Source organism: Trachemys scripta, chromosome 15, assembly GCF_013100865.1.
Source record: "Trachemys scripta elegans isolate TJP31775 chromosome 15, CAS_Tse_1.0, whole genome shotgun sequence".
Lineage (NCBI taxonomy): Eukaryota > Metazoa > Chordata > Testudines > Emydidae > Trachemys > Trachemys scripta.
In genome coordinates, this window is record NC_048312.1 from 4,594,057 (window position 1) to 4,734,887 (window position 140,831).

Below are 140,831 nucleotides of genomic sequence, written 5' to 3' on the forward strand. Positions count from 1 at the left end.
ATGTAGACAAAAATCTGTTTCTCTCCACTGCTTCTCATTCTAATCACTGGCTACCAAATCTAAGTGTCCATTAGAGCAGACTTAACCAGTAACTAGAAGACCAACCATCCCCTTTGCTTAAGGCACTAAACTGGGAGTCAGGAGCTCTGCCACAGACTCTGAATGACCTTGGGCAGGTCACTTAATCTCCATGTTCTGGGCACTGTGGAGGCATGTAGAAGAGACGCCCCTACCCCTGAGGAGCATACAGTCTAAATAGACTAGGCACACAAAGGGTGGAAGAAAGGCAGGATTATTATCTCCATTTTACATCTCAGATCCAGGCTGTAGTTCCTAGCTAGTGATGGAAATGTTTGCTAGCAGGAGCTAGACGTGATTCCGGATCCAATGGACAGTTCTCTCTCCCAAAGCCTGATTACCCACTGAAATTAAGAGAGCAAGGCAGAGAGACCCCCTGACACCCCGAGTGTTCACCAAAAATCACAAGATTGGCTTTAAAATCCTGAGATGATGTAAAATAATAGCGTTGGGGTTCTTTTTATTTGCCTTCTGCTTTCTGAGCCTTTCAGGTGCACTGGGGTCACCTTTGGAAGCGTTCTCCACAGCCACGGGGGCTAGAAACTTCATTTGTCTTTAAGAACGAAGGCTGAAATCCGCACATCTCCACTTGACTCCAGGAGCTGGGGCTTTAAGGAAAACAATAATTATCATGAGACTCATAACCAAATAATGAGAGCTGGCACCACTGCACCTGTCTGGTGATAGGAGGAGCCCAAAGATGGGTGGAAGCGCGCCTGCTCCTCCTGCTTCTGTCAACAGAGGGAGAACAGGGAGACTTCCTGGTACAACAGCTGCTTTCAGTCCAAAGTATTTGTTCGTCTTGCTGGAATAACTATCAAACACTTTAATAACGAAGGGAGAACGCTTAAAATACAATGTCAGTGCCCATGGTTTGTTGCAGCTTCAGCCAGCAGCTGGGTTATACAGCCACCATCTCTGGGGGAATGGCAAAGTTAAATGCTTTGCAGTTATTCAGCCCCTTTCCCCAAGGGGTCTCCCAGCACTTTGCAAACACTAATAATGAATCCTCAACTCCCCTGGAAAGTAGGGGCATGTTATCCTCATTTTACAGCTGGGCAAACTGAGGCACAGTGACTTGCCCAAGGTCACACAGCAAGTCAGTGGCCCCGCCAGGAAGAGAACCCAGGAGTTCTGAGGTGTTGCGCTAACAACCACATCACTTCTCTGCCGTTGTTGTTTCTTTCCATATTTAGGACAGAGATAGTTATGGGGATGGATTGGGCAGACAATACTGAAGGCCGCAGCAAACCAATTTGGAAAGAACGTTGCGCAAAACATGAAGGCAAGCATCTACCCAGAACTTTTCCTCTGAGGGCTTCTGCTCTTCAGCTAACATTTTAGAAACTCGCTCATATGCCTTTGACCTTCCTCACTAGAAAGCAGGAGAAATACTAAAATACCCCAAGGAACAGCTAATCTTGTTTTCTATCCATCCTGACTGTTCAAGCAGGACTAGAAAGCTAGCAGGGAAATCCTGATTTCACATTATTACTGGTCCGGTTTTCAGATCAAAGAAGTTCAGCGAAGTGGGATAGACTCTGCGTGCTCATTCCAAACCCAGCGGAATCTCAGTATTAACTGAGCTCCCTTTCATCCCAAAGGAAGTCGGATGAAACACACAGTACCATTGATACCCTAGGAAACAGTACAAAATATAAAGTGAAATGAAGGGCCAGCCCACCCAAACATTCTACTGCTCCTGGCCCCAGCATCGGTCCAGTGGTCACCAATGAGATGTCAGCATTTGTTAACAGTTACCAAACAACGGTATCTGAGACAACAGTGTGCTTAAAATAGGAAATCAGGGTTGTCACCATGTGGTATGCATTGGCAAATATTGGATTTTTAATGGCCACCACTTTAACTTATGAAATATCAAAGGTGTCCAAAATGTGATTATTGCATTTGTCAGGGCAGCCCAAGGCCTTCCTCCACTTCAATACACAGGTGCAGCCCCTGGGCAGCAAAGATCCCAGCAGGCAATGCTCCAGCTTTGTCCAAGCAGCCGATGCCGGCAGTCTGCTCCATTTTATTCGAATTAGGTGTGGCCCTCAGTTTGCTGCCACTCTTGCCAACATAACCTTCGGGTTGGACAAGGTCTGGTTCCCCTCCCGCATCCTTTGAGTGAGCCGCATTCGCGATAAGAATCGGCACCTGCCCTTCCATCCCTGTCAACTTCCCACCAATCACGCCTTCCCTTATCAGCATCCATCAGTCTCTGAGTACTGCATCCCTTTCATCTTCCAGGACTGACAGGGAGCATTAGCCGCTAATTACATTTCCACTATCCCAATAGTGGACAAGATTTATTCTTCTGACGCTCGTTGCTGCAAATTACAATCAGTGAGAACAGAGGGGTTGGATGCAGAATGAGGCCTGGTCTATACTACAGACCTATATCGGTATAATGACATCCACACCCCTAAGCGACGTAGTTATACTGAGCTAACGAGCTATGCCGGCGAGAGAGCTGCCATGAATTAGGGTCACAAGGAAATAATACAAATGCTTTCCAGTGAAGTGTATTACAGGCTAAGGCTGTAGCCTACAGGTATTTGCTATGTAAGGCATAAATATATGTTAAGGCAGTAACACAAGGAGCCTACAAGCCTCCAGGCCTGTACGACAATAAGCATAAGCGGCTAACCAGGAGTAACCCTGGCTCATAAGATAGCACAAGAGGGAATGCTGTAATGAGCAGTTATGACTAAATTGCTGACAGGTACCCCCAAGACGCCAGCTTTAGGTATTTTAAGTCGGAACATCCACAGGTGTCCAACCACAAGAATGCCATGGTAACCAGTTGATGCACATGCTAATGAATATGAGGCAAAAGGCCTTGTAACCTATGGGAGAAGGGCACCCTCTACGTGAATGGGGTGTGGAAGTGCAAATAATGAATATGCATTAGGCATAGTGGGCATCCGCATAGAGTCTTAAGTGTTCAGTATAATTAATGCACAACCAGCAGATCAGGCAACAGGGTAGTGCGTAGACAGCTTGGTCAAGCTAAGAGCATTTACAAAGTTTACATTCACACAAAAGAAAAAAAGAGAAGAGAATCTGAGTAATAAAACGTCCGTAAATAGAAACACTCAGGAGTTAGACAGCTTCCTAATCTAACTTCTGAGTGAGCAATGGAGGGCAGCCGGGATCCAAATGCTTTGTATACCTATCTTTTTTGTTAGGCTAATATTTTTTCCCGTGGCTAAAATGTCCTGTATTTTGATAGGCTTGCCCATTGCAGAAATTCCTGCAGCCAATAGCACCTATCTGGGATATCGAACATGCATCATTTCAGTCACCTTTCAGATGAGACATTAAAGCTACATCCCTTTCTGTGTCTATTGCAAAGAGGGGGATAAAAATGTTTTATGTAACTCTTAAAAGTACAGGGAAGGTGGGAATAGTTATGGCTGTGGACAGTGGCATGAATTCTCCAGTATTTCTTCTGAACAAAATTCTTTTCCAAATTTTGGTATGATTTCCACAGAAGATCCGACCAACTCCTGGAGAATTCTAACCGACCACAGTGCCACTAGTTAGTGCCATTTTGCCTGTACTTTTAATGGTAATGTAAAAGCTTTTTCTCTCCCCCGGTGGAAGCATTTGTCAATTTGATCAAGCTCTGGAAGCTTGCCACTGAGAAGGACTGCCTAGCAATGCAGGATTTAAATGAGCTACTTTGGAGCAGAAGGTCTAATATATTAGCGCATTAATCCTCGAAGTCACCACGCTGACCCCAAATCAGCCAATTTCATTTATCTTATCATCACGGAGAGTCTAAAAATGTAAGTTACAAGCTGGCCCTTTGTAGGAGTTAATTCTGTCCATTGAATAAATCATGTCAAGCGGGTTAATGGAACTGGAGCGAAACCTAAAAGCAAAAATATCATCAGCGTTCAGACGAATGCCCTTGTTCCAATGACACCGAAGAGATTTAGCACTTCGGGGGCAAAATCCGGATTTGAGCTCGATCTGACCCAAAAGGAACTGAGCAGACTTTAGAATTGTCCTAATCCGTGGTGATGAAACTCCCATTGACAAGGAGCATTTCTGGGATTTACTAGCCTCTGGCAGGATTGAGCGCCATGCCCATGTTGTGAAGGTTTGTAAGTTATGGAGAGGGCAAGAGCTTCAGGATTAGGCCCCTAGGGTTGGGTACCATCCTGTGCAGTGGGCCATTGCAAGCCCATGCATTGCTCAGTCCCACTTATAATATATGGAGATAAACCTATCTCACAGAGCTGGAAGGTCATCAGGTCCAGCCCCCTGCCTTCACTAGCAGGACCAAGTACTGATTTTTGCCCCCGATCCCTAAGTAGCCCCCTCAAGGATTGAACTCACAACCCTGGGTTTAGCAGACCAATGCTCAAACCACTGAGCTATCCCTCCCCCTCGAAAGCTATCCCTCCCCCTCGAAAGAGGACTTTTGGCACCGGCATCCCTAGTGGTGCCATCTGCTAGTGGTTCTGAAGACCTTACTCAGGCAAAAGCCTCATTGAAATCAATGATGTGAGAATACAACAGGGACCTGAATTTCACAGGTACCAGTGGCCAGAATTACTGGGATTCCAAACCCAATCTACCCTGTGTGATGCCCAGCGTTAAGCTGTTCGAACGCAGCTTTTAGAAATGGCAGGAATGACTGTGACTAGGATAAACGAGTCACCAACTTGTTAGGACGCTTGGCAGAAAAGACTTCTCCTCACTGTCAGACCCCAGTGGATGCAGAACCATGATAACCATCCTTGACTGTGTTTCAAAGTCTGGCGTACCCTACTTATTGGGTGCTGGGAACACCAAAGGACCAATGCAATGGTGACGACCATGTCTGCTAGGCCCTTTACAACATGCATGCAGGAAATAAGGATCCCATATTTGCTATGTCACCTTCTATTTTTGAGATCCCAAATAACTTAACAGAGTGGAGCACTTGTTCACTCCCCCGCCACTGGAACGTAACCATCTTCGGAGTTCTACGTGCTATTCCTCCCAAGCCAGAAGTACTAGGCAACAGTTTAAGACAGGAAGTGAAGAAGGTTCTTGTATCCAGTTCAATGAGGTTGATGGACTGGAACAACTATCCAAAGTGGAATTGCGCCAGGACACATATCCTTGCAAAAAGTGCCGCGGACCCTTTTAATGATGATAGGTAACTCATCGCACAGGAAAGATGGCACGTCCATTCACACGATACCCCATACCCAATATTGGGTCACTACTGTCCAAGAGAGAGGAGCACTGTGTACTGAATCACTTCCTGTAGCACTGGTCTGTTCCAGCCCTGACTTCTGAGATACGGTGGGGTCGCAGCCCGAGATGACTCAGCTGCAGATGGGACCTTGATTGTAATGTCTCATCCCAAGGACTGTTAAAGAGACGCATGTGACCCCTCTAGCTGCCAGAATTCCAGAACCGAGCGCCCTCTAATAGGGTCTGGTTGGCTTCTGTTCCCCTTCCTGTAATTACAAGCAATTCTCCATATCCCTGCAACTTTTGGGTTGCTCTCATTTCACGCAAGTATTTGGAAAATTAACTCCAGAATACACAAAAAAATCATTTCTGTTTAACACAATGACTGTTCTTTCCAGGGAGCTGTCAGGCGCTCGACAGAAAGCTGTGCTTTGCTTCCCTGGTAAATCACCCCTTTTGTTTGGAACTGGATTGAAGAAAAAGAAGCAATATTTTTAGCCTGTCTCCTTCCTCCATACTAGGCTGGTTGGAGCCACATTTAAAAGATCTCTGCCGCATTCTGGCAGATTGTCAACTGTAAATTTTACGGAAAATAGTAAAAGCGATAAACAAACATGGTTTTTTTTTTGTAGGGGAAGGATATGATCGCTATTCAGATTTATAACTCTCATCTCCCCTGCATTTCATTGCTTTTATAAAAATGGAGTTGGCGGCGTCTGTATTACACTGGCAAGATTTTTTCCCCTTTTCTCATTTAAGTATCAGCACGAACTGGGTCCACAATTTGAAGGAACATGGAGGGATTTTTTTTCTCTGTTGCCTCTTAATTAGGGCAGCTCCATTTGCAATACGGCAGATTTTCTCCTTTTTTACAAGGGTGTTTTGATGCTGGTGACCAATTGGTGGCATTTAGTGGTAGCCAAAGTCTGCTGCTCTCCATAGGCCAGGCAGAGCATGGGCAGTGGCAGGACAAGCTTCCATCAGCGCTGAGGTGTCAAAAGACCAGCGTAGGGGCTCCTGAGAACCTGCCGGGGAACTTCCTGTAGCAGCTTACTATCAAGGCCTGTCAGCAGCACCGCTTACTCATGGACACAGCCAAAACCCCACTCCCTGCAGCTGCAGCTCCCTGCAGAGGAAGCCTGTACGCTGAGCAGACAAGGCGAGAATGACTGGGGATGTGAGGGGACCCTGCCCAGACTTGCCTTCCATCAACTTGCATGGTTTGAGGACATAATTTGATCAATACAGGAGGCAGGACTCTCCCCTCTTGTATATGTCATTGCAGAATGTTGGGGTGGAGTATTAAATACTCCTTAGAGATTCCCATCCAGAGGTTTCAAAGCAGTTTTGTAGAGGAAGCGAAGTATTGTTATCCCCGTTTTCAAATTGGGGAAACTGAGGCACGGAGCTCTTGCTGTGATTTGCCAAAGGTCAAACGCGTCAGATGTAGCTTAGGTTTCCTGACTCTGAGTCCAGTGCCCTACCTATGCTGCCTCCTCCCTGCCAGGGGCAGGACGCTTGACCGGATGACTCAGTGTTCTCCCATATGAATCCTGTGTTCTCATGTTCATATCCCTTCTGACCCTGGGCCTCACCGCCATTGGATACATTAGAATACAAAGTAGTAGCCCACTTTTAAAATGATCTCTGAAAAGTGGAGATGGGTTCGGGTCACCAACTTCAGACCCCGAGGCAAAGTTGCTTAAATGTGGGCGAGTTTAGATGTAAGGTTCTGGCTGTGGCCCCTCTCTGCCCAGGGTGAAATGTCCGCATCAGTCCCACTTAAACCCTTTGAATGATTCTACTATCACAGGTAGATCCGGAAGCCGGAGTTAGCTGGCAATGCTGACCCCAGTAGCTGTTTCAGTAAATAACACACATCCCCACAAAGTCTCTCTTTATTAAAAAATACCCAAAGGCAGGTTGAAACCATGTCTCTTCAGTGTGAAGAGCTGATGAACGGAGTGCTAGAGGAAGTCATTGGCAGACATCAGCTGATCCCTTGTGAGGCGTGGGTGGGGCCCTCTGCTTTTGGTGGTCTGTCATCCAGGGTGTGAAGGTGAAATCTAATGCGTGGCCAGCCATGTGGCTGGCGCACAAACCAGCCAGGAGAAACCCGTGATGAGTTCTTGGCCTAGCAATGCATCCTCGGCTTTGTCAGTCTGCAGAGTGAAGTCTCCCAGTGCAAGGGACCTTGAAGAGACTACTCCCAAGTCTGGTAGCTGGTCTGTTCATTTTGGTATGGTAGGAAGTTGGGTCCTTTACTTGGGGCACGGGGGAGTTATCCACAGAGAGCATTGCCTGTATTTTTCCCATCCCTTGTCTCACGTACAAGGTCAGTCAGGTTATACTCCACCTCCCACCCTGTCCATTTTAATATCTTCTTTTCTCAGGTGATCCATGCCATGCCATTTCATTAACCCCCGTCGAGCGAGCAAATGACAAGGTTTAAATTGTGGGCTAATCTGAAGTTCAACAAGGAGGTGATAATCCTCCTTAAGAAAATCCAGGTTTTTAAAGGCACTGCCTGAGCTTTGTTCAGCTGCTCCAAAGATGGATTTACCGCTCGCGGTCACTGTCAGGAAAATACTTCTCAACAGAGACAACGCTGGTTTTGTTACCTCTGATTTACAACTGGCTGCAGTGCCGATGGCGCGCTGGGCTAGTGCCAGGAGTCTGGGGCTTTGATAGGAACTTCCCTTGCTGCGATTCTCATTATTTCCCTAACCCTGCAAGCCCTTACTCGTCCTTACTCTTCATGCCTAGTGGCCCTGTTGATTTCAATGGGTCTGTTTTGCATCCCATGTGATCCATAACTCTGTCACGGCACGCTGCCGGGGCTGGGTATCAGCACGGAGGGGATTTCGTTACATTGGCTCTGGGGTACCTGATGCATCTGTGTGTTGCTAGTGTACTTTTCAAAGACTGTCAGTTCGACAGTCCTTTTACTGTGGGGCCGTGGAAACCAGATCAATGCATATATAAGGTAGGAGAAGGTGGGCTGCTCCTCCGAGTCAAACTCTTCCGACTCAGAGCCATTTGCTTTTTCAGAGAACAGTCTCAAGGGGCTGGCGACAGGGTGACCTGGAAAGGTTTGGAGAGTCAGCTCCGAATACTTGAATGGGGATCACGACCCATTCCGGGCCCGGAGCGGGCTAGACATGTATTCACACAAACATCTGGAAAACAATGAATTCTCTGGGACCATGCGTCGAGGAAACTGCAGCATTCCGCTCAGCTGGTACTCGCAGGAGGGCAGATTTGGATGCAGGGCACTTGACAGGCTTTAGTCAGCCACAATTCATTGGGCTCACTGCAGGAGCAACTGGGTGAGATTCTCTGGCCTGGGTTAGGCAGGAGGCCACCGTAGACGATCGAACGGTCCCTTGTGGCCTTAAACTCTGTAAATCTAGGATGAAACCACTGGGCAAAAGATGGCTGAGTTTGCAGCAAGCACAGCCAGTTCCAATCCCTTTTGCAAGAGCAGGCGAGGGCGGATTGGGACCGTCCCCATTATTCTGATGAAGTCACATCTGATCTCCTGCATCATTTTCTTCTACCTAAAGAAACTAGCCCACTAAGTACAGAAATTGCACAAAATTGGGGGAAATACGGTGAGAGTTTTAATATAGACACTGTTGCTAGGGCAACTGCTTGGTAACCTATCTAGCCTGCTTTGCCTGTGACTCCTGGAGAGAGACCTTGAGAGTATTCTGCCAGCCACAAAATTAGGGAAAACAGTAAAACTAAAAGCCTTAGCACTAACAATAAGTGTGAAAACATCCCTGAAAGCAGGAAGGAGAGGGTACTCACTGCTTTGTGCAGAGACCAGGACTGCCAAGGCCTCAGCATGCTCATAACACTTGTAGTTCTTTTTTACGATAATGACTAGAATCTAATCTCATGCTTCAGGGCTTCAGCCAAGTGACCTGCAGGAGTCAGGAAGGAATTATTTTTTCCTAATAAACATTTGTAATCTGTTTTTCCCCGCTGCCTTGCTTTGAAGCAGAGAGCTCTGCCACAGCTGGAGGCAGGATATTGGTTGTGGGAGACTGGTGTGCCGAGGTGGTACAGAGAATCCTTTGTCTTAGATGCCTGGCTGGTTGGGTCTTGCTCACATGCTCTGGGTCTAACGCATCACCAAATTTGGGGCCAGGAGGGAATTTTCCCCTGGTCAGATTGGCTGGGACATTGGTTTTTTTTTACTTTCTTCGGCAGCATGGGGTGTGGATCACCTGCTAGGATTATCTAGGCATGTGTCACCTCATCAATTCCCTACCTGCGCAGGGACCTCCAGCTCTGGGACCCCCTCGGTCACTCCTGTCCTCTGTCTGGGGCACTCAAGAGTCTCCTCAGGACTGGAATGCTTTATTCTAATGGAAGCCCTTGGGCTCAGGGTAGGGACATTTGGCTTGTTATATGCAGGTCAGGCTAGATGCTCTAATGGTCCATTCTGGACTATGAAAGTCTGAAAAAAGAAGATCCTATGGCAAGGGCCGGCTCCCAGCGCGGCAGGGGAGGGCGGTGAGCCCAGTCGTGGCCCCGCTCTCGGGCCGGAGCGCCCCGCCGCGCCGCCCCCCTCCAGGCGCCGCCCCAAGCACATGCTTGGTGGGCTGGTGCCTGGAGCCGGCCCTGCCTATGGCGGAATGGAGGATTGATCTATACGTGTCATGGATCCAGTCCCCAGAACTATCCTTTCCCTCCTTATCCTCTTACCTAGTTAAAATACCATCGCTACGTGCTCCTTGGCTTAACACCAGCTCTGTCTCTCCCCACCGCGCTCGGTCTTCTACCTGTCTGACCAGGGTACCAATGAGCGGCGCGCTGAGCTCCTCAGCTTTATAATGCTATGAAGGGAAAGGCCTGGCCGGGAGTTAGATCAATGGAAGGGCTCTATGAAGAACAAGAGCCAGGTCCTTGAGGGAAAGTGTTGCTAGCATTGCTCTCTCTCTGAGCCAGGCTTGAAGCAAAGCTTAGCAGCATGGCTGCTTTGCCCTCCGACTCAGCACCAAATCGTACCCTGAGCATGTTGCTGGAGACCCCACCTTTCTGAACAGACGGAAAACCCAGCACCTGCCACCGTTAACAAGCAGCTGACCCTTTTGATCAGAGCAGCAGAGAGGGAGAAAAGCAAAGCCACGTGCCCCAGACTCTGAGCCCCTGCGTTCACTCTCCAAGCTGCCCTCCTTCTGAGTCCGTCTCCCTGTTGCAATCCATCCGCGAGACGAGGCTGGTTGTGAGAGACATCCCCCCGCGGGATGGGTCGCACTGTACAGGGCGGATGTCAGACCCAGCAGGGGTTCGTTGCAAAAATGCCTCTCACCCTCCCGGAGCAACAAATTCCACTTTGAGCAGCTTAAATGCTGACAAGTTCTGGTGCAAATCCTTCCCCGCAGGGCGTTGGAGAAACCAGTCTGGAGGCAAAACAAACCCACACGCCCTCGCTTCAGGTTAGTGGTCTGCAGTGGAATTCTTTTCAGTCCGCAGATGAACAGCGCTGACACTAAACCCTTAAGGCACCTCTCGCTTCCCAACTCGCTTCAGCTTAAAGCCTGCTGCCCCTTGTACAGCGGGCGTGGTAGCCAGGGTGCTTGCATGCTCTGTCTAAATGAGGGGAGTTAATGGGCGACGGTGAAACTCATCACGCGCCTAAGAGTAATTGTGCTAATGAGAGGCCCGCGTGGGTCTCCGGATTAGTAAATTGTAAGTAACTGAGCCATGGGGTATCCATCCTCTTGCTGACTGCATCATGCACTGAGCTCCAGCTAACAGAATCCAGGGATCCTGGTTATCAATCCCCTGCTCTCAAGCATAGAGCCGGGTCAGCAGCATTTCCGGTTTCTCCTATGCAGCCCTGGAAGTTGTCCTGAAGGCCTGGCCTCTGGGTCCATTTAACCCTTGCTCTTGCCCTCTCTGCTGAGATTCCCCTGAAGGGTTCCCCGTTCCTAGTGTGGTGGCTGTTGAGATGAGGGTACCTGCCTGCCAGCTGTGGAATGAGACAAAGCATTTCACATAGGTCACTCAACGACTGTTAAATGAGGATAACATTCTGACCCAGGCTGGATCAAGCCCTTGTGCCTTTAACAATGCTTGGAGCCATGCACATGTCTCTGTCCCAGGGAGTGAGATCTCACTCGCATCTCCTGCTCTGGTCACAGTGGCACCTGTCATGGGCTTTCTGGCGTCTGCTGCGTCGACTTCAAGATCCTTGTCTTCCTGTTCCGTGACTGGCATGATCTCCTGCTCACCCACACTGCTGCTCGCCGTTCCTCCTACTCCCCTTCTCACTCCGTGTGCTCTCCCCGGTCCTCTCACGGTCTGGCTTTCCTGTGCTCAAACCAGGGCTGGCTTTTGTGCTATATGGGGATCCGCTGGCCTCTCTCCTCTGCCAAGAAGCCCCCTTCCTTTCCTGTCCGTCATAGATTCCCAGGCCAAAAGGGACCATTGGGATCATTTAGTCCAGAAGGTCACAAACTTCATTGCACCGTGACCCCCTTCTGACAACAATTACTACATGTCCCCAGGAGGGGGGACCGAAGGCTGAGCCCCGTGAGTCCCCCCTCCCCAGGCAGGGGGAGTGGGGGTGGAAGCCCAAAGCCGAAGTCCAAGGGCTTCAGCTTCAGCCCCGGACCCCAGCAAATCTAACACCAGCTCTGGCGACCCCATTAAAATGCAGTAGCGACCTACTTTGGAGTCCTGACCAACAGTTTGAGAACCGCTGCTCTAGTCTGACGTCCCCCAGAACTTCCTCAAAACCCACTCCTTCCACAAATCATTCCTCGCTGGCTCCCCCCTCCCCCTGGGCCATGGGTTTACCGTTGGCACCGTGCAGATCAGCGGCGCAACATCTGCTTAACGGTGATAAGAAATAGCCCTAAAGATCTGAGCCGGCAGTGAAGGAGAGAACCTGCTCTGCTGAGAAGTGGGTGGGGCAGGTCTCCTCTTGGCGTGATAAGAGGGAAAGTCAGTCACCTGGATATGTGGCTCAGGTGACTGGAGTGCGCAGCTGGCCGGGGGGGAGCACGGTCGGAGAGGAAAATAATTGCTCCCTGAGCAGTGTTGTTTGTGCTGAATGGGGAAGCGGAAGCTGGGGTCAGGCTAATTTAGAAGCAGAGGGTTTGCCAGTCTGGCTCAGACGTGGGAGCGGCCTTGATTGATGCTTCACAGGAAGGCAAAGGCACTCGAATGCACCTGGCCATTTGTACAATGTGTTCATGTCCAATTCCTTCTGGAACCCAGGCAGGGCACACTGCCCGCCTTGAGGCACGAGAGCTGATTCCCGCTAGCTTAGCCTGCATGACTGCCATGGAATAACCGCTCAGGCCCAGCCAAACGGGGTAACAGGCCTCACTCAGTGCAGGCTAGTGGACCTTTTCAAGCATCTTGACTTTCCTCTGCCTCCTTTGCTTTGCCCAAGGGCTGCCGCCGGCTCTGGAGGGGGGTTCAGTAGCACAAACGGGACCTCCTCTCGTCTGTGAAATTTAATAAAAATGGGGGGAGGGGTTTTGTAGCAATTGGGGAGGTCTCTGGGAACTTCCCCAAAGGTCCTGATATCCTTTCCCAGCTTTAGGGATAATAGGTCCAGGTTGCCAACTTACCAAGGGGTGCGGTAAATTCTCCATCACTGGCTATTTTAAAATCAAGATTGGATGTTTTTTCTAAAAGATCTGCCCTAGTTCAAAAAGGGATTAATTCAGAGCTATGCAGGTGGTCTGACTTGGTGCTCATAATGGTCCTTTCAGGCCCAGTAATCTGTGCATCACGGGTCTTGCAATAGTTGGTGTTTTTCTTAAATCTCCAGCTCCTGGTTTCATGTGATTAGAGGAAAATCTCCGTTTTCATTCAAAAACAAAATAGTACGTTTTTAGCCCTCATGTTTATGGGCAAAAAACTTGACCCCGGAGTGCTCTTTAGAGCTTCAGAAGCCAGAACACGAATAAAGAGAACCCCAAATTCATCCTTTTTTTAAAAAGCTCATTATTTTTAAGCCAATTTCCTGATATTTTGGGGACCGGACTCAGGATTTTTGAATGCATGGGGTTAGCAATCGCTTACTCTCTCCCTTACCCTGATCAGATCCCTGATTCAATGCTAGCAGACAGTGGCTCTCCCTGTGACGATCATCGGCAGTGACCCTCTTGTAACCTGCGTTGGAGGAAAAGAAAATACCATAATGCAGCCCCCGGGAGATGGAATAAGCTTCCCGCTGTCCCTGTGCACCGGGATCCCCTCCCTCAGGCGCTGTCCAGCCATCCCCGTCCTCTGCCAACCCCTCTGATGCTGCCTGCGCTATGAGAGAAAGCCTTCATTTTCGGTTGGTCTTGCAAGCCTCTCTCTTGCTCTCCCCTCATGCTGCGATCTTGTTAAGCCTCGCTGACTTAATGACAGTAGTAGACGATAATGTCATAGAAATCTGCTGAACATACATTTTGTGATCTTAATGAAATTACGTCCAGCCTCGGCTAACCACGCTTCCAGTGGGATTGCTGGAGATTGGCACAAATCCGCTGAAAGCAGATAGATAATCTGATGTCAAGTCTTGCCGATAGCAGCCTGATTGTGCACTAGCTGCAGCAGTGGCTTGCCCTCTCAAGGCCTTTCCTCACATCCAGATACCACTGGCGAATCTTAAACAGCTGGATTGATGGGATCCAGGGTTCAGCTGGTTTGACTGAGCAATTAGGGTAATTGTGGCGAGCCAGCCGCAGTGTTGGGACTGCTGTGGGGCACCCCACAAAGGTTGGGGCTTGTGGCTAAGCTGGGGCAGGTTTTTGCTGGACACGTTGAACAGCAAGACGCCGATGAGAAGCAGAGGGTGAGACGAGACAGATCACCAGCACCGGAGGTGCTCTACACCCAGAACACATAGAGCAAAGTCAGCTGCATTCTCCTAGATCCTCCCGCCCCTCCTCCCCCACACTGCATTCAACCTCTTCTCCACAGGCCCCCTCTCCAGAGCTGGGAATTCAGTTCCCACGGCCTGGGGGCTCTCTGGGAGCAATCAGGTTTCAGAGGGAGGTGGGACGGGTATGTGGAATGGGGTGGAGGGCCACTAAAGCATAGCATGGAGGCTACTGGAGAGCCACCAGCCTAGGGCAGCCTCTGCCTGGCAAACCTGCTTCCTCTCCCTGGTACTGTGGGAAGGAAAAGGCTGGGAATCCCATTGTCTGAGAGTTTAAGGACAAACTGGATGAGCACGAGCCCCATCGGCACGTTTGCTCCGCAGCCACCAGCCCCCCGGACTCACTGTGAGTGGGGCGAGCCTCCCTGCCTCAGAGTTATGGTCTGTGACATCAGCGCTGCCTAGTGGTAAGAGGCTGAGGTGACAGTGCCGTCTAGTGGTGCAGGGATAGGGGAAGCCCAGGATCTTCCACTCCCCTGGGTTCCAACCCAGGGGCCCTCTGGGCACCGGAAGGCCGGAGTCCGCTACCTGCAGGCCGGCTAGCACACTCCCCTAGGTCTCTTCCGATTGCTCTGCCCTGCTTGGGGTGCGTTGTAGCTGGCGGTTGTCTCTGGTCCATGGGTCTCAGCGGGTGAGTCCCAGCTCTGTGCAGGGGACCCCACCCTCCCAAGCCCCGGGAATGCCTTCCTGGCATCGTCCCTTTGCAGCAGTGAGCACACCTCTGCCTCTCTCCGCATGCTGCCCTGCTGTGAGGAAGAGATTCCCTTTTAAGTCCATGCCCAGCAGGCCTGGGGGGGCAGGGGCTTCCCGGCTCCAGCGCTGTCCTGCAGCCAGCACTCTCCTGCCCCCAGCACACTCGCTCAGACCGTGAGCTGGATGCATCGGGCCCGTGGATAGACACACTCTCCCCACCCTGACAGTGACGTAGCTTATGGCGTCACTGTCCAGAAAGATGTAAAACTACCTCAGGATACATAACGCGGGTTGGCTGCCGCCCTCACTGTAAAATATAGGGGAGGCCAACGGTGGGCAGTTCTCACCGTGATGTAGCTCTCTCTCCTCTCCCTCTTCTCCGTCTCCTTCTCCGTCTCCTTCTCCTTCTCCGTCGTCTTCTTCAGATGTGTGTAGCAGCCCATTATGCTAGGTGCACAAACACCAAGTAGCCGACAGGTCACGCCCCCAAGAACCAACCATCTAAACACACATGGGAAGAGAAGCAGAAGCACAGAGCAGGGAAGTGATTTACCCAAGGTCACCCAGCAGATCAGTGGCAGAGCTTGGAGTAAATCCCAGTCCAGTGCCTGGCAAAGCTACTACCTCCTCTTATTTTACCTGAGCCATCCCTGGGAGCTATCTGCTGTGTGTGGAATGGGAGTCCTGGCCCATCAGGAAGTGGGAGAGACACAGAGGAAGCACACAACAGCCATGACAGATTCTGCAAGGAGCTCTAATCATGGGGAACTGATCGAGGCTTTGATTACCTGTCCCTGTCCTTTCGGAAGTGGCTGCAGGGGAAGTCGGAGATGATGACACATCTCTATGCAGAGTGTTGCCAGAAACCAGGCGTCGACATTTGCCTCCCAGATCAAATCAGAAATCGGTTTGAAAACGAAAGGAGGAGGCTGCAGCTTTCAGGCAGGGGCTTGCTTACCACGTAAGAGCTGGCATAAGTTTTGCTATAGATGGGGGGATGGGAGCAGCAGTATAGCGAGTGCACATGTTAAATAGCGTTATTATTTGCACAGCTTCTTTCCTCTGGAAGGACCTCAAAACGCTTTATAAGCTGTGTCCACAGCGAGTCATCGCTGAAATGCAGCCACCTCTGGGGTGGACCACGCAGTGGGTCTACACTAGCAATGCTGCATAATGGATTTCTGGGAGGGAAAGTGAATAGCTTCTTTGCCCTGGCAGGAGGACCTCGCATGGTAATCGCCCACCATGGAATGCTGGCGCATTGGCTGAGTAGCGAGAGAAGCATCTGTGCCTATTGTATCCCCAGCACTGTGCCCTGCAGCCCTGGGATTTTTCTTTGGAGGTCTCCCCTCCACATTTTTCTCACCTCCGTCCTTCCTTCTGGCTGGGGAGAAGATTTGCAATAATGTTTTGTTCTGTGTTTGTACAGCACCTAGCACAGCAGGGCGCTGGGCCACGGCTGGGCTCCCAGACACGATGATAATACAAGTAATAAATAATACTAATAATTGCATTGACATAGCTGCTACCGTCGCCTAACAATGGGTGAAAGGAAAGTGCACAGCTCCCAGGAGATTTCCTGCCATGGTTACCGTGACCGGCTGTGCTGTTCTCGGCAGGTGAAATTCACTATTGGCTCTAGTGGGATGTAAGTGGTGCATCTCCTCTATGAGTGTGGCACGGCACCTTAGTTAACCCTTTGCTGCAGGCAGAAGACTATCGGCTGGTTAGAAGAAGCTGTCTTTTCCCGTTCACGCTCGAATCTCTTCCTCTGTTTCATCCTCTCACCTCATCCTAATCGCGCAGATGCTCCGCTTCCTGCCTGGAGAAGTCAGCCAGGGTTGGATTCAGTGCAATAACCTCAGCATGGTATTAAACTGACAGCGTTCACCCAAGCCCAGACCGGGTTTCCTGGATTGGGGAGCACTGAGAAGGCTTTTTTCTTTCTTTTTCTTCTTGTTGTTGTCAGAACTGGGGAGCGAACGCAGCGGCAAACAGCCATCAAATTAGTTATGTTCTGCTTTTGTGACTAGAGCACACTTCAAAGTTCCTTTTATTTCCAGCTAACTAGCCTTCAGAATTACATTCTCCTGCACTGCCAATATTTCATGAGAAAATGCTAGTGTGAGCTTTCCCTGCGTACTGTATCCTGCAGAGCCGGGCCAGGCCCAGCAGGCCTGACCCCAGACCCCAGGGTGTGTCTAGAACACCGCAGGGGGTGTTGATCTACCTTGTCCCCCACCCGCAAGAAAGCAGCTTGGGGGCATGTGCCCAACGTGGACTAAACAGCTCAGAAAGGGTGGCGTGGCGGCCTAGGCTTGGAGCCACTCAGCGTTCAGCACCACGGCCAGTGGATGGGGAGAGCAACAAAGCCCCATAAATACAAAGGGGCTGGGAGGGAGATGAGAAATGGTTCTTCTGGGTGCTGGGCACTTTCTCTTCTGAAGGATTCCTCTTCCTCCTGGGCAAAGTCAGTCCCCTGCAGCTGGATCAGCCAGACTGGGACCCGGCGAGGAACAGCCTGCAGATGGGTTGGTTTTGTCCACTGCACGCAGGTTGCTTTGCGTGGGTGGGGGTGGATGTTGTTTATGTGCATACTACTGCAAAGAGGGACACACCGTCCCTGCCCAAGGAGCTTATGGGCCAAGTACTGATAAACTTGTAGCTGTATCAAAAGAGAGAGAAAGGGCACAGACTCCCCAGCCCACATGAAGCCCTGGGCTGAGCAGCTGCAGTGAGCTTGTTTGGGTCAGGGCTGAATTTAGCCCTTCGCTGCTGACGGCACACAGGTAGAGGTCCAAAGACAGTTTCCTACGGAATGGGCAACTTAATGGCGGGACCATCAGGTGGGACCAGGTTGCACCATGGCACACGTAGGGGTCCCCAGTCACAGATGCAGCAGCTGTGTTGTTCAGAATTAAAAGGGGGAGAGATCACATGTTTTCTGAGAGGAAAGATGCCTGGCAAGAACAATACAGTCGGCGCAGTACAATAAAATGCTTTGCAAAATACAGCAGCAGGGAAGGCACTTGGCTGGGAGAATACCAGTTGCTTCTTTCAGCCCAAGTAAGGATGGTTGGAGCCGTAGGGCTGGTATAAATCACCCTCAAGCTATTGAAACCAAAGGGGCTATTCTAATTGACACCAGCCCAAGATTTTAACTGACCCAGGCAGAGAGAAGAATGTAGGTGATTGCACCTTTCATGTGAGCTAGAGATGGATTTCTGAGCAATGACGTCAGACAGCCACCCCTTAGGCATATAGCGCTCACCCATGGAAACCACAGTCATCTTCCCGTATTCTTTCCCGAGATGGGTAGGATTTAATTTCACCATTGAACAGATGCATTTTCACTCCGAAGAGCAGTTGAGAGCGATTATTGTTTTCAAGTGACAATTTCAGGGTAGTTTATTTATAGGATTTGCTCCTTGTGCGTTATGTAACCCGCAGTTGATGCGAAAAATTGGGGGGCAAAAAGTCTGGAGGCTTCCTTTGCAAGAACTGGTATCTTGATGACCCACTCAGAGTCCTTGTGCGTCTGCATTTCTCTGCCTGTGCTACAAAGCAAATGTTTTATTAATCCAGGTTACCGAGGTGCTGGGGGAGCTGCAGATCTGTCAGGGAAGAGTCGGAGGCAGCAATCGAGAGCTCAAACTTCTCCACTCGCACTTATGTGACAAACCCATCTGGAAACACAATGATTTTTGCTAGCTTTGGAGTTTCTAATAGAGTCAGTGCATTGCAGGGTGGGAGCAGGGGAGTGTTTCGTTTCAGAGGCATGCAGGTTCCTATTTGTATGGAGAGGATAAAAGAGGCATGGAATGGCATTTGGGATCCGTTGGGAGAAATGAACTAATCTGCTTGTGTATAACTATCGTTTTATGTCCCTGCAGAAGCAGCCTGCCTTTTCAGCTTTAATCCTTGGCATTTCTCTTTAAGCTTCTTTTTATCTCTTGCTTTTTAATATTTCTGCAATGCTATCTTTTGTTGGTGGTCTTTTATGCTTCCTAGATGGAATGTCAAAATACCACATGGCCCTTCACTAGCTGTTGGAAAAAGCATCCTAGCCCCCAAGGGCTTATCAGATGTTCACAGAGGCGCTACTTTGCCTTTAGAGACAACCAGCTACTTAGCAGCCTAATCCTGCATCGCTGGCAAAGCGCGTGTAAGGGGGCTGCTCCACTAGAGGATAACAACCTACTATTGATACTGCTTCTTTAGCTCAAGTGATCAAGGTCTGTGCCACAAACTGAATGTGCCTGGTTCAAACCCTGGTCACAATCCATGGGAGGAGGTCGTTATACAGAACGCCTTAACGCACCCTGAAGCAGGCAGAATCCCTCCACATTTGGCTCCTTGTGCCCATGCTGCTAAGGATGAGAAAATCGGTCTCCAAGCTGAGCTCAAATTTGTGTTTTAGGGGTGATTCCTTTTTCTCTCAGGATAATGTGTTGCATTTTACCCCTTCCTGTTTTGAACTTTGGGTGGAAACAGAAGAAACAAAAACACCACCAGAGGGCGGTGTTCCTGCTGGAATCCCAGCCTGGATCTGGAGTCAGGGGGAGCAGAAATCCAGTGAGAGTAATTCCCAGCCCTGTTTACAGACCAGACAGGGTCAAGTGGTTTCAATTAGTATCTGAACTTTTGGTTGTTTAGCTGGGCTGATCCTTTTGAGGGCTCCAGTCATTGTTCTGCAGCAGGCCTGGCTCTGAAATGTACAAATGTGCAGACACCTTCAAGGGCAGCTCAGGGCAAGGAAACTCAGAATTGCAAGGAACTTACTGTGCCTGTAACATCCAGAAGACAAACTCCCCGGACCACTGGCAGGACGCTGGAGCAAGCCAAGAAAAGCAAGCTTTCTGGGTCTTACACTGAGCCCCATGTAGGCAGCGCCAGGCTTGGAGAGTCTCATCTGTCCTGCCTGCATCCATATCTAGTGCAGTGAAAACAGGGTCAGTGAAGTCCAGTCATGCACGTCACTGCTGCGACTCCTTGCCGTGAGCTCCTCTAACCTCTCGGACACGACCCGGCCTGGGTCTGCTTGGCTGATAACTTCGCACTCCGTTGTTTCTGCTACTTATCTTATTTATATAGTTCCTGAAAACAGACTAGTCAGTTTCCCGGTCCCTGGCCCAAAGATCTGACCCTAGCTGGTCAACATGCAGTCTGCCAGCAGGGTGGGGATGCTGCACAGAGCTATTTAAAATTAGATCATGGTCAGAAAATTGTCTAAGTAAAAATGGCCCCTCCTTACATACAGGATCTGCTCCCCGGGAGTCTCCAAGTCAGAGCCGTCACCTTACTAATAACTAACAGATTTTCACTATGTTTAGCCCCTGCTGAGCTAACCAGCAGCATAGGGGTAGTTTGTGGCCAATTAGCAAAAGCCAGCCCTGGGCACAGCCTGCAGCCGCCCACATGAAGAGTCAGTCACTGCTTTGCTGCCTGCTAGTGTTTTGCTGACCTAGGCAATCGCTTGTTCTGCTGGTAGGGCAGAGTTGGCCGTGGTCCTACATCCGTGGGCCACGGACCCTCATGATTCAACACCATATAGCCGCCAATTGCAGAATCTCCATTACTAGCACGGACGGAAGAGAATCCAAATCCCAGTTTGTGGCTCTGGCTGTTAGGAAAAAAATCATCTCTCCACTTGCAGTTTGGAGCCAATCTGACACAGAATCAGTGGAGTGGGAGCAAATGGGCAAGAAGCCTAATAGAGCATCTGGGGATATTCAGACCGCACAGAGGGGCACCCAAGGGAGCTCACAGCGTCTGCAGGGCCGTATTTTGAACATCTACACAATCTGCTGTCAGCAGAGTCTCATTTTGGGGACTTGCTTGGATGGAGCTTATTTTGTGGGTGGAGCTTGAAAGAGGATCACCTCTTTCCCCCCTCCAGTTTGACCCCTGAGTCTCTTTTCAGAGTTGCATTGTAGGTAACATCTGAAGCGGTGGACCTTATGGTCTCATACCGCATGGAAAGAGGGGTGGTAGATACTTTGGGAGACGATCCCACAAAAAGGTGAATCGGAATGTGCTGACACAGCTCTTCCTGGGAACATCGGTAAGGCACCGATATATGGAAGCAGTGTATGTGCAATCAAATGTTCAACGGGCAATTACCAGGAGGTAATGACTTAAATTGCTCCATTTCATTGCAAAAAGCAATTGCGGTGAAATAAATGAATTAAGCTTCTGTGATCCTTAAAGCCACCAAAAAAAAAAAAAAAAAAAAAAAAGGCAGATGAGATTGTTAGCATTCGGAGGATTTCCTCTGACATTGTGAAAGCTTTAAGGTTTGGTTTTCTCTGCCATCTGGAAATATACCTGATCTGTTTCTGAAATGCCTCTTTCATCCAAGGCTAGGCTCTGTCTGGATAGGCACCATTTAAAAATTGTGGCACTAACTCCAAAGTTTTACAGAACAAGAGGAAACAATCTTTAGGACCAATCCTGTTCCCATCTCAACAGCTTATCACCATGTTGTGCCTACATTGTCCTGGGGTGATTCCCATGGTGCCATGCAACATACACAACAATGAAGAAGCCTGCAAATTACAAATATTTCCAAGTTTCCGAAGTAAAATCGTCAAACACCAAGGTAGTATTTTGAGAGGAAGGATGGCCCAGGAGTTAGAGCACTAACCTAGGACTTGGAGACTCGAGTGCACATTTCTGCTTTGGGGCAGACCTCCTGTGTGACTCTTGGCAAGTCATTTAGATGCTCCGTGCCTCAGTTTCCCCATCTGTAAAACAGGCTTAATAGCACTGCCCTACCTCCCAGGGGTGTTATCTGGATAGATACATTAAAGACTGTGAGGCCCTCAGAAACTATGGTGACGGGAGTCATATAAATACTTATGATAGAGACCATTATACACCTTGCCACATTCTGATTAGTTTAGAATCGTTGGGTTGGCTCCACATTACATACAGCATAAATGCTTCTGTAATTCAAAATCGATTGGCGCTGCTAGCAGGAGACAGCACGCTGTGTGCGGGGATCTCTTGTGTTTTGCCGAAAGGAAATAACACCAGATTGCGTCACAAATATAAGCAACCGTGTAACGTGTGTGATACTCGCTCCAGAGAAGGCTGAGGACAGTAAGATGTTAAATACCTCAGGAAAACTGTAACTTGGCCCAATATTTGCAGACAACCTCCTTAGAAAGGCTGGGATGGAACAAAGATCAAAATCCTCCATAGTGGGACAAACTGTGCAACCCCTGCAGGTTAGTGTAGGTCTCTGGGAGTCAGAATTCCTGGGGCCCGTTTCTGGCTGTGCCCCTGCTACGTTATAGGGCGGGTGTTCTCAAACTTTGTCATAGCATGTAGACCATGTCTTAATGGGGTGCTGGTATAGCCATGTCCCCTCTTATTTGTGATCGCAGGACATTCCTGCAGAGCTTACAGCAACTCTTCTCGTGGAAGAGTGATGTCAGGAAAGGAGATAGTGCATTTTTTGCTCTCTCCAGGGAATTACTGGCTTTCTTCCTTCTTGCTCAGACTATCTGCTTTTGTTCATTTCAGTTCTGCCCCCCACGTATCGTCCTCTCAGCTGGTAACAGGGAAGAGAACCAGCACCTCTGTTGTATGACCTTGGGCCAGTCACTTACCCCCTCTGCCTCAGTTTCCTCAGCAGTGAAATGACCTTCACATGCATCTAACCTCACAAGTTGTTTTGAGCACGAACTCTTTTTGGTGCCGCATTTTGAAGATGTTTGTATAAAAGGGGATAATTTATTTATGGAGTCACAGATTTTGAAGGCCAGAAAAGAACCATTAGGATTCTCTGGTCTGACCTCCTGCATAATAGAGGTCATAGATTTCCAGTGATTCCTGCTTCAAGGCTATCACTTCTGGCTGGGCCACGGAGTACGTTTCAGAAAGACATCCCGTCTCAATTTAAAGACGTCAAGTGATAGAGAAATCACTGTGTGCCGAGGTCAGTGTTTCCAATGGTTTATATTTACCTTCACTCTTAAAAAATTATTTATACAGTGATTTAGACTGTGTAAACCAAGTGGGGCTGCGTTATGTACTTTTAAACAAACAGAGCATGGCTCTGCAAAGAGACAGTAGTCGCCTGTTTGATTCCACGGTGCCAGCGTCTCATCTTGTAGACAGACGTCTCATTAAAGATGGTTACCGTACAAGGTGCTACAGTGTATCAGAAGTCCCTTCCTTGACTGCCAAGATGTACAGAGATCCGGTGTGGTGATGCTAGGTGGCACAGAGGTTGCGTTGGGTCATAGAGTCAGAGAGAGCAGCGGGGTTTATTCAAGTCCCTTGGCCTTAATGAAGTATCCCCTTTGTATTCATTACAACTGAGCCCTTTCTCTTCTCAGCCACGAAGGTCACTCCAGGTTCTGCTTCTGGGCTTTCAGAAAATGCGGCCTGTGAAGCATGATATATCTTGTTTCTTCAAAATATTTTGAAACGAACATTCAAATGGTATCTCAGTGTGTTATCAATTTCCTCTGATTTCCGCTCACCGGGGATGCAGACTATGTGCGATCTGATTTCTCTTTCCTGATAGCTGCTTACCTAAGCTCAGGGTGTGATGTGAAAGGCACATCAGAGCCTGGTGAGCACAAGCACACAGCCTGATCTAAGCCTGAGTGAGATCTGGCGAAACCAGAGACACAGGCATCAAAGCCGTCTACAGCACGGGGTGAACCTCAGAAGGTTCCAACTGCAGGTTCATTGCGGGTAGGAACTTGCGAGGTTTGAATGCGACCAGATCCTCTTGGGTCTGGTAACCTTATGAAACAATATGCTGATGCTTCCCCGCTCTGCCTTGCTCAAATGCAGGCCATGTCCCATGCCCAAGTGATAGACATATGCGGATGAAAAGGAGATGACTGAGACTTCCTCAGGGAGAATTGAAGTGATGGAAGGGGGAAGTCAGATGCTACAGTGGATAATTTGGCCAATGCTGGTCCCTTTTGAAAATCTCACCCATTGTGCCCAGATTCGAAGGTGCCGGGAGTATTTAAATCACAATGGCGAGAGCAGTACAAATCCAGACTCACAGCACGATGATCAGCTTAATCAGGGCCGGCTCTGCCTTTTTTGCCACCCCAGGCAAAAAAGCCTCCTGCCGCCCCCCCCGACCCCCGGCGGGGAGCGTGGCAGGGGAGGACTCCGAGCCCGGCCGCAGCCCTACTCTCCCCGGCCGGCCGGAGCACTGGGAGGAGGGCGGCGAGCCCGGCCGCGGCTCCGCTCTCCCCGACTGGCCAGAGCACCGGGGGGAGGGTGGAGAGCCCGGCCACAGCCCCGCTCTCCCTGGGTGAGTGCCGCCCCCCTCCAGGTGCCGCCCCAAGCACATGCATGGAAGACTGGTGCCTGGAGCCGGCCCTGAGCTTAATCAACCATTGGAACAATTTACCTAGCAATGAGGGTAAATCCTCCATCACTTGGAAGTCTTTAAACGGAGACTGAGTGTCTTTGTAAAGGTCTGTTCTGGTTCAACAAGAAGTTATGGACTTGAAGCGAGAATCTCTGGGAGAAATGCTCTGGCCTGTGTTACGCAGGAGGTCAGACTAGATGATCATTATGGTCCCTTCTGGCCTTGGAATCTATGAACCCATGAACCTTATGGGCCTCCTGGACTCATCTCTGATCCTTGACACCCAAATGACAGTGGTAGCTATTAACGTCTTTTCCCAGAAGGTTGCACCCTTTCCTTCCAGGGGCTAGCCATGCCTTGGTCAGCTGCAGGCTGCACTGTGGCAGTGTTCTGCATGCGGGACTGAAGGCAAAGCCGGCCCGAAAGTTGCCACAGCCCACTGCTGGGTACTGTAAACTGACAAGCACACATCGGGCCAGGACTCTGCCCTCTGCCCTGGCTCCCCATCCAGTTCCAGCTCTCTTCTGAGGTCCTTGTGCTGCTCTTTAAAGCCACAGCAGGGCTGGGCCCAGCTGTCTCAGGGATGGCTTCCTGCTCCAGGATCCACAGGGCAGCTGCAAGCAGTGGCAGTAGCCTCTCCGCTACTGGCAGAGCCAAGAGCAGGTTTCCAGGTGACTTCTTCACTACTGGAAATCTGTCACTCTTTGCGTTCGTCTACACAGGGATAAAAAAAACCCAAAACATTTGGCCTGGGTCGGCTGACTCAAGCTCACATGGCTCTGGCTCCGGGACTGAAAATTGCCATGTAGACAGGCTGGAGCCCGAGCTCTGGGATCCTGTGAGAGTCCCAACCTGAATGTCTACCCAGCAATTTTTAGCCCCTCGACCCAGGCCAGCCATGCCCGTGCTCCGGGTCTTTTATCCCGGTGTAGATGGACCCCTAGAGAGCAGCGTAAGCACTTGGCATGAGCGTCCCATCAGTGATGTTAGCTGAAGGAGGCCTGGTGGCATTCGTCAGGGAGACAAAGCAAGAAAACCCTACTGAAGAAAGCAGCGTAACTGTTGGAGTGGTGAAGACGGGGCCCCCGTTACACAGAGCTGAGGGTTCGAATGTGTATGTAAAGGGCTGGGGATTTCCAAATGGGATCAACACTGGCCTAACTCTGCCCCCACTGAACGCAAGGGGAGTTTTAGCATTGGCCTCAATGGGAGCAAAGTCGGCCAAGGCCAACGGCTTTGGAAAATGCTGCCCATTGTGATGTTAGTGATGGCAGTGCTGAAAATACAATAGAGAGAGAGCTAGAATTGTATCCATTTACCAATCCCCTATATTTCTAATCAAAGGGGATTATAAGGTTTAGATTGAAAACTAAGCACAGAGTATGTTTTATGCATGGGATATTGACTCTTAATTCTTTTATCTCTGAGATTAGCTTCCTTTCTCTGGTTTAATTATTTCCAGTGGGGTTTATTGGAATTTTATCTGTTGCAGGATGATATTGTCAGAATAAGCCACACACTGCATATATTTTGATTGTGGCGAATGCATCACTAAAAATAATAATTTAAAGAATTGAAAATGAGAGGGCGACCGACAAAGAGAAAAGAAATAAATTCCACCGAGTCCAGAACTTTATTTCATGGAAATAATTATACAGAGAATGGAAATCATGTTCTTAGCGAATCAGTTGGCTTTAAACTTAGAGGATGCAACAGAATAGCCCTTGCTTTAAGGATATTCCAGAGGTAATAAAAATAGCATGAAGGAGCTATTTATGTTTATAATGTGTTGTTATTACCAAAAAGAACAGGAGTACTTGTGGCACCTTAGAGACTAACAAATTTATTAGAGCATAAACTTTCGTGGACTACAGCCCACTTCTTCGGATGCATATGCACGAAAGCTTATGCTCTAATAAATTTGTTAGTCTCTAAGGTGCCACAAGTACTCCTGTTCTTTTTGCGGATACAGACTAACACGGCTGCTACTCTGAAACTTGTTATTACCAGTGGCTTATATCGAGGAACAATAATACAAGAAACCCTCTATGTAAAGAATTTGTCCTGAGAAGTTATTTTCCCCAAGAAGATCCATAGATTGGAGGGGGAAAGTGCCTTGACTCCTGGCCAGCTCCTACCACCAGGACAGACAGCACAAGAGGATTGGTGGGAGGGTGATAGGGTCATTGGTGACCTCATCCCGTAGAAGACACCAGCAGTGAGAAAAGGGGGAGCCGGGGTTCTCTGTGAGAAGGAGTTGTGGGGTTACTTGCATCTTCCCCTGGCATCCTGGAGAGGGAGATGGGGATCTGTCATTTAAAACTCAAACTTTATTTGTGAATCCTAAAATGTTTGGAGGGCGGGGAATAGTCAGAGGAGCTGGTAAAACCTCCTACTTGGAGCCTTCACTCTCCCGAATTCTCATTCCATCTTGCAAGCTCTGCCATACAGCATAATGCCCCACTGTCTGCGGGCAAAGGCATTTCACTCTGACAAAGCAGACCATTGAGAATGTTGCTGTTGGGCATAAAGAACCTGTGTCCTTCGTGCCTATGCTGTGGTTCTTTCTGGGCGAGCCCAATGAAACCCCATTCATGTGGCTACAAGGATGGCTGCGTGTTCCTTGAAACTCTTGCTGTTGGCACAGCTGAGTTGCAGGCATTGCTGATGTGGGACAACACAGGCCCGGCCCGGGTAACAGACCATAGGCCTGTGAACTCCTCTGCCAGTCATGAAGGGGGCTGTCTGAAGCGTTACCCTGGCTTGACTTTCTCGCCAAGCTGTAATTAAATGATTAGTTCGGTAATTTTCTCAATTTCACTCGAGGCACCACCGAGTCTGATTCCCATTGTAAACTGCCGGCTCGTGTGTAGGGCCATTAATAGCTTTCACTGTGCAGCGTGAGGAGCTCTGTATAGTTGGGTCTTGGGGTTTTCACTCCGTTTCCAAGAACATCAGTGGAAAGGATTTTATTACAGGGTGGGCCAGTACCAAGAGGGCCTGGGTTGCAGGCCAAGAACTCTGGTGGCGGCCGTCAGGGGGAACAGGGAGTTTAGAAGGGTCATGTGATACAGTATGGACAGAGAGAACTTTGTGGCTGACCTAATGTGTTGTGCTAACTTTCTCTGCCTGTTCAAAGACCTGCGGCACTGAAGTCTGTAAAACTTAACTCTTCTTCTGCTCAGCACTCTCAGCTAACACAACCTGGACAATATTTTGTGCCAAAAATAAAAGCAGGCATATTTTGCCAGGAAAAAGGGGTGGTTTATCTCTCGAGCCAATGAGTTTTATACACTCGTAATGCACCCATCCTTGAATCTAGGCAACGTTTCATCCACAGATTAAAGCTCAGCAGAACTTTTGTGGTGCAATTGGACATCACACAAAACTCGCCTGAATTAGGGTGTTGTTGCAAATCTGAGTTTGGAGGTGCAAGGTGTCAAAGTAATGCAAGGAAAGGCTGTTCTTATGGTATTTTCAGCCGAACAAGAAGCAAGGAGGACCAAAAACGTGACCCGAAAGCTGATTCTCATGAGTTTCCTGGTGCAATTTGTCTACTCTAGAAGCTGAGCTGTTCATCACAACTCTTGAGAGCTTCTCCAAGCCCAAGGGGCTTGTGAGGCTCAAGTAATTAGTTGTTATAATTTTGATGATGTTGATGCTCATCTACCACAGGAATCTACAAACACGGGTGTGCAGGACTACTCGGGAGAGGGTGAGGTGGGGAACGTTGGTGTCCACCTTGTATTTAGGATAACCTTTTAGATTATGCTTTCCCCCCTACTATAATGCCTTATGTATTACTAGTAGCTTGCATGCCATGTCTCCAGCAGCCACGGCAGCTAAGTCTGCTCTGTCCATAGAACTCAGCAGAAGCCCGCTGGTGAGTTACTAGATTGCGCAAACTCTGGAAGCATTGGAATATTGTTTTCCAGTGAGTTAGAATGATCCTGGTATCGCAAGTAGCGTCTCAAGTGTACCAGTCACTCCTGCTGCTCCGGAAATTCACTTAGCCTTTCACTCAGGCTTTGTCTATACTACCAAGTTTTGTCACCCAGAACTGCCTTTTGGCAACAGGACAGTGGGAGCGTACACACTGCAATGAGACTTTTGTCAGGAAAAACACCCGGGTTCGGCGACAAAAAACTTCCACCCCTCCGAGAGACTTTTTTCTTCCCCCTCCCTTTATTGTAGACAAAGAACCAGTGCAGACTCTGCTACTTGTTTTGTCGACAGAACTGGCTTCCCCCAGTATCCCACAATGCCTGCCGTGACCGCTCTGCTCACTGGTTTGATCTCTGCTGCCCTGCAGCCATGCGCCCCTCCCCTTTCCGAGTTCCGGGAAATCTGACAGCTGAGTGCGCTGCTCCCTTTGGGGAACAAGAGCAAATCATGGAAGGCTCCTGTTGTGCCCTGCACAGGAGCACAGCGGCAGGCAGACTGCGGCCGCAGGGAGGCGGAGGAGAGACTGCTGCGCTGCGTTGACAATCCTCAGCACGGAGCGCTCCCAGAGCTACTCAGGATGCCGCTGCCGGCAGCTGAGGAGGCTGTGGGAGAACTCGGAGGGAATCCTCCCCAGATGCGCAGCAATCAGCTCCACCTTTCCCCAACACTGCATTGTGGGATACATACCCACAGTGCATTGCTCCCACTGGTGATCATGGTGCCCCCAACGTGGCCGTGATCTGCCGACAGAGGGAGCAAGTGTGAACACCCTTTGGCGATTTGTTTTGTCGACTTTCGGGTGTCGACATCTGCCTTTACTTGGCTCTGTATGGAGTGACTGTCTACAGATTTCCTTCCGGTCAGCCTGGAGACGCTTTCTCTGGCTGCCAACTTAGGGCTATGCTGTCAGCTCTCCAGCTTGTCCTTTTTTTCTCTTTTCCAACTACACATGCGGGCTTTGATGCTAGATGCCAGCCTGGCATTTTCGCTCTGTTTTTAGTCTATAGGGAGGTGTTACTTTTGCTTTCACGCTGCCTTCCCCTGGCTGCCCCTCTTCGAATTCGTTGCTCCGGCAGTTTGTTCTGAGCAGCATCTGCTCATGGCAGCAGAACTGATCTGCACTAGGCAAGGCTGCTCTTGGACTTGGCCCGTTGTGTCCATAACGAAGGGCAGAATGCTCCCGTGGGAGAAAGGGATTGTTCTGTTTGCATCGCCACCCGAGGAGCAGGGTGCTTGCCCCAAGACTGGCAAAACTGGGGAGATTCTGGGTCTGGGTCCCACTAAGGTAACGCCTCCTTGAACTTCACCAGATGGTTTGTGTTTGCACGGGACAACTCAAGGGGCCTGTCTTTGGGGGCTTTTAACCTGCAGTGTGTGTGTGTGTGAATTTTTCTCCCAGTCCCATGCCTTTGCCCCTTGCACATGGAATATCCTGACCAATCCCTCCCTTTTTTTCCTCAGTCAGAGCCTTCCTAAAGCGCCACTTATTTTGTGTCTCCCGCAAGAGGCATAAATATAGCAATAACATTGTGATTTCCCCAGGTTTCTATAGGCAAGGGAGCGCACGCCTGTAACCCTGGCCCTTTGCTCCATCCCCTGTTGCTCCCTGCTTTCCCCCGGTTGCTGCATCCCCCTCCTCTTCGCTGCTTTCGTCACCGATGGGATTGTCATCTCTTTGGTCAGGAAACCATGTCACGTCTGTGGATTTGCTCTGGGAAGCACCTAGCCCGTTTTGGGGGCAATATCGTCCGTGCCTGAGAGCTGCCTTTGAGCTGTCTTGGTGGGTGACATCTCTGTGTCCCTGGGCTCGAGTCTGTGTGTGTGTCGAGCTGCTCTGCGAAACACATGCCAGCACACTGCAGAATATCAACAAAACTCTCGTTTAATAGGCGTTAACCTGAGGATTGCTCTGACAGAGGTTGGCAGCCCCGGGACTGCCACAAACGAAGGAAAGGGAAACCAGATTGCTTTCTCTATCAGGACACAGGCGTCTGATCTCCTAGAAAACCTCAAATGATTGGCTAAAGAAAGAGTTAAAAACACGGTAGCTACTCCTTACAAAATACATTCAGAGATGAGACCCGGCCTGTACGCTAAGGCTTCTGCTTGCACCTAGATGACTAAACAGCCAAAGAAAAGAGAAATCAGGAAGGAAAAAAAAACCCCAATGAAAGCAAACCCCGCAGCCCTGGTGTTGCTGTAATTTTCCACTTGGCTATGTCTTTTCCTCAGACATGTTAAAAAAATATATTTATTTAATTTTTTCCTCTTCTCAATGTAGTTTGCTTTGCTTTCCTGGAATATAGAGATATCTATAGAACTGTGCACTTATTTCTATCAAGATCAAGATAGAAGCCAACTGTCAAGTAACTAACTATAGAAAAAGGCTGAGTACAATATATGGCTTTTGCATCTACACCCAAAGGGGACTCGCAGCTGATGTTGGCGGGGTGGGGGAACTGGACTGCGGTGAAGCATTGATCCGGGAATGAACCGGCAGTTTGGAATTTGCTGTGGGACCACAGGCAGCTCCTAGGAACGTCGGCTTTGCAAAATGATCCCTTACTGAAATACACACAAATCCTTTGGGTTTTGACTCCTCTTTTTCGCAGCAAGAACTCATAGGCTACAGAGTGTCTGTTACCACCCCCTCTTGGTGTGGGCATGGGTGAGTGTCTGAATGGGGGTGGAGGCGGGTTGCGGGGAGTGGTCCTGAATTGTTTCCAGCTGGAGTAATTCGTTCCTGATTTTAGCCATCTAAACAGCTCCGCCTTGGGATTCTCTCCCTAAACCCCTGCAGCCCTCGCCTCGTTCTCTTGTGCACAAGGACAGGGTAACGGCCGATGGAAAACGGGACAACATCCTTGTTGCAGAACAAATGACAGGTTGGAGGAGCGACAGCCAACTCCTTTCCGAGGTGGGTGTTCAGCCCTTCTCCGCAGAGCAGCAGGATTGGGGAGGAGTGGGAGCGAAGGAGGGTCAAGCAGGCTGAGTAAGAACGGCTGCTCTTATCCCGTTGATGCCGAAAGCCTCCTTGTTGCCTCTCCAGAGACAAAGGGCTTTTTAAAAGGCTGCGAACGGCTAGAGTAGGAGCTACTCAGCTGCAAGATTTTCAGTGACCATTCAGCTAACTAAGGGCCGTGTCCCATCTGCTGTTGCTATGCTGTGGAGCCCGAGCCAGATGGATACCTGATGCATGATAAGCGTAGATGGGCCCAATCCGGACACCGGGGCCTGAACCATCCCTCCCCCTTGAATTTCGAGGGAGTTTGGATTCAGAGCTAGATCCAGACTTGGACACACTTAACTGGAACCTCAAATCTGGGGACCCCCGACTCTGGTCGACATGAGGCTCAGATCCAAATTCAACAGCTCTCTAGCACTTGGTGCCCAGCCCCAAAACCATTCGCTCATTTGTAATCCTCCAAAGGACGGTGACGTTACCCCGGCTTCATGGCTTACGTGCTTTGGAGGGCAGGGATGGAGGACCCAGCCCTCCACCTCTCCCTCTTGAGCATCGTTTTTTCCTCTCCTTCTTTCTGTTCCAATTTTCAGAGGCAACGAATGTCAAATGAGCAAGCAGGGGGATCTAATCAGCCTGACAGCTTCAGTGCTATGCGGCCCCTGCAACGACTTCCCCGCCCGTGGGTGATTGTCAGCACCAGGGGATGGGTCAGCTGTGAGCGCTTGAGGGAGACCTTGGCATGCCAGAGGAGAGAACTGGCGTCTGCGAGGAGGGCAAATGGAAGCGGCTTCTGGTGACCTTGCACCAATGAAGCAGCAAATATTTGTCTAAAGATAATGGCCCTGTCTGGGATTCTGTGACAAGAATGTCGGCAGCCAGCACAGGAGCCTGTCCAGGCCCGGCCGCATCTACTGCCAAAGCCAGTGATGGGAGAGATGATCAGCATCAGCCGGGACGTGCAAGGCCTTAGGCAGGAGCAGGTGGGGAGGACAATACAGCTGGGATGTAGGTGGGGGATGGGGCACGTTGGCTCGTCTTTAAGCCAGTGTAACTCCAGTGTTGTTCCTCAGATTTAGACTCATGTAACCGCGTCCCTGATCCAGCAAAGCGCTTAGGCACGTGCTTTTCTTTGAGCATGGGAGTAGTGGAGTAGACCCTAATGGGACTGTTCCTGTGTTTACAGTTAAGCAACAGAGGGTCCTGTGGCACCTTTGAGACTAACAGAAGTACTGGGAGCATAAGCTTTCGTGGGTAAGAACCTCACTTCTTCAGATGCAAGCTTATGCTCCCAGTACTTCTGTTAGTCTCAAAGGTGCCACAGGACCCTCTGTTGCTTTTTACAGATTCAGACTAACACGGCTACCCCTCTGATACAGTTAAGCAGGTGCCTGAAGTCCATGGTTCTCAGCCTCTTCCATACTCCTCTCCCTCCGATGCCCATCCCATTCAGTCAGGACTTCCCTCCTACTTAGTGATCTAAGAAAATCAAGGAGGTTGTGACCCCTGACACTCAGGGTTCATGACCCCCAGGTTAAGAAGCCATGCTTCAGCTAAATATGTGCTAAAGCGCCTTGCTGGGTCAGGGCCTGCGAGCTGAATTAGGCCCAAGAAATGCACAGTGAGTTTTACAGTTAATCTCCAGCGCTAGCATTACCCCCAAGCCCCAAGGAAGGTTATAAATAAAGAGTTACGTTATTAGGAATGAATGGATCACCGTAAATAACATCAGATCAAATTTTAAATGCCATGTCTCTGTTCAGCCCCGTTTCAGACTGGAAATCGGAGCCTGCTTCTCCTTCCCGCCATTTCTGAGCATTGTTCACCACTTTGTAAAGTCTGACAGAGAACGGAAAACGCACCCCACACGACAGGAGAGAGAAAACGGTAAAGACAGCAGCGGTGAAGGTTTTCATGTCGCAAACGCCAATTCACAACGGCACAATCCCCAAAGAATTTAGACTCGTTGATGTGTTTGCCAAGGCATCTTCTCAGCAATGACTGGTGACCATTCTTTTTTCTCATGCAGGGAATTCATTAACAGCTAATAGCAGCAGATGGATAATTCAAAGAAAGCCACCCACTGGGTGGAACTAGGTACTGGCTGGGAAAACCAAGCCTTTCTGTTCTGGTTAGAGTCAGTTCCCCCGAATGTCATCTTCATCATCTCGGATAATAGTCATCTGGGACCCCTGTGAGGTTTCTGAGTTTCAGAGCCATGTCCACAGTTTTAATGTAAGTGCTGATCGTTTTTCTCATCTCGGGCGTGTAGGGGTCATATTCCAGTTTCCTCAGCCCGGAGCGCTTAAAGTTTCCGTCTTTTTGGCCCTCGACACACAAGAGTCTGTCCTCAAACACCCTGGTGCCCAGGAGGCTCACCATCCTCTTCAGTTGGACAAAGAGATCTCGCTTCAGGTCCTCAAAGTGCACCACAAGGACGTTTTTGCCATACTTCAACCAGTCCAGGGTGTGAGTGGCCCACCAGGGGGCGTAATTTTTGACGAACTCTGGCCATTCTGCAAGAAGCAAAGGAAATCCATTAACAGTCACAGCATGTGTGAAGGCACTAGAAACAATGTAGGTCTCTTGTTTACCCATCTATCTATTAGTAATATCATTAATAATATGGTGGCACTTTGCAAGAGTAACAATTCCCCTATCAGAACAAAGAATTCAGCCCCTGACCCAATGAGATTACAAAGCAAAGGTCAAATCCTGATCTGTTGGATGTCAAAGAGACCTCTCAAGCAGGGCTGGACTGATGCATAGGCAAACTAAACAGGTGCCTATGCCCCAAATCTGGGGGGAGAAGACCCAAACCTGAGTGGCGCTGTGACCCCTGTGGTTGCCTAGGGCCCAGTGATGGGTCAATCCAGCCCAGCCCTCAAGCAAGGAAGGCATGCAGGACTTGGTCTAAGTGTCCAAACAGGAAGGGTGCAATTCATGTACGTGGGAGCTACGCCATCAGGACTTCATTACAGGGTGAGGTCTTTAGGAAGTGGGGGGAAGCACTGGCACTCACATTGACTGGGTCTGGGAGCCTGTTCCAATCCTGGGGGCAGTGAGGAGGAGGTCCTGGAGCCAGCAGCGAGGGAAAGAATTGGAGGGGGCTGAGGCTTATGCCAAGGGGATGGGGCAGAAATATCTGGAAGGCTGGAGATAAACATATCAACGCGGTGTTATGGACTACACTGTGTCCTTGACCCTGACCCAGGCTGACGAAGGGACATATGGTCTTAGACCTGTGCACTGGGACGTTTCCCCCAGCCCTGTCTGAAATGCGTCGGCTTCTCTTCCCCAACAAGCATAAGGAGGAGGGACAAGTGTGAGAGAGGATCTGACAGGAAATGTCGGTATCAAATAACCTGGCTTGTTTTCTCCCTTCCTGCAGTCAGTTTATGTTCCTTTCGTTTTCCCAGAAGGACACACAGAAGCTCCCCTGTACAGAAGGACAGACTCTCTGAAATGTTCCCTCCCTTCGAGCCTTAACGTGAGACCAGCAGTGGCACCATGGTATGGCTTGCTCCCTGTGTAAGCTTGGGCCAGTGACCTGCCTTCTCTGTGTCTCACAGCCCATTCTGCAAAAAGGGGATATGAATTATACTGGTTATACTTGCCCAGCTCACTAGGGTGTAACAAGGCATAATTAATGACCACTCCGATGTGGGGCAAAACTCTGATCCATGCTATGGCTGAGATTTCCATACCCAATTCGCATTCATTTGAATGGCGATCGGGCATCCAAATCCTTATCCAGTTTGAAAATCTTGGCATATGCATACAGGAAAATCCTCTGTACCTGACCCCACTGTAAAATACAGTGAGATCTTCAACAAAAGGCAGGAGAAGTGTGCAAATTATGATGATGAAGGTGATATAAAATTTGCAGATGACACCGAGCTGGAAGGGGAGGGTGGGTTGAAAGCACCGTGGAGGGCAGGATTCAAATTTAAAATGACCGTGATGAATTGGAGAATTGATTTGAAAACAATAAGATGAAATTCAATGAAGATAAGTGCAAAGTGCTTCACTTAGGAAGGAAAAATCAAATGCAGAGCTACAAATTGGGGAATAATTAGCTAGGTGGTGGTACTGCTGAAAAGGATCTGGGGGTTATAGCGGATCACAAACTGAATATGAGGCAGCAGTGTGATGCAGTTGTGAAAAAGGCTAATGCCATTCTGGAGTGTATGAACAGGGGTGTCGTATGTAAGACACGGGAGGTAGTTGTCCTGCTCTACTCAGCATCAATGTTCCCTCTAATTTTTTACATCCATGTGCAGAATTAATTTTGTTATGTGCACCAATATGGAGGTGATGGGTGGGGGAACTTAGCTCAGCATTGGTGAGGCCTCAGCTGGAGTTCTGTGTCCAATTCTGGGTGCCGCACTTTAGGAAAGATGTGGACAAACCGGAGAGAGTCCAGAGGACAGCAACAAAAATGACCACAGGTTTAGAAACCCTGACCTGCGAGGAAAGGTTAAACAAACCAGGCATGTTGAGTCTTGAGAAAAGAAGACTGAGGGGGGACCTGATATGTCTTCAGATACATTAAGCGCTGTTATAAAGAGGAGTGTGATCAGTTGTTCTCCATGTCCACTGAAGGTAGAACAAGTAGTAATGGGCTAAATCTGTAGCAAGGGAGATTTAGGTTAGATATTTGGGAAAACTCTAACTATAAGGGTAGTTAAGCTCTGGAATAAGCTTCCAAGGGAGATTGTAGAATCCCCATTATGGGAGGAGTTTAAGAACAGGTTGAACAAACACCTGTCAGGGATAGTCTAGGTTTATTCAGTCCTGCCTCAGCGCAGATGGCTGAATTTGATGACTCTCCAGGTCCCTTCCAGCCCCACATTTCTATAATTTGGTGCAATTTTTACTGCTGTAAGAGCTGTAGTATTTTTAACGAGGGCGGGGGTGCTCTTTTGATCATGTCTCTGACAGCTCTGGACGGTCATGTTTCTAAACTTAACGGCCCTCCTTACAGAACTAAACTGATCCCACATTCCTACCCTGTCCAAATTGTGTTTTCTTGCTGTTAATGGCCTCGTGTTTTTCCAGTCATGGTTGAGTCACTCTCTGCAGCCCATCTGCTGAGGAGGAGTCTTTCCATCCAGCATGCAAACTTCATGCATGTCATATGCATCACGTAACCTTGCTGACCTTGCCAGATCGATCTTTACCAAAATCTCCTAAAACTGGCTTTAAGTCTGAGACTTTTCTTCTGTATCCCAGTATCTTTCCCCCTTGTAGCTTCCCTCAACTGTGCTGAGATGCTGCTTGCTTCTAAAGTCAATGGGGCTGACTCACTTTCTGTACACAGAACTGGTATGATTTCCATGACAACAATGTCATGTGAGCTGGAAATCTCAGCTACTGAGGCAAGGTAATGCCTGCCTTCTTTTCACTTTTACTGTCAGTGGCAACCACTGCAAGTCTCCCCCCACCTCCGCCTTCCCCCCGGGCATTTAATCAGCCGAGACTCTGCATTTCTTCATGCTACTTGGGCTCTCTGAGTTTAATCAAGGTGGCTATTACCACCTGTCACTCCTGAAATTGAATACGAACCGTCTGTCTAATTACAGCACTGAGTTTTGAGGTTGACTTTATAGTCTCAATTTTTCCCTTGGACAACTGTAAATGAAAATGGGCCGTGTGTGTGTGTGTGTGAGAGAGAGAGAGAGAGAGAGAGAGAGTTACCAAATGTGGTGTTTGCTGATCTTCAACACCAGGAGTAGTTCAGCAAAATGGCTCTGAAAGAAATGACAATGGGCCCTGTCGATAAAGTTCCACAAAGGTCTTTGGCTGGTGATTGATAATATCCCCAGTGAGCTCAACTAGCCATCTGGTCCCTAGGCTGACTACACGTGCTCCCTCCTAAAAATCTTTCAATTATTCCCAAGGTCTCTTGCTAATTGATCCCCACATTAAAATCAGGTGATAAAAAGGATGATGAAACACCAATAATAAGCTATGATTCTGCTGAAACTGTAATACACATGTATCTTATGATGCATAAAAGCTCTGGGTATGTGCTCCTTCCTCTTGTCCTCCTTGAGGAACCAATGCCTGATTAATAGCTTAGCTGTATTTAATTCCCCAAAGAATCATTACAGACAGTATCTGTTTCATTAAACAGATACAGGACAATTCACCTTGTGTAATCATATCACATAAAACTTTGCTTTGGAACCACTCCAGGGATATCATAAAATTAATGTCATGGAACAAAATACTGATTTTAAAGAGCCTTCAGCCCAGGCTGGTGAAAAGCACGGCTGCAACCAGGAGGGAAAGAAAGGATCAGCAGCTGTACTCACAGCAGCAGCATCCAGGAGAAGCCAAGCAAGGTCTCGTCCCCCTCACACGCAGTAGCTCAGATCATTCCCATAGTGCCTTACATGCCCACTGCGTTTGCTCAGCCAGGGAGCTGCCGGGCTTCCATTTTGGAAAGTTGCGTTAGTATTCTAGTCACAGCGATAAGCTCCCTTTAGACGGGTGGATATAGATTCCTCTGCCACTCACACCGTGACCAGGGTCACTCCAGTTCCACGGTGCGGTGTGACCGAGGTCACAGGCTGGCCCATTCGATTCAACGGGCATAGAAGTCGCTTGCTGAGTGAGAGGTTCATAGATTGTAAAGCCAGAGAGGAGCACTGCAATCATCTAGTCTGACCTCCTGCATAACAGAGGCCGTAGGACTTCCCTGAATTAATTCCTGTTTGAGCTAGAGTCGATCTTTTAGAAAACCACCCAATCTTGATAAGAACCCACCTCAACCCTGGTAAATTGTACCAATCATTAATTACTCCCACCGTTACAAACATGTGCACCTTATTTCCAGTCCGAATATGTCTAGCTTCGACTTCCAGCCATTGGATCTCATTATACCTTTGTCTGCTAGATTGACATGCCCATTATCAGATGTTTGTTCCCCATGTAGGAACCGATACAGTCTGCTCAAGTCACCCCTTACCCTTCTCAGTGTTCCAAGAGTGATTGAAAATCACCATTATGGTCCAGCAAGCCCTTCCAGACCATCGCAGGTTCTAGCCCACTCAGACATACCTCCACAGGTGCGGCCCAAGCATCTTCTCAGGGCAGAGCAGGGCCTTGGTCAAATCCCATTGGTGGCAGAGGGGAATTTGTACGTCAAAGCTTGAAACAGCGGAGGGGCTTTCACAGAGATTTCGGCTGTACAAAACGTCACCTTGTATTGCTGTGAAATACAGATTCACCTAATTCAGAGCTAGGTGGAAAACCCCCCATCGTTGGCACGATGGCACTGATTCAGGAAAGCACTTAAGCTTACTTCACGCAGGTCCTGAAATGCCCTTCCTGATCTGGGGCCTAAAATGCCCTCCCTGTTTGCACTCACAGCCTTTAGAACTGGATTGGCCCTGGGGAGTGAGCTCCTCTTTCAGCCATTGAGAGGGGTTCCCTCCTTGGGGCCGACGATGAACCACATTGGCGAGGGAAGTTGCACTGACTGAGGCCTGCATCGTGGCTGTTTATGCAGTAGAGTGACACACAGAAAACAAGAAGAATCCAGTCACCAGGGTCTGTCTGCGCTGACCAGTGCCTAGATAGAGCATAAAATGTTTGGCTAGAGCAGTGGATAGAGCATACAATGCTTGGAAATGATGCAGAGATCCTTATGAGAAAAGTAAAAACCAAGAAGATCCTGTTTCTATTGGTCATTTTCATATCCAGCCAGATAGGCCTTTCCTTTGTTTGCTTTTAATGATAGGGAACAAGGTACCAGTTGCAGTTCCTGATCTGCCACTACATAGAGAGACACATGATTTGGATGCATAAATATAGTCCCATGGGGAAGGGTTAAATGTAGGCTTTCCTGGGGGCTGGCTCAGAGGGCAAATGCCAAGGAGGATGGTGTGCCCTTGGTACCCTGCTGGAGATTAAAGTCATGTCTGACATGAAATAAGTTGGGTGTCCTTAACTCACTGGCAAGAGAAAGGCCAATAGCTCGGTCAGGAAAGAAAAACAACCAATGCCCTCTGTGTGGCCAAACTGACAGTCATTGCTGAGGAAAGGCCATGGATTAAGCTAGCAAAGAAAATTTAATCATCTCTCTCTTGCCACGAAGAGTCGCTCCCTCTTCCTTAGGCCCGGAGGTCACGGCTGTGGGAAGAATGAGCAATGCTATAGCTGTGTGTGCCGCACAGGAGGCTGCGTTGATAAGGGACTCCCTCATGCCTTCGGGACTTACGGGGAAATAACAAAATGCCAGCTCGGCCTTTTGTTTTAATCTTTGGCTCTGTAGCATTCCAGACAAAAGGCCTCTTAGAAGGGTGAGCGGTGTCTTCCTCCACCTTTCATCTTAGGGACTTATCTGGCCCCCTTCACTGCAGTATCTGAGTGCCTCATAATCGTTACTGTATTTATTGCACAAGATCCCTGTGAGGCAGAGCCAGGCTTTTTGTCCCATTGCACAGAGGGGGACCTGAGGCACATACAGGCTAAGTGAGTTGCCCATGGTTACATAGGCAGTGTTGCCCAGTGGATAGCAGACTGGACTAGGACCCATGAGCCCTGGGTTCTATTCCTGGTTCTGCCATTGGCCTGGTGGCAAGTCACGTCTCCTCTCTATGCCTCAGTTTTCCCATCCCTAGAATGGGGATAATCGGATTGACCCTCCCTTGTACTGCACTTTGAGATCCATGGATGAAAAGTGCTCGATAAGAGCAAGGTATTATTGTTATTAGTCTATCGCAGAGCAGGGACTTGCACCAAGGTTCAAAGGTTGTTATCCTCAAGGAGCTGGCCCACATTCAGGATAACAGCCCTACCACTGCTACCAACATATGGAGTTACTCCTTTCATGTGGTAGAGGCTTGTGCTTTGATGGTTGACCAGAGTGGTGGGCCCCGCAAGGGGAAACGGGCTTCAGCCCCACCTGTGACAAGAGGTGGTCCATTTTCCAGGTAGGGAAAATGGAGGTGGTGTGACCTGTAGGTCATGTGAAAATCAGGCTTGGGGTATATAAAAGAGAGGCCTGTGTAGGGAACTCCAGGTCGAAAAGGGACCCTGGCGGCTCCAGTCAGCACCGCTGACCAGGCCATTAAAAGTCCGGTCGGTGGCGCAGCAAGGCTAAGGCAGGCTCCCTCCCTGCCATGGCCCCGCACGGCTCCCAGAAGAAGCGGCATGTCCCCCCTCCGTCTCCTCCATGCAGGGGCAGCCAGGGGCTCCGCATGTTGCTTAAGATAAGCGCCACCTGTAGCCTGCACCCCGACCCACTCCCATCGCCCAACCCTCTTCCCCAGCCCTGGTCCCCTCCTGTCCTCCGAACCCCTCAGTCACAGCCTGGAGCACCCTCCTACACCCCAAATCCCTCATCCCCAGCCCTACCCCAGAGCCCACACCCCCAGCTGGAGTCCTCACCCGTCCCACACCCCAACCCCCTGCCCCAGCTCTGATCCCCCTCCTGCTATCCGAACCCCTTGGTCCCAGCCTGGAGCACCCTCCTACACCCCAAACCCCTCATCCCCAGAGTCTGCACCCCCAGCCAGAGCCCTCACACCGCCCCCCGCACCCCAACCCACAGCCCTCGGCTGCAGCTCCCTCCTGAATGGTCAGCCATATAATTTATGGGGACCTAATGGTACCAAGCAGGAGATCGGGGAGGAGGGAGGGAGTTTTCACCACTCTTATTCCATTGCTGGAGAGGGAGAGTGGGCTGGAATGTGAGCTGCCAAGTGAGAACTGGACCACAAAAGCGCACAGCCGCAAACACGCCTACAGCTGACCTTGGCCGATTCTGCAGTTAGAATAGTTTGGAGAACTAGCTGGTATATTTCTCGCCAGCCTTTCCCCCTCAACCCTGAGGGGGAAAAAATCACATGTAGTAAAAAAGAAAAATTTGCGCTAGTGCCCTGACTCCAATTCCCTCTCCGCCTCTCTCCTTTCCACTGCAGCAATCCTGAGCAGAGATTAATAGAACACACATGAATGCCAATTGCAATGAAAGCAGCCTTTCTTCGCTGCACTGTTTCATAGTTATTGACAGAACCATAACTCTGCAATATTAGGTCCTGGGTTTCTAAACCTGCTAGGGCACTAAGACATATTTCCCATTTTTACTGGGCTCACTTGTAGTCTGGCACTTGCAATCAGCAGTGGGACTGCTTGGCTAGTCCCTCATTGAATGGGGAATGCTTTGGGACAGGTATCCAGGAGTGGGCAGAGTTGAGTGAATGATTTCCAATAGATAATTCCAAGGACATATTTTGTCTTCTTTTCAGTTTGCACCATTGTTAAATTGCTTCTCTATTCAGATTTATCAGTGAATTTCTGCAGAGAATAATTTTTGCTCTGCAGGTTATTTGTTAAGAGTTTACTGCAAATATTCAGAATGGGCATAGGCCACTTATTTCCCACGTCAGCCCTCAAACAAGGGCTTAAGTAATGCCGAGGCACTGTGTGCTGCCCCCTCTGCAGACGGACATAGCGCATCTGGTTTGCACTGTGTGGACTATTCACTATGAATTCTGCTTTTGTCCTCTGCTGGGATGAGTCAGGTAACTAAGCAACACAGCGCTAGTCACAAATTCCACAAACAGGACATCCAGTAGGAAATGTTGCTCTTCGTGAGTATTCCTGCTGGTGAAGATGAAGTGCTTGAACTTTCCTGGAAAGTGAACTTGAAAGGTTTGCAGTGCTATAGAGTCACAGATTTCCAGGCCAGAAGAGATCACTGTGATCACCTAGTCTGACTTCCTGCATAACACAGGCAAAAGGTTTCGCCCTCTATTTCCTGCATTGGACCCACATCTTGTCATTGATCCATTGCGTACTCTTTAGAAAGCCATCCGTTCTTGATGTAAAGACATCGAGTGATGATGGGGACTTCACCACATCCCTTGGCAAGTTGTTCCACCAGTTAATTACCCTCGCTGTTAAAAATATGTCTTATTTAGAGCACATGGTGGTATATTTTGACTTAAATCCAAATCGAAATTAGTTTTTGCGTTGGAGAGAATATTTGTGGACAGATTTTTCCCACCTTCTCCTCAGCTTTGTGTGTTGATTGTTCTAACACCTCAGATAAGCTTCTCCGAGGTTTCCTCTCTCCACATTCTCTGTGCAGCATAATTATTGCTACTACGATCGGCAGGGCCGGCTCCAGGCACCAGCTTACCAAGCAGGTGCTTGGGGCGGCCACTTCAGAGAGGGGCGGCACGTCCAGCTGTTCGGCGGCAATTTGGCGGATGGTCCCTCACTCCTGCTCGGAGTGAAGGCCCTCCCGCCGAATTGCCACCGCGATTGCGGCTTTTTTGTTTGTTTTTTGTTTGGCTGCTTGGGGTGGCCAAAACCCTGGAGCCGGCCCTGACGATCGGTGAAGCATGCCAAGCGCTCTACCCAACTGGCACAAACTTACACAGAGAAATATCTGGAGCTGTTGGCTATCCCAGACAAGTATGTTAAAGGAAAAGGTTTCAGGTGTGGGTACAGTGTGGGGAGGCATGAAAATATGCACATGCTCACTGGACCTGAAAACCTGCCCACGTGTGCATAGTGAAACCTGCAAATGACCCCATTGGTGCAGATCGGGGAATGGCCTGCCTGGCCACCTATCGACATTTGCCCTTCCCTGAGCTACAAAAACTGAGCAGGGCTTTGCAGGAATTTTGTCCCCTGAACATCAACAGTAGATGGAGACATGGACAACTGCCTTTGACCTGTATCCTTTTTAAGGAGCCATCAAGTATTGATTGGTGTGATTCTGATCTCACTTGCATGGATGTAAGTCCAAGAGAACCCCAGTGACTTCAGTGGAGTAGCTCTGGATAATTGAAAATAAAATCCAGCCTGCTATCTCTGACAGTCATTTGAAGGCGATCAGCAGATGGGGCTGCCTGGATGGATATCCAAAAAACCTACCACTCGCTGTTCCAGATAGCACTGTTGTCAGCACTCTCAGCACAGGGACACATACTCCAAAGAAAGACTCAGCACCCTCTCCTGCCTGTATTCCCTCAGCCTTCACATCAGTCCTAGAGAGGGGCCTAAACTGCTAAAATGTAACCCCAGAGGTGAGCACAAGATGGGCTGTTATTTTAGAAGATCTGCTGTAGTTCAAACAGGCATTAATGCTGGGAAGCTCTATGGCCTCTGTCATGCAGGTCAGGCTAGATGATCAATATGGTCTTTTCTGAACCTATGAACTGCCCCAGACTGAGGACTAGATAGTGACTTGGTTCATGTGCCCGCAGCGAGGGATATGGCAGAGCACAACCCCCCCTTACACACCCTCATGGGCTACCCAGACCTTGCTTCCAAGACACACAAACCCCAGCTACTCCCCACTGGCACAAATGGGTGAGGAGTGGGAGGAGACAAGGCTCCACTCCTTCCACCTCCCAGGCACAGATGAGCTGGTGTGAAACGGTGTTGTGATTTGTTACTGGCCTAAGTCAACAGCAAATCGCTGCTGCCCCAGAGCCAATGGGGAAGCAATTCCTCCTGGGACGGTGCCCCTGATGCACCACCTTGTGCTCAGAGCTGTGTTGAAAAAGGCAGAATCTTTCCCCAAGTTTGGATTGCAGTCAGCACTGGGGTTTTGCTCTGGGCATGTCTCTGGTATTGGTGGCATTGCAAAGAGGAGAGAGAGAGAGAGAGAGAGCATTTCAGTGCACGTGGCAATAATGAAATCCAGGCACATACCAACAACACAAGAAGAGATCCCCTTAAATAAACTCTGAATTAAGGGTAGCAGATGTTCAATCAAGCTAAATATTTTAACTCTTTCCAATGAAGTCAATTTCACAACAGCAATTTGTAAATTGCTGTAATTAACAAGCATCCACAATATGTGTCTGTGCGTGGCTGGGAAAGGTGCTTCCTCCGGAGCAGCAGGGTGTGCAGAATTAAAAGGCTGCGACTGATTTGTCTAGAGGGGAGGATTCTCTCCTGCTGGGGCTCCTACATGAAATGTCCGGTCACTCAGAACGAAAGATCATCAAGTCGGAAGACGTGTCAGGGCCAGGTATTTTATGGCCTCATCCTGAAGCAATGCTCTGATAATAGTGATTTCTGCTAGGAGGCCAGGCCCCTTTCTGAGAGCAGCTCTGGCTTCAGAGGGGAAAACCCTGGAGGATTTCTCCTTCATTCCACCAAGCAGAGATTCAGCGCCATGTCGGAGCTTATCTGAGGCCTCCCAATGGGCTCTTGCAAGCATTTAAGTCCCACGGGTTGGTAGAGTAGGGAAGTCAGGCTGGGCTTGTGTAGAAGCACTGGATGGTACCTGGAGGAAGGTGCTTTTGCTGCTTGTTTTGGTTGAACACCACAGGGGAAGGCAGCCCTTGCAGGGGCATTCTCTGAGTTACAGGTTTCCTGTTTCCGCTCAGCACATAGGAAGGCTGAATTGAATAGTCCAATGGGAGTGATGGTGTCACCCTCTGCTAACACCACTGTTTAAGGGATAAGGTTCCAAATGGAGGAGGAATAAATGGCTTCGATGGGTGTTTGAGAACCAACTGCAAAAGCTGCGTGTTCCAAGCCTGCTGCAGCTCAGTGGGTGTTATCTCTATTGTACGCTGAGTTAAAACGGGGGTCTCAAACACGCGGCCTGGGGGGTTGTTTTCTGCGGCCCGCAAGCTCCTTGTGGCCCCCCCCCCGCCCTCTCTCAGCGTTTACCTAGAGCGGCTCCAGCCCGACGCGCACCGGGGGAAGGGCAGACTCCCTGCCTGCCCTGCCCCCACGCCGCTCCGGGAAGCGGCTGGAACGTGGGGAAGGGGGGCACAGGGGTCTGTGTGTTGCTCTTGTTTCAGGCAGCGCCCCCAGCAGCTCCCATTGGCCGCGGTTCCCCATTCCAGGAGCCTGCCCCCTGAACGTCTCCTGCAGCCGAACCCCCTGCCCTGAGCCCCCGCCACATCCCACACCCCTCCTGCACCTCCTGGGAACAGGAAGGGGGCAGAGTTGGGGTGGGGATTTCGGGGAAGGGGTTGGAATGGGGGCGGGGCCGAGGGCAGTGGGGGGGAGGTGTCAGTAATGTGGCCCTCGGGCCAATGTACTAGGCCTCATGTGGCCCTCGTGGTCATTTGAGTTTGGGACCCCCTGAGTTAAAAGAAGATAGGGACAATCAATCCCAGCATCCTCTCTGTCTGCCTCTGCCAGCCAAACCAACCAAACTCTATGCATCAGAGCTGGGCAAAACATCTTTTTCTTGAATGTTTGCCCAGATTAAAGGCTGAATTCCCTTTCTCCATATCTAGTGCCCTTTTGAGTTTGCTCTCTTGGTGAAATTCACCTCTGTGCAAAATATGAGCACAAAGTCTCTGATCTAGTGGTAAAAGCCGTGGAATGGAAATCAGAACTCCGGGAGAGAGAGACCTGTGAGAATAGTGGATTTTTCAGTTTGCTGGTAATTCTGAAAAATGAGGAAAAAAATTGAACCGAACATAAATGGTTTTGAAATTTTCAGTGAATCAAAAAGTTTAAAAAAGAGAGAGAGAGAGAGAAAAATCATTCTGGGTTGAATGAAATCCTGAAGTGAAATGTTTCATTTCTACATCAAGCGTTATTTTAAAATGTGTCTGAACGCATTAAAAGAAATTTGATGAAAATTTCAGAACAAAAAGTCGTTTCAATCCAAAAAATCAAAACATTTCATTTTGAAAATATTGAAACAAAATCATAAGACTTTTTGAATGTTGGGTTTTTTTTTCTCAACCCAAACCAGTCAGTGAAACCGGCACAAATACACAAAGCGTTTTGGTGTCCCCAAATCTGCATTTTTTTACTGAAAAAAAGGTTTGTCTAAAAAATGTCACTTAACTTTACTCCTGGATTCTAGTCCCAGGTCAGTCAGAGGCTGACCACCTGCTGTGGGCTGGTCACCTCAGTGGTCTGTGCCTTAATATAGAAATCTGTAATAGGGGGGTGATTATGCCTCTGTACTAAGTAAGGGCAAATACTATTATTATACATTAAGCTGCTGGCTATGAGAAGTCATTAGTTCCCTTGCAATCCTGTAATGTCCTCTGCCCTCATGTACTGTACATGGATGTTACAACTGTCAACTGTCCTGCAGCACAGCTCTGAAAAACACACGCAAAAGGAGCATTGTGTATGTTAGCCTCAGTCTTTTCTTCATACCTCCAGCTACTAGAGGGCAGTGGCATGCATAGCTCAGCCTGCATACAAGTTACTGTGCACGTTTGAAGGACCTTTCGGAACAAAAAGTCGTTTCAATCCAAACAATCAACACATTTCATTTGGAAAATGCTGACACAAAACACCGAGACTTGTTCTGAATGGGTGGGTTTTTTCCCTCCAACCCAAACCAGCGAGTGGCACTGGTACAAAAAGTATCGAGGTGACTAGCATACCTTTGCCTTTCCAATGTGCGTGAGAAGCGAACCCGATGTGACCGCCGTACTTGCGATTGAATTCAGCCATCAGGGCTTTGTATGGGTTCCGGATGAGCAGTATGGCTGAGTCAAAGGCCTCGATTTCCTTCTGGCCACTTTCGTGGGTTTTGATGCAGATTGTCCTTCCACTTCGCCAGTGATCCCTTTCACCTTTGAACCCTTCCCAGAAAAATAAACAGACACAAAAGAATAAGGAAATGCAAAAATAATAATAATAATAATAAAAAGACCAAAGAAAAGAAAACAGCAAGCAGAGAGAAATCAGACTGCAAAATATATTTGGATGAAAGCAGCTGGCAATTTAAAATAGATCTGCATCCTCGTTCCAGATGGAAATAATTTATTTGCTTGGATTCTGAGCAATTCATGTTTTACTTAGCACAGTGCCTGGTTACCCAGTGGCTAAGTACACAACCTCAGCTTCAGTCCTAGTGACAGTGGTCAGAGAGTGGGGCCTAATGGTCACAGAAGGGGACGGGGAGTCAGGAATCCAGGTTTTATTCCCAACTGTTTTGGACAAATCACTTTGGGCCAGATTGAGGTCTTGTAGCAACGTAAATCAAGAGTAACTCCCCTGGAATCTCTGGAGCTGGGCAAACTGGGTGACCCATCTCTCCGTGCCTGAGCCTCTCCCAGCTGTGAAATGGGATGATGATGCCTGTACTTTACTAGACGGCACAAGGCGCTATGAGATTTAGGTTACTGACGCTTATAAAGCCCTTGGAGATCCCCATGAGGCAGGTGCTGTAGAAGTGCCAAGTGTCTCTAATGACAGCAGCCCTGGAGGGACTGTGGTGCATTGTCCCCAGCTTCCCCACTCTGTGTCGGTCTCAGCCTGTGAGCGCCGGGGTCCCACAGCTCACTGACGTGAAACCATGGGGCAGCAGTGGCTGTGTTCTCAGGGCATTCCCGGGGGCTTCGTGGGAACATGCTGCCCATGTCTGGATTAGCCGAGGCCAGTTGTTGGAGGCGTGATAGGCAAAGGGCCAGGTGAGGAGGTGAACTGTCCCTCTAACTCGCCTCGCCCGGGGCTGAACCATGCACACCACAACTGCAGCGACTCTCAGCGAGATCTGGAGCCTCCTCATTGGTCAATGCCATGTCTAAAGAAGGGGCACCGAAATCCCCCATCATTCCCAGGGCTCCCTGGGAGACTCCCCCACTCCAGTCAACCAGGGCGGGATGTGTCTGGATTTCAAGTCCCCAACAGGGCTCCAGGTCCAGACTCCTGGGTTCTTTTTTTGGCTCCTTCACTGACGCACATGGCTACCCAGGCAAATAACTTCCTCTCAGTTTCCTCAGGTATAAAAGGAGGATAGCGATACTTAGCCAGGTCTTTGCATCCTGTGCACAGGTACACACCAGGTGGTTTGGTGCCAAGGATTCTCCGGTGCCTCTGGCTTTGTGCCGGTGCAGTGAATTTCCCCCCTTGTCAGCAGAGCTATCTGCAAACAGACTGATTTCCCAAACCTCAGCTTTCCTTGAGGCCCCAGTGGCAAACACGCCGGCATTCACGAGCCTTCGCGGGCTATTTACAGCAATAACCGACATACCTGAGCCCTGGTCTGAATCGGAGGGTCAAGAGCACTTTTTTTTAATATAATCTTCCTGGCCCTGGTGTTTACACTCGCCCTGTAACTCGGCGGTGACTCGTAACGTGAGAAATGACACTTGACAGCCTGTTATGGGAGCGCTCAGAGTACCCATTAATGTCACCGGCCTCTGCTGTTGTCTGTAAATTGGTTTCACTCGTCCGACTTTTAAAGCTGTTTGTTTATATAGATCAAAAATTCAGCTCGACCATGTCCCCTGTGCACAGCCAATGAGACACCACCTGTGTTCAGTCAGGGGCAGGGTGGGATTTATAATATCCCCCCCCCATATCTCTGACTGAAGGTCTCAACCCTGCACGCTGAGGAGAGCAAAGGCATGCTCACCAGGCCGGCTGGTCGAACTCCTGTTTGGCCAAGCCTAGAGGTGGCCATCGTGACACTACCGCTGGGGAGTCCAGCGCTGAAATCCATCCCCGGGCAGCAGACCAACATAGGAGGCTCCTGCACCGCTTACTTTAGCCTGGTTTGGGGGCGTTAAGCAGTGTAAAAGTGTTAGGCTGGTTCTCTGCACAGGCCTCAGTTTTACCCATGGCTCGTATGATGTCTGGCTGGGGCTTTCGCCCAACACCACGTCGCCCAACACCTGGCATCTGTTACTGATCCAAGGTGACTCGGCAGAGCTCCTATAAGGAATAGTTTGTCTTAAATACACTTGAAGGAAGCGGATGTCTCCGGGCACTGGGGCTAGGCTACCGCTCTCCACCTCCAGGTCGTGAGCCTGATCTTGGCTGAGTCATTATACTGCCTATGGGAGGAGAGTCACTGGAGCCAGTCCACTTCCTGCTGGCCAGGTGTCCAGAGCAGAATTGGTGCTAACTACAGTCTGGGTAGGGCAGGAGTGCTTGGGGGTTCCTGCGGAGTAGAAGCAACGGCCCAATGTGCGGTTGCCGAAATCACTTTGCTGTGCATCCCATGTCATTTCCTAGGGCTAAGATTACAATAGCAAAAACCACCAGCAAACTCATTTTGGGAAGACACAGGTTTCCCTCTCCCCGCTGCTCCGAACTCGATGTATTTTGTTGCTGAGCACACAGGGCTGTGGCCTCACTTTCTTAGTTCACCAGCTGCAAATCCAACCGAGCGGCCAACCAGCTTGCACTCAACATGCTGAATAGCCTCATCGCAATGACCCGCGGGCCTAGCGGTATGAAAAATACACACCCCACGTCTAAATAAACAAAACAAAAAAACATGTCAGCAGATGCTTCAAGCCAGGGGGAGACAGAAGATGTAAGTAGATGTATTACATCAATTATAGATGTGTCATTTGCTTTCCTCCGTTAGGCTGAACAACATAGCTACATGGTAGCTAATCTACTAGTTGCTTGGATACATTCTAGCCCAGTCAGATGAGTAGAAAGCCCAGAATAAACATAAAATACTCTTTGATTTTTAGCCAGCAGAACAAAATGTTTTGTATCATTAGTGCGTAGATTCTGTTGTGTGTGTTTTGTTTGTTTTTTAAACTCAGTGGGATAAAGACGTTTAAATAAATTGCTCTAATGGACAAACATCCTCAAGAACCATTGTGCAAAGGAGAATGAGGGGATGGGCATTGGTTGATATAAGTGAATGTGTCGAGTGCCAACTCTATCATGCTGTATCAGCTACAACTATTGCAATGCCATGTCAAATGGGTTCCATAGAATTAAACTAAGCTCAGCGTTTCGATACTGAAATCTTAGACAATCTTGGAATGTATTTGAAATAGACTTCTCATGGACTTGCTTTGAGCAAGGATTGGTAAGGTAAAGCCTACCAGGGAAACATGGTCTCCTCTAATCCTGGGAGTGACCAGTTCTAGGCATGAGACTAGACTCCCTGTAGTTACAGGTTTAATTCCCCACAGGGTCAGCTTAGCCAGTCATCCTTCAGAGGCACATAAACTGAGTGCCGTGCCATTTGCTGGGCATGAGTCTTTCAGATATCATCAGGATCCGTGGACGTGAAAGAATCCTGGAGGTTTGAGCAACGTTTCCAGTGCTGAGCCATTTGCACACATACTTGAGGAATAATTTATTCATTGACTATTTTACTCACCAAAAAAAAGTTCTTAAAATTATTCACCCGGTTCTAGTGGCAAACACAGCTTAATCAAATTTCACATATGTATTCAAATGACTATCTATGATAACCATTTGCACTGTTAGGCCAGCTCCGGTACAGATAGCATAAGGAGGAGAGATTTTGTCTGAGAGTTTGTTAAAAAAAGAAAAGAAAAGAAAAGAAAAGAAAACGTTGGGATCTATAAATAAAGGTATTGAAAATAAATATAAAATATGATCATCATTATTCCTTTTATCACAAGACTGAACGCTATTGAAAGACCATTTCTTGAGCATTAATCTAGATTGTAAACTCTCTGGGTCTTTCTAGTCGGTGTTTGTAGAGCAAAATGGTGTCCTCAGAGGCAGGGCCAGCTCCAGGCACCAGCCTGGCAAGCAGGTGCTTGGGGTGGCCGCTCCGGAGATGGGCGGCACGTCCAGCTATTCGGCGGCAATTGGGCGGATGGTCCCTCACTCCGGCTCGGAGCGAAGGACCTCCCGCCGAATTGCCGCTGCAGATCGCGATCGCGGTTTTTTTTGTTTTGTTTTTTTTTTGGCTGCTTGGGGCGGCCAAAACCCTGGAGCCGGCCCTGCTCAGAGTAGCACATTCTGTGGAGCAAAATGGCGTCCTCAACACAGCGTGACCTAGTACATACTGTGCATATGAGATTACGCTGCCTGCAGGACGCCATTTTAAAATGGCATCCTCCATGCTGTCTGGGAGGCAAAACATGGGAAACAATACATCTGAAAATGGCATCATGCAGGGGGAAAGTTTGGGAACTGCATGCAATGGGGCCCTGAACCCTGCCTGGGGTTCCACAGCACTACTGCAATACAAAGAATAAATAATAATAATTTAATTTTCTTCTGGAGCTTCAATAGAACATAAAAATTACCAGACTAGATCAGGCCAGTGGTCCATTAAGTCCAGTATCCTGTTAGCCACACTGGTCAGCAATACCTGCTTTAGAGGCAGGTGCAAGAAATCCTGCAGAAGGAACTGACCAAATAACCTTTTCACAGAGAAGTTTATTCCTGACCCCCATGAGAGGTTGTCTTATGCCCTGGAGCATGAGGGTTTATAACCCTTCCAAAAGTCTTCTTTTGTAACAAATAACCGTATTATTTCACTTTGGATACTACTGTTAGCCATATAAATGACCGGGCCTTCAATGAATTCTACGAATGTCTTTGACTCAATTATATCGTATGGCAAAAAGTTCCACGGCTAATTGCATAAGTGCATGAAAACTGTTCTTCCTTGTGTTACCCTCACTGTGTTCTATGGCTTGTCCCATAAGCTATTGCTCCGTCCGTTTCAGACCCCCCCTGCGCTGAGCACAGTAGTAGCTCTTTAAAGCTCTAGCCAAGTCATCCTGTCATCTTTTACATCCTCAGGGCAGCGTTGCTCTTGTCCCTCCGGGGGCTTTAGAGGCAGAGTGAGGGAAGAACTCTTTCCCTGTAAAATATTAACTCAGTAAATAATTTCTCCATGTCTACAGGAACAAAAGATGGATATCCGCAAAATCATTACGCCCAAGGAGAAACATGCTTTGTGAGTCAACCAGCAGCAGTGAGCAGACTGGCAGTCTAACGTTTTTCTGTTAAGCCATCCTGCATGCCCTAAGCAATAACATTTACTCTGAAACAGTCTAATTTGTAACCGAAAGATTGGCCTCTCCCATCACAGGGTGAGGGGATTTACTGCATTTCAAAAGCAGATAGATTCTTATTTGGAGGAGTGAGCGCTGTTGTGGAACAGGGGGAGCCGGGCCTGACAAAAAGCAAAGTGATCTGACCCCACACTCACATCTCAGTCTGAACAAAAACATTTTTTTGCAATGGGGGAGGGGAGTGGATAACTTGTTCTCAAACGACTTGTTCTTTTCACGATTTCCCAAGTTATGAGCAGGATGAGAAACAGAAAGAGAACAAATGGGGCTGGTTAAATTATCCAGTGTGAGTGATATTCAAAAGGAACTGACCCCCTCTCTCTGTTTGCAAATCATCCATGAGCCCGTCGATGGTTTTCAAATGCAAACATTATTCTTTGTGATTTGTATTCCTGTAGGAGCTCCAGCCAGCGACGTTATTCATTATTTATTTGGGTTTTTTTGGTGTAGCTGAGCGGCCCAAATCCAGGACCCCGTTATTCTAGGTGCTATCTAAACCCACAGTCAGAGTCCTGAACAGCCTGCAGTCTAAACAGACGAGATCAAGAAAGCGACCTAAAGAAAGGAAATATTATTATCCCTGTTTTACAAAGGGGAACTGAGGTCCAGAGAACTTAAAGTCACGATTCAGCAGAGAACTTTAGCATGTGTTTAATCTGAAGCATGTGCTTATGTTCCTCTCTGTTCTGCAGAGCTCATAAAGGATCCTGGGGGATTCTCCATCACTGGTAATTTTTAAATCAAGATGGGCTGTTTCCTAGACAATCTGCTCTAGGGATTATTGTGGGGCAGTTCTCTGGCCAGTGTTATCCAGGAAGGCCAGGCTACATGCTCACCGTGGTCCCTTCTGGCTTTGGAATCTTTGCCGCTATGTATCAAGCACGTGTTTAGCTTCAAGCACATGCTTAAATGCCACTAAAAAGGACAAGCGCTCGGCCCTTTCTTAAAATCACCAGTAGTGTGGTGCTCAAAACCACTTGTCCCATCAGAAAGTCCTGCCCGTGGTGGCTCCAGGTGGAATGGGCTTAGGTGTGGATTGTGCAGGGCTGCTACAGTCTCTCTCGAGGTGTTACCATACCAGGAGAGGCAAATCGACTTGATGCTGTTCAATTTTGTCAGGCTGCGGTCCTGCTAGCCACAGGGAGGCTCCATTGGGTGACCTCCAGATTGCCTCTGTTTTGGCCCTTCTCACTAGGGGTCTGTGATGTTTTTGGTTAGCAATTTGGGCACCCTGGAGTAAGACTGTCAAATCCACGAAAGCCAACCCTTTCTAGTCCCTCTACCCGACTGTTAACGCAGGACATCAGCGTTTTACAGTCATGGCCAGCCAGTGTGCAGCCTTGCTTTGCTGTATCATTAAGTTAACTCTCAGCAGTTTTCCTCTCTGCCTGGGAGATTATCTAAGACTGATTGATGTAACGGTGATTTCTTTGTTATTGTTGCGTTTGGTTGCTGAATTCTTCTTGTGCTCTCTCAGAGGATGGCGATTGTTAACTGCACTGACTTAGTCTCTCACAGAAATTATTTAAAAAAAAAATCCCTAATGAAATGTGAGTTTAAAGGCAGATTTGATGGTCTCGGGGTGACCCACACGAATCCACAGTTAGTACTGACATATTACAAAATGGGTATCATAAACAGGGGACAAGGCAGGGTAGGAATAACAGGGTAAAATACCCAGTTAAGGGTGGGGGAGAGGAGTCTGTTATAAGACCCCCAATAGTTTTTATAATGCAAAACAAAATGGGAGTTTGCCCCCTGGCATTTGATCCAGCCACTATGCAGTAGGCTGAGCCTGGAGCTGGTCAAAAATGAGTGGCTTCTTTTCTTTTCTTTTTTTTTTTTTTGGTGCAAAAATGTGGAATTTGTAAATTTGTGACAAATTCCGAGCCGCTCCAGCCAAGACCTTTTATGGGAAGTTTCAGTCCCCAGCATGGACCACAAGTGATAGCCGCAACACAAACATGACAATTCTACATAGAATTTTTCCACGCCAAAGTGAATGTACCATCCAAGGGCCCAGTCGTGGCATGGCCTCGAACCCCAAGCAACAGGCAGTGTGAGTGACTCAGAATCTGTCTCCTAGGTTCCAACTACTCCCAGGGGGAAGTACCCTGTGCCAGGTCCACACCGGGTGTGGCATGCATCACCCAGGAGGCTGCCATAGCAACTGTAGCTGGTACAATGGGATAGTGGGAGCCAACACGCCGCACGCTTTCCACCCACTTCCTCCTCCCCATTGGTCCCACAGAGACTGTTCTTCCTGCTTCCCACAATCCAAGTAGGTGGTGCAAGGGAGTTACCCCCTTACTTGTTGGGAGGTCACGCAAGGCAGCCCACAATCTGGCCCTCAAGAAGGTGCATGTGGATATGCGGGGGGTTTGGGGGGGTGAATTCAGATTGTCCTCAGTTGAGCTAAATGGTGCCATGCGCCACGCAGGGCTCCGTGGAACTGGTACCGTCCGGCCCACAGGCTGTTTCCGAGGAGCTGATGATAGATGGACCATGCAAATAGAACCATACAGCAGGTACAGAAAGGAGTGACACGTAACCTTCCCAAGTGTGGAGATCACACCATGAGCCTGGGGCAAGAATTGGCCCAAAGCCTGAAGTCTTTCCTCAGGCAAAATTCCTACTGGAGCCAAAGGAAGTGTTGGCTGAATAAGGACTGCTGGGTGTGGGGCCCTTTGAAATGCACCCAGTGAATCCTTAGTAACAAATCTACCAAGATATTGTGATGGCTTGAAAGACTCAAAACTGTGTTTCAGAGCAGTGAGGACAAGAAGGGGAAACAGAATCAGCTGGAAATGCTGGTATTTGAACAGGCAGCTACATTTCTCAAGGGCCTTCCATGAACTGCGGTTTTCAGGTCCCTGTTACTTTATGTTTACAGCTATTGCTTCTTCATTGACAACACAAGTCAGTGGCTGTGTTGGCTGGCTGGATCCCAGCTCTGCTGTTTGAAATGAGGTACCTTTAGACCCGGGGCTCTTAACCTTTCCAGACTCCTGGAGTCTGATTTGTCTTGTGAACTCCCAAGTTCCACCTCACTTAAAAAACTGCTTCCTTAAAAAATCAGACATAAAAATACAAAAGTGTCACAGCACACTGTTACTGAAAAATGGGTGACTTTCTCATTTGTACCACATAATTATAAAATAAATCAACGAATATAAATATTGTACTTACAGTTCAGTGTATAGTATATAGAGCAGTATACAGGCCCCCGCCCCCCTCCGAGCGCCGCCCGAAGCCCCCGCCCCCCCTCCGAGCACCACGCCTCCCGAAGCCCCCGCCCCCCTCGGAACGCTGCGCTGCCGAATCCAAAAAATAAAAAATAAAAAATCGAGCGCCGCCCTGCCCCAAGGTGCCGCCCCAAACACGTGCTTGGTTGGCTGGTGCCTGGAGCCGGCCCTGGCAGTGTAAAGTCATTGTCTGTATGAAACTTTAGTTTGTATTGACTTTGATAGTGGTTTTTATGTAGCCTGTTTTAAAACTAGGCAAATATCTAGATGCGTTGATGTACCCCCAGGCAGACCTCTGCCTACCCCGAGGGGTATGTGTAACCCTGATTGAGAACCACTGCTTTAGACCATCCCTGACATGCGTCAGTTTTGGAGAGAAGGGATAAATCGGGAGTAATTATATTGACTTGAATGGAATTCTACCCACCTATCTGTCAATGAGTTTTCATTGCAGGGAGGAGCATTTGGCCTGTGCACCCTTCGGAGACGCTGACTCCATGGGTGCTCTGGGGCTGGAGCCCCCACAGGAAAAAAATGGTGGGAGCTGAGTACCCACCAGCAGCCCCCCTATCAGCACCTCCCCCTGCCCCCAGTGCCTCCTGCCTGCCGGCAGGCCCCACCAATCAGCACCTCCCCCTCCCTTTCCATGCCGCCCGCCCGCCCCAATCAGCTGTTTTGTGGCGTGCAGGAGGCTCGCGGGGGGAGAGGGGAGGAGCGAGGATGCAGCACGCTTGGGGGAGGGAGCGGACCAGGGTGGGAAGAGGTGGGGTGGGGGTGAAAACAGGTGGGGTGGGGGAGGGGAAGGGGTGTGGCCTGGAGGCAAGGGGTGGAGTGGGGCGGGGTCTGGGGCAGAGCCGGCGGTCAAGCACAATGGAAAGTCAGCACTGGTGGCCCCCTTTATGTTCTTTTGCTCATCAATAAAGCACATTTCCTTCCCTAGTCACGGTAGTGTATTTCTAATTCAAATCTCCTCTCCTGCCTTTCTTCTTGAAACCCCCAAAGTTGTCCAGTTCCTGAGATCCTCGTTGATCGGCCGTCTGAAGTCACAGCGATAGCAAAGCTGCTGGTGACGCCTGTGGCCTTCCATTTTAAACGTTTCCAATGAGCATTAAATTGTTAAAGCTAAGAATGCAGTAAACCAAGCTTAGTGTTCGGGTCTGAGCCTCCAAGTCAGTTACAGACAATTGAATTCGGTAGAGGACCTTGGATGATACTTTGAATGATAGAACCCCATTTTATTAAGCGGGAAATGATTAGTAAGCAAACAGGCATGCAATTATCATTTACACTATATATGTCCTGCTAAAACCAGTTATAACCAAACATAGCCACAACATGGCCCCTGTCCTTGCTAACTTCAATTTTCACATCTGACTGACTCCAACTTCTATTTTTAACTTTTGCTCACATTAACAAACTCAAATTCTCATACTCCTCTATACTTAGGCCAAAGCCTAATTTCTACTGATTTCTTAACCTAGCACATTTTAAAGGCTACAGGCCCCTCTCACCTTTGTTGTAGAGCGATCCATCGAAGTAATAGCTCCCAGTGTAGAAACCCGTAGCGAGCTCGATGAGATGGCGCGCCCAAGTGTTGCCCGCCCCGGGAAAGCTTGCCAGAGCTATAAACTGTTTCGACCGAGCTGGTAAAAACCTTCTATCCATACAACGATTGTCTAGAAAGAGAATAAATGGAAGATGTGTCAAGGCGCAATACATAAGATTCCACCACTGAGATGAGGGGAAGAGCGGTTTTCAGATCTCAGGGAACATACTAACGGAGATGTGGAAATGCTCATTCAGTGAACCTTGTTCATAATGGCCAGCAGGGGAGAGTCTCTTTTGTTGCCCCAGGAGCTGAAGCAGCGTCTGGCTTGTTTTTTTGGCTAAAGCACCAGGTACCATCCAAACTCCCCTCCATTGTGGCCGTCTCAAGGTTTATTGCCATATTCTGGATCTATGGACAGTGTGTCAAGAAACGCTCCTGCTACTTGGCTGCAACCTCCTCAGCCTCGTGTTTGTGGATGACGCATCCCAAACTAAGCACTTTTCCATCCGTCCCTGTGTCCATTGGGGCCTTTTCAGTGACACAGCGACTGTCTTGCCAGTTCCTGGTTCCACTTTGGCAGCAGGGCATCTGAACCACATAGCTCCGGCAGTGAAGACAAGAAGGGGAAAGAGAAGGAAAATCAGCTGTTCATGCTGGTATTTGAAGAGGTGACTACACTCCTCAAGGGCCTTGAGTAAAGTGCGGTTTTCAGGTCCCTGTTACTTTATGTTTTACAGCTATTGCTTCTTCATTGACAACACACGTCTGCAGCTGTGATGGCTGCTGGATCCCAAGTGGGCTGCTTTGAAATGAGGAACCTTCAGACCATCCCTGACAGGCATTGCGGGGGGTTGGATGAGGGGAGGGGGATGGGAAGACTTGCAGGGAGCATCACTTGGATGGGTTTCACTGTACAAACATGAAAGGAAAAGATCATTTCCCACAGGATCCCCCACAGAGTTCAAAGCCTTCATCTAAAGCAAGAATGGCCAACAGGAAGACACACAGATCCATCCCCAAAAGGCAGTCAGTCAGGACACACATGCTGAGTGGCACAAGAATCATTATGGCCAAGCCAGGCACACACTGACAGTCCCATTTCTTCTGCTACCCGGCTCCGCCATTGTACTGCAACCCCTTCTGAAGGCAGATGGACTACAGCAAAGGACACTATGTGTGCTAATAACAGTGTGTATGTCCTTGAAGCAGACCTGGGCTGCAGTTCAAACTTTGGCCCCAATGGCCCTGGGATGTTTAGATCAGGGACTTGGGTTTGGCCCATTATAACGACGGGGATCTGAGGCGAATTTTTTGGGTACGGAGCTGGACCATCCATTTCAAAGGTGGTTTTGCTTCTAGGACATGTGTGTGTGATAGTCTGAGTGTAATGGTGGATGTATATCTAATGTGTAGGTACTTTGGGTGTGTGCACACAATGTGTGTGTGCATTCATGGTTGAGTGTATACCTGGAATAAGCATTCCCATTATGGCTGTTCTCTACGGCCTGGTGACTTGGCCCTTGGACTGAAAATCCCAAGGCCATTCCCTTCTAGGAAATCATTCTGCAGCCTGGCTGGGCTCCAGGAGTAAATATTGTTAGAGATGGGAAAATCCTCACCACCTTTCATCCTTAGCCTCAGAATGAGTCCCAGTTTAACTTTCCCCTGACATTGCCCCTCGGTATCCCCTTGCTTAGTGGGAGGTTGGGTTTTATTAGAGGGCTGTCCCTGGAGAAAGCGTTAACAGAATATTCCAAGGGACAGAAAGTCGCGCCTAGGATTTCCCCGCTGTTTGGAAGCACACTGGCTCTCCTGTTTTATTCTACTTGTGTCTTTCTTCATCCTAATTGATAAAGATGCAAAACAATGTATCACTGGCTCTACTATAGAGAAAACGAGTCAACTCCGTATGGCTTGCTGTAGTCTCCTGGAGCAGACAGAAGCAGTACACAGTCAGATGGCTGCATTAGGGGAAAGCCTCACTCACTGTAGAAACACTGAAAAGTGCTAGCCACTAAGCTATTCTAACTGGGTACAACTGCTCTACTTCAAAATTCTGCTGCTTTCGAGGAGCAGCTGGCCAACTCAGATAGGTGACAGAATCACAAAATGCTCAGGAACTGAACCTTGTAGATGTAGGTGGGTGGATCTCCCATCCTGGTACTGACCAGACTTAATGCTGCTTTGCATCGAGATCACTGTGCAAGGCGGAAGGGGTTTACTTTAGGGACGGAAGGATAGCTCAGAGGTCTGAGCATTAGCCTGCTAAACCTAGGGTTGTAAGTTCAATCCTTGAGGGGGCCAGTTAAGGATCTGGGGCAAAAATCTGTCTGGGGATTGGTCCTGCTTTGGGCAGGGGGTTGGACTAGATGACCTCCTGAGGTCCCTTCCAACCCTGATATTCTTTGTGTTATTTGTTTTCTGACAGTGATGAATTTGGCAGTTCAACCTGCGGGCATTTTGGAGGTAATATGCTCTAAGAGTTCCTCCCCTGGTTGCTTCTCTCAGAGATGAGTTATTGCTATTGTTCCTAGCTCATGTCCTCCTCCGCTCACCAGAGTCGCCAAATAAAATAAAAGGAACAACATTATCCTGGCCAAACATCTCCTCCAATGACTGGATCATGAAAGGCAACGCTGAGGAGCTGCAACATTTGCCTACAGATGGACGGAGGAGTGGCTTTTAAGTGACCATAATAGATTCTCTGCTCCCACCTGCTAGGCTTTCAGCTGCTGAAGTGGGCGCAACATTTTATCTTCCCAGCACTGATCCCCTGTGCTGAATGCAGCTTATCACCTTCCAGAGCTGGGGATGCCAGCCCAATACTGCATGTCCAGGACTGGTGTCAATCTTATGTAGAATAACATAGATATATGTATATTTCCTAGCTGCGTGAGTATAAATGCATCCTGCTCTTTTATGCTGATTAATGCAAAAGCATTTTTCAAATGACCACAGAGAAGAGGAGAACTGGAGGAATACTGTACATTAAATCCCTGTGCATACTTGTTTGACTTTTGAAGCCAATTCTCATGGGCTGGTTGGCATCTCTTTTCTGTTCCCATCCCATGAACCTGCCAGTGAACACGAATTGCAAGAATGTTGGGCAAAAGAGCGAAGGCTAAAGAGAATTTTACAGATTATTGGACAGTAAGATGGGGAGCACGTGACTTACCTGCCTCCCGGGGAGCTCTGAAGTTTAATGGACAATTAATGTTTGCAGAGAGCACTGAGCTCCTTGGATATCTCCATGCTAAATGTTATTAACAAGAGACATTCTACCCTTTTTATTTTCTAGCAAAAGCTAAAACTGCTTGAGAAAGTCCCCACAGGAGCTTTTGTACAGAACAAAAGTAACCATGTTACAGCAAAAAAATGTTGGATTACAGATGTCCTTGAAGTCTTTGCTTACTTTGGGCCCTAATGAAATTGATAAAAAAAGAATCTCCTTGAATGCATACCAGAGATTTCATTGTTATTTACTTAACTTTTTTGGAACAATCTTGATGGAATTGACCTTGAATGGGGGCTGGGAGAAGTCGCCTCTAACGAAAAGCCTTTGGGTTTTCTGTTTAGGATTCCTTCCTCTACTTTCCTGGACTGGCTTTTCCTTTTCTCCTTCCTTGACCCACAGTCTTTTATCCTGCGTTGTAACTGTAGGGATCTACTCGCCGCCTTGCCACTGTGAAATGCTAACAGAGCTCAGGAGACAAAGGCACCTCTCTCACTCACTCACTCACTCACTCACTCACTCACTCACCAGGAGGAAGCATATTCTCTTGCTGCTGAGTAATTTCATGTATGTATCTACTTTGCATTGCAACGGGGCAAGAGTGCAAAGTCAAAATGGTCTCGGGGGGGTTGAGTATATTTCTTTCTATGACAGTAATTCCCCAAGCCCCTTTCTGTAACATTTCTCAAGCACTGATGTCTTCAAACATGATACTGCTGGGCTTTCCTCCTTCATTGAGGCCATATTTTCACAAGGTATTAATTTTTTGTACTCATACAGGGCTTTCAAAGCGCTTGACAAGCATGGGTCGATTTATAAAACCTCATCACCCCCCTGTGCGGAATGTTAGTGGCATTTTATGGATGGGGAAACCGAGGCACAAAGCGATTACGTGACATGCACAGCAAGTCAATGGCAGTGCCAGGACCTGCACCCAGAAATGCTAATGTTCAGCCTCTGCTATGATCACCAGACATAGGCTTCCAACTAGGTTCAAGAAAAAAGCAGCTAGTCCCACAGATCTGAATGAAGCCGAACCCTAAATTCTTTTTGGTTGGCTAGCGAGAGAACTGAAAAGCACTGCCATATGTGGGGCCTACAGGTGTTCAGAAGGGACTGATATGCATGATCCCATGTGATGAAAATCATAACCACCCAAACAAGAAGAAAATGCCAGAGCGAATGGAAATGAACAGCCTCGCTGGGACACTGCGTGCTTCTTTGGAAAGGAGACTGGATTTGTCACATTTTGCTTTCAAGCAGTCTGCACAGCCTCCTATACACTTCCCCCAGGGCAGCGTTGGACAGCAGGTGCATTGGGATGTCTGGAGGGCTCTGTGACAGAAGATCAGAGACCCATTATTAACCAGTGATTGGTTATTCTGGCCTGAAACTTATTGACGGTGACAAGGAAAAAAAAAAAAAAAAAAAAAGTCTGCTGAAGGCAGATGGCAAACTGTTATTTCCTGTGTCTGATCTAAGCAGTAATTAAAGTCGCATGTTCAAAGGAGGATTTATTTCCTGGGAAATTGAAATAAATGGTAATTTTAATGAACGCCGAATGGATATTTGGAAACCCGGGTTATTTTATGCAGGGTGACAGAACGCTCAGAGCTCCATGTATTCTGTGGCCAGTTTGGACACGGGTGGTAAAGCTGAAATCTGCAGCAGAGACATGTGACCATCTGATCAGTTAGTGTGTCCTTCCTCCCACCCCTTACTCCAATGCCCAGGTGAGAAAGAAAGGAAAAGCTACACCGGAAACACAGCTGGGGCAGAGGAACCAGCTGTCGGTGTAATGTTCAGGGCAGCTCCACTCTGTGACCCAGATTAGGACCATTAAACAATGGAAGTAGAGTCTGCCCCCATAGAATTCCTCCAAGAGCCCCACCAGAGGCTAACAACAGGCAATGGGGGGGGGGTGTTAGTCTAGTTCTGTAGAGCCCACCTCCCAGGCTGAATGTAGATTCACAAAGTCCTGGGGTCTCAATAAAGGTGGCCACCATCAGGTGACCTTCCCGTCCTGGGAGGTCTGCAGACTGAGATAGCTGGAGAACCATTGTCCCAGGCTGCGCTCCAAGCAGGCACCTCTGATTTAATGGTGCTCATTGTCCTTTGCTAGGGAGCGGGGCTAGGGTGACCAGATGTCCTGATTTTATAGGGACAGTCCCGATTTTTGGGTCTTTTTCTTATATAGGCTCCTATTACCCCCCAGCCCTGTCCCGATTTTTCACACTTGCTGTCTGGTCACCCTAAGCGGGGCTCACATCAAAGCCCTATAATCAAAACATTCCCCTTGCTGACTTTGAAGGGAAATGACCATGCTCAATATATGGCAGAGTATTCCCGCCAGTGCACGGGCCCTTTGTAACAAAGACTGCTGTGAACATGCATCGTACTGCATGTCCAATCAGCCCAACCCCCAGTAGAGGGTGCACCGATGAATGGGAGGTGGGCAATGGCGGGCCACCAAGGATCAGCATTTGGCTAGGCAGCGGGGAGTCAAAAACCACTGAGCAAAACTCTTTGTGAGTCAGAGAGGGAATGGCCCTATTCTCAGCGGAGGGGGTGGAGCCCAGATAGCGTGTCTCCGGTCAGCCACCTGGCTCTGCTAGAAAGCTGGAGTATCGCGTGAGCATGCACCAGCTCTCCAGCCCCTCTGCAGGGAAGAAGACACCACAGGCAAGTAGCAATAACTATCCAGCATTAGCTGAACTCCAGCTGAGCAGCCGCGCTCCGGGGTTCCCGGAGTCATTGCTCTTGCTGAAAGAGGAGAGTTAGACACCTCTCCCGCTGCCTCCCCAGCAGACACGCTGTCAGAGCAAAGAGCCCGGCGCGACGCTCTCTACCTTGCACCTGCGTCTGGTACACGATGAAGTACTCGGAGGTCCCGCAGCTCTCAAACTCCTCGCCGCCGCACTTCTGGGCGCACAGTTGCTCGTCCTCGCGCTCGTGGAGGGTGAAGAGCGTGGTGGGGAAGCCGCAGTGGCAGGAGGCCCCCCCCAGGGCTGCCAGCGGGTATTCCTGGGGGGAGCAAGGGACAGAGCCGCTCAGCAGGCCAGGAGGCTGGGATGTGCAGCCCGTTGCCGCCTGCCCGCTGCCACCCGCGCCCACCGGCTTCCTGATCCCCACCCGCTCAGCCCCAGACATAGGGCCCATTTCTGCTGCCATCAGAGTTCAGGGCAAAGCTCCCATCATCGGCAGGGGCAGCATGGTCAGGCCCGTGCTTATTAACGCTGGGTCAGTGATTGAGTACAGCGGCCTGGGCAAGTGGTTCCTTTCGTTCTCCCAAGTTCAGTGGTTATCGAAGGGTCTGTCTACACTGTAGCTACACTCCAGCCTCCCGGCCCGTGTCGACTCACACTAGCTAAGCTGGGGTGTGAGTTTGGGGGGCTCACCCCAGCCACACGGCTGTTTAGTGCGCTAGCTGGAGTCCTGCTAGTGCCGGGCTGGGAGGCTGCCTGACAGCCCTGGAGGCTGGAGTCTCTCCACAGTCACTTTGGAGGATCAGAATCCGGAGCTGGGTTTAGCAGCTGAGCTGTGGCTGTATTTGTCCAGAAGCTGCCCCACCCCTCCCAGTAAAACAGGAATAACGGCATGGGTGTTTGGGGGCAGTTCACAAGTCTTTGGGGTGACAGAAGCTTCCCCTCCCCCCCTCATGACTCCTTTCTGGGTCAGGAGCTGGAAAAGTGCTGTGCATTACAAGAGTGACCACTTCTAGCTAAATCCCAGGGGGGTAGGTTTACTCTTAGGCCCTGATTCTGCCCTGCGATCTGCACAGGCAGACTGCTCTCTATCTATCCATGGTACTTCGGTGGCCCCCATCACCGGAGCGCCTCACAATCTTTAATGCCTGCTATTGTCCCCATTGTACAGATGGGGAACAGAGGCACAGAGAGACTAAGGCCTAGATGCACAAAAGGAGTTGGGCACCCCGGTTTTGGCACCACTGCAAGGTACAACCTCCCCCCCCCCCCCCCCCCCGCCCCCCCAGGTGTCTAAACTCACTAGGCATCTACATTTACATGTTAAAAGGTCCGTAAGCGCTTTTGCTGGTGCCACTGGGTGGGCCTTAGGAGACACCCCTCTCCTTGGCATCTCCCATCGGCTATCTTGGCACACACACCCCTCCACGCAGCGAGGGCTAATTCGGTTCACTGCTTTGTAAATGAAATGTTCTGTGGGCCAAATTCCATTGTCAGCTGCACTCCTGCAAACCAGCAGTCGCTCCACTGCAGCCATGAGCTCTGTAACCAGGCCTGGAGTGGAGCCGGGCGAGGGGAGAGGTGTTATTACTCCTTGCGAGCCCGTCACAGCGCTGCATTGCTGGCAACGGCAGCTTGGCTTTGACAAAAACCAACCCAACCAGAGTTCTAGCATGTCCAGCGCCTCCTCGCCCCGCTGTGGCCCTGCATTCCAAACCACGGGGCTGGCAATCGCCGAGCTCTTTGCTAGTGCAGGGCGTAATATAGCGGGAGCTATGATCCTCCTCTTAGAATCATGGCCTGATGCTGCTCTGGTAATTTGTGAGTTTGTCACCCAGAGTAAGGTTACTAAAAGCCCACAGACTGCATCTTCTGTGACCTCATTTGGATTTTAAAGTGCAGAGTTATGAGGGAACATTCAGAGCCTGACAGGCAATTTAACACCCAGGGCTGTGGCGGCGCCGGGTTAATCAAGGGGCTCGGTGCTCAGGATTTTATTTACACCTCCGAGAGCCAAGCTCTCAGGGGAGCAAGAACAAAGCAGGGCTGTGGTGGGAGCTGCTGCTCTTGTACAGAGCGCAGGGAATCTAATGGCTTTTAGTGGGGCTGTCTGGTCTGTCGAGCGGCTGAGGGAGCATGTTCACTGGGGTAGAGATGGAGACACAGCCAGGGAAAGCAGCGGAGTCTAGATATGCTGTTTTCAAATCCCTTTCTTAGCCTCCCATTTGCCAGGCATCTGTTTGAGCTACGTCCGTCTATGGCACTGAAATGTGACAGCAGGGAGACTCCAGTGTCAGCGGATGCAGGACGGGAGGGCCTCATTAGAGGACAGCCATTTAAGCATATGTTTGGGCATCCTTAGAGCTCATAGCACCTGAGTCCCAGGAAGCCAGACAATGGAGTTTCATTGGTTCGTAACAGCATATTATAAGGAACTCCCCATGCACGGCTCCCTGTTTTGGGGGTGGCGATGTAGCCCTATGTAAGCTATAGGGATTGTTTGGTGATGAACTCCCTGCTGCAGATGGTTCGACCTTTACATGATTAACATCTGCAGTTATATGAGCCATCAGAAAAACGAACAATCCTGATGCGTCAGGACATAAACTGTGACCACAGCTGGGGTCAGGAAGGAAACTACCTTCTCCCATTACTATGGTATGGAATCTGCAGTGTCCTCTAACACATTCTACATTTTCCCATGTGGGGGTCAGGTTCTTGGCCACCAGTCTACTGCTGGAGGTGAAGCATTAATCTGTTATTTCTGCTCAGAGATCCACCAGTAAGTTTGCTTGTTTGCTTGTTTTCTTTCTTTCTTTCATTTTTTAAAAATTAACATTCAAATCCAATAGATTAAACCCTGGTAAAACTCTCACGGCACATGTTAAACATTTGCGTGCTCCAGTGTAGTAAAAGTCTGGCATGGAAGAGACCCTAAGGAGTCATCTTCATGGATTAAAGCATCAAGATAGGTAGTTGACCTTGTAACTGGCTGGCATAATGCTGCTACTTTCCCACCCAGATGTTTCACTGCTCAGCAAGACATTTGACTGGTGTGCAGTCTGGGCCAGAGAGACCCTACCCCAGGGGCCAACTCTCAGCTGGTGTCAATGGGGGTAGCCCCATTGACACCAAGGGAGCTACACTGAAGTAGAAGTCGATTCTCCCTCCCCCGAGGAGCAGAGTTGGGAGAAGGCGCCAAATTATCCCAAAGATGCAAGTTCAACCAATTCACCCTGCAGGCGCTAGGAACCCTGCAATTCCCAAGTCAGAACTGTGTCTGCGCAGGTTGGAAAAAGGCCTTGACAACGTGGCAGGGAGCCACCTAAGCAGGGCTGTCCTTGCCCATGTTTTCAGGGCATTAAGGGAAAGAAAACAAGCTTTTGTCCAGCCCCACTCCTCCTTCCCTTCTTAGTCAGCTGCTGATGGTCCTGAGGGATGGGTTTGTTGCGGGTGATAGCAAGGAAATCTCCTTCATGCAGGGCTGAGGTGCAGCACCAGACAGAACGTCGACTGCCCAGAGGGCAGTATTCAGCTCACCCTCTGTAGCGCTCTGGGTGAACATCCTCCCTCCGCCATCAAGCCCGTTTACTTGTTTGAATAAAATAAGAACCAACAAGGGTGAAATCTGGCCCTGGGTTACCAGTGTGACCAAACTCATGAAGCCTAATGGCTCTTGGGTCATGGGGTGGGCTCATGGTCACCTAAAGGCTCTTGGGTAGCCTATGTCCAATGCCTAGACAATGGGGTCTCCAGGATTATCAACCCCAGCCTTTGTTGGCAATGTCAGCAGAGTGGCCAAGGACTGAAGAATAAGCTGCGTGAGTCTTCAGTGATCTCATGGAGCTATGGGACCATTCAAATTCCCCCTCAAGGTTAAGCAGAGTTACAATTTGTTCTCTTGAAAGTCCTATGCCCCATCCTCCTCTCTTTGGGTCTCTTTCCCAAGGCCGCATTTTTTATTCAAGAGCCCCTTTCTTTTTCTAGATCTTCTTTCTCTTGCCCATGCACTTTCACCTCCCCCATCCCACAATTTCTCTGGCCCCACTCCTCCGTCCCCTCTCCTTCCCACCTCAGCCTCCCCCACGGTCCTCCAGGATCATTGTTTTCTCTGCTCTCTTCCCCTCGGGACACACATTCCACGGTCGGGAATACACACTTTTCCTATTCCCCTCTCCAGTCCAGTGAGAAGAAACTTGCCCAGCAACCTCAAGAACATGGGTAGGAACTGACCCCGACCCTCACCTGGTATAAATCAGCCTTGCTGCATTCGCTTCAGTGGAGTGATGGCCACCACAGCAGCTAAGAATCTGTCCCACCATTTTAAAACGGGAAGCAGTGACTTGTTGTTTAGAAACAGTGACGTCAAATCCTGACACTGCCGGGCCAACCGCATACAAATCTCCCAGAAAGTCCATGCATAGGATTTGTACAGGTAAAGCTTCCGCCAGGGGATAAAACCCTGGCAGGTTACAGATTAAGCGAAAGGAGAAATTTAGAGATCCTCAGCATGGCCTTCTCCTGGGATTTAGAACCTACTTTTTGTAGGGCAAAGATACAAGCTGTAAATTTCACCTCTTGTAGTTTGGACACAAGCAATTATTACATTACGCTGGATTAAAATGGATTGAGTATGATTTTTAACATAACTATTCTGAAGCAAATGCAGAGCTCTGGAAGGACTCTTCGCTTGATCCTTCCCCACTTGCACCCGTGTTACACCAGTCACTTCCTTGGCTCTGGTGAGGTTATTCCTGATTTACATCATTGCAAACTGGAGGTGTGTGCCGGGTCCTTCGCTTAGAGCTCCATTCGCTTCTCCTACTTACCTTTTCAGTGCAGAAGTCCACACACTTGTCCACAGACATGTTCAGCATCACCCCCGTCACAGGCAAAGCTAAGGAGACGTTGTCCGGCCGGTGGAAGCATCCGCGGAATATCGCGCTGCCATCTGGAACAGAGAGAGCTGGTTAGTAAAGGTCCATGTGACACGGAAGATGAAAAGTCTGGTTCACTGGCAACAATAGCTGTAGTGCAAAGAGACACGAGTCGAGACTCTCTGAGAGTCTTTCATGGTCTTCTCCACCTGCTGCCACCCATCCCACCACGAAACCTGGGCAGTCAATCCACCCAAACCCAGTCCTTCTGGCTGCAAACGCTATCCTCAGCAACACGTAATCTGACCCTCCTCCCAAATGAACAAACCCTCCTGACTGATGCAAAGAGCCTCCACTCCAAATCCTCCTCCACACAAAGGCATGAGATAGGATATAGACCCTTGCCACGCCTGCCGGTTCCATGCAGTTCCCTACCACCTCGGGCTAGTTCCATGAAGAGAGGGCAAATATAAACGAGTCTGCAACCACCTACATATCTCTAACAGACCAATGAACAGTGACTGGCTGGTAACAGGGCTGGCTATCACTGAACTCATCACGATCTGAATCCATGGTGAAAGGCTCCAATCCCTCGAGCAATCTCGTCTCTTCACTACGGCGGATTTATCGAGGACCCTTCCCCTTATTCTCAGGAAACGATCCAACTTTCATGACAATTTTAAGTTAAAGAAGCCTCTGGTACAGTAAAGGAGCCAATTCGAACTGAATGCCATTAGCTGTACTCTGAGAAAGCACCTAGAACATTACCCGGAAAAATACTCTTTGCTGCCTTGAATAAAAATGCACCAGTTGATATGCAAACGCCTCATGTTTGTACTGAGAGGTTATCCAGAAAACAAACAATGCATAGAACAGAGGATAAGGAATTAAACAGCAAAAAAAGTCTCATTGAGTTTGTGCTGCTGTTTCTTTGTCTCTTGCTCTACAAGGAGAGTATTGAGCCAGCCTGATTAAGGATTATTGCTTCCGGCCACCAGAGCCCCTCACTCAGCTACTCTGTGCTTTTCTCCAGCCAGCCTAGAAAGGGTGTCAATTGGAATGCCATGCTGGAGGAGGAAGACGTATCTCCCCGGGCTCTGAGCTGCTTGAGTGCACCCACTGGCATACACTTACATGTTTATTCATAGATTCTAGGACTGGAAGGGACCTCGAGAGGTCATCGAGTCCAGTCCCCTGCCCGCATGGTAGGACCAAATACGGTCCAGACCATCCCTGATAGACATTTATCTAACCTACTCTTAAATATCTCCAGAGATGGAGATTCCACAACCTCCCTAGGCAATTTATTCCAGTGTTTAACCACCCTGACAGTTAGGAACTTTTTCCTAATGTCCAACCTAGACCTCCCTTGCTGCAGTTTAAGCCCATTGCTTCTTGTTCTATCCTTAGCGGCTAAGGTGAACAAGTTTTCTCCCTCCTCCTTATGACACCCTTTTAGATACCTGAAAACTGCTATCATGTCCCCTCTCAGTCTTCTCTTTTCCAAACTAAACAAACCCAATTCTTTCAGCCTTCCTTCATAGGTCATGTTCTCAAGACCTTTAATCATTCTTGTTGCTCTTCTCTGGACCCTCTCCAATTTCTCCACATCTTTCTTGAAATGCGGTGCCCAGAACTGGACACAATACTCCAACTGAGGCCTAACCAGCGCAGAGTAGAGCGGAAGAATGATTTCTCGTGTCTTGCTCACAACACACCTGTTAATACATCCCAGAATCAGGTTTGCTTTTTTTGCAACCGCATCACACTGTTGACTCATAGTGACTCATAGTGTTAGCCTGGCACTTTGTGTCTAATCTCCATCATTTCACGAAGGCAGGGTGAATCTTGGAAAGTCTCTGGCCTGATTTGCTTGAAGCCAGAGACGACCCGTGACTGTCAATAATGGGGGGGAGGGGCAGAGTGAGGGCAGCCAGCTTTAGCGGTGGTACTGAGCATGCTCAGTACAAGGCAAACAGCAAATCTGGGGGCGATGACATGACCCTGCATGCCCGCCCCCACACATCACCGTCACTTGAAGCCCTGCTCCTCCCATGGGTACTCAACATACTTGGCTGAGTTCCTTTTTTTTCTCTCCCTTGTCATCCTCCATCACTTGCTGGCCACTTTTAACCCTCTCTCTGGCTCTTTGTTTATTAATATCTCTATCAGCAAAATGATGCTGTTGGATTGCTGGGATTTTGAAAGCCCAAGTGACGTTGCCAGTTCTGTAAAGAGGCAAGAAACCTTTACCCCAGAAATAGGATTCAGAGTGCTGCTTGCGATAGGAAAATCTGTCCTTAAACATGCCTTTAAAAATACTCTGGCACTGGGTTGTGGGCATGGGGCTAGATTAGAAATTGAACAGAAGCAATTGTCTCCTGGGAAAACATGCATCAGGCAACTCATGGTTGCCATGGACCTCTCTCCTCCTGTTTCTAGCTTTCTGGGTTGAACTCCTGCATGATGACAATCTAACCCAATAAGCGAATCCATTTGTACAGATCTTTGAAAGAACAACAGCTCCTTTCAACTGAGGTTTCAGAAGCAAAGTGCATTTTGTAGTGTCCTGTATGAAAGGTCAGGGTGTTCTGCTGTCTGAGTGTTCTGTTTATTCTGATGCGTTTTTAGAACAAACATCTGCAGTGGTCATCCCTAAAAAATCAACATTTGCCCCCAGTGACCATAGTGTGGTAGCTTACATACCCCAGTATGAACATATATGTGGCAGAGAAAATGGCTCTGGTGTCTCAGATATTGTTTGTTATGAATTTCCACACACAAAAACCAACCAACCAGTTTCAAAGTTGAGCTGGGCGAAATTGTTTGACCAAAACTTTTTTCAACAAGAAACACAGATTCGGTGCCACTGAACATTTTGTGAATTCATGTCAGTTTTGCTGAATTGTTTCAATCAGAATAAAAAAACCCTACAAAAATAAAATTCTGGAAACAGCATAACATTTCATTTCAATGTTTTCAAAATGAAACGTTCTGATTTTTCAATTTGAAGTGACTTTTTGTTTAGAGATTTCCTTTGTTTAGTTTAATAAATTCAAAAACATCTTCCCATGCTCAAATTTGATGCGAAACATTTCATTTAACTGTATATGAACTTTTCCCCAACTTTTTAATTTGCCAAAAAAAAATTTTTTTAATGCAATTTTGGTTTGACCCGAAGTGATTTTTTCCCCGTTTTTGAATTGCCAGTAAACCAAAAAATTATAGGGGCTGAACCTAGCCGTTCTGGGAGTGTGGAAGACCTCCTGGCTTGAAGTGGTTTCCAGTTTGGTACAATAGCTCTCAGCTCAGCACCGCCACTATACCCATTGGTCCAGCACCCATGCAAAAAATCCATTATTCATACACTTTTACTTACAACTAAAGTGGCTGCTAGTTTAGATGAAGGAAAAACTCGGTGAGTGAATAAAAATAAACAAGAGAAACAGAGCGAGCACAGTGTATGTGCCTCATGGTAACAGGCTGCAGCAACTCTGAGAACAAAATGGCTGATGTTTTGGAAATATAAAGAAGCAGTACATAGAAACGAAGTCATCCCAGGTACATGGCTGCCTACGCCACACGACAGTGGGGTAACTGTTGATTAAAACTGACTTTATAATGGAAACCTGCTGTAGGTCTGTATCAACAATGGCTTTGCAGCGAAGAGTCTTACCTTCCCAGAGTATGCTGGCAGCAAAGCACGGCTTGGAGTACTCCACTCCCTTCTGGTCTCAGAGCAATGCCAGTGCCATGAACAATTTGTGAGTGTTCATTTGCATTTTTCTAATTCGATTTCTGCTGGCTTTCCTGTGGGACAGCCTGGCAAAAACCCCAAACCATTCCTCCCGGAGATCTTAGACACATCCAAGTATCACCGTAAATGATCATTCACCTGACTGGATAGATTCTCTCTCTCCCTTTGACATTTAAGTACTTGCTAATGAGCCCCACAAGTCTAGGGTTTAAAGATGAAGGGAGGCTGAATACAATGAATACGAAATTACAGGCAAGATTCAGAAAAGCCTTAAAAAGTCAGAAAGAGATCAAAAACCCATTTCTGACTCATTAAAGAAACACTCTGCATTCACAGAGGCCTCTGCCTTTCTGTCTCTCTCTTCTTTCCCTCTCCTTTGGCTGTTTTACAGTTCATCCGCCTGTCCAAATCACTTAATAAGGTTACACCCCTTCCATTCACAACCCTGGCTCCGTTTATGCAAAGTGGGTCGTTATTATCTCAAAGGGAGGTTATGGGTTTTCCAGGCAGCAAAAGTGATCTGCTGAAGTCACCTTGCACTTAGAACATGCACCGGTGAATTACTTTCCTGAAATGGGGAAATTTCCCTCAAGAAACAGTCAGTATTTTGGACAAAGTCTGGTGTGTAGAGCAGCAGTGAACTGGAAGGCAGGACTCCTGGGTTTCAAGTCCAGCATCTGCCACAGATTTACTGTGCAACCTTGGTCAAGTCACTAGGTGTAAAATTGCCACCATCACTGATCACCAGGAGATAGCTACACCCACCTAGGAAATGTGAGTTTCAAGTTGATGGCATCCCTTTAACAGCCGGTTAACACCCAACAAATAATATAAGACCAATCCGAGCAGCCATTGCGCCTCCAGAACCTTCACGCTGGTTTCTGATCATCTGTTTCTACTGCCGCCTTTTAAGGCACAACCCAAGCTCGACTGTACCTGCCCAGCACAGATGTAGGTAGGAAGCTGGGATTTAACCCCAAACCATCACACCTTTTTTTCTGGGCTCAGCATGACCTTCCTCTAGGGAAGTCACTGCGATGCAGGAGTATCACAAGGGGGTCCCCTCCAGAGGGCACCAAAGGACCTACCCTACACGGTGACACCCCTGAAAACAAGCAAGACATTTCATTTACTGAACTACATTATTAGATAGTTGGGCCAAAGACAGCAGATTCATTCCTTTAGATGTCAAGTGACTAGCTAATTATAAGACAGGCAGGGCGTCTAATCCAGATCTGAGGCCGTTATCAGTCAACCTGTGGAACTCCTTGCTACAGGATGTTGTGAAGGCCAAGACTATAACAGGGTTCAAAAAAGAACTAGATAAATTCATGGAGGATAGGTCCATCAATGGCTATTAGCCAGGATGGGCAGGGATGTGTCCCTAGCCTGTTTGCCAGAAGCTGGGAATGGGCGACAGGGGATGGATCACTTGGGGCGGGGGGAGGGATCGATCTAAGATTCGCAACTTCAGCTACGAGACTAGCGTCGCTGAAGTTGATGTAACTTAGATCGACTTAGAATCACTTACTTCGCGTCCTCGCGGCGCGGGATCGATGGCTGCCGCTCCCCCGTCGACTCTGCTTCTGCCTCTCGCCGTGGTGGAGTTCCGGAGTCAACGGCAGAGCGATCGGGGATCGATTTATTGCGTCTACACTAGACACAATAAATCGATCCCCGATAGATCGATCACTACCCGCCAATCCGGTGGGTACCCTTGGTGATTACCTGTTCTGTTTATTCCCTCTGGGGCCCCTGGCATTGGCCACGGTCGAAAGACAGGATACTGGGCTAGATGGTCCTTTGGTCTGACCCAGTATGGCCGTTCTTATGTTCCTACGTTCTTATATAAAACCTACCACATCGGGAAATCCCTGTAATAACTAGTCCTCGTCAACAAAAACATGGGAGAACGAATCCTTTGTGATATTAAAAAATGGACATCCCTTGAGTAATTAAATACATTTCTGCTCCATTAGAGATGGTCGGCGGGGAAAGAAGGCATTGATCAGCAAGCTGTTACAGGCTACCTGGGCCCAGAGGTACGCTCAATGAATTGAAAGGGTCTAACGTCCCGTGGACCAATCAGCTGGTTCTTTTCGTGACTATTGGCTACTCTCATAATCAGCTAATTCCATACTGTGTCTGGATTCCTGTGCGGCACCCAGGTGTACAAAGCTTGTATTGCATATGGAATCAGAATGCAAGTCTCAAATAGTTTCAATGCAGTGTCACTTGCAAATTGCAAATTCTGCCCTTCCTATTGATGGTTATTATGGTAGATGCCTCCGAGCCCCAGTCAAAACATCAGGGTCCCATTGTGCCAAACAAATAAAGAAGGCAGGCCCTGCCCCAGAGAGAAGTATCAGGCAGGACACAACAGATGGATCAAGCAATCAGAGGTGGGGAGACTGAAAGACTAGATACCTTTACTGACTAGTGGAGCAAACAATCAGTGTGCCCTCCAGGTTATGATTTAGCACAGGCCACCTGCACCGCCGAGTGACGGGGCGAGGAACTGCACCTTAACAGGGCATAGAAATCCCCCTCAGAGCCTGTGCTTCCAATTGTTCCTGGGGGCTCAGCTACCTCAGTGGCTGGCACAGTAGAGAAGACAGAGTGCATCACCAATGTCCCAATAGCACATGGGTCTCTCATAGGAATCTCGCCACCACTCACGCCTGCTTCCTATATGAGTGCATCCTGCGACCTCCTTGTCTGCTCTGGCACATGATCTCCCAGCTGGCTGGAGAAGCCAGACACTGCTTGGTAGTGGGCTGAGATTCCAGCTCAAGTTTCCAGCCAGCTGAACCTGGCCTCCCTCCTCCTCACGGAGACGACCTGGCTTTTAACCGCTCTCCTGAATCGGCCACGACGTCTCTCCAGAGCCACCTCCAGCCTTTGCTCTTTCATAAGCATTTCTTTTTCCTGAGATCTAAACCACCCTCTGGAGTGAGCTCATCGGACTGAAGTTCTTTGCAGTGGAGGTGACCAGAATTTCGCATCCCTCTGGAAGCTCATCGACCAACCTCATTAGTCAAGTGGCTGATTCATGGCCACTCGATACTTCCTTTCCAAGCATGGTAGGCCTTCTCCATGGGAGACTGCTGACGTGAAGGACTCTTAAAGGACACTGAGAACATTCTGCCAGAGAGAGATTCCTGTCCGTTGTCAAAGGCAGGAGGGTGAAGTGGGGAGCCAAGCCCTTTAATTCATGGCATTTCACCAAGGAGACACTTACTGCAGAAGAAAACTTCATACTTCCATAGCCCCTTTCATCTCATTACGGCTCTTCTGGTACCTCCTAGAGGGCCCAGTTGAGATCCCAATGTGCTAGGTCCTCTCCATACCCTTAGAGCGAGAGAGTCTTTGTCCCAAAGGACTTTCAATCTAAACAGACAAACAAAGGAAGTACAGTCACCCCCACGTTATGGGTGGGGCACTGAAACACACACAGATTAAGCAACTTGTCCAAGGTCACACAGGGAGTCTGTGGCAGAGCCAGGGACTAACCTAGATCACTTGAATCCTAGGTTGTCTCTTAACCAAAAGAACGTCCTTCCTCTCTGCTGCATCCTTACAGCACTTTATAGCCCTGTGCATGAGGGGAACACCCCACCTGGAAGATAGGTAGAATTATCCCCATGGTGAGGGGAGGAAACAAAGGCAGAGAAAAGTTACAAAGCCACATTTTCACTGAAGGGTTCAGTCTATCAGTGTTTCCTTCGCCATTTCAGACCACAGACAGGGATCAATTCCTACACATTCTCTTCCATCTACTTCCCCTCCCCCACAAACCCCTCAGATTGTGTGTGCCCGGAGAGCATTTTCTGTGTCCTATTATGATAACGATCTGCTGTCGCCTAATGGCTGTGAAGCTAGATTTGCTAATGGCATTTGAATGAGTCATTTTGAGCTACGACAAAACAAGGGCAAAAGCAATTTGCCGGAATGAGCTTCGTTCCTTCTGCGTGAGGCTTTCCAGTGAAACTCACATTGCTGCATTTTGCTGGTTGCTTATGACACAGAACAGGAGCGAAAGCCCAGGAGCAAAGTCTGTCTCTATTTTTATCCTCTCCTGGGATACCCACCGCGTTGTGCCTGGGGACAGTGGGGCAAGAAGCACTTCAGTTTCCGTCTCTTCTCCTGGACCTGCCCTGACCCTTTGTCAGGGAAACAGGTGATCCTTGTTCATCCGAATGTCACCCTTTGCGTGTGGGGAGCTTGTTGCCTGAGGAGCAAAGAGATTTCCAGGGCTCCCCCCGGCAGCCAACTGACAGTCCATGTCTCATGTGGTTCTCCCAGTCCATGTTATAAATGCTCAGGAGTTGATCAGGGACTAATGTAAATGCCATCACCCCTGCAGTAGAAGAGACGCTATATTTGCTCTCCAAGGCTGATGGAGCAAAGGTCAACAGGGATGCCAAGAGAAAGCTGTTGATTCAGAATGGAGACCAGAGGGGGTCTCCAGTTGGTGAATACGGCAACGTTTTCACAGAGAATCACTCTCCTAATGGGGCTGGAGCAGCAGGTGACCTTCTCATCAGAGCTACCTGCTGAATTGGATACTCAGAGCCGGAGACCAGGTGGATTCACTGTCCGGGCATCCCAACATCTTTGGCCAGCACAGTCCAGCTCTGATAGTTACAGACTGGCGGTCTTTGAGAAAGTTCGCCTCTACAGCTCTAAGTTCCCAAAAGATTCAGGTTTGCTGGACAGACAGACATTCAAGCTGGTTCTTATATTATTCAAATGGATGTTCCACTCTCTAATAGAAATAATAATGCAGAAAAGGCAGGAGAGTTCAGTTAACAGTTCTGTTTTGTAATAGGGAAAAAACAGACAATGTCACCATATTATCATATGATGGTTAAATACTTTCCCTTCTACCAGTGACTAAAGACGATATTCAGCAGCAGCTCCTGAAATTAAACATTCCCCGGGCATCCAATAGTTTTAAAAGAGACTGCCAAGGAACTGTTTGAATCATCAGTGTTGTTTCGATAAGTCTTAGAACGCCGGGGAAGTTCCAGAAGTCTGGAAGAAAGCTAACGTTGTGCCAATATTTAAAACGGGTAGACAGGATGACCTGGGTAATTATAGGCCTATCAGCCTGACATAGATCCCAGGCGAACTAATGGAATGGCTGATATGGGACTGACTAAAAAGAATTAAAGGAGAGTACTGTAATTAATGACCATCAACATGCGTTTATGGAAAATAGACCTTGTCAAACTAACTTGATATCTGTTTTGATGAGATTAAACATTTGGCTCTAAAGGCATTGATGGAATACACTTCGGCCTTGTCTACACTAATGAGTTTTGTCCGCAAAAGTTATGGCACTTTAATTAAAGCGCTTTAATTAAAACCGCTGTTGCATGTCCACACTAGCTCCTTGTGTCGGCAGGGTGCATCCACACTAACAGCTCTTGCATGGACACAGAGAGCAGTGCATTGTGGTAGCTATCCCACTGTGCAACTGGCCGCAGGGTGCTTTGGGAAGGGTTTGCAATGCCTCATGGGGCAGGTATAGCGTCACATGATGCAGGTTGCTCCTCCCATCCTTCCAGGGGCATCCAAGTAGATTGTCAGCCGCTTTTCAACTGAAATGCGGGGGGGGGGGAGAGTGGTGTGTCTGGGGCGGGGGAGACAGCAGGCTGACTGATCTATCCTGAGGCAGGGTGAGGGAGACTCCCGCCCACCCACCCACCCCCACATCAGCCCCTGGCTCTCCTTGGCACACTGGTCTCTCCTGAAGCAGCCCGCTCTGCCTGCCTGTGATTCTGTGATTGGTTCTGTGATTCCCTCCAAGTTCTCCCACAGCCGCCTCATCTGCGGGGAGCAGCATCCAGAGCGGCTCTGGGAGCTCTCCATGATGAGGAATGTCAGAGCATTGCAGCAGTCCCGTCCCTCCCCCCCGCAGTCTGCCTGCCGCTGTGCTCCCGTGCAGGGCACAACAGGAGCCTTCCATGATTTGCTCTTTGTTCCCCAAAGGGAGCAGCGCACTCAGCTGTCAGATACTTCCCGGAACTCGGAAAGGGGAGGGGCGCATGGCTGCAGGGCAGCAGAGATCAAACCAGTGAGCAGAGCGGTCACGGCAGGCATTGTGGGATACTGGGGGAAGCCAGTTCTGTCGACAAAACAAACAGCAGAGACGGCACTGACGCTCTGTTGCTTTAACTTTGCTGCAAAAAGCTTTATGCCTCTTAGAATCATAGAATCATAGAATATCAGAGTTGGAAGGGACCTCAAGAGGTCATCTAGTCCAACCCCCTGCTCAAAGCAGGACCAATTCCCAGCTAAATCATCCCAGCCAGGGCTTTGTCAAGCCGGGCCTTAAAAACCTCCAAGGAAGGAGACTCCACCACCTCCCTAGGTAACGCATTCCAGTGCTTCACCATCCTCCTAGTGAAATAGTGTTTCCTAATATCCAACCTGGACCTCCCCCACTGCAACTCTTGTTGTGGTGGTTTTATTTTGTCGGCAAAACAGCAGAGTTTTGCCGCCAAAAGTAGCTTTGTAGTGTGTGCACCTCCCCTGTTCGTAGTGTAGCGCAGACAAGGCCTCAGACTTCTGTAAAAACAACAAGGAGTCTGGTGGCACCTTAAAGACTAACAGATCTGTGCCACCAGACTCCTTGTTGTTTTTGTAGATACAGACTAACACGGCTACCCCCTGATACTAGACTTCTGTAAGGCATTTGACTTGCTACCATGTGACATTTTCATTAAGAAACCAGAACGGGCCAAAATAAACATGACACACATCCAATGGATTCAAAACTGGATGACAGATAGGCCTCAAAGAGTAACTCTAAAAGGGGGATGACTTTGTTGCCCGTGGGGTCCTGCAGAAATCAGGAATGATCATTCTGAGAGGGCTTAGGAGTCTTAATTCAGTAGTACTTGAAAACTATCTGAGATCACCAGATGGGAAGTGCTATAGGACACTTCTGTGCTGTAACCGCTGTCTATCATACAGACCAATATTATTTCATTGTTTCCATCTGCTCCACTGTCCGTCTGTTTCCATCTGTTGTCTCTTGTCTCACACTCAGATTGGAAGCTCTTTGCAGCAGGAACTGGCTTTCTGTGCTGTGTTTGTACAGGGCCTACCACAATGGGGGCCTGGCTGATGCCTGGGGCCGCTAGGTACCACAGTAGCACAAATAGTCAATAGTATAGACAACTTGTAGGGCCACCTCAAATAATAAGTAATAACATCAAAGTGGAATCCGTTATCTATTATTATCTGTTGCTAAACCAGTCTAACTTGCAGACGCAAATCATTTGAAATCCGTATGCTCCATGCTGCTCACATTCCAGCCAGGCACTGTCTGCCCCAAACAAGAACGATTATGCCTCTGTTTTCAATCCGAGAAATCAAATCATTTGGCATATTTACCAAGCAATCACTCAGGAAGGCTTTGGTCTGCCTGGCAGGAATGAACTAATTAGCCAGGCTCACTGCATAGCTGGTGCTGGCTTCATTATGAAAGTCCTGTAAGTATGCAATGCGATTCAGACAGTCCATTTCACAGCTCTTTTGTAATACTGCAAATAATCCTGACATCTGCAACTCAGCATTAAGGTTAATGAGGTCTGACAGGTCCATGCTGACACACCTTTCACTGTAAATTAATAACACAGCTTCTCTGAGAGAACGTCAGCTCCCCAAGACTCTCTCTCTCTCCCCACTCTTCTGTTTCTGGCAAACGCTAATGCCAGCTCACTGCAAGGGAAAGGCCCTTTGATTATAAGAAGTGTCCTATAGGTTTGTAACATCTTTAACATTTCAGGATAGCTGCTGAGGGGGATGCACCAATGCTGCAGTTTTAATGGAGAGCATTTCACCACTTACAACGGAAGACACAAACGAGCACAAGGTTGCTGCGGACTTTGCTTTGCACAACAACAGTGGGATGCGCCGAAACAAGCAAAGTGCACATCACTGGGCAATGCAGGCATTCCTCCACGTTTTCACTGGGCGGACCACATTTCGACACTCAGATTGTCTCATAGACACTTTCCCTCTCATCCACCGCCCCATAACATCCCTGTGACAACCACGTGCCTGTCAACCTGAAAACATCACAGTAGGGAAACAGTGAATGGATTTTGAGTTTCTTTTAATGCAGGTTAGCCGCTGGGAGCCAGCACCATGTGACCAGCTGGTTCTCCGAGTGCTCTGCTGTCCATAGTTCCACACTTTGAGAACCTCTGTTGTGAATCGAATGGGCTGCTCCCTTGGGCAAGTGACTTGGCCTTTTTTGATCTCAGCCAGGCCAGGCAGAGAACTGGGGAAAAATCAGGCCCTGCCTGGAAACACAATGAGAGGCAACAGAGTGCCAGGGAGTGGGCACTGGAGTGGTTCAGGAGACCTACGTTCTGTTCCCACCTCTGCTGCTGACCTGAGCAAGTCTCTCACCATTTGGCTGTCTTGCCTAAGGTGCATTAGAGATCATTCTGCACTTGTTCTGAGGCCAGGGCCCTTGCCTCCTCTCATAGACCAAAAGCGACCACCAGATCATCTCAGCTGACCTCCGATCACAGCCCACCAACACCGCCCTCCCAACACCTGCACACTAAAGCCAACACCCAAAATGAGATGAAAGTTTTACCGCTCTTCAGATTTCTGCTTCTACAACTGCCCAATGGTACTTGATATTAATATGGAATCTTGTTCTCCTGTAGTTCAAACCCCAGGGCTTCCCAGTGCCCAGATTTACATGTTAACCATGTACTGCCTTGTATCTTTGTAAAGGAAAAAAATCTGGCATATAGTTCATCACAGAAAGCACACGGCATCGAGTTTTCTTCTTTTCGTTATTTGTTGCTAAATTATGCCAGTGAAGTCAATCCATCCTTATTAAAATGATTATGGCAAGACCCCAGTTGGAGTAATTTGACGGCTGCTGCACACTTTACCATCACAACGACACCGTTCTTGGCAGCTTCCGCCAAAGAGTGTCAGAAAAAAGGCTTAGAATGGGGGGTAATTACAGTATTATTCAACTTAACTGGAAGCCAAAAGGAGTCCCTTTAAGAGAGAGCAGGAGAGAGCATGTGTTCAAAGGAGAGCGGAATGGAAGTCCACTCATTCCTTTCTGGAGCCCGTGTATATTCTTCATCTCCTAGAGGAACAGCAAGTGCCCACGTTCAGTTCTGATGCCCACCCACAGCTCCGCAGGCATCATTTCTGCAGGACAAATGGAACAACATGACATTCCTAATTCAAAGGTCTCTCCCTCCTTGCGGGATGAAGAGGAATTAAAGGGCCTGTGTCCAGATTTTGACTTCAGGCCAGGTTAAATCCTGAGTAACTCCCCTCAAATTACTCCAGATACACATCAGTGTATCTGAGCTCAGAATCTAGGACCAGCAATGAGAGCCTCTCCTTATCTTTCCTTGTGAAGAATGACAAGAGCCGGTAAGAGCAGGGCTCCCCAGTGGCAAACCACTCGATCCATCACCCTTTCCAGACTCCTGAATGACAGAAGATAATAATAACACTTTGCTCTTCTATAGTGCTCGTCCTCTGTGGATCTCCAAGCACTTTACAAAGGAAGGTGAATATCTTTAACTCCAGTTTACCGATGGGGAGCAGAAAAATTAAGAGATTTACCTCAGGTCAGCAGCATGAACAGAACCCAGGACCCCTGATTCCCAGTCTAGTGCACTATGCACTGGACTAGAAGATTAACTGGGGCTTTAGGAAAGCCAGTAAGCGGGGGTTCCAGGGCTCATCAAACCCTCCCCGCATCTCCTCTTTTATGGCTCAAAGTTGCCCAGCACTCGTACGAGGAACGTGGGGGGAGGCGAAGCTTGGAAAAGAGAAAGAGGCCAGGCAAAGTTGATGGGAAGAATATAAAGTTCCCCTTTCTTTATAGCAGAAGGACACAGAATGGCTGCTTGAAGTGGCCCTACATTTACCATATAGTGCACCACAGGACCTAGAGGGTGTGAGTCTAAAACCAAGCTATTGTCCCGTCATAGTTCACTCTTACTGCAGGAGTCGGCTTCCCCTGTCTCAGAGAAGGGGTGTGGGTAGTATGGGAGTTGTCCCTAACACTGGAGCCTAAGTCTGGCCACCTTGAGAGCACAATGTGTGCCACGCCTCTTGGCACAAGCGTTCCCCCAAATAAACCCCAGCAATTTCTCTGGAAACAATCTCAGTTAAGAGAGCAGCCCAGCCCCTCTGTGCCTGGGATGCCCCTTCCGGAGCATCTCTCCTCATTGAACTCCTCCCTGCAGCCAGAAGCAAGAGGTGCTGGAGCTCTTGCCAGAGAGCTCATAGTCATCCACAGCTGGGGAAGTCCGGATAGTTCAGAGACACCTCTGAACATTGCAGGAAAGCATCAGAGCCCAGCCAAAGCCAAGCTCTCAGACTCGTGAGGTACATTGGCTCCCCAGCCTGGGTCTCACTATTCACTTTGGGCTACAAACATCAGCATGAATTGAGCATGAGAAGAGGAGAGCACAGTGTTCCCAGCTGCTGTGATCACCAGGGATGAAATGCACCCTCCCGGTAAGCCCACAGAGTGCATTTCACCCAAAGAGGTGGGCACGAAGCTCTGGGAAATGCAAATGCTTCCAGCCAGGCACTTTCCCTGTTTCCATGTTGTACCTGCCCATCCATTTTCATTAACTTCCGTTTCCGACAGCGGCGCAGTTATTACTTACATCTCCTGGCGGACTCCTGGGCCAGCTCCAGCCGGTAAATGGAGAGACGGTTCACACCTCCGCAGATGTTGCTCTTCTCTCCCTTGCACTCCATGTTACATTCAGACTCGCTCACATTTAAGGCCTGGATTTTGTGTCCACAGTAACATTCTGCACCGAACTCCAACCCGGCGTACAAGTAACCCCTGGAGGTAGAAACCACAGTCAGAGCAGCATCCCTTACACAGTGAAACAACAGAGCCTGGCCCAGGTAAACCTACTGGAAGTCAGTAGAGGATCTGACCCCCTGAGTTCTTGCACCTGCCAGAGGGGACGGTTCAAAACCCTAATGAGATCAGTGGTGGGCGAGCAGTTCAAGGCGCTGGGAATGTCAATGTTCCCCAGTGCGGGACGTGTTTAATCTGGAAAGGGTTGAGGTTCCTCAGAGCCCGCCGCACGAGACAGACGTGGTGGAAAGTCTCTCCTGCATAAATTCTCCCCTCCGCTCCACACAGTGGGTTGCAACTCTGATCCCTAGCTGTTGCTATCGGCCGAATCCTGAGTGGTGCTGACCTCTCCTGCTCACATTAGCAGGTCTCAAGATTTGGCCCTGTGTGTGCAGATTTCCCACGATTATCTGCAGCAGCCCTGGTTATGCACAGAGAGTTTCACGTGCAGATCTGCAAGGGGAATTTCGCTCAATAGCTGGTGGATTTTCCTTCCAAGTACTCTTGGGCTCTTCCCCGACACAGACCACAGGGGGAAGAGAAATGTGCCCATCACAGGCACATCCCATTCCCGGTGGCCCTGGGGAGCGCACTGCCCTGGCAGGTCAATGCTTGTCAAATCAAGAGGAGCTGCACTCAAAATAGGTGATGCAAAAACAGTTGCACATTTTGGAAACCTTTATTAAGGCTAGTTTGACTTTCCTAAGCCTGGTCCTAACCTCTCTGATTTCAATGCGCTTTGGATCAGGCTCTCAATGGTGAACAACAGGTGCTGGGGAGAACACTCTGGATAATCTCTACCAGGAAGCCCCAAGTCACATCTGTTAACTCAGGCATCCAGATTGCACCAGGTGAGCCATTTAAACTGACCAGTGCACTATTTATCCAGTATTTAGCGAAACCAGACATGATTCTGATCTCACTTCAACAGGTGCAAATCAGGAGTAATTCCTTTAAGGAAACAGAGTTACACCAGCGTCACCTGGGGGTGAGATCAGAATCAGCCCCGTTGAATCAGAAGCAGGCCAGCCTGGAATCCATTGCTTGGCTGTTGCGTCAGTTAAGCTGGTACACTGATTAAGATACTGATAAGAACATAAGAACGGCCATGCTGGGTCAGACCAATGTTCCATCTAGCCCAGTGTCCTGTCTTCCAACAGTGGCCAATGCCAGGTGCCCCAGAGGGAATGAACAGAACAGGGTAATTATCGAGTGATCCATCCCCTGTCGTCCAATCCCGGCTTGTGGCATTATCTGGATTCTGCTGCATTTAGAATTCTCCATAACAATTCAGCCACTCTAGAGTCAATCTAAATTGCTCCAAGTACTGGGCACAACGGGAGATCAGCTTGCCGCGAGCCATTTCAGGGTTCTGGTTGCCACAGCAGTCATGTTACAGCTAAAGTTCTCTGAACAAGAGTGTGTTTGATTTTTTTGGATGTGTGTGTCCATTGCTGATGATTTACTAGACACCAGCTGGAAGGAGCATCACTTTAAAAGAAAAAGTGCTTAGTGCATCTTATAGATCATAAAGCAAGAGACAGCAACATTACTTACAGGCAAAAAGGACATTATATGTGTTGCGGGTGAAATAACAAGACTTTCCAGGGCCTCAGAGTCAGAAAGCTCCGCTAGTTGATACCGATTGGGTTTGAAACGAAGAGATTGCAACATTATCTGAACCAGGAGTGGGCTTGAAAACTGAACATAGAGATGAACCCCCTTTGCCTTTAGAGACAAGGGTCAGAGCTTGCCATGGAAAATCGACTAGCACTAGGGGTGACACGGGTTCTCCAGGCAGATGCCAGTCATGCCGCAATTCTGCTGAGTAAGAGAGCTGCTGGGCAAACTCTCAGATTATTTTATTATTATCATTAGTTGTTGAATAGCAGGGCTGAGCTCAATGCTAGAGAAGATCCCCACACCTGGGACTTTACAATCCAAATAATCTTGTGGTGTACTGTGTGGCAACTCAGTCAAGAGACACACTTTCACTTATCCAGTCACGTTGGTGCTTAGCAGTCAGCCAGCAGCTACACATGTGCAACATCGCATGCACACGAACCTGCAGCTGCATTTGTCATCTGCAAACACCTGTGCGTGTACCAACGCTGCATGCATCTTTTCAATTGTCTAACAGCTGCCCGGGGGTAAACCTTAGCATTTGCACCCACGAACCCAACAGGAGGCAATGTTCCTTTCTAAGGTGCAGATGCTAACACTTGTAGACTCCCAGGCTGTGTAAAGGGCACACAGAAGCATTAGATGTTTTAGCAGGTGTTTGCCCCTGCAAAGGGCAGGCACAAGTCTGTGCCCATCCAGCCGGGTACTTGCACAACAGGCAGTGAGCTAGAGGTCCAGCTACAGCTTTATCCCTGCATGTCCAATATAGTTTGGACCAATGGGTGATCATTCAGTTCCTATTCTGTCTCCCGCCCTGCTGATGTGGCCGTTGCAAGGAAAGATTGCAGGGAGGAGCCGGGGATCAGCGAGCAGGACTCCACTTGCTGTATCAATGGCTGCACTAATGGAAAAGCTCAAGAATGTCACAGACATGTGTAGGCTCCGCGTGCTGGGCTTTGGCCTCTCGACTTTACAGAAGACACAGGAGTGAGAATGTCTGCTATGGAGCCTAGAGGAGGGATTATCTGGCAATACACAGACCCTCTTCAGTGCATTTCAAAGGCCCAGCAATGGAGGAGCTGGTGCGTGGAACGCTGAGTGGCTGGTGGAATGTTTAGAAGCAGCAAATTGTTTCCAAATGCCTTTCCTCGCTCTGTGTTAATGCATCCCTCCAGCTTTACATTCAGACAGGCACCTAGACAGCGCTTAGCTTAAAGTTCCGGTCAAAGGCATCACGGAAGGCGCCCCCGTGTCTACTGATACTCGGATGTGAGCGTTTAGGGTTCAACCCCCCCTTCCCCATTATAGACTCCCTGGGTGACCTTGAATAAGGTCAGATTTTTAAAGCAATGCAAGCGTTTAAAGATGAAGATAGGTCCCTAGTGGGATTTCAATAATTGGTTTCAATGGGCATTAGGTGCCTACTCTCTGTATCTTTAGATGCTCCAATTCCTTTAAAAATCTGGCACTTAAGATCTCTGGGCCTCAGTTGACGTCTGAAAAATGGGGCTAATGACACTTCCTTACCTCATCAGGGTGCTGGGAGGGTAAATATGTGTGAGATGCGCAGATATTATGGTAATCAAGGCAACGGAATCACATTATATGTCTGGGACGATGCTCGGGGCGGAAGAGCTTTTCCAGGCCACATATGTAATAAAAGGTTTCAGATGTTCATTCACCTGGAGATCACTGTATTTTCCCCACCCTCTCCCCAAAACAAAAAGGGATTCCGGGGTGAGCGGCAATTACTGCTATTCAAAGGCCACACCGAGCAGCCTGGAAAGATGCCGGCTGTCTCATGTGAAACCACGTCACTAGCCTGTGTCTTGTGACTTGCAGCTTGGCCCACGGTGCAGTCGTTGCACTAAAGGTGTATTCTCCAGGCCTGGAGATTGGGTCCCGGTTGGTTCTCGTGCTGTGTAAAGGGGAACTCTGTGCAGAGGGCCAACGCGCGGCCTGTACAGCACTATACCCTGGGCTGAGGGCGTATGTGGCATTGAAGGGCTTGCTGCACAGGGTGAATTTCATCCAAAGCAAATGGGCCTAAAACCAGGGTAGTTTGGGGAGGCTGGAAAATCTGGTCAGTGGGTTTTGGTTTTGTCAGTGGGTGGAGCTCAGCGAAAGGGCCTCAGGCTCCCCTCTAATCAGGACAGCATTTTCATCCCAAATGAGAAACATCAACTGCCCTGGCCTTTTCCTGGTGAGAAAAATAGGATCTTTTAAAACATCCCAGGGGGCGGGGGGGGGGGGTTAAGGGGGGGGGGGGGGGAGAGACAGAAGGAAAATGGCCAAGAAACTGGAGTGCTTGAGCCGACAAGAGAGAGACGCTGCTGATGTGCTGAAATTAATGAAGACGCTGTGTTCATTTACCACCCTACCGTTCGGCACAGTTGTCCTGGCAACGGAACACTGTCATCTTTTTGTAGTCGAAGAAGGACACGCCACGCAGCGCCCGACGGCGAGTGTTGTCCACGTAGCAACCAATGTATTTTGCTGGGGAAAAGAAAGAGAAGAAGAATTCGGCTTGTTACGAGACTCCCAATGTCTCCCTCTCTCTCCGAATCCGAGCCTCTGGCTAAATATTATTTTTCACCTCTTCAACATGAGTTAGTTCAGCTGGCCTAGAAATGCAAGTCAAGGGGAGGGAGAGGGGGAGCAGGAATCCATCAGCGAAGCACCCCCGTAGGTGCAAGGAATGAATACACAGGCAAATAAAGCAGGTTCCCGAGAAGGAAGGGAAACAAAATGAGTTTTTCAGAACCCTGGAAGGCCAAATGCTTAACTCATTCGCTTGTTTAACTCCAGTCGCTGCACATCCGCAAAGGAACCATCACTAAAGAAACAGCCCCTAGTTCAGTGGGAGGTTCTGCTCGCCTCAGCAGCATTGGGCTTGGGGAAGGGGCTAAGGGGGTTGAATTTGGGGAGGTAATTTGCAATGTTGGGAAGCTGAGAATGCAGCGGCTAGAAACACAATCCAGACGGGGCCTGGTTCATGGCTGCGTTACTCTGGTTCCCGGCCGGCAGAACGCCATGGCCATTAGAGCCCTCCCAGCTGTGCAATCAGAACTTCTAAGCTGGGTTCTGGAGACAAACCTCCGTGCACAACCCAGAATCCTGCTACTTGCTGTGCATCCTGGCTCCATCCAGGGATGGGCCCAGGGGGCTAAACATCCCAAGCCCAGTGCTGGTTCTCTCGATGCCATCCCACCCTGGGCATCCCCACAACCATTGCCACACGCAAAGTCCTCTCCGCGGGCCTGATCCAGAGCCCTGGAATTCAGTGGAAAGATTTGCTTTGCCTTCAGTGGGCTTGGGATCAGGTCCTGTATCATCATGTTGTGACTAAGGGCCAGACTGGGGCAGAATAACTCCCAAGACTGTCCAGTGTGCATAGGGAGTGCACCCCTGCTCCCCGCTCCACAGACGTGGCCAAGCTGCACCCACCAAACCTTCTCCTTGCCTCTATGAGGGCAGGAAACATGACTGGGGCTTAGGGTTGCCAGCTGTCCGGTTTTTGATTGGAAAGTCCAGTCGAAAGGGAACCTATACAGTGTCCAGTCAGATGTACTGACCGGACACCAAAAGTCTGGTTACCGCGGGTGGGGGCGTACTGGGTCATCAACCCGTACCAGCCCCTGCTCAACTGGGACGGCCCCCTGCCTGCATCTCGTGGGTAGGCAGGCTGTGTGTCAGGGGCTGCAGCTCCCATCCCAGCCCCGGAGCAGAGGGAGGCCAACTGGCGAGGGGAGGGAGGTGGAGAGGATCGAGCGACGAGGAAGGGTGAGAGGGGAGAGCAGTGAGTGACGGGGAGGAATGGAGAGAAGTGAGCAGGGGCGTGGCCTTGGGGAAGAGGCAAATCAGGGGCAGGGCTTCGGGAAGAGGCGGGACCAGGGGAGGTTCTGGCGCTCCTGCTGTGTCCAGTTTTCAGAAATTAGAAAGTTGGCAACCCTACTGGAGCTGCTCCTTATAAGTGGAGGATGTAGGAAGACTCCTTATCCCTCCCCCTACACACACACACACACACACACACACGTGCACACACACAAACCACGGACCAGGCGCAGTGCAACCCTAAATGGTTACCTGCTGTTTGTTTCAATAGAGATGATTCCACTGCTAGTGGGGTGACGGGCACTACACTAGATGGGTAGCACAGAGAACTGCAGGCGTTGCCATTTCACAGCCGTTGGCTTCTCTTTCTGAACGAACTTTTCTTCCCTTTGAGGTTTTGGGGACAAGTTCCCCTTTCCATCTGCAGAATCCCAGCCCTGTGCACGGTCATTAACATCTCGGCTGTTTTCTCTGCTGTGGTTCAGCGTTAGATTTCCCCCTCTCATTCTCTTTCAGGGGTCAGCTTCTGGGGGAGGGGGCAGGCAAAGGGCAATTGACTGGCAGGCTCTGCTGCTTGGCTGCTGTGATTTGCGCTGCTCAGGATTGCCAAGAAATGGGATGTCTTCACACACTGCCCGACATGAGCCGCGTAGCTCTGTCCATCTTTTCCCTTGTTCGGAAGTTCTCCTTGCTGTCCTCTCCTCTTCCCTGCTCCTTTCAGGTCAGGAATTACCTTGCTCACAGAGTTTAATGACAGAACATTGCCTGGCTCCAAATCACTCAGCGGGTTTTCCTTCCTCTGATTATGTAGCTCAATGCTTTGCCAGCCAGCCGAAGGTGCACCCTGCAGGCAAAGGGAAAGGGGTCTACCTCCAAGACGCACCACGGAAATAGGTGAGGGTGTGATAATAGTAGGCCTCATTCCACCACCCCCCTCAAGTGTGCTCGTGTAAACCAGGAGTAGCTCCATTATCGTCCATGGAAGTATTAGTGTACGTGAGAGGAGAATCAGGCTACGGCCTGTGTCCCAGGATGAACCACAGAAACAGGGCCAGTGGCAGGTGGATGCAACGCCTGGGATGTGTAGCTCCCGATGCAGAACAGGAATAGGCAGGGGACATGAACACAGAGTGGGCAGTCCCAGCTGAGCTACACTTGGTGCAAGAACAGAGAGGCAGCAAAGGCAGCTTCATACATTGTGGCACCTCCCTCTGTCCTTGGCCTGGCCCCCAGCATAAGTTAGATCAGCCTCAAGGCTGCTCTAAATTACACTCAACTTCAACAGCCCCTATTCTATTCTATTCTATTCTATTCTATATCTAAGCTTGGAAGGATTCGATTTTTATTGGTCAATGTCAGTCAATGCTGATTTTACCAAGCACACGCAAACCGATGCAAAATATCTCCATTGATAATCATCGACATTTACAGAGAGGCAAAGTAAAAAAAAAATGCTGCTTGAGAACTTAGAGTTTGATTTAAGGACTTTTACTTGGTATATTTTGACAGGGGATGTTGACAATTTGTGTTTTAATTCTTCTACAGCTTTAACTTTTTTCAATTTCCATGTCTGTTGTCATTAAATAATTATTGTCTGACCCACCCCCAATTTCCTGTGAAAATTTAAATAGATCAAAATTGTATGTGCAACTGTTAATATTTAAATGGATAAAAAAGCCTTACAAATAAACATCAATATTATTCTTTGAAATTATATTTAAAAAATTGAATCTATAGAGGTTCTTGTACTGCATTCACCTCTGTAGTGTCTGAGAGCCGGCCAGTAGAAAATACCTTGCAGCAGCTGAGACTAGCCAAAGCAGAGAAGTGCTCCAGCGATAGCCCCTAGGGCAGAGGGTAAAGAGGTGGACAATGTCAGGCTGGCTATGTAAATTGGACACAACCTGAGCAAGCCCTATGCTCAGGTATTTCCCAGTGGAAAGCCCCTTTGGATTAATGCTGCCGGAATGGTGTGAAGGGGCCAAAGGGCTACACACAATTGAGCTTTGGTTCCTTATTCCAGGCACAACGTGAGGATGGGTGTGAAGACGGGTCCTGTATCCCAAGGTTCGGCCTGGGGCACATAGCCAGGTGCTGTCTCTTCCTTGTGGGTTCGCAGATCATGCCACAGCTATACAGGTAGAGCAGGACACTTTCCAGTATTTGCATTCTCTCTCCTCTATTTCCCCACATTTTCACCCATTTCTATGGGCAAGCCTGTGGCTACGGGATTCAATTCTGGCTCTGAACAGTAAGTGTGAATTTTGGAGAGTCTAGGGCAAGCCCTTTGCCTGAAGAGGGCACTTCCAGTAGCTGCAGGCAAAGCTAATTGTGGGTGTTTCGGCTCACCTTATCTTTATTGCTCCCCGCTCTTTACTCTCTCTAGCAGCCTGATAGCACTATCTATCAGGGGACGAATTCTCTTTTTACCTATCAGCTAACAATATCCCAGGTCATTCAGAGCAAAGGCTCCTTGTATTTGCAGAGTGAACAGTTGTTTCAGGGCTAATTCAGACAAACCATAAGCTATATAGTATATAATTAGCACAGTCCTTTCAAGGACTTGCCTTACATTAAAAAAAAAAAATACGGCAACCAAGGCCAGGAAGATGGCTCAATCCATCATGTTTAGCACCAGTCAGTTGATTCTCCGCATTCCAGATTGAGGCAGAATACCTAGCACTTCAAGTGAGAGAGCCGAGACAACCCGGCAGAGATGCTTAGGAAATGAGTGCCAGCAGGCACGGCGAATACTTGGAATCAGATGGTGAGGCTGGGGCGGGTCCCCCACCTACTGTGCACAAGTCCCATCAGCACCACAGAGCTACAGCAGATAAATCACAGAGTGCAGGTGTAACCCTCTGGTGAGCATGTGTCAAAGGACCCCCACTGTGCTGCTCGGCAGAAGAAATGCACCGTTACAGCCCCAATGGCTGCAACAAGCCTGGCTTTTTTAGCTCAGGCTTTTAGCACTGGAGGTCGCCAGTTCAATTCCCGGCCTGTCAGCTAAGATGGCAGCCGTCACACATGCTTGGGCAAAGACGTCTTTGGAACAAAGTCATCAGTGCTAACAACGAAAGACCCCCCCCACCTCCCCCCACTGATGGCAGCAGGCTTGGCATTAAACCCAGGTTTTACCCCATCAAAGTCAACAGAAGTCTTTGCCTCAGCAAGGACTGAGTAAAAACCCACTCAGGTCTTCGGGATTTGGCCCTGCCTGTTGGTTTCAAATGCTGCGCTGTGCAACTTAAATCTTGCACCCACAAAAAGATCCGTCCATTGGTTTTCGATTTGCATGTAAAAACTACATGATTTCCCTGATGGAAAAGCAGCAATTCTTAAAATTACAGTAAAGTCATCATATTTTTTCATAAGTTTACGCATAAACCATGGCTAACTTTAGAACGGAAGTCTCACCAGTAGAAAAAATGCTCTTACCAGAAGGGCTTGGAAGAAGAAAAACGGGACAAGAGGATAGAATGGTGGTGAATCAAATGAATTTTAAAATACTGAAGAAAGGTCAGATTCTGAACAAGGATATAAATCAGCACCGGCCTACTGACGTTCGTGCAGCTGTGCTGAGCTACATCAACTGAGGATCTGGCCCCGACTGTAGGAAGCAGCTTTCCACATCAAGGGCTGAGCTGGCAATACATTGCGAGGAGAAACTGAGGCACCTCTCGGTCTTTGCTTTTTATTTTTATTGGTGCAGTTGATTGTCACCAGATCTGCTGGCTCAGCCTCTCGAGGAGGACGTTGTGCGCTGGGCAAAAGGGTGACATTAACCTGGTTGCTGGGTGACGTTTCCTGTAAGGGGGCATTTGCTTCCTAGTCTTTTTTACCTTGAGTTAACGGATTGCCGCTTAGCTCAGGGCCGTTTGCGCCTTGGTAGAAGCAGGTGTGGACACTCTCCAGACGTTTGTTCCAGGATACAAACGTGTGTGTTTTACACGAGGCTTGGGGAGGGAACAGGGAAAGGCAACGTGCTTGGCGCTCCATCTTGCACGCCGCAGAGAATCACAGAGATGCTCGAGGGCCTAATGCACAAGGAAGGAAGCCCACTCCATCTTTCACTCTGCAACATGGAGCTCTTCAGAAACAGGGCCTGGAGCCCAGGAGTTTCTAAAGTGTAAGGAAGTCAGGCCCGGAATTCTGTTAGGTGGGGCTTTCTGTTCTCATGCATCCCTACAACAATCTCTAGGCGACAAGATATATCCTGAAGTGTGAGGTCTGATTCCCCCTAGCCTAGCATGCACAAGGACAAATGCTAGCAATGGACATAAAGTTACCTAGGCCTTCTTAAAATACAGCCACAGCATTTGTCTCTGACCTCCTGTGGCCGGAGATGTATTTGCTTTTCTTTGTTCTAAAGGCAAGAAGTGGCTTGGGCAGGTGGAGAAGCTGGAGGCAGCTGGACCAGGCAGATAGGAAAGGTCAGAATTATTGGACAATGCAAAAGGAAGTGGGAGACACACGGGGCCAGGGAGAGAGAAAGGAGAGCAGGAGCAAATCTGCAGTAGGCCGAGTAATCTCTGTGCTAGCAGCATCATGCACATCCTGTTCTTGCTGCATCATGCAGTGACAATCCAGGGCTTATGATGCTCTTAAAGGAATGTCAGGTTGGTCAAGCCCAACAAAGGAAATTTGCTCCCGGCTACAAGCCATTGTTCGTGAGCAAATATTTCCCCCCTCCAAGACTTTAATTAAATGTTTACATTGGTTTTAAGTTATGATGAGCAGAAAAGCATTAGATACTTTATGTATCTTGTGCATCATCCTGCAAACCCGGATTCATATGAAGAACTTTACTCATGAATGAAGCCAATAGGCTACTCATCTGAGTAAAGTTATGCAGGACTGGGGCCTGGATGATATTGTACAAAGGCAACATGTTCCAGTTGGGCAGGGCACTATCCCTAGTGTGAACAAGGGGACAAGTTTCCAAAGGGATGTTATTCCAACCTCTCATTCTACAGCCAGGGGTTTTGTTCACAATTATTTTTTACAGCCAACTCTGCACATGGAATCCTGTGTGCAAGTGTATTTAGTCACTGTAGGCGTAATCAAAGGAAGACAGTTTCTGTCCCAGGCATTAGACACCTTTTATGAAAAGCTACGTGGCACACAGCACATTTGTGAAGGTGGCTGTGTATTGTCACATCTATCCTTACAAACACGGGCATGCTTCAGTGGAAGTGGAGGAGCATTTGATCAAGCCCACAGGCTTGCAGCATTTAATCAAGAAGTCCTAGTTACTCTTCCATCTGTGTAAAGGTTGGTACTTCCAGCTCAGGATTTATATGGGTCATGAATAATGCATTGTGGGGACCATTACACTTGCCTGCACACCTCATAGATTCCAAATAATGAGGCTGCCGAAGGTCTGGGTGTCTCTCTCGGGGTTGCATATCTGCTGCATTAATCACCAAAGAGAAGCCCACGGCGTAGCTTTATGTAGCACCATGGAAAGGGAGGGAGGAAAGAGAGCATGAGCTAGTGGCCATCACAAACACGGGGGAGCTCTGGATTCCACAGGGAAGGTGGGTAGAGTATGATAATCCGGCCATTAAGTGGGTTGCCAGCTGCCATATCCTTTAGGAAATAAAGCTGGATTCTGCAAAGGGGCCTAAAGGCATGAGATGCCCAACTCCTCTTGAGCTGGTGCCTAACTCCCTTGGGACCCTTGGAGAACCCCACCTCAGAAACTCTGCTCCCCAAAAGCAGAGCTGTCTCCAAGTTGGAAACAAGGAGGAGGAGGAATTTGTATGATAGTAACATCTAGAGGTCTCAACTGAGCTCCGTGCTTACATATCATGCGAGGGAGTCACTGCCCCAAAGAGCTTACATCTGAAGAGACAAGACCCAGACAAAGAACAGGAGGGGAAAGTGAAGTGAAGCCATTTGCCCAAGGGCCATGCATCCGAGCAAGGAACAGAAGACAGGTGTCCTGACTTCCAGCCCAGTGCCCCCCCACTGGACCACGCTGCCCCCCACAGGAAAAGTGATAATCTGTCAGCGCTGGTCACGCCTGACAATAAAACATGGCCGACTTTGGAGGAGGCCCAGCGTGTAGACTCCTGGGTAGCTCACAGGCAGCATCCGTGCAGGTGCGTCAGTGAAAAGCCAGACTGCTCGGCATGCAAACTAGCATATAACGTAGTGCCTAATGTCTGGGCCACCATCAGACTCCTGACAAATGTCAATCATTCCCCACACTGACTAGGCAACTGGCGAAGGAATAATGGAGTCGGAAGGAGCTTAATGTGGCTCAAGTACACATGGGAGAGCGGCGAGAGGCAATATAGCTCGGAGAACATCTGCACACTGCACCTGCAGCGCCGTTGCTTTCTCTTTTAAGTCGAGCTGTTCAGCAAAACATCCTGTTTGTTTGTTTGCCTTTTAAAAATATGCTCTGAGTATAACGTGCCTCAGACACGATGGTGCAGAGAGCTGCAAGCCGTCTAGGAGAGGTACTTAAAGCAGAAGAAGAATCAATACAGATAGCAGACAAGATGTGGGAGCCTTACACCGAGGAGGTTTTCTTTTCCCTACCAAAGGGATTAAACTCAAGTCCTTTCTGTTCTGCTTCTCGATTCTTCACTAAGATCTATAGGGCAGTATTTCTCAAGAAGGCCTTTAATACAGGAGCAGAAGAGATACCATATGTGCATGTAGTCTTGCCTCAGTAATGGCCAATATCCAGAGGACAGCAAAAAAATAAAGTGTATCTGACGATGTTCAGTGCTGTGTTTGATTGTTGTTTTGGGGCGGGTGAATTGCATCCTGGCTTCCACACCCCATCTGCTGTGAAGTGTGCCAGGGATCAAACACACAATCATGGCTGCATGCAGGAGCTGAAAATGTTAAGGGTGGTCTTGAAATTAACCAGACCAGCTTTGACAACTCCTTCGCCGGGAAGTCCACACACTGACTACCTGCTGTCTACTTAAACCTGTTTCTGCTTGTTCTGAATGTACTGCTTTTTAACGTCAGGACAGGCTAGAAGGGGCTTTCAGGTTCTCAGGAGATGTCCTTTGTCTGAGTCCATGAAATCTCTCCATGCTACCTTTCAATGGGAGAGGCCAGCACCTCTCACAGTTACCCACGCTTTTTGTGTTTCCCTTTTCTTTCCTCTAGAGAGTTGTTGATTTGCATTTGAAACCTGTTCATGAATCAAATAACAGTGCAAGCAGCTGCTATTGGCAAAAATAGAAAGATGTGCCTACAGATGTATTTTATTTGGCAGTGAGGTCAACACAAACCTCATCCCACTATAAAAGTGCACAAGGGATAGCTTTCTCCTTTGTCTGGTGCATGTCGGTCTGGAGAAAGGGACCGGGTTGTCAGACTGAAGTCCTCTGTTTAGTCACCAAAAAGGTACATCAACAAAGCAAGCTTTCCCCCATGCGGTCCTCCTAATATACTGATTCCTGACCCTGGGGAAAGGGTGGATTTCAGTCTGAATGGCCCATTCAAGTCCTTGACTTCTCTGTGGGCCTATTTTGTACCAAATGAGGGGGTCATTTTTGTGGTCATCTGCCTATAAGGAACTTAATGGACATAATACAACTCCTTTCCCCTGGGTCAGAAACCAGACTGGATAATAGCTTCTGATCATTACAGACCACGGTCACATTCAAACCTGCAATGTGGAAGTTAGACTTCTTATGCCAATACAGATCCGCGGAGCCAGGAAGTCACCCAGAACGTACTATCTTTTAAAAAACAATAAGGCAGCTAGCATGCCATGTGTCTTTCTTTCTGTCATGCATTTTTATGCAGCTGAAGAACTGAGCGGGAGTTAATTTCGGTTCCGTCCATAGGAAATTATAGTTACAATACCAGTAAGTTGGGGGAAAAGTCTGCAAAGCGGGGACAAAAACGACACTGAGCTAATTTTAACAGGCAGAAAATGAGGCTGCAGCACTGGGACAATTACCATTTGGTTTGAAGCTCAGCAGAGACCTTGGTGCCTTCGCCTCGTCTGTCTGGCATCCATGAGTGCTGCATGCTGAACCCATCACGATACAGTTTCATTGCAGTCACAATGCTGCATTCCGCCAACTCCGAGCATCTCAATATGAGCCGCTTGTTCACGGCAGGGTGTCATGGGGAAAGCTGCTTGAAATGGCGGATGGGACAATACGCAGTTCCCTAACACAGTCATTGCAGCCTCGGGGAGCTCACACAGAGTTGCTAGAGCTGGGTCACAGATTGGTGTATCCTCAACGAGGGATTTCTCAGATCTGCCAGAAGTGTATTTTCTGTCGCTACGCCATCTCTCCTGTCGAAAGGCAGAGTGAAATAGGACGGCACTATCACAGCATGACCTCTGCCTTCTGAGATGAACAGCAGTGCTCCCACACACATAGACAGGGCCCTGGGTGTAATGAACACTAAATTCCGTCTGAATACAGACTGCATTCGGGGAGCATCTCCTGCTTCCGGTATTGTTGGAACGGTTGAAAACTGCTTGGGGAAAGCATTGCTTTGAGTCGCTGTAGAAGTGATAGAGTCAATCTTCTATTAGGCCTGAACTGGCTGTGGGGAAATCTGTAAGAGACTTGGCACCTGCAAACACTTACTTCAAAGAAATGATCTTTTTGCTCTCTCTTTTTATTTTATTGATGTATTTCACAAAACCTTTACTTTCCCAAGGCTGGCGAATCAATATATTTCATGGAAATGTACCAATTGTCCCAGATCTTTGTCTAATAATAACGGATGGATTCACATATTTTAAATTAAGTTGAAAGAGAAACCTTTATTTGAAAGGAACAAAAAGTTTTAATGGCCAAAATGTAAATTTGTCTGTCACTTTAATGGAGGTGGAGGTCCTGAGATGGTGTAGATAGAAAACCACATTTCATGTCCAAAGCATGATATAGGGGAGAAAATAGGCTGCAATACGGCAGACATTTTTAATGGCGAGAGTAATGAACCATTGGAACAATTTACCAAGGGTCGTGGTGGATTCTCCATCACTGGCCATTTTTAAATCAAGACTGGATGTTCTTCTAAAAGATCTACTCTGGGAATCATTTTGGGCAGTTCTCTGGTCTGTGTTACACAGAAGATCAGATGGGATGATCACAACGGTCCCTTCTGGCCTTGGAATCTACAAATCTTGCACTCAATCATGTAAATTGCCAGTAGGATCAGAATCAGGCCAGCCTAGGTGATGGAGTGATATCTGCAAAATCGCACATGCATCAGAACTGCTACGGCGATGCCAGGAAGGCCCCAGGATCAGGGGATCGTGAAGGTGCCTTAAAGTAACCTTTCTGCTCTGTTCCTGAGATGCAGCTATTTCTCCTTGACCGCAGGTCAGCATCTGGTCCTGTGTGTCTCTAAGGTGAGCTACACCGCAGGTTGCAATTCAAACATGCCTTAGAAAGCTTTTCAAAGAAGGGTTCTCACCCCCAACATTTTTATATTTAAAAGACACAGTATCCTACAAGAATGGACCCTACAACTTGTGATGTTGTTACCACAGTGGTCTGAGTCATGACTGTACAGCACTAAAGTATTTTTTTTCTATCCCCAGACAAAGATGAGATTAAGATAGTGTGAAAAGGTTAAAAGTATGTATCCGTAAAGTCAGCGTGAACATGTGCCAAGGATGTTGAAATAGTCTCAAAACGAAGTATTACAAACTCAGGACATTTAGAGTGCAAGAAATCCAAGCACATAAGGAAAACCCAGTTAAAGCACCCAAACAACCTTAACTCTGCCCCATAATGAGGCCATGTGGGGAGAAACAGCATGAAAAAAAATCTAGTGTGCCTTTAAAAATCTGGAACCACATATACTAAAATGCCTTTATCATCACTGTGTGGTTACTGCATTGGGTCAGTACAGGGCAGAGTTAAGATTGTTCTAGGACAAAGAACAGTAGGAGGTGGGAATAGAGTTGAATACATAATTCATAAGAAATGGTTTATTGGACAAATTTAGCCTTTTTCAAAGTGATCTGCAAGCAAATAAGAATTGCCTTAAACATATTCATTATTGGAAATGATCTAACATTTTGAAAACTCTGTGGATTGATTATGAACAGGCTTCTGATGGTATTCAATATGCACCCTATAAGCTAGTCATGTTGGCTAGTCACGATTGGTCAGATAAGTCAAGTCACATATATTGCTTATGGTCTCTGATTGGATGCTTCTTGGTTGTGACAGGTGTATTTTTTCTGTTCCCTGATTGGATGAGCTGTGTGCTAACATGCACACCTGAGAAATTAGGTTTCCAGGAACAGCCACACATGGAAACTTGACACCTGTTTCCCGCACGCATTCATGCCAGCAAAACTCGGTCTCTCCGTTGTTAGTGGGACTGGGAAAGAGTACGCAGAACAGGGCGAACGTGGCTGGGGTGGATTCATTTAAACATTCAGAGGAATAGTCAGGGAAAATATATTGCACTATTCAGCCAGCTCTAATTATGAATGAGAATATTGTTGAAGACTAGGGAAGCTCTGGTACTCAGGTAATACATTGTGCACCAGTTACCCGAGCCAGTCAAAATTAAAGCAGGCAGGCACCCATGCTAGAAGCTTTGTCTGGGGTATTGTATCACCACTAATAAGTGTGGCCGACATAATTCTCATTGCCTTCGACTTTTCTTTTCTAATCAGAGACAAAATACATGCTCTGCTGAAAAGCTACATTGCAGATGAGAGTCACGTGACATGTTTGTTCAGCGAACTGAGCCTACAGTCATTTCTTGGGCTGATTTTTTTTTTTAAAGGAAGAAAAAAAGCAATTTCCCAAGTGCTGGGTGGGTAGTCAGCTATTAGGTAATCTGTTAATGTAACGTTTATTAATCTGTTTTGACGGGTGATGTGCAGTTTACTGATTAGGACAGGAGTCGCCCGAGGCACACAACTCTGAACGTATCTCCGATTTGCTCTTGAATGCGCAGAAGTCAAATGGTTTCTTTGAAACACGTTCCTGAATCCTACAGGGGTCAAGTCCCTTTTATCTCTGGGTTTGTTTAGTTACCCCTTATTTCACGGCAACGGCGTCAGAGCCCCGTCTTGGGCCTAGACCTAGAGCAAACCTGTTAGCCTCAGGTGAGCAGGGGCCCTAGTTGTCCATCAGCAGGGATGTGGCCACAAGCACTGGGATTCAAAGACACACAGACAAATACCATTTACGTTCAGTGTCTCCTTTCAAGTGGAGCCCTTGACCTTGCTTATAGCCTGGACTCAACCTCCTCCTAACTATGGATTCCCAGCTGTAGCTTTGACATGGGAATCCTGCTGTGGGGAGATCATCCCAAGTCCAGGCCGGTCGTTAGAACCTATTTGGAATTACTCTGGATTTGTTCCTGTGACACTGAGATGAGAATCTGGCCAAGTAATGATAGTATTCATGTATTTATTGGCTGCCAGGGATAATCGGGATGATTTACAGGGCAAATTACAAGTCAAGAAGCCTATGTCTGATCTCGGACTGGTTTTAAACCAGTGCTGTCTTCACTGGAGTTACTCTGAATTAACTGATCCAAATCTAGCCCCAGTCCTGAGGCGCTTGAAGCACAGTGTCACAGACAACAGACCCATCAGACTAGAGCCTCAGAGGGTGCAAATTAGTGTAACTCAGCTGAAGTTAATGGCCTGGATCTGGCCCGGAGAATGTGGAGCCAACTGGGGGCAAATCACAGAAGGGGACCCAGTTCTTTTTATACATTTTTCCCCAATGGGAGCAGTGGAGGCACACACCCTAAGTAGTCTGAAGATGGAGCCTGATACATTTATGAACAGAATAATCTGACCTCTTTGCCTGTGTTCCTGTATACTTCCATAGTGTTTTGGCCCCATTGTTCCCATGCGCCAAGCACATATTTTTATTGACTTCAGTAGGCATTGGATCAGACCTATAGAACAGCTTCATTATGGGCTCACTCTGGCTTGGAAAGAATTCTGCACGTTGCAATGCACAATTATAACGATTTGGGCCTTTCATTCTCTCTTTCTTCATCTGTCTAGATTCAGACGCCAAATCCATCACTTTGGTATCAGATGCAGCAGCAATGGAACTTGCTAATACCAAGCCGTCCCGTGCTCCTGACGGATAACATTCTTCAGCTCCTGCTTGGAGTCTGCAACCATCACAGCTACCTAAGCCAAAATCCATACTCTCCACGCCCCACTGCATGGGTGCCATCCAAACCACAGTGCATCCCAGGGACAATACCGACGGTGTTTGTTTTTTTGGGTTCAACTTGAAGTTAAAGGTTGTCGGATCCTCTTAGACCTCTTAAAAGATCCTCTTAGAAACTCTTAAAAGACTTTTGGAGGATGAGGAGAAGACGGGAGGAAGATTGATGGAAATGTGCCCTGATAACATTAACCACAGAATAGTAATAGCTCATTGCTTCCAATTATTTTCAGCATAACTTGGCATTTCCACAATGCTGAACAGGTTTCAGAAAGGTCAACTAATTTTGTTCATGATAAATCCAACTGATATTGGATTACTCCAGTAATTTTTAACGGGCCAGTGACTGATGTGCGTTATGTTTAGTACACTGCTCTTGACATAGATGAACTGCAACTTATTAGGAAGGCTACTGAATAATTAGGGAAATGCAAGGATAATGAGTTAATGAGGGGCTAAGAGGGGCATGATGAGCATAGTACAGCCCAGTTGGAATAGCAGACGCTAAGAGTTAATAACACAGCTACTATGATATAATCCTGATAAATAATGCATTTGGACAAATTCAGACCTGGTGTAACTCTATCGATGTCAATGGAACAGAAGTGAATTTGGACCATGTTGACTTGCTGGAAAACAGCCATCCAGCAAATATGTATTATTTCTCATCTGATGGCTTCGTTAGTAGTTAAGTGGCATTAGCGTTGTAAATACAATGGCAATATTCATAGTAAATGTAGTTTTGTCTAGATTGTGCCTTTCATCCCAAAGAATCCCAAAGCACCTTACAGGCCATGCAGCAAATACACTTTGTCCCCCACTGAAATGCAGCCACCTCGGCAGTGAAATATAGCAGCTGATCAGGTAGTGTAGAATCAGGGCCAATGTCTTTTTTGCATGTGGTCAGACACGAGAACTGGCTTTGCCAACGCTTGGAGTCCCACCTCCAATGGCCACGACTGGCTGTGCGTAGACATCTGTTCAGTCAAGGAAGCCAAAAAAGAGACTCATCTAGTTGGTTGGAACTTTACTGAGTTGTCCTTAGCTGGAACCACAGTCTTTGCATATCTTATCACTTGCACAAAATCTCGCTGCTGCTTCCATCCATCTCCAGCACCCATGGAAAATGGCATTTTGCTTTGCACTGAAAGCAGCAGATGTAGGGATGTTCGTTCTTCAGCGAAGAGTGGATGCGCTGTAGCTAGCTTGTCCAAGGAACAGAGAGATCTCCCTGGGTACATTCCAGGGTAGGAAGGTTGAAGAAGAGGCGATCACAAGAACAAGCACGATTGTCTTAAATAAATAAATAAAAAGTGCCCCAAAGTGTGCACTTGTGCTTTACAAGCACAGAATCATTATTACACTGTTGTGAACGTCGCCCTTTTTAGCCTGTTCGGATGGTCCATAAACCGATCCTGACTTCCGTGGGTGTGTTCATTGACCAAGCACTTCAAACTCGAGGATCAAATTCCCTGCGGGTGCAATTCCCTTGGAGTCAACTGAATTAGGCCAACGGAGCATTGGGACCGGGGAGCCTCATATTGGGGCCCCTTTGTCTTCAGTGGGAGCTGTGGGGGCTCAGCACATATGGGAACCAGGTCACTTATTTAGGAGCCTCTATGGATTTGGGGAAGAAGGGATTAAGAAGCAAAGGTAGCATCCAGCTCTCATTCACTTCAAGTCCCTTTGAGAACGTGACTGTAATACAAATAACGATACCTATACGGTGATTTTCATCCACCTGGAATAACTCTCCCTGGTGCCGCCACCTGGGTTACATCCCGTAACAGAGGGATCTGAGAGGCTGATGTGGAAAGAGCCTGCTCTCCACAAGCCGCTCCTCTCCCTGCCCCAGAGAGCCATTGATCACCTGGAGGGGACAGCTGTGTCAGCGGCTAGGGACGGATATTGAGAGCCTCTCTGCATGGGGACGGTGACTTAGAGGGGCCTTTGATTTACAATACCAAGCCCGGAGTAAAACCCTCCCCTCACACCAATAGCCAGCCTGGTCATTTTTGCGGCACAGCTCAAGCAGCACATGATCTCACTCGGACTTCGACACACTCCCGTGCTCTCCTCAGGACGGAAGGTGAACCTGACCGCCTGCTGTCACTCGAATTGCGAGGTGGAGTCTCAACCCCCCAGGCTCTTCCTATCCGGCTGCTGCCCCTAGAGGCTTTTCTGCTGCGCCAAGGAAGGGCTTGCAGCAGGCAAGGCTTTTCGGCCCAGATTCTCAAAGGTATTTAGGTGCCTAACTCCCATGGGAAAGGAAACACCTAAATAGCTTTGAGTCTCTGGGCCTAGCTACTTGGCATCTGGACATAACAACAAGTGACACCATCTCTGCTAAAACAAACTCGCGATGTCCAGGAATGCGTTCAGTGGGATTGACTACAGCGGAGTCAGACAGTTCTCTTGGCCTAGGGATCCTGGCACTGGGAATGGAACGGGTTCCTAGTGGTTAGAGCAGGGGACCTGCAGTCAGGACTCCTGGGTTCTATAACCACACCCAGGAAGTAGAGTAATGTAGTGACTGAAAGAAGATGCGAAACTGTATGAGTGAAGGTTGCTGACTGGGATACCCTGCTCTGGGTGGGGTGTGCAGTTTAGTGGTTAGAGTGTTAGGGGATGGGGGGGAGGTGCTGGGCAGCAAGATTCATTTGTTCCAATCTCAGCTCTGCTACTGACTTTCAGCGTGACCCTGGATTGGTCACTTAACCTCTCGAGGCCTCACTTTCCCCACCTGTATAATGGGGTTGATGATATTCCACTACCTCCGGGAAGGATCCTGGGGCTAGTTCACTAATGTTTACAAAGTACTTTGAGATCTCCAGACAGCTGATGCTAAGGAAGTGCAAGGCGTGGATGCTGCCGAGGTCTGCTCTGCAGAGCGAGAGCCTACTGCCTGTAGCTCTTTCGAAGCTGGCAGAAGTCACTCGGCTGCGCTGGCTTCTGCGTCTGCTCCTCCACGTTCTCTGCTGGCTCACGGGGCATTAACTGTTCGTTAAAAGCAGGATGAAAGAATTTCTCAGGGCTTAGCTTTAGGGTGGCGTTAAAATAAATATCTATCCTTATCCTGAAGGCTGCAGATCAAAGGCCTTGCATGTTTGGTACGCACAGTTTCTCCAGCCTAAATACAGTTCTGTTCTAAAGGGTTTACACACTAGTTGCTGTATGCAATGCTATTAGGTTTGCGCCCGACGGCTCTGGGGTAGCAGAAAGCCTCCAGCAATGGAGCCGGAGGACGGACTGGTATTTGTGATTTTAGCAGGAGTGTGCCAAGGTACAGCCTGGGGACATACGCCAGGGGTGCGTTTAGCCAGCTTGTTAAGGATGTTTCTCCTTTCCTAAGGTCATGGTTAGTGTCATCAGCAATTCACAGCTGGAGAAATTCACCTCTGTGGGGAGGTCCACACAAGGACTAGGCACCGCATAACCCTACAAAATTGGTCTGAGGTGAGGTCTGGGCCTTGTGCTGTCACCTCTGCCCAGCAGAGAATTTTGCCAAGAGTGTGTTATAAAGGCATAGGGTTTAAGGCCAGAAGGGATCACCAGATCACCGAGTCCAAGCTCCCAAACATCACAAGCAACTGACCCCCACCCAACCACCCCCCAAATGCCAAACAGACACAGCAAAGAGACAACCCCTGAATGAGGTGCTCGCAGGAGAGCACGTGCTCGGACCCTCAGACTGTGACATACATTACAGGAACATAGCTCGCTTTTCTGAAAAGCCGCACAGCTGGGCAGTGAATGGCTGAAGAACAGAGGGACACATTTCCAATGGAGGGCACAAAGGAAGCATAGAATCATAACACTGGAAGGGACAAGAGGTCATCTAGTCCAGTCCCCTGCACTCACAGCACGATTGAGTATTATCTAGACCAGCCCTGACAGGTGTTTGTCTAACCTGCTTTTAATCTCCAATGATGGAGACGCCACAACCTCCCTAGGCAATTTATTCTGGTGCTTAACCACCCTGAGAGTTAGGAACTTTTTCCTAATGTCCAACCTAAACCTCCCTTGCTGCAATTTAAGCCCATTGCTTCTTGTCCTGTCCTCAGAAGTTAAGAAGAACAATTTTTCTTCCTCCTCCTTGTAACAGCCTTTTATGTATTTGGAGACTCTAGGGGGATGTCCACAGTGCCACTGGAGGTTTCCTTTCCAGCTCGGCTAGACATACACACGCTAACTTTGACCAAGCTTGCACACTAAAAACAGCAGCATGGGCTAACAGTTCGAGTATAATCCCATCCAAGACCCGAGGTGCATACTTGGGCAGCTAGTCCACGCCGCTGCGCATTGCGACGCAGACCTGTGATCAAAGCTAGCACAGGTATGTCAACCCAAGCTGGAAGAAGGAGCGCTCGCAGGTTAGGCAGTAGAGCCTTGATTAAGAAGGGAGCATGGGCACACACACCGGGCCCAATTCTGTCCTCCCTTACACCGGTTTCACCCTGCGGAAGGCCCTTGAGTAGGGTGTGGTTACTGCCAGTCCATACTGGTGAATCCACCCAACTGTCTCTATTTGGTCTACTCAGATCTCGTTCAGGCTCCATTTGCTCACAAGCATCTCACTCGGGCCTCGCTGGCTCTCACTTACTCTTGTTAATTACGGCCATAGCTGCTTATATCCGGTCCGAGCACTGGGCATTATAAAACAAACAAACAAGGAAAGTGCTAATAAATACAGTAGCGTGTACAATATCTGCGCTTCAAAATGCAGGGAAACTTATGCAGATGAGGCTTTGCCAGAATGTACTGAATACAGCCCCAAAGTCTCCCTCTGTCTCACATGCAGCCCCGTCTGGGATTGGGCTGTTTCTCTACTGGTGATTTAGTAGAAAGCCGGCAGAGGTTCCTTACGGATGAACTGGCTTTACTGAACTCAAAGATTTTTCTGAATGCTATTTGGGCCGGTCACTTGCTGGGAACTAAGGTATAAACTGAGTGGTAGCAGCATCTGCTTTCCCTCTGCACACAAAGTAGCCCCTTTTCTAGGAGTCGCTGACGCAAGTGTGGAGTCCAACTCTTGTCGCTCATGGCCAGCACCACTGTGCATTGATAATGATAGCATCTCCCTGCGTCAATCCCCGTCTCCATCGTTAGAAATTAGAAGCCATTTTATCAGCAGTTAATTGCAGTGGACACATTACATATGGCCAGGAACAGGAATGCTGCATGGTTTTTTATGGTGACAGACAGCTGATTCTCGCTAACCATCTGGTAGAGATTCTCTGCGTGTCAATCCAAATTAATCTAATGAACACAACCAAATGCGTTTCAGAAGAGGGTTTCCACAGATTCCTCGGTTGTAAGTGTAAGAACACCACAAGGCTGGAGGGGAAAGGGCAGATTATTGATTTGGGCATTATATTTCCTGTCTCCTGTTATGTGACATGAAAGTCACTTGGCTGGAGGGAATTTACTTTTTTCCAGCTTTGGAAAAGCTTCTTTAGTAGGGGATTGGAGCCGCCTGAAATGACTTAGCTGCCCCTTTAGAGCATTGCAATGAACTGTCTAGAGAGTATTTGCATCATTGTCCTCTACTAGATTAAATAAGAACCATTCAACTGTGATTCATAGGCCCTATACTGCTAATTGCCAACGGTGATCCAACTTGAGCTAAAGTGGCTGGTGGATGTGATTTTGGAAACCGAGGACCTGAGAGGCAGATCCGTGGTGCACAGCATAGTGAGAGCTGTGAAATTCCTAGCTTGCCACAGATTTATGACAGCATTTCCCCCCTCCTCCCCGAGAAATACATACTCAGCCTCTCAGTGGAACATTTCCACATAAGGTTACTTCTGTGGAAAATTAAATGTTTCACTGGTTACTCATCTGGCATATTAATGTGAAATCCCGACTAACTGGGGGTATGTTGTCATCTCCATACTCACTGTCCCTGGGAGTTATACATACAGATTCCCATGCACACTGGTGAGATCATATTCCTGTCTGCACACCTGGCAAGATGAAAGGTGGCGGGGGCAGCATGCTCAGCGAATGGCACCAGCTTGCGAGGGGAGTTGTGCGCATCCATCATCTCTTTGCCGTGGCTTTGGGTGTGGACATTTTACACAAGCTCCTTGTCGCGTGAGTGACAGTTGCTATTCTAGAGCAAACGCCAATTGCAGGGGAATTCCAAACGGAACCCAAAATATCAGCCAATTAACAATCATTTCTGCCCCCACTGTGCAGAGGTGAGTTCCTGGCTGGTTCACTGCTGCAGCCATTCGAACACACAGCATACAACACCTAGGAGTATTGTTTCGGGCCTAATCCTGTTTGGTGCAGAGCATTTGCTGAGGGGCTGCTGCACACCACAATTCCCACCCACACCACTGGGAGCTGAGGGTGGAAGTTAATCGGAATTGGCCTGTAACATTTATTGTCCCTCGATGCTCAGATTCTGTACAAAGGGGCTGATGCTGCAATACGTCCAGGGACTCAGAGGTAAAGCAAATACACAGGGATCATCTTCTGTGAACAGATTAAGAGAAGCCATCACCTCTTGGGGATCTTGCACATCCCACCTCCTTTATGTCTTTTCCAGTCCTCCTTTGCACCTCCACAGCCCAGAACCCCCAACATGGATCCCTGCAACCAGAGCTGCTCGAAACAGTCGCTGTGAATGAATTAAATCCTTTGATCTGTTTGCCAATTGTTGCTGAGCCTTTTTCGCAGCTTGTATGGGCCAGATGCCAGGCTATGACCTAGAGGGGAAACGCCTGGGAATAGATTACCGGCTTGTAACCAACGGACTCAACTAGTAGAGCTCGTTTTCCATATGACGAGAAAAGCATTGCTCACTGCAGGACACTCGCCCATTAATGCTAAATCAAGCAGGACGCTCACAGAACTATCTCGGGGAACAGAGAGAGAGACACTGAATTAGTTCACAACAGGGGGACGTGTGACTGCTACCAATGTTCCTTCACATGCTCTGCTTCCTAATGCCTCACTACGGGTTTGTCGGGTTTTGCAGGAGGTCTCGTCGTTCCTGTGGACGCGGCACATTTTTAACTCTGTGTTTTTGCAACAGAACAGAACTATGTGTTTTTGCAATAACTCCTGGTCCACATAAGCCTTCCCTGGGAAAAGCTATGGAAAAAATCATCTTCCAAAATATAATCTGCTGCTGAAGCCATCATCAGTAGTTACCGCTGCTATTTGGTATTTCATTTTGGGTTCCCATAATGGATAATACTGCAGCTATTTCCCTAAATACCAAGGCAATCTATTATGCTGCTGTCACAGGTGCACTGTACCGTAGCAATATGCTATATTGCTTCTTCTCACCAGCCCACTTTATTAATGACAACAAATTGTAACAGCATTCACACTCAACCGAAGATGCAAGTTAGTGCTTCACGGGGGAAAACACAGTAGATTGAGAACTCAAGGCAAAGTGTATTTGCAGAGTCTAACTGCCTTGTAAATGTACCGTTCCCGTTCATCTTCAGATCTGGGAACACTGATTGCAGGTAATTTTGTGTCACCATTGAGTACTCTCCTGACACCTCGTCCTGTTGCTGTCGTCTGATATTTAATGCCATCAGCATAGGTAGGACAATTTTCTAAAGGGAGGCTTATCCCGGGTATGAAGCATTAACTCTGGCAGACGGGACGGGATTTTCAAAAGTGGCCACTAGTTTTGTGTGCCTAACTTGAGCCATTTGGGGCCTGATTTCCCAAGGTACCGAACAGCCCCCGTTCTCCTGGAGTAGGCCCCAAAACGGAGCGAGCCAGAGGCAGCGAGCGCTTCCTTAAATGCAGCCTTAGAGCATGTCAGTGAGTGCGTGTTTGTCTGCGTTTACTCATCCGACGGGTAAATAAGTGAGCTTTTAAAAACCAACGGGAACTACTAAATGAGCGTATCCTGGGTCATTAACAACATTTTAGCCGATCCACAATAAATTGTATATTATTTACCTACAGAGAGAAGGACAGTTGGTATATCAGGACATCTAGACATCAAATCGGAGAGCCTACTGCAAATGGCATGGGCTGTACTTTAATTTCCCATTACTTTAGAAGGAATTTGCATCCACCCCTTCACCCAGAATGCCCACGTTAAGCACGTGCGGCGTACCAGAAGTATTAATAACAATAAATATTGGTAAGGTGTCTTCATGATCAAAGGCAGGTCAGTGTCTTTCTGGGCTGGCAGTCGGGCAAATGTTTCAGGGTAAGCAACGAGACCACTATACCTACAGCACCGGAGCGAGGTGATCCATTCGTCTCACAGTTCGTGCCGATGGCACGGCTGCTTTTAGAAACTCCTTGTGGAGCAGCGGGAATGTTCAGAACAGGCGGCGGACATCAGGGAGCTCCTGAAGTAGGTTTTGAGTTTATTTGGCTCTTGCCGTCTGCTCCGCGCAGCAAACACCCATGCAGGGCAGCGTTAAGCAAAAAGATGCAGGATGCCTTTTCTTGCTAAAGAAATGGGTGACGTGCTGCCTCTCTGTGACACCCTCTGGCACGAATGGAAATAATGACTGGGAATAGACAAAGCCGGCTAAGCCACCCTGCTCGGTAAAGAAACAGAACCTATGATTGCTCTGCATCCCTCATAAAATAACTGTCCTGTCAAGTCCTGGAAATTAGGTTCTCAGAGACGATAAGCACATCAGAAGCCGTGCAATAAGTCACCACACAAAAGACGCTGTCAGCTGAGGGTAAAATCAGTAGCAGGTTTCATTTAAAACTCAGATAATATATGTTTAAAGGGGGATTAGGAGGGACTGACGGGTGTTGGTCCGTCCCCAGGGCCCTCTCGGTCCCCCGTCATGGTGCCAAAGCTGAACAGCTCAGGGATGTAGAGTTCATATAGACACAAAGAGATTGAGGATGCTGATTTTGGTGCAAGCTCTTTGGCTGGCTTAGAAACATCACTGATCCACTGCAGTGCTGCCTTATCAGCTCCAATCCACAGAACGCTCGGGAAACAGAAACTCACTTGAATGTGTGGGTTTCGGTCTTCCTCAGCCGTTCAATTAGGCATCCAGCGGGACCATTAAAAATGAGTGGATTTCGACGCACCCCCAGGGGAGAAGTTCAGGTTGTTTTCAGATTACTGTTCCTGCAGGCTGGCGCCAGTAAAAATACAGGGCAAGATGAAGACCCTTGCTAATCTCAGTTACACCAATGTACATTGGGAGTAACCCCACCAAAGCCAATGGAGACATAAGATAGTGTAACTGAGATCAGAATCTGGCTCCAGGTGTGCCTAGCAAATGAGACTAGCTCAATGCAGGAGACACAAGAGCATATTCAAATCCATGGGGCCAACGGGACATCAATTGGACCTAAGATTCAACTTGTGTTTCTCTTCTCTTAGCAGTTAGCCTCTTGAAAGTTCCCTGAGGGGCCGTTGGATGTTTGCAAGCACCACTTATAAACACCCTAGGGGAGGCGGATTGCTTGGGTCTGAGGCCCTTGGACTAGGACTTATTACGAGATGAAAATGAGCAAAGGAAACCTCAGGCGGAATATCTGGGGGGGGAATTCTCCTGGCTGGAGGCATCATTTCCCAAAGGAAGTGGGGGAAGCTGGGTTGGGTGAATTATCAAAAACCAGAACCGCTAAAGCCCTAGAAAATGCCCTACAAGGGGATGGAGGAGCAAATATCAGGGACAAAACTCCCCTTGACTCCTGCGGGGCCAGGATTTTGCCCAGGAGGTTTGCTATGAGTCTGTGCCTCTTCCCTGCTGTGAATATACACTGCTATTCAGCCTCTCTTCCCACAGCCCCATCCGAATCTTACCTCTGTCCTCCTCTTTCTCACGGACCTTCCTCCCTTTGAGAGCTCTGCTCCAGGCCCCGCCATAGTCCCCCATTTTGTTCCTCTCGGGCGTATCCTTGGAAACGCTCTTGAACCACGGCCCATACCTCCGGGCAGAATTCCGAGCCTCCGGGGTCTCCTTGAACCCCCTCCCGAGCTGAACCACCCCCAGGTACTGAAATGCTGCCCCTTCGCTGGTGCCATCCAGGGGGTTGGGTTCATTCTCTGAGATGGTGGGCTCCCCCGCAAACCCAGAGTGCAGAAACACCAGGCTCCCGGCCGTCAGGTACAGTGCGATCAGAGTGAAGAAGCGCACGGGTTTCCGCCTAAAATAACGCTGGAACTTTACCAGTAATTTGGCCATAGCGCCTTCATTACTCGCCTTGTGTTGGGTGGGAAGTCGCAGAGCAAAGACAGCAACTCTAGTCTCGCCACTCTCTCTTCAAGTGCACAAGATTGGGTCAAAACCAGCTGATATAAGATAAGTGGGAAAGGGAGGACAATGGCCTTTTGTCAGCCGTCCTGCTGCGCTGGTTCAGCTGCTGAAGTATTCTCCCCTGGTATTATTTTGGGATCAATAAGTAGCCACTAAAGCAGAACGGGACTGCATACTGAACTCATACAAAAATATTTTAGAATTCTATAAAGTCCAAAGGGGCTGGGGTAGGGATGGAAAGTCTATTTTTCAGTTCCCGTTTTGTGCTAAGAAAACGAGGTATTTCTCAAAGCAAATCACAATACCATTTGGCTCCATTTTATTCTTTTCCTGTTAACGTTCCTAAGGCGTGCTCTGGAGACTCCATTGATGGCGGGATCATGTTAAGAAAAATGAGTGTTTGAAGGCGATTTGAAAGCTGATCAGCTGACACGGCTCCCCTCTCTGGCTTTCTCCGCTTTCAGCTCTTCAGCGCTGGTTCTTGCAGGCATTTCTGTAATGGAAATGGCACCGTCTCCCTTTCAGCGAAAGAATGAAAGGTCCCTGGATGCGTCTCCAGGTACGGAATACTGACTGGAGCCCTTTGTTTAATGAATCTCCATTCATTTCGGTCTCAGGACAAGAAATCTCCACCTGCAAATCAAAAGGAATGACAATCATTAGAAAAGTGTTCGGAAGGCTTTAGCAGGGACAGATTTATAGCATTTGAAGCTGCATACCCTCCCCCAGACAGATCCCAGTCAAGATAAAACACAAATCCTCTTCTTTCCTTTTGAAGCTTAGCAGTCTGGGATATTTGCAAATTAACCTAGTATTAGAAGAAATCCAGGACTGTCCAGGCATGTCACAGTTGTCACTGTGTCATACACTGCGGCCACTTGAAATTTCCTGGATTCAGACAGGATAGAACTCAGATTCTCTTGCTACGAAAGCACAGGTCCCTGCTAGCTAAGGGAGAATCCCTATTAGCTATCAGCAGTATAGGGCCTATGTCATATAGATGAGTTATGATGCCATCAAGTGGAGAATAGTGAGACTCTCTCTCTCTCTCTACCTACCTACTTACCTACTTCATCACAATATAATATGAATACCACTGTGACACTAAGTTGTCTGCAGATTCTCCAAATAATTTGAATCCTTAGAATCGGATCAGAATGTTTGACACTTTTCTATATAAGTATTTGGAGCAGGATTTCTGATGTTTCCAGCCTGTTGACCAGCCTTTTTCGCATTGCATTATATTTTAATTACCTTTCCCTCCACTCCAAAGCCTCTACAGATGCTAAATCTTTCAATCAGCTGGCAGAGGATTGCCGCATTTCATACAAAGCGCATCTTTGTGCATCGCCTTCCTGCCATGGTGTGTGGAAAGCCACATCCCCACACAACTGCCTGCATCTGTTCCCATCACAGTTTGAGCAAAGGCAGACTTCTCGGAGAACATCCAGCCAACCGGTCGATGGGACTGGGTTCAAAGCACATGTGTCTTATTGTTCCTACAAACTCCCTGTTGGCCTGGCATATGGTTCCACAGGGAGGAGTGATTAGCTGTTTACATTTTCACCAACATTGCCTCGGTAAAGGGACGGCTAAACCTCCTTAAACTGTGCTCATTACGAGCAGAAGGGATGGTAAGGGCTCTCCAGCTGAACCTGAGGTGCAGTGCGAGGGGTTGCTGTGAAACAGGCAAGAGCTTTTAAACGAGCTCTGATTTTCAGTCTCCAGGGAGCATGTGTGAGCCTTTTGTGGCTGAAGACTGGACTTCAAGCCCGGTCAGGTCATTATGAAGCTGGTAGGCTGCTCGTCCTATGCAGATCAGAGCGAATCTCCATGCACAGCGGGGAATTCCTGCACAAGAGAGTCAAAGGAGAATGGCAGAGACCAGTGTCCTAGAGCCCAGTCAAAACTGAGGGTTATTGGCAGAGTCAGGAGGAAGGCGCTCCTGGCTGGCATAGCAGGGGGAGGGGCATCATCAGCAGAGCCGGTGCAGGGAACATCCCAGGGCTACAATGGCGGGGGAGGCTGCAAATGTACTGGCAGAACTAAAAGGAGAAGCTTGCACAGCGCCTGCCTGCACCTTGTTGGGATCCAACCTTTGCTATCAGGCCATTCAGTTCTTGAGGATCCACTTCCCTCAAAAATGTGTCACCGCAAAGCCCCCGATCCCCTCATCGAAACCATGCGCTGATTTGAGAAGTCCCTGCTGACTCAGAGGGATTGTCTCGTATCTCAGTCCCTGACTGCCCCCCTCACCCAAGGCGAGAGGCCTCTAGGGCAGAGCAACACTGGAATTTCCCAGTTCTTAGAGCACAACAGCTGGAAGCAACCAGGGCTGACTCTTCTGATGAAATTCTCATGCACTTGATGATAAAACCCCCACTGATGGCAGGACGCCTCTTTGCTGAGAAAGAGCCTAGAGCCGGGGGAGTAATTTAGTAACCAATAGCAGCGACCCAGCTCTGATTCTGTCCAAAGGGGCCGGTCCATGGTCAGGTGACCATAATGCAAATGACTTTTTATACTGCAGGCTCCCAAGGCACTTTTGAAAATCGCTCTCTTCATATTAACACCCTGCTTCTTGAATGCCCCCCACAGCGGTCAGAGAACCTCAGGATTATACCTCTAGTCTAGGGTGACCAGATGTCCCGATTTTATAGGGACAGTCCCGATTTTTGGGTCTTTTTCTTATATAGGCTCCTATTACTCCCCACCCCCTGTCCCGATTTTTCACATTTGCTATCTGGTCACCCTACCTCTGCCACAACTCCCATCAGCACAGGCCCTCCTGCTCTCCCCAGGATCATGTGGTGGCATTATAGAATCATAGAATATCAGGGTTGGAAGGGATCTCAGGAGGTCATCTAGTCCAACCCCCTGCTCAGAGCAGGACCAATCCCCAGACAGATTTTTGCCCCAGATCCCTAAATGGCCCCCTCAAGGATTGAACTCACAACCCTGGGTTTAGCAGGCCAATGCTCAAACCACTGATCTATCCCTCCCCCATTGGTTCATAGTGGCTTAGTTCAATTGGTCCCAGACTACCACCCTCTGCACCCCAACCTGAGCTTTCATTGGAAGTCTCCCATCTAAGCATTGCTCAGCCTGCTTGAGGGAGGGATTCACCTTCGCTTGCTAAATCAGACACGATCATAAGCCACGGTGGCCGTGCTACAGGTACCCGTTCAGCTCCCTCATAATGACAAAAGAGACTCCCTGTTTCCCATACCAGAGTTGAGGAGGTGGCGACAAAACCATCCCCCAGAGAATGTACCGGTTCTTTTGTGACTAATGTCAGGTCTACGCTCCAGACCTGCAACAGTAGAATTACGTCACTCATGGGCATGAACAATCCACACCCCGAGCGACAGAGTTATCGACCTAAGCCCTGGTGTAGACAGTGCTATGTTGGCGGGAGAGTTTCTCCCATTGACACAGCTACTGCCTCTCGGGGAGGTCAATGAACTACACCGACGGGAGACGCTCTACCAACAGCATAGTAGTGTCTTCACTAAAGCACTACAGTGGCACAGCTGAGAACTCTGCACTGTAGCGCTGTACGTGAAGACAAGCCCCGAGATGCGCTTAGAGGGGAAAACGAGAGGTGAAATTCTGGGCAGAGCGGAGCACCTGCACTAGGCTCTTTGCACACCCCGGGTTTAAGTGCTGCATAGGGGGCATGCAGGCCATGCGCACAGCCTGCGTAAGCACAGAAAAAGGAGAGTAGGACCACAAGCGAAGAGTGTAACCTGAACAGCTCAACCCGGCTTCTTCTCCTTGTGCAAACGCCATACTCGCTGCTGGGCTCCAGACAGGAGGTTCTGCCAAAATGGGCCAGATCCTCAGCTGGGCTAAATCTGCACAGCTGTCTGTGCTTCATGGGTCTTCCCTTGTGCCTCTGGGAAAGCTCGGAGCTGCTGCTACTGCATGACACCGAGGAGCCTGGTCTTCAATGGAGCAACATCACTTTATACCAGCTGGAGATCTGGCCCTATGTAGGGATGCACTGGCTAGTTCACTGAAAAGCAGAAGGGACCCAAACCTCGGTCTAAAGCTTTCCCTGAACCCAACCCGGCGGTGGGGGGTGGGGGGGTATTACAGTTCCGATAACTTTCCCCCCATTATTTCTTTACTGAATGTGTCTCTCTGCCCCTAGCTTCATTGAAGACTAGAAATATTAAGGACCAACATGTAGCTGGCTCAGCTGTTCTCCTGGTGTTTCTAATCCAATGCAACCCAGAAATAGGTTATTTCCAGACAAAAAACACCTGGATCTGGACAGGCCCATGAAGCGCTCTTTAAATGTGGTCGTTCTCTTGCATTTTCCAGGCCGTTCTGCATGACAGATGAGAAGCAGCCATCAGAAACCCCTCCACCACAAAGCCATCCAGCATCGGCAACAAACTCCTCATTGCAGCCTGCCTAATAGAGCACACATCTGAGTGCAGAGGGAGGTTCGGTCACGGTCATTGTTTCCAATTAATGCTCTCCAACAAACAGATGTTCCTTGGTTATGTGCACTTAGAAAAAGGATGGATTTTACATTCATATTTCCCTCCCTAATCAAAGTAACACGCCATAGACAATTTGTGCTTCCAGGGTTCCTGCTATCTGAAAATCTCAACAGGCTTCACCAGTATAAGCCTCATAAACCCCGGTCAGATAGGTTGGTGTTATTAGATGGAGAAACTGAGGCACAGTGAGAGTAAGTGATAGAACTCGGCTCTCCTGATTGCTGCTCCACAAAACCGGCCTCTCTCTCAGGATTAGCCAACCCAGCCATTGTTCCGCTCCTGCCTGTCAAACTGCCCTAGCTATGTGTCTATTGCTCTGTTGTGCAAAGATACCTGTGTGAATTCCTTCAATGCCCGGGCCCCTTTCCTAGCGACTTGCTCCCACGGGAGGTCAGGTTTTCAAATGAGCTCAGCCCCCACAAACGAGGCCAGATTTTCAAACTGGCTCCGCTCCCAGCAACTCCCACTGTGACACTTACAGCTCGATTTTCAGCACATGGGGGCTACGTAGGCTTTGCTAAAAGCCTGGCTCTTAGCCTGGGTATCTCTGCTGCCTCAGCTACCACCTCTATGCTGACGAGAAAGTAGCCTTCTCCAGCCCCTGTCCTGGCTCCTCTCCGGCCACACACGATCCGTCTGGACCCCAGACACGTCTGGCACCCTCTCAACTTTCTTGGGCCACACGTCCCAAAAGACACAAGTTCTTATTGTGGGCAAGAGGAATGTACCCAAGAGCAGCTTGTGCCAGGAAAATTACCCCTGGAAATGGCGCCATCAAGCCACAGAACCCCGAGGAGTCGGTGTGATTTGGAAAGGTCTAATTACATTGCAGCCCTTTGCCTTGCTGGGGGAGAGAGAGAGAGAGACTATCTGTGTGCAGAGGCTACTGCGTGTCTCTAGCTAGGCCTTCCAGACCCCTCTGCAGCTCTGGGTTCCTCGCTGGGGTTTGCACTACTATTTAGCAGCCTTTACAATGGGGTGAGAAAGATTTTTAAGATGCGAATGAGACAATTAGTAGCAGACAGAAAACGTGCCGAGAAGACTCATGAACCCTGAACTGGTCCTGCGAAGGACAACGGTTCAAAACTGACTGCTAGCCTCCCGGGAGTGTCTCGGGAGCTCCCCCTAGAGTCAGGGCAGCAGGCCACTGTGATCTCTTTCCTTTTCCAGCCTTTCTTTCTGTACATTCAATTCTTTCCCTCTTCACATTCCCTCTTCATCACACCGAGGGCCAGGCAGCAGGCATGGGCGCATGGATTTATGCTAATTATCATTGCATTTAGCGTACTCTAATGCTCTAATCAATTTCTATCCGCTGCTCTCAGCCTATTCACCCCAGATCTGAATGAGCTCTTATTACTAATGACTTAGGGATGGGCCAATAACTCAGCAGAAAAAGTGATCAGTTATCTGTTGTGAGTATCCCCAAGCAAATCACAGTTTCCTCTCGCGCGTTTGTTATTGAACATGTCCTTTTTGCATTTTATTTTAAACTGCACAGGTTGCTCACCCAACAATTATCTGAACGTAGCCAATCCCGAGTAGCTAAGAGTGGTCAGATCAGTCACATGGCATTGTTCTTGTTCCCTGATTGGATGAGTGAGCAAGTATGACCACTTCCTTGTGTGGATTTAAAATTCAGCTCCTCCAGGTGGCATTGAAATTCGCTTTACAGAAGCCTTCGTGCTAGTGAAACCCACCTACAGGACGGACACAGGCATGGCTGAAACCAATTTATTTTTATAGAATATCAAGGTTGGAAGGGACCTCAGGAGGTCATCTAGTCCAATCCCTGCTCAAAGCAGGACCAATCCCCAGAGAGATTTTTGCCTGAGATCCCTAAGTGGCCCCCTCAAGGATTGAACACACAACCTTGGGTTTAGCAGGCCAATGCTCAAACCTCTGAGTCCTGTCGGCAGCACAGAGGGGCTAAAGCAGGCTCACTATGGCTCCCGGAAGCAGTGGCATGTCCCCCCTCCGGCTCCTAAGCGTAGGAGCAGCCTTGGGGCTCCGCACACTGCCCCCACAGCTCCCATTGGCCGGAAGTGGCGCCTGCGGAAGGGACAGCGCAGAGAGCTGCTGGTCGCGCCTCCGCACAGAAGCCAGAGGCGGGACATGCCGCTGCTTCCGGGAGCTGCTTGAGGTAAGCGCCACCCAGAGCCTGCACCCTGCCCCTCTTCCATGCCCCAACCCTCTGCCCCAGCCGTGATCCACCTCCGGACCCCATCGGTCCCAGCCCGGAGCACCTCCCTGCACCCCAAATCCCTCATCCCCAGCCCCACACCCCTAGTCAGAGCCCTCACCCCGCTTCACTCCAAGCCTCCACCCCAGCCCTGAGCCCCCTCCTGTACCCAAAATCTTCATCCCCAGCCCCACCCCAGAGCATCTCTCACAAGATTCTCATTTCCCTGTGTTCTGCAGTAGGTACTAATGATGGGTGGCATCAGGTCAGGGGTACTGCAGGATATTCCACCTAACTAAGCATACTTGACTGTCTATGTCTCTGTTCAAGGGGTAACCAAGCACTCAGGCATCCATATTCTGTTGCTTGTGGCTATGGTTCATTGAGGAAGCAAAATTAGAGGCCTTTATAAAAAGGCCATACTGTGTATCAGGCATGACCACTAAACGCTGCAGTTATGCTAGCTAGGATACAAACCGCAAGTGTGATCCATCCACATGCTTCAGGCCAGAAGCTGATTTCCAGCTTGGGGTCAGGAAGGAATTGTCACCACTTTTTAAAAAGTGACCAGGTAAGTAGCCAAAAGCAATTAACCATCTGAATGACAAGGGCAAAGGAATGTTAGCTGCAGGTTGCCAGTTTCATGAATGAGCTGATTAGCAGGTGTATCTGCAACATAAAAGTTTCCAAGGCCAACGTGGCCTCTGGGGACATGGGCCAGCCAGGTGAGGGCTGAGACATGTGCCGTGCTACTGACTGCCTTAACAGCCCCAGGGTGTGTTACGGGACTAGAAGGGCTTTATGCCTGGTAATAAGGGTGACAAGTTAGAGTGACATTTGTTTTTTAATGCCATTCGATTGCTAGGGAAGTTCCACTGAATTTTTCTAGCAAGAATAGAATAACCCTCTCATGCAGCGATATACACAGTCACACACACACACTGATATACACACAGCCATATGCACACAGACACACATCAATAGCTGCCCGGTGTACAACATATATGTACGTACAGCATCCATTTTCACTCTTTTCCCCTCCACTCCGTTGTGCCACACTCCGTGCACATTTGCTATTCACTCTGCTGCAGTAGGGTCTGTCTTTCAACCGTTTTCCCTTCTCCTCTCCTGTTCTCCCCCTTCCCCTCCCCGTCTTTCCAAAGCCCGGACACAAATGCGATAATGGCCTGGACATTCGGCTGGGTTTGAAATGAAGCAAAGAGTTTCCCGTCCCCGGTAGCAACAAGGCCTATGCAGACTGATCCCCAGGGTAGCTGTTTGCACCGTCCAGTTAATCACAGCCCTTCGAGACTGTCATGCTTCAGGCCAGGCTCCCACAAACGAATGAAAAGCAAATTTACAGCCAAGTCATCAAAGGGGCTTCAGTCATTCCCCAGCAGCAACCCCTCTTCTGATTGGCTGTTAATTCAGATTCATATTTAATGAGCCGGCAGCTATTCGGTCACAAAGGTGCTGAAGGGAAAAGGTCACCGTTAATCATGGCCTTGTCGGAACGAATGGGAGAAATCGATGAAAACCCTCGAATTCAGGGGGTACTTTGGTTTCACTTTAACTTTTTGTAAATTGCATCTTTGCTGCTGGGAAGTGGCTGAGTTCTAAATATTCGATTCCCAGCCTTCCAAAGGCCAATTTCCAAGGATTTCCCGTAGAGGAGAATGGCTGCATGCCACTAGGGTGGCGAATATGAATGAATTCACCTGCTCCTGATGTCTGCAGCAATGCCTTATGAAGGAGAATTCAGCCTCCCTCCCCCAAATATTTAAGGCGGCCTAAGGGAGAGCATCAAGCAAGTCTAAAGCAGGAGTCTCTTTTCTGACTGTCACAAGAACCAGAACCACCTTATACGCCATTTCCCCTGTTATTTCACCAGTCAGGCGAGCGCTACATAATCACAAGCACTCCGCCTGGATAATGGCGGTGGCAGAATCCGCCTGCCCCGTTGCCTACCCAAGTCAAAGAGCCACTGAAAGGCTACAAAACTGCGCATACAAAGCAGGTAATGGCTCGTCTGTGCACACCCAGGCAGTGGCTTGCAGGCATCCAACCTTCCTATGCATCCTCAGGGATACACCCATTGTGCCTACATATGAAAATCTGCCCCACATGCCATGAGCCCGAAGACGCTGCCTATTCTGCTGGTGCCCCACTTGCTGACCTGAAAATGATTGGCTGGTGCACGAGTGTCTGTTCTCCCCTTTGCCCTGCTCTGGGTCGGTGGGAAGAATAAACAGGAGTCGGAGGTGTTGAAAAGGGTCACAAATAAGACAGGCCTTTGCCCTTCAATGATCCGAGGATGCTCAGTTTCTAATGGCGCCCGTGTCGCCCCTCTCGCCCAAAGAGAATGCCACGTAGTGTGCAATGCAGACGGGTCACCACGGACATACACACAAATACACAAGCATACACCTGCATAGGCCTGGACCAAGCTCTTGGCATGAGCAGATTGTATGCTGATCCTGTCTATTGGGGCATTCCCATGAACAGGCAGGGCAGTTACGCTAGCTCGGATACAATCAATCCTCATGCCTCAGGGCAGAAGTTCATTTCCAGCTCGGGGTCAGGAGGGAATTCTCCCCATCACCCATGTTACAGTGTTGCACGAGCAGTTCTGGAGGAGGGCACGAGAATTGCTTCTCAGTCTGACTCACTAGCAGATTTTCCAGCCTCCTCTTTATGTGATGTGGAAAATGGCTTTGCTCGTCAATAAATGGGATCAGATCGTGTAATGTCCCCCTCCCTCCCTACCTCCCTCCCACCTGTGTTTCAGATCAGCTGCAAATTCCACACTGCTTATGTTCTTGGCTACATACCACAGCTTTTTAGCATTCTGCTGACTAGAGGAGGAGGGGAAAGTGGAGGGTTTGGGGGATTTTAGGGGGACTGTGCATGAGTCTCCCTTATTTCCCCAAGTTTGCAGACAGCGCAAACCTTAGATCTTGCAGGACAATATCTTTGTGGCATTGCATCCAATGCAACCGCAAGGCAAGAACACAGTCCTCTTGACTCAGCTCTGGCTGACGGTACAATAATATGCTGAGCCTGTTGGAGCGAGAGGCATAGCAGTAGCTGTGGCCATAAACTCTTTCTTTAATACCATTGTCAGCATACTGGAGAGCACTGTGCAGTGCTGGGAATGGGGAGATTAGGCTCCGGGATAGACACAGAGCCCATTGAAAACGCTCGGCTATTTCAGATTGCCTTCCCCACGTTCCGTTGGGGCGGCCGCTTGGGATGGGATGAAATTCAACCCCTGATCAGGCATGGAAGATAGCGCTGTGCTAGCCTCAGTTTCCCAGACATCCCTAGCAACTCTTCTTCGAGAGCTCAACAGAGGGAAGGGGAATTACAGTGACTATAAACCACGATCGTACGGGGATGCTCACCTGATATCACCAGCTCGGAAGCACGCACGTAAGGACGTTTCACACTTGAAATCAGCGCTCCCCCAATGACTCGGAGCTGGTGCAAGTGCTGGATGGAGGATCAAGGCGGTTTGCCCATTCCTAGTATACATACACGCAGACACTACTGCGCTTGTAGAAGGTGTTTATATATTCAACAGAACCCGCCTCTGAGTTTCAGCAGGCATCAGGGCGAGTTCCCGCCTGGGTTTTACTTCTGCATCAGTACAGTTCTTATTTTCTCCCAACTGGTTCCCCATCTCTATTGCAGATGAACCTCCCGGTTCCTTAATCGGCGTGAACACACTGTGGGAAAGAAAGAAATAACGCGGGGCCTGTGGCAGAGCCAGGCAGAGCCCCTGTAAGAACCAGGGTTTGGGCCCGGTAGAGGGGATGATAAGACCCAGCTGGGCAGGGGTCAGGTGACTGCCTGAGGAGCACCTAGATCTCATAAAGGCTGGTAGAGTTCAGTGAAGGAGGAGAGCTTGAGGAGGTAGGTGGGTTTCTCTGCCAGGGGAAAGGCCGAGGCCTATAGGAGGGGTGGGGAGGAGATGCCAGGAGCAGGGAGGTCTGTGCCATGGTGGCTGTTGGAGTTATGTTGAACTGGTTTATGGGGTTTGCCGGAGATTGTAGGTGGGTGGTCAATGGTGTGCTGGAGAAAAGGTCTGAGCAGACTCTGGGGTGTGGAGTTTAGGGTTCCCCGGGTTGGGAGACAAGCCAGCAGCCTACAGGGTCCTGACGTGAATTTGGGCAGGAATCAGTGGAAGATTTTCCTGAGTAATGACCACAGGACTTGAAATAACAATGATTGACTCCAGGGGTTCACTTGTGATGAGCCCTCTAGTTACTTACATGGTTCTCGCCACCACAGTGCCTGAACACTCCCAGTCAGGAATGGATTTTATCCTGGGAGGCCGGGCAGTCTGATCCTCCTTGTACAGAGGGGGACCAAGGCACAGGGTGGAACAAGTGACTTGTCCAAGGTCACAGGGAGATGTGTGGCGGTGCAGGGAACTTTTGCTTCTCAGTGCAGCGCTCAACCCACCAGCCCACCGTCCTGCCTCATGAAACCTCGGCAGCTGGACAAAATCACCAGGCCGGTGGCTCTTGCAGCATTGAAGAGGTCTAGTTTTTAGCTGCCATTTTTGCATATGGCATGTTCTTACCCTGTTGAGCTCCTTTTGTTTGGGACTGAATTAGGAAGGGGATGGGGTTTGACTTGACTTCACAAGCAGAAAGGCATTTCATTTGTCCAGGGTTATTGCACTAGATTAGAACCACACAGCGTAAAATGCTGGTTAAGGCTCAGCAAGGCCAGGTGTCTCCAGACAGGCAAACGGACTAACTGGCTGCTGGGGGCGGGGAGAGAGATTAGAGATGTCTCACTTCAGATCCAGCCTAGGATTTGCCTCCCACCTGATGGCTGTTCAGTGCTCTCATAGCAGCTGTTTTTCTATCATGCTCCTCACCAGGTGGCATCTATCCACTCACTTCTTAAAGGAAAAGTGGGCCCATCATGACTGGCCCCTTGGTTTGCAGAAATAGCAGAGACTGAAGGGGCCCATGCAGCCTCAACTCACTAGCCATTCGGGCTGGTCCCTCCAAGTAAGGACTGGGGAGAACCTAGCTAGAGGACTCATACCCCAGGGCTTTTGGGTGTAGAGCAGAGCTAAGTTCTGCAAGCCATGCCCACTTGGTGTGGTGCTCTGTCCCCCTCTAGTAGTGACCGCGTTGAGCCTGCTACCGCCCAGCTGGGCTAATACAACTGGGTTGCAGTTCAAACAGGAGGGGCTTGTGCCTTAAGATCCAGAGGTCACCGGCTCAATCCCTGCTACCAGCAACCCCCTTAGCGAAGAAAATTCGGAATGAAACAATCATACTCCAGGACATTCACTAGTTTTCCCTGTACGCTGTTGATAAGCAGCAGATATAGTTCATTCACATCACCAAGATTCACTGGTCCATTGAGCCTCTAGCAAGTGAACAGATTACAGGGATACGAGAGATGCCGTCTATGAAAATCCAGTCTGTGCTGCTGTCTGGTTGGCACACGCTGGAGTGCTGGGCTGATAGCGAAGATGCCCGGGGAGTATTCATATTATTATTGTTGTTCGTATCACAGTAGCACCTAGAGGCCCCAACTGAAATCAGAGCCCTGTTATGCTAGGTGCTGCACAGATGCATAAGAAGGGCCCCTGCCCTGAAGAACTTGCAGTCTAAATAGACCAGGGCGACAGAGAAGAGAGGTGAAGTAACTTGCCCAAGGTCACGGGTGACTCAGTAGCAGAGCTGGGAACAGCGCCTCCTCTGCTAGCCCACACTGCCTCTCAATGCTACCTACTTAGAAACACTCAATAGGAATAGTGGCATTACTATTTTAGTATTGCCATTGTTTACCAAAGCTGATGCCAGTCTTCTGTTCACTGTTCACAGCTGACTCTCTGGCTAATACCCCCTCCGTCATTAGACAGGTGTAGCTGGTGTTCCCCAAGGAAGAAGATGTTACAGGACGTGCTGTGTTGTCCATATTCATGAACGCCGTGTAATCGGAGCGCTTTGCTTTCCCTTATTACAACCAATATCTTTCCCCCGTAGAAACTGCTTTGTAGCTGTGTGAGGTACGACACGAGGTGCCAGAAATCAATTTTATCCAGCCGGCTGCTTTGATACTCAGCTTATTTTGATATGGGTAAAAATCCCATCTCTAGCCTAAATTGTTAGTGTAATAACAATCCCCAGTAGAGTGCAACAGGGCATGGTATATGGTTAGCTCAGGTGCCAGGTGAATGTACAGTTGTGGGGAAATGGGGGGGGGGGAGGGATATCAACAAGCAAAAGAAATTTCCGAGTGGCCTCAAAAGCAAAATTACAAGTACAGCTTCAATCATCCCACCCCAAAATATCTCAGTCTTCCCTTCCGGGAGCTCCCCACAACGCTGCTCACACAACACAGCAGAGGGGAGGGAGCCCAGAACTAAATAAACACCGAACTCTCCCGCTGCTGAGAAATGGACCGGCAAGAGGAAACATTGACCGGGACTGGCAGCAATGACCCACCCAGCTGTGGGAAGGAGAAGCTGTGGGTGGAGGAGATGTAGCCGGACCTCGGTGGGGAAGGGAGAGGAATATGGGCCATGGAGAGGAAGGTGGTGCATGGTTGTGGGAACTGGGTGGGGGGTGGAAGAAGCAGCTGGGAGCTACCAGATTCCATCAGAACCTAAAGCAGATTGTGAGGCTTGAGCAGCAAGACTTAACTCGTCTGCGTTTTTGGTGTCGTCAGGCTGCTGGGAAGTTCAGGCTCAGACAAGAAAATGCCTGTTTTTCATATTTCACTGAGCAGTTGTGAGGGAGAGATGAGAGTTGCTCTGGGCCACCAATGAGAGAGGCAGCGTGGCTCTGGGTTTATTTCATCTGCCCTTGTCTGTTGCGGGAGCTACCGGACCAAAAACGTACCTTTGCTTGGGATGTATCCGTGGTACTTTGCAATACCACAGGAGGCTCAGAAAGAGAGAGAGAAACCACCCCTAGTGAGTGTATGTGACAGAACAGGGCTACCGAGAGAAAACTGCAGATCTCTGCAGTGCCAACACACACCAGAGTCCAATGAGACCAGGGTACTACAGCCTGCTTCTCAACCATCCCACCCCAGCAACCAGGTCACAATCTCGTCTTGACCAGTCAGGCTTCACAATATCCCTGGGAGGTAGCTACTATCATGATCCCCCCCCCCCCCGCCCTTACACACACACCCATTTTAATGAGGGGGACCCTTAGGCACAGAAAGGTGAGTCCGTAGTCAAGGTCACGCAGTAGCAGAGCTGGGATTTGAACTCAGGGCCTCCTGTCTCCCAGTGTTCTACTTAAAGAGCCAAGTGGGTGAGGGAATAACTTCTGCTCCTGAGATAGCCCCACCGAGCTCTTCTTCGCTCGTTTCTGCAGACACCAGCGAAGCGCTCGTGGCTGCCTGAATTTGGTCCAAATCTGCATATTTATTGCCAGGTGCCCCTGTTGATCGGAGAGGCAGATGCGTAATCACCTTCCACGTCTTATCCTCATTTGTTAGATTAGGCCGTTTAAAGCCCTTTCTAAATTAATTGTGCAGCTAAAACGGACAGAAGCTGTTTTGATTCACCCCTGGGCAATAGACCAGCAGCACCAGAGCCCCTTAGTGCAGAGGAGTTTGCGAGGAAATGGAGAGCGGCTTCATTCAGCGAGACCAGGTAGCTCCGTCCCGTACAGCCGTGCAGGAGAGCACCTGAAACAGCCTCCTTCTCAACAGGCTGCTGCAACTTATCTTCAGAGGAGGCGAACCTGGCTCCAGCTGCCACAGGGAAGAGATCTAGAGGTTTCAAGGCCAGGAGTGGCCATGGTGACCCTCTGCTCTGACTGCCTGGGTAGCACAGGTCAGAGACCTGCCCTGGAGCAGAACTTTTAGAAAAACATCCAGCTGCTGCCTCCCAGGCGACTGTCAGTGATGGAAAATCCACCACGACCCTCGGTAAATGGTTCTGGTGGTTAATTCTAGATCACGCTGCATCAGGGACTCAAACCTGGGTGTCCCATGTCCCAGCCCATCCTCAAAGCCCCAAGCCACAGAGCAAGGACCTGCCTGGGTCTCCCGCTTTCCCCGCCCCAGACCCAGAAACCGATAAGTCTCTGCAAAACATTTTGGCTTTCACAAAAAACCATATTTTAATGAACACATTCCGACTGGCTCTGGTTAGGAGGCCCTCTCTGGTAAGGGCCTAATCTTTGTCATGTGACTGAGCCCTGCTCCTCCCAGGCTGGACTGGGTGTCTCCCATTGAAACCAGCTGCCCGTCTCCTCCTTCCCGACAAAGACCGACATGCTGGCCAACTGGGGCCCATAGGTTACATCCGTGCATAGGTTTAGCAGCACCTCTCTTTTGGAGCTCTAGGAGGAACTGTCTGCTTGGGCCATGCATCTCCACCCCGCCGCTGATGTGGGGCCGGGCCTGGAAAGCACGGCTTTGCCTGTGTGCCCCCGCCACCTAGTCAGTGTGCTAGCCGGACTCTCCTGTTAGCGCCTGACCAGAAAGATGAACCGTTTACTGCTGACCAGGGGGCCAATCCCTGCTAATGGGGCGTCTTTGAAAAGCGTCTCTTTGTCCACCTAGGCTTAGAGTTCTTCCTATGCTTCTGCAAATGGTGGGGACTAATATCTAGTGCAGCTCCTTGGGGGCACCGGGCAGAATGGGGTGCCAACATCCCGCTGTAGCACGATCCCTCCCCCCAGAACCCAACGGGCAGTTCTCTGCTGGGGTTATCCCTTGATGTGACTTGGGGTCTGGAGCAGGGTACCAGCTGCTCCCCGGGGCATCACCCCAACCCGACAGCCTATTGGGGTTCTCCTAATGCCCAGCCGGGGGGGGGGGCACCATCTCTCCCAGTAAGAGAGGCAGCTTGGGGTGTCACGTGATGCTGACAGAATGTCAGGGCGGCCCGGAGCGCATTATCACAACGTATTTGCTGCAGAAACATTCTAAATGATTTAATCTGTGCAAAGCGCTGGATCTCCGCACACCCTCCAGACCGGCTCGCTGACAGGCACACCGCCCCTTTCTGCATGCACACTGGCTCATTTCCCATCGCAATGTACGTTTTAGTCAATCTCAGCTTTCAAAAAACACATCACAGCCTGTCTGCAGCTCTCGCCCGGCTTTTCCCCCGCCTCTTCCTTCCTAAATTCAAGTAGACAAGCTGAGCTATTCCTTTTTTTTTTTTTTAAGCCCACTGTAAATGTTTTCCAGATTCTCTCTCACTCAAATGTCTCTCCGAGCCCACGGGACATTTCCTACCCTCCGATTTGAAAAGCAGCAAAGATTACTGCGGCTCTGAAGAGCTAATAAACGTGCCAGCCTTCCCCACAGAAGAGCTCAGTGACAGGTCAGTCGGCGCCTCTCTTTCGTGGCTTGATGACCTGTGAGTATCAAAAGTTTGAAGGACCGTTACTTCCTGGGGACGGCTCAGCATTCCCTCCAGTAGCGGTGTAAGAAGAGAGCCTGCCAGTGGGGGCTAGCTGGCTATGGGGGATTGGTAATGGCTTATGGAGAATTTCACCTCCAGGCGGCTGGGTTTGAATCCAGCCCAAGCAAACAAAGGTCCAGTGGCACCTTACAGGGGTTTGATGGCCTCTGCGATATAGCTGATGGTCTCAATCCAGTGGCTGATGGAAAGGTGATTGTTCCAACAGGCCCCACTGCGGGTGGACTCAGCAGAGCGGCCAAGGACTGATTGATCCCTAGAGACCAACAGGTGGTTTTGCCAAGCAGTGAGTTGACTTTACATCTCACGGATGTGAGAAGATGTTTCCGCTGCCTGGTCTGAAAGTACCATGAGGCCATCTCTGATTCGCACAGCTGATGCCGTGCTGGCCAAGGCTCTCTTCCCGGCTGCTGCTAGAGCCGAGTGTTCTTGCACGGTGGCCCTGGCAGGCCGGTAGATTGTGTACCAGGTGCTCAGCGGGGTGAAAGGCATGTTGAGTTCTGTGCTGCAAGAGGGGACTGTTGATGGCACCAACAAGGAGTTGGGAAGTTTCGGTAAAGTCCGATCCTGACAGATGCTGAGCACCCATCCAAGGAGGCAATCACTTGTCAGGGGTGGTCTAGTTATTACATAGTCCTGCCTTGAGTGCAGGTGTCAGGACTAGATGACATACTGAGGTCCCTTCCAGTCCCATGAGTCTATGATTCTAAGCACCAGCGGGATGGGGTATTGGAGGGGGAGTGGAAAGGAGGGAGATCCCACAACCTGCCCAGGCAATTTATTCCAGTGTTTAACCACCCTGATAGTTAGGAAGATTTTCCTAATGTCCAACCTAGACCTCCCTTGCTGCAATTTAAGCCCATTGCTTCTTGTCCTGTCCTCAAAAGTTAAGGAGAATCATTTTTCTCCCACCTCCTTGTAACAACCTTTTATGTACTTGAAAACTGTTCTCATGTCCCCCCTCAGTCTTCTCTTCTCCAGACTAAACAAACCCAAATTTTTTAATCTTCACTCATAGGTCATGTTTTTCTAGACTTTAATCATTTTTGTTGCTCTTCTCTGCACTTTCTCCAATTTGGCCACATCTTTCTTGACATGCGGCGCCCAGAACTGGACACAATACTCCAGTTGAGGCCTAATCAGTGCAGAAGAATTACTTCTCGTGTCTTGCTTAAAACACTCCTGCTAATACATCCCAGAATGAGGTTCACTTTTTGTTGTTGTTGTTGTTTACACTGTTAACTCATATTTAGCTTGTGATTCTCTATAACCCCCAGATCCCTTTCCGCAGTACTCCTTCCTAGGCGGTCATTTCCCATTTTGTATGTGTGCAACTGTCTGTTCCTTGCAAGCGGAGTACTTTGCATTTGTCCTTATTACATCTTTCATGTGAGCATCTCTGTTGCCTTCAGTCAGAGGCGTAGCTGCAACGCTGACCTTCAAGCTACCCCGCTGAGGAGTACTGTAACAGCTGGCCGTGCAGGGCTTCCTTGGCCTGCAGATAGACAGCCCTGGGAAGGTGGGGGGAGGGAGGTTCTTTCATTTCAGGAAGTGTCTCTGTTCTTCCCACCACTGGGAGAAAAGGAAATTGTGTGGTGACAGCAACCCACGCAACCTGGAGGGAGCTGCTCCTGTGCCCTTTCAGGGATAAACAGCCCCTGAACTTTGGTTCGCTGAACTTGGGGCTACACCGTTATTCTGGGGGCTATGTCTGCTGGTGCCAACCCGAGTAGCTGGTGAGTCTGCATAACGGTGCAATTGGTCTGATTCTGACCTCGCCCCATTTCTACACCGGAGGAACTCCATGGGCTTCCGGGGGAGATACCCCAGCTGACACCAGAGAAAGGGAGAGCAGAATCTGGCTCAAAGGGGCAAAGGTCAGCGCTCCGGATGGCCCAGCCAGCTCGCCCAGGGAGAAGGCTGCCTTTTAACTCCGAATCACCCTACCCCCAGTGGAGCGATTGCCACCGATTCAAAAGGGGGGTCAGTCCTTCCCACTCCGATCTGGCAGTGAGTAACTGATTCGCCTCTGAAATCCAGACAGTAGTAACCTCACTGAACTCAACCGAGCTAAGAGAGATGGCTCTCGCCCAGTGGTTCCAGCCACCAAGGGTTGTCAGCACAGGCCACTGATTTAGGGAAGTGTGGGAAACCAAAGACACTGTGGGCTCTGTCATCCGGCTGATGTGCAAGAGAATTATTCACGGAACTTCCTGCAACATTCGCAGGGCTTGTCTCTTCCCCTGCTGCCTCTCAGAAAGGCTGCTCCCAACAAGCCCCAGAGGCTGGGGGCCTGGGAGTTGCAGACTGAAGGTTTTAATTTCTGCTTTAAGAACAGCAATAGATTATTGCAAATGTTAACACCTCCAAGAGCTGTTGATCCAACTGTGAAGCATTTTCATCTTGAATGTGTATTAACAGAGTGGGGGGATGGGAGGCTGGGCTTTCTGAATGCAACAGGAACTATAAAGAAAACCCTTTTGATTGCTGCCTTTCGTCACATTTTCTTTTTAATAAACTACTTTTCTTCCCCTCCCGCTCCCTTTCAGAGTGAATTTTCATGCAGCTGAACTAGGTCCGGATGACAGGCCTGGAGAGTGAAGTCGGCTTTGTATGCACAGAACAGACAGCAACAATGCGCAGCCGAGTAGTTTACCCTTCTGAATCCCGGGAACAAGAAAGCAGCCCAGACAATCGGGACGTTGCAAGCACTCGCTGCATTGTCTCTTTCAATAAATGGGGTGTTTGCAGCACAAATTTCTTAACACGCCAGCCCTTAAATAAGCAGGGTGAAGGTTTGTGCAGAAGCTGTTGCCATAGGCTTAGTGGATTGTGTCTTAGGGGGGTTGGGAGCGAGCTGGCAATCAGTCACTGCGGTGCCTTAAAATGGTCTGGGGTGGAACATTCAAAAATGCCCACATGATTTAGGAGCCCATGACTTTCAGTGAGGCATCACAACAGCACAAACTGCTTAACAAACCAGCCCACTGACTTTCACCAGAACTTGGCTCCCGAGTCACCCAGGCCCCAGGTCCTCAAAGCAGGGCTGGCTCCAGGCACCAGCCCACCAAGCATGTGCTTGGGGCGGCACCTGGAGGGGGGTGGTGCGGCGCTCCGGCCCGAGAGCGGGGCCGCGACTGGGCTCGCCGCCCTCCCCGCGGCACTCCGGCCGCTGGGGAGAGCGGAGCTGCGGCCGGGCTCACCACCCTCTCCCTTGCGCTCTGGCCGGTCAGCAAGAGCAGAGCCCCGGCTGGGCTCTCCGCCCTCCTCCCAGCACTCTCGCCACCGGGGAGAGTGGAGCCCCGGCCGGGCCTCCACCCTCCTCCTGGCGCTCTGGCCGCCGGGGAGAGTGGAGCCACGGCCGGGCTCACTGCCCGCCCTCCGGCACTCTGGCCGCCAGGGAGAGCGGGGCCCCGGCCCTCCCCTGCCGTGCTCCCCGCCAGGTGCGGCGGGCGGCAGGAGGCTTTTTTGCCTGGGATGGCAAAAAAGCCAGAGCTGGCCCTGCCTCAAAGGAGGAATGTTGATTTCAATGGGAGTTAGGCACTAAATACATCGACGGGTTTGGACTTTAGGGGTTTTGAAAATTCCACCCTACAGGCCTGTCTCTGGCACTCAAGTGTGAAACTGTCGGTCTACGTAGAGCCTGCTGGGAATTTTCTGATGAAACAATTTTTCCTTGTAAAATGCTGATTCAGTGAAACCAAAAAGTTTTGATTGGTGTTTTGACCGACCTGATCTGATTTTTTTTCCAGCTGATCAGTCTGTGAAAAATTTTGAGATTTCAACCTTTTCTCCCAGGTTGGAACAGGACAAAAGTTTGAAATCTCAAAAACTCTTGCGGGAGAAGAAAACCGTTTCCTGCCCAGCATTATCCTAAAGAGATAAACGACAGCACCGCAGAGCTCAAAGCTAAATGGAACTAATCTCTATTGTGCAGCCTGAATCTGGAAACCTTGTATTCTTCTCCAGTATGGTGTCCCAGGCTGGCCAAAATTAGAGAAGAGAGCTTCAAATATCATTCAAATGCTGTACCATAATTCAGTTCCTTTGCTGAAATGCTACACGATATCTGTGCTGCAGGCACATTCGTTCCCACACCAGCAAGAGTCCTGCATCGCCACTGGAGGATGAAAGAGCACGCTGAGTTAAAGACACTTTTGTATAATCCATGCATGAGTATTACCTCACACGTGTATTATCCTGCACATATGGCTTCACACTGTTTCACACAAGCTTCCTCAGCAAGGCCCCCCCAAGGTGTCTTAATCCTGCCCTGTCCTGATTACCTCCCAGCCAAGAAGAGAGTTCCAATCACTACCCGATCTCTTCGTTGACACTGGAGGGTCATTTGTGGTGCGGCTTGGTCAGTAGGAACTGGACTGTGAGTGCCAATGTTCCTCAGAGGATGGTCATAATGACAACTGACTGAGGATGGATGACAGCTGGGGACCGATGGCTCCAGAGTACAGTACTGATCCCAGAGCCATCCACTGCCTTTTGCTAATGAATGACTAATGAATTCATTCTGACCTCACATTGGTTTAATCCAGGAGAAACTCTTCTGAAGTCAGTGGGGTTAAGCCAGTGTGAAACAGGTGTCAGCAAGACTGGAATCCAGCTCTGTTAACTGCAGGCAAAACTGTCGCTCCTTTCCCTGGTTCACCCCTAGCTCCACTTGGTCTTTCAGAGATCAAAGCTCGCTGCCGTCATTCCATTTCATTTATCCACCTCATTTTTTTCCAAAGGAGAAGAAAATAAATGGAAAAACTAAGTGCCATTAGTTTAATGGCCTCTAATGTTCTGCCATCTGTCTTTAGTTGATTAAATACAAAATATTGGTGGAACATATGGTGTGAATTATAAATAAATATTTTAATTCTGCTTCCCAGAGTAATTATTCAAACACCTCTTGCTCTATAAGTGTGAACTTTATTGCAATTAGCATCAGGATGCAAATGAGGGAGGAGCATCAGCTCAAGAATCGACCTGACACTAGTTCAGAGGCTTCATCCTGGGCCTGCGTCTGAGGTCCTTACTCTGTGTTTACTCTGTCCTTTACTCAGTTTGAGTAAACACTGAGTAGGTCCCTCAGGATTGGCACCATTGGCTTTAATGACAGTGGCAGGTGCCAAGCACCTCTCAGCGAGCCGTAGCCTGAAGTCCCTACTCAAGCAAATTGTCCGGGGCTCAATGGGAATTTTGCCTGAGTAAGGACTGAGTAAACACTGAGAAAAGATTTCAAGAGATGTTCCAGCACTTGGCTCTTGTTCCCCCTCCTCCCACAAGGACCCCTTGTCAGCCTGACCTATCGCCCTGTTAGAGAATGTGTAATGCATTATGTTTGTCATATATATATATATATATATATATACATATATACATATATCTCAATGTTAGAGAAATGAATAGTCCATAGTGTATTATAAGAAAATATAAAGGAATTTTTGCTTTTCATGTGTGTCTTTGCTGATGCAGCATTTCAGAACTTCGCTGGAACAGCTTCAGGGTTGGGTAAACCAGGAAACTGGTTTGTGGGTCTTATCTGTAAAATGTGTGGTCTGTGCAAACAGCAGGGTGAAGATGGAGAGATGGGGAGAACGCAGCAGGGACCACGGATTTGAAAAGAGTTACCTAGTCCCCCGGGCAGGTAACTTGATCATGTATTTTTCTTGCCTTATCTGGTTTTGCATGCATCTATAATTCATAGGTGATAATAATGGTGTCTTAAAACTGGCTAAAAAAAACCTGGTTAAGCCTAAATTGGGGTGGATGTTATTTTTCACCCAACAACGCCAGTCAAAGAGGGCTGACGCTCCTGATCTCATCCGCCCCAATCCGGGTAAGCTAGAGCAGGATACGGAGAGGGTGCTGCCTGCTGCTCCCTCCAGGGGCAGAGCATGCTGTCTCCTTTCATTCCTACATGGGCTACTCACACATTCCTCTTTGGAGAAGATGGCTCTCCCCTCAGATACAGGCCAGAGGGCTTGCCAGCTGCCCAAAGCAGCGACAGCCTGAGATTTTCATTTTAACCATTCCCCTCACTTGCTATAACTCCTAAGGAGTTTTTTTTTCAGGGGAAGCGGGGTACATAGGTCCAGCAAGCTTTGGGGAGGAGGAATCAGGTGCCAGCAATCACATTATGGGGGGTGGGGACGGGACACAAGAGAAGAGACACATCAGCCAGATAATGAAAAGTTTGGGGACATGCCCGTACACTCCCCCTGCCCCACCCATTGTCCTGATTCTGGAGGCTGGGTTTAACAGCTAAATGTTCCTGAGATTAAAGGACTAGACAGGAGACATAAGTGCAGAGACAGCCGCTGACAGGAGGTTTTTTTTTAAAAGATCTCATTACAAACTTTCTTGGAAAAATGCTGTGGTTTGGTTCAAGTTCCGAGCAGGAGGCGGTGTTTTACACACCCTGTTTGAACCCAACACTGAATCCATCCTCCCAGGGTGGAAACAAAAGGTAAATGACCAGAGTAAATAAAATAGATGGTATCTTCTCAAGCAACATAATGACTTGAGCGCCACATCCCTCTGCTGGAGGGAATTAGAATTGCTTAACTGTGTGTCATAGGCCCTATGCTACTAAAAACAATGGAGTGTCAGGGCTGGTCTACACTGGGGGGGAGGGGTCGATCCAAGATACGCAACTTCAGCTACACGAATAGCATAGCTGAAGTCGAAGTATCTTGGATCGAATTACCTGGGGTCCACTCGGCGCGGAATCGACGGCCGCGGCTCCCCCGTCAACTGCGCTACCGCCGCTCGCTCTGGTGGAGTTCCGGAGTCGACGGTGAGCACGTTCGGGGATCGATATATCGCGTCTTAACGAGACGCGATATTTCGATCCCGGATAAATCGATTGCCAACCGCCGATACGGTGGATAGTGAAGACGTACTTTGTGGCAGGGGCTTGGGCTGTTTGGAGCAGGGGGAGCTGGGGTCTATCCCCACTGTACCTCCAAAGCAACAAGTGGTGCATGGGTGTGTCACAACAATCTCCAGCCGCACTCCTCCCAGGGTGGAATGCAGCCTGGCTTTCCTTATTTCTTTTGTGGCTCTGACACTATAAAGAAAGGGCTTAAATTACTCTCATTAAGCCATCTGGAGCTCATCCTTCTCCATTGTGAACTGAAGTCTCAGGTCAATTATTGCACATTTGCATATATTCCATTAATACTTCTGCTAATTGTCTTGAGGAGATCATGTCCTCCTCTTATTGTTCCCCAGCCAGGGGGATGTTTACAAACAGTCTGAAGGGGAGGCAGCGCTTTTCTGCATCGGTCCCTTTCTTTGCAGCTTTGGATGAACAGATAATTGATTAAAAGGAGGAGGAGGAAACCCCCTCTCTGTTCTCCCTCTTCCCCAGCCAGCACACACAAAATAGCCATGGTGATTCCAATTACATGTTCACAAGCCATGAGCTCCGCTTTATGCGGTTGCCAGGGGTAACTGGGGCACCTTTCAACTTTGATTCCTGCCGCTAAACATCCTCTAAAGTGTGAAAAATTGACAGAAATGTAAAACAAGTGCTGAATCAGGCCTGTGTGCTGGAGGTCACTCGCTCCGAGATGCAATTATCTGCATTCTCTGCAGCAGCTGAGAGAGGATGGGAAAAACCATACCCCAGGACAGAGTCTAGGCAGAGTTCTTTTTTCTGGAACAAAGTCATGGTGACCCCAGATTCTCCTACTCCAAAAAAGAGCTCACGGTGAGGTCCACATTGCAACTTTGGGTGCAACTCACGGGAGATGTCTTAGTGCCTACAAGCCCTAGGACAGCCCCAGAAAAGTTCAAGCTGTCTCTGGAGAAGTCCACCAGCTCATGGGAGGGCTACTGAGGGGCGAAGCTCCCAACAGTCAGGAACAGAACCAGTTCAAGGCTCTTGCAAAAGAATTATCGATCCTCCTCCTCCACCTCTGCTGAGTTGCAATAACTTTCAGTCTGGACCTGCCTCTAAGGCCCAGATCTAACTATGCACTTAAGCACAAGCTTGATTTTAAGCACCTGAGAAGACCCGTTGAAATCAACAGCCTAGCCTCCAGCCACTAGGGGGCAAGACTTTTGTACAGCTTCTGAATAGTTTGCCAGCAAAACTCTTTGCGGACTGACTGCCGAGCCCGTAGTCCAGTGGTTCTTAAGCCTCGGCCCAATCAGCACACAGCTGCGGCCCATGTGACATCCTCAGGCCCACAAGGTAGTATATATATTGTGTGGAGGCAGCCCACATAACACAGAGCTGCATATGCGGCCCACGGTGGCAAATAGGTTGAGAACCACTGCCCTAGTCTAACGTGGAAGGAAAGCAGACAGATGGGCTGGTTTAACAAGGGGTTGTGTGACATGTCACCAAAACACAGTACTTTAGTAAGACGCCACAACAGGATCAACCAATGCCTGCCAAGCCCTCACCCTGTCCAGTGGTGAAGCCTCACGCGTCACATCCTTCCAGCCGGTTCTCTGTCTGCAACGCTAATACCAAGAGTAAGAACAATATTGGTGCAATGCCAACGCTGCGCCCTTTCCCCACCTCCAGGGCAATTGTTGTCAGCTCAGGCTGAACGGGACGAGTGCAGAACCAGTGGGGCCCTCTGGTAGCACCGAAATCGCTCAGAGAATTTCACTGGAGTGTGAGCAGGTTTAATCACAGATGAAGAAGGCAGTCCCGGTGGGAGGGGCTTACAGCACCATAACCTTCATTAAAGGAGTTCTGCAATGCTAACTTTCAGGCAGGATGAAAAGAAAAAAACCACCAGAAGCAAAAGATCCAAGTTAACTCTAGCGAGGGTAAATAGTCTCTGGACAGGAACGTCGGCTCTCTCTCTCCTTAGCCGGAAACACCAAGTACCGTCAGGGAGATAGAAACTCCTATTTGAGCATTCTCTTTCTGCATCGCCTGGATGCTGAATACGCTACCCCCATGGTTCTTCCTTCTAACGATGCAACGCTGCTGTTCCTCATTACTGGTCACTGTTCCATCAAAGCTGGGATTAATAACCCAGCCAAAGTCACCCTCCAGCTCTTTGCGCTGCTATGTAACAAGTGTGCGGTGGTGGCTGGGGCGCTTGTGGGTGGATGCCACAATGCATCCTGTCGCGCATGGCTAACTGTCAGACCGAACCTGCTGTGGAATTTGCCTTGTGATCATTCCCAGGCAGGGGGAGAGAGATTGACTACGGCTGGTAGGCCTTAGTAAAGTGACTGGAGGTGTTTTTGACTTCATGGCCTTTCAAGAAATTCCCTATTCAACCCAAAGTGATTTCATTTTTGAGCTTTGTCTTGTGTGGGGTCGGCACTGCAGACACGGGTGTATTTGGGGAGGTTTGAGTGTGTCGGGGGTGGTGGTGGTGAAATGGTCTCTGTAGTCTCAGTTCACCTTCCAGTGGACAAGTGCCCGCCTCCTAAATCCACCCCCACAGCTGGCACTGGTTGGCAAACTCAGCGAGGAGGCTGTGAAGACTGAGCCATGAAGACTCACCTACCCTCCGTGCCAGGTTTAAGGCACACCAGTAGGGGCAAGAAGCCCATGCTGGACTGGTTCAGTGGATGAACAGTGCACTACATTTGTCAGGAGCTGCCAATCTGGCACGTTCCAGGGCCTCTCCGTTCCCATCGTTTCTTTTATAGAGTAGGAAGCCTGAGTGCTTTTAGATGTCAGAATCGTACTTGGCTCTCCTAGATCCCTACTACCGATGTCAAAGACGACATACGCTGTCACTTACGGTTATTCTGCACCAAGGTGTCTGCTCGCTCCCCTCTGGGATCTCCAGCTCTCTCTGCCAGGTATGAGGGAGAGCGTGCGTATGTGTGTTTGTACGCACACGCAAGTGCTCTTAAATAATATGTCATCAGAATGACAAGTGTACGAGACTTAATCTGATAACTAAAGTCAAACGGCATTCCCAGCAGTGGACGGCAGCCCTCTGCCTTGGAGATGAGTGCTCATCGGAAGAGCTACGTGAGAAATACCTCGGGAGCCTGGGACTTGAAGAAGGCTTTATCTTCATCGTACAGGGAAAGCCGCTTCAGAACACACTGCTGCCCAAGCGTCCCTTATTTGGAAGCGGAGTTAATAAGCGCCAGCCAGATCAGCATTTCAGCCAGAGGACAGTTTGTCACATGCTTTACCAGTCAAAATAATGGAGCTAAAAGCAAGAGGAATTAATCAGACATTTCAATGCAGTGGGGCAGGGTTGGAAAAGTCAGATTTTAGAGCAGTGGCTTTCATCACTTGTTCTGGGCTATGCTCCACAAATGCCCTTATTAAAATCTCAGAATCACCTGGGTTGGAGGAAAGCACTAGCAATGGCTGGTCTCACCCATCTCCTGCATTTGGAGAGGAATCATCATTGATTTTTATTATGCCTAGAACATCTCTTGTTTATTGTCAAGCTTGGAGTATCTGCAGTGCCAGCTAGTCCGTAACTTTCTTTGGCATTTGGTTCCATTTTAGGGTTAGGGCCAGATTCTGCTGTCAGCTCCCACCTCTACTAACGTTAATGGATTCATATGGGTGGAAACAAGCAGAATTTGGCCCAAATATGATTTATTTCCTTCCTAATGCTCAGCCTAACCTCTCCCTCCTGCAGCTTAAGCCCAGTGCTTGTTAATTCTCCATTGGCTAATGAGAATAATTGATCTCCAAGGCTGTCTGAGCAGACACATGGTGTTAGCAGTGGCAACAGCAGCTGCTTTCCCCCATCGTGAGTGGTTCCATCCTAGAAGGAAAGACGGGGCTCTGGGGTAGTAGTCCACCAGCTCATGCGGATATAATACTGCACAGCAGTGCAGGCTAAGAACCGGAGGTCCTCCTCTCACTGTCCTGTACCATATGCAGTTATTTGCACCTGTGCAAAGTAGGCATAAAATGCTAGCAAATCCGAATGGTGATGGGCCTGGTTCCCCACTGCCTGGTTTCTTTCCTAGTCATTCACACTTGTGCAAAGTGTGTATGAAATGTTCTCCTGGAGGTGCGTGTGGGAATTCTGATTTGCTAGCGTTTTACACCCACTTCTCACCCTGTGCAAAGCAGGTGAGATCAGGCTCTCTTCATTTTAGGGTCCTTTGCTCCTTTTCGCTGAAGAGGAAACCTTCATCAGAAAGTTCAAAGTGATTTAGTGCAGGGGACTGGACTACATGACCTCTTGAGGTCCCTTCCAGTCCTACGACTCTATGATTTCTTCCCTTTCCAAACTAATGCCCTTGTCTAGGTAGCCAGACACATGTCCTGATGGGAATTGTTTTTGTGCTATAAAAATTGTCTCAGTAACTGCTTGTGACCAGGATGAATGAAGCGCCCATAAATTATACATTTGAGTCGTGTCTCCAAATTGCTCTGCAATTATTGAGGAACAAGGTTCAGTTGCCTTCAAGCACCGCCTAACACGTGACCACTGCAAAACACACTGAAGTGCTCACATGGCTTCCCTGGGATGTGCAGAACAATCAGGCCATTAAAAACAGCAAATTAGCCAACACAAGAGTTCCATTAGGAGAAGAAAGGCAATTGAACTATCCAGTTGCATCGTATCAGTACCACTTCTTATCAGGGCCTAGGACAGAGTAAGAGAAAAGGTCTTTAAAAACAGAGATGGCTAGACTGTAGTCTAGTGTTTAAAACGTGGAAACAGGCTACCTGCTCAGGAGACTCTGCAGGGAACAATCATTAATTCTTGGTTTCCTTAACTGTCAAACAGGAATCATGATCTGGCCATGTGCTAACCGGATGGTATGGCATGTGTATATGTCCTACTGACTGCCCCCTCCTGGATGGAGTTAGACTGTTCAAAAATGTTCCATAGTCTGTGTCCTGCTAACAGCTAATGGCAAATCTCCTGTAGGGGGTTGTGCTTTGGGGAAGCAGGAGCATCTGGGTCCTATCCCCCACCCCCGCTACCGTGAAGTTTCCCAAGTGGTTGTGATGTGAAGCATCGTGACAGTTGTGAAGTCCATAGGTGTGTCACTTATCTACTTCACATGAGGAAAAAAGGTGTTGTGAGATCTTCCTGTGGAAGATACTGTAGCTGCAATGCACAGAGGCAAATTCTGCTCTCACTTTTAGTTCCTGGAACTAATAGCCGGAATGAAGAATTCATCTGGCGTTTCCAAGAGGAAGTACGTGTTTGCACTGATTACATCAGCAACAGTCAGATCTGGTTCATCCACACTCAGTTTAACCAGATGCCTGGATAGCTAAAAGCTTTTGTGTGCAATCAGTCTTATAGCATGCATTTCTGAGCTGGTCTCTCTGTCAAAAAAAAAAAAAAAAATCAACCCACAGCTTTTAAATCGGATGCTGCCTCACCATATTGATTACCATCTAGTAATTTGGCAATTCAAAATCTCTTGGTGTTAGATGATCATGTTGTCTTATGTATGTATTCTGCAGCTTTCCTAGCAAGGCCGGCTCCAGGCACCAGCCCACCAAGCTTGTGCTTGGGGCGGCACCTGGAGGGGGGCGGCGCGGTGCTCCGGCTCCAGCCGCCGGGGAGAGCGGGGCCACGGCCGGGGCTCACCGCCCTCCCCCCGGCGCTCTGGCCGCCGGGGAGAGAGGAGCCCCGACCGGGACTCGCCGCCCTCCCCCCGGCGCTCCGGCTGCCCTCCCCTGCCACACTACGGTGGAGGAGGGGGCGGCCAGAGGCTTTTTTGCCTGGGGCGGCAAAAAAGCCAGAGCCAGCCCTGTTTCCTAGCCTCACTTACAAAAGATACATGGGGCACCATTGACAGATGCTGCAATCAAGTTGTTCCTGTGAATAAGAATTTACACTGTCACAATTCTTGGAGAAGCCAGGAGTCCTGATTCCCAGCTTCTGCTCCATCCACTAGACTAAAAAAGGCCCGGGGTTGCAATAGGGATCATTGCAGATAACAGAGGGAGCGGGGAGTGCAGTGGCTATGTTAGGAGCTTGCAAATCATCTGTCTTAGATCTAGTCAGTGCTAGGAGTCCTTCACTCCCATGAGCACTTTCTGAAAATATGAGTCTGGTTATCAAACTAGACATATGTTAGGTGTATCTCCGTGCTGACATGAAATGCGGACTTCATGCTGCTAAAATCAGAATGGGCTCTTCGGTAAATCATCCAGCTGTAGACCTGTCAGTGAAAAGGTATTTCTCCTTCTCCCCGTCCCCCAAAATCCCCCACCAAACAAAACAAAACCAGAACCAGAAAACGAGATGCATCCAACTAGAGTTAAATAATATTACAGCTGGGAGAGAAACTGAGCAAAGCCAGGACAGTACAAATCAAGGTTTCCAGTCTGTCCTTCAGTCAAACTCAGCCATGCAAGGACCATTCGATGCCTACTCCCTTGAGCCACTAATACACCGGGGTTGTGAATGCCACGAGAGATGAGAAGAACATGTTGTGCACTTGGCTGCTTTTAAATCAAAGCTAAAATTCTGGGCTTTGATGACATTTTGTTGCTGAACTTGTTTGTTATCTTCTTTTGTTGGGAAGCAATCTGGTCGGGTGTGCGAGGGGAAAACCACATTAAGGGCCATATATATATAAAGGGATTGGCTTTGTGTATCAATGGATGGAACATGTTTTTTCCCCACCCAATGAAAACTGCACACACTGGACCAGTTCATACTTTCCTGGCCCTGCTCCTATTCCAGTTGATGGAAAGCAAGATCAAGCCCTCACACCAGCGTGGACTCAGAGTAATTCCATTGGCGTCAGAATAAATGACATCAGAAACTAGCAGAGAGTCTTTTCCTGGAAGGAATGCCCGTTAGCCACATTGCTTTTTAGAAGAACGCTTTTGGCAGGGCTGGCCTCCTTTGGCTCTGGTAGCAATAAGAGATGATGCCTTGGCACTAATAATTCAGGATTTTCACGAGAACACAACTCATTTCATAGGGACATTTCGAAAAGGCCTCTTGCACTGGCTGCGCTGACTAGTGTATAGTAGTCGCGGTAGTGGGGATTATAGTTTTAGGGCATCAGTGTATGTATTAGTGTAAAGATTTTTGTCATCCCAAACAGCCGGGAATTTCCTTTGTTCATTTCAGATTCTGGACCTAACTCCCTTTGCACGGATGCCACTGGAACTCAGTGGCACAACTCCTGATTTTACACCAGGAAAAACAGGGCTTTGGATTGTTTTTCTGCAGCAGGAACACTGTTTTGCCAGTGTGTTTTGTTATCTTCTCTGCACAACAGCCTCCCTCTCTTCTGAGATTTCCTCTCTGCAGGCAGCCTCACCCCATGCTGGGTTTACATAAAAACACATTTTAAAAGTGTTTTGTTTTTACATGTCGTTCCGCGTAAATTCTATTCAACTTTGGTGGCAATGGTTATTGGAGTAACAATTTCTGGGAGATGAATGAAATCTCATTTGAAAGGGCTGGGACTTTAATAGAATGACTTGATCAACAGGAACATTATTTATTTAATTGGTCTGTTTCTAAGGCACCTTTCTCCATCTACGTGCGTTAACCATGGAGTTTCAAAACTAAAAATAACAATCGGAGTGCAAGAAATTCCCCAGTCTACAGACACACAAGCAAACCTGTCAGATGGGGATTGATGTCGATTTAAATTGTTTTGTTTGATGGAGATGCTGAAAAGAGTTAGAGTGCTAGAATGAGACCATGCATCAGTTAAGTAAAGAACAAGAAGTCTGGTGGCACCTTAAAGACTAACAGATTTATTTGGGCATAAGCTTTCGTGGGTAAAAACCTCACTTCTATACTACATCTGAAGAAGTGAGGTTTTTACCCACGAAAGCTTATGCCC

At 48.8% G+C, this 140,831-nt stretch overlaps 1 protein-coding gene across 1 annotated transcript; it reads right to left on the bottom strand.

Annotated features, from left to right (window-relative positions):
* Nucleotides 1–32,442: 32,442 nt before the first annotated feature.
* On the bottom strand, nucleotides 32,443–120,146 carry WSCD2 (WSC domain containing 2). Its single transcript, XM_034791360.1, has 9 exons — nucleotides 120,061–120,146; nucleotides 109,507–110,593; nucleotides 86,118–86,232; nucleotides 81,908–82,092; nucleotides 67,418–67,539; nucleotides 62,733–62,907; nucleotides 56,614–56,778; nucleotides 46,482–46,682; nucleotides 32,443–33,647 (listed from the first exon to the last, which is right to left on the bottom strand). The coding sequence occupies exons 2-9, from the start codon at nucleotides 109,886–109,888 to the stop codon at nucleotides 33,295–33,297; spliced, it is 1,698 nt and encodes a 565-aa protein (XP_034647251.1). The 5' UTR covers nucleotides 109,889–110,593; nucleotides 120,061–120,146; the 3' UTR covers nucleotides 32,443–33,294.
* Between the last annotated feature and the right edge of the window lie 20,685 nt (nucleotides 120,147–140,831).

Bases quoted from the DNA above. Each gene is read 5' to 3' on its own strand.
- WSCD2 (XM_034791360.1), bottom strand. From the start codon at position 109,888: ATGGCCAAATTACTGGTAAAGTTCCAGCGTTATTTTAGGCGGAAACCC. The intron at 82,093-86,117 runs GTAGGGTGGTAA...TTCTACCTCCAG, and splicing joins CAGGACAACTGTGCCGAACG to GGGTTACTTGTACGCCGGGT. The intron at 33,648-46,481 runs GTATGCTAGTCA...TGCTTCTTGCAG, and splicing joins CGCACATTGGAAAGGCAAAG to AATGGCCAGAGTTCGTCAAA.